At 38.2% G+C, this 142093-nt stretch overlaps 16 protein-coding genes across 25 annotated transcripts in view; 9 read left to right on the plus strand and 7 right to left on the minus strand.

Moving 5' to 3' along the window:
• Positions 1–1214: 1214 nt before the first annotated feature.
• Positions 1215–7783, minus strand: tmem138 (transmembrane protein 138). Of its 2 annotated transcripts, XM_084094262.1 has the most exons (6): positions 7601–7781; positions 7012–7212; positions 4187–4638; positions 3775–3946; positions 2601–2676; positions 1215–1944 (listed from the first exon to the last, which is right to left on the minus strand). In XM_084094262.1, the coding sequence occupies exons 3-6, from the start codon at positions 4312–4314 to the stop codon at positions 1832–1834; spliced, it is 489 nt and encodes a 162-aa protein (XP_083950388.1). In that variant the 5' UTR covers positions 4315–4638; positions 7012–7212; positions 7601–7781; the 3' UTR covers positions 1215–1831. The 2 variants fall into 2 exon arrangements, with proteins under 2 accessions (XP_083950388.1, XP_083950387.1); XM_084094261.1 differs by having other exon boundaries at positions 7012–7783.
• A 275-nt stretch (positions 7784–8058) lies between these two features.
• Positions 8059–19594, plus strand: cracr2b (calcium release activated channel regulator 2B). 2 transcript variants are annotated; one of them, XM_084095426.1, is made up of 10 exons: positions 8059–8137; positions 13370–13590; positions 13749–13860; positions 14743–14881; positions 15097–15243; positions 15691–15781; positions 16424–16519; positions 16612–16799; positions 17756–17827; positions 18105–19594. In XM_084095426.1, exons 2-10 carry the CDS (start codon positions 13372–13374, stop codon positions 18256–18258), a joined length of 1218 nt encoding a protein of 405 aa, XP_083951552.1. In that variant the 5' UTR covers positions 8059–8137; positions 13370–13371; the 3' UTR covers positions 18259–19594. The 2 variants fall into 2 exon arrangements, with proteins under 2 accessions (XP_083951552.1, XP_083951553.1); XM_084095427.1 differs by having other exon boundaries at positions 8059–8132.
• An 800-nt stretch (positions 19595–20394) lies between these two features.
• On the plus strand, positions 20395–23840 carry LOC311071023 (EF-hand calcium-binding domain-containing protein 4B; the record flags this gene model as incomplete). The annotated part of the gene is made up of 7 exons (XM_084095235.1): positions 20395–20517; positions 20718–20844; positions 21526–21607; positions 22729–22843; positions 23202–23309; positions 23403–23479; positions 23627–23840. The coding sequence occupies 7 exons, from the start codon at positions 20395–20397 to the stop codon at positions 23709–23711; spliced, it is 717 nt and encodes a 238-aa protein (XP_083951361.1). The 3' UTR covers positions 23712–23840.
• Positions 23841–24625: 785 nt separating this feature from the next.
• On the plus strand, positions 24626–36252 carry cd151 (CD151 molecule). Of its 2 annotated transcripts, XM_084094762.1 has the most exons (9): positions 24637–24750; positions 27071–27155; positions 27517–27708; positions 31434–31508; positions 31824–31844; positions 32176–32280; positions 33054–33212; positions 35470–35556; positions 35653–36252. In XM_084094762.1, the coding sequence occupies exons 2-9, from the start codon at positions 27072–27074 to the stop codon at positions 35710–35712; spliced, it is 783 nt and encodes a 260-aa protein (XP_083950888.1). In that variant the 5' UTR covers positions 24637–24750; position 27071; the 3' UTR covers positions 35713–36252. The 2 variants fall into 2 exon arrangements, with proteins under 2 accessions (XP_083950889.1, XP_083950888.1); XM_084094763.1 differs by lacking the exon at positions 31824–31844 and having other exon boundaries at positions 24626–24750.
• Positions 36253–36285: 33 nt separating this feature from the next.
• On the plus strand, positions 36286–39912 carry gatd1 (glutamine amidotransferase class 1 domain containing 1). The gene is made up of 7 exons (XM_084094764.1): positions 36286–36544; positions 36932–37008; positions 37099–37204; positions 37282–37389; positions 37460–37551; positions 37632–37725; positions 39061–39912. The coding sequence occupies exons 1-7, from the start codon at positions 36493–36495 to the stop codon at positions 39174–39176; spliced, it is 645 nt and encodes a 214-aa protein (XP_083950890.1). The 5' UTR covers positions 36286–36492; the 3' UTR covers positions 39177–39912.
• A 29-nt stretch (positions 39913–39941) lies between these two features.
• Positions 39942–46271, minus strand: chid1 (chitinase domain containing 1). Its single transcript, XM_084094761.1, has 13 exons — positions 46152–46271; positions 45735–45859; positions 45471–45620; positions 44810–44942; positions 44662–44706; positions 44483–44589; positions 44165–44226; positions 43232–43324; positions 43046–43147; positions 42046–42198; positions 40502–40582; positions 40253–40295; positions 39942–40166 (listed from the first exon to the last, which is right to left on the minus strand). Exons 2-13 carry the CDS (start codon positions 45840–45842, stop codon positions 40068–40070), a joined length of 1176 nt encoding a protein of 391 aa, XP_083950887.1. The 5' UTR covers positions 45843–45859; positions 46152–46271; the 3' UTR covers positions 39942–40067.
• A 670-nt stretch (positions 46272–46941) lies between these two features.
• On the minus strand, positions 46942–57847 carry thoc5 (THO complex 5). Its single transcript, XM_084095038.1, has 20 exons — positions 57713–57847; positions 56870–56967; positions 55416–55559; positions 55221–55334; positions 54975–55072; positions 54628–54774; positions 54424–54538; positions 52845–52977; positions 52686–52763; positions 52237–52280; positions 52053–52152; positions 50956–51064; positions 50762–50863; positions 49520–49616; positions 49174–49285; positions 48846–48949; positions 48635–48722; positions 47534–47649; positions 47256–47449; positions 46942–47155 (listed from the first exon to the last, which is right to left on the minus strand). The coding sequence occupies exons 2-20, from the start codon at positions 56963–56965 to the stop codon at positions 47092–47094; spliced, it is 2055 nt and encodes a 684-aa protein (XP_083951164.1). The 5' UTR covers positions 56966–56967; positions 57713–57847; the 3' UTR covers positions 46942–47091.
• Positions 57844–64115, plus strand: LOC311070919 (transmembrane protein 248). Its single transcript, XM_084095040.1, has 7 exons — positions 57844–58324; positions 59543–59726; positions 59803–60037; positions 60799–60943; positions 61021–61171; positions 63400–63534; positions 63673–64115. Exons 2-7 carry the CDS (start codon positions 59568–59570, stop codon positions 63691–63693), a joined length of 846 nt encoding a protein of 281 aa, XP_083951166.1. The 5' UTR covers positions 57844–58324; positions 59543–59567; the 3' UTR covers positions 63694–64115.
• A 1281-nt stretch (positions 64116–65396) lies between these two features.
• morc2 (MORC family CW-type zinc finger 2) lies at positions 65397–85967 on the plus strand. 2 transcript variants are annotated; one of them, XM_084095036.1, is made up of 27 exons: positions 65397–65570; positions 66673–66840; positions 67381–67434; positions 68183–68217; positions 68320–68388; positions 68492–68582; positions 68674–68782; positions 68870–69029; positions 69122–69233; positions 73736–73861; positions 74031–74110; positions 76962–77044; positions 77215–77300; positions 77487–77627; positions 78424–78578; positions 78685–78813; positions 80245–80350; positions 80435–80567; positions 80649–80735; positions 81519–81800; positions 81893–82177; positions 82248–82311; positions 82394–82532; positions 84421–84597; positions 84674–84767; positions 84848–85036; positions 85217–85967. In XM_084095036.1, the coding sequence occupies exons 2-27, from the start codon at positions 66773–66775 to the stop codon at positions 85283–85285; spliced, it is 3123 nt and encodes a 1040-aa protein (XP_083951162.1). In that variant the 5' UTR covers positions 65397–65570; positions 66673–66772; the 3' UTR covers positions 85286–85967. The 2 variants fall into 2 exon arrangements, with proteins under 2 accessions (XP_083951162.1, XP_083951163.1); XM_084095037.1 differs by having other exon boundaries at positions 65404–65589.
• Positions 85968–86696: 729 nt separating this feature from the next.
• LOC311070918 (uncharacterized protein) lies at positions 86697–88577 on the minus strand (the record flags this gene model as incomplete). Its single annotated transcript, XM_084095039.1, has 2 exons — positions 86697–86882; positions 87712–88577. 2 exons carry the CDS (start codon positions 88575–88577, stop codon positions 86804–86806), a joined length of 945 nt encoding a protein of 314 aa, XP_083951165.1. The 3' UTR covers positions 86697–86803.
• A 4061-nt stretch (positions 88578–92638) lies between these two features.
• LOC311071025 (adenosine receptor A1-like) lies at positions 92639–93517 on the plus strand (the record flags this gene model as incomplete). Its single annotated transcript, XM_084095237.1, has 1 exon — positions 92639–93517. The coding sequence occupies one exon, from the start codon at positions 92639–92641 to the stop codon at positions 93515–93517; it is 879 nt and encodes a 292-aa protein (XP_083951363.1).
• A 1992-nt stretch (positions 93518–95509) lies between these two features.
• LOC311071026 (adenosine receptor A3-like) lies at positions 95510–97104 on the plus strand (the record flags this gene model as incomplete). Its single annotated transcript, XM_084095238.1, has 2 exons — positions 95510–96384; positions 96993–97104. The coding sequence occupies 2 exons, from the start codon at positions 95510–95512 to the stop codon at positions 97033–97035; spliced, it is 918 nt and encodes a 305-aa protein (XP_083951364.1). The 3' UTR covers positions 97036–97104.
• Positions 97105–101657: 4553 nt separating this feature from the next.
• Positions 101658–103810, minus strand: LOC311070823 (uncharacterized protein). Its single transcript, XM_084094899.1, has 2 exons — positions 102733–103810; positions 101658–102308 (listed from the first exon to the last, which is right to left on the minus strand). Exons 1-2 carry the CDS (start codon positions 103605–103607, stop codon positions 102263–102265), a joined length of 921 nt encoding a protein of 306 aa, XP_083951025.1. The 5' UTR covers positions 103608–103810; the 3' UTR covers positions 101658–102262.
• A 3775-nt stretch (positions 103811–107585) lies between these two features.
• On the minus strand, positions 107586–116377 carry prnprs3 (prion protein, related sequence 3). The gene is made up of 2 exons (XM_084094898.1): positions 116264–116377; positions 107586–111227 (listed from the first exon to the last, which is right to left on the minus strand). The coding sequence occupies exon 2, from the start codon at positions 111223–111225 to the stop codon at positions 109513–109515; it is 1713 nt and encodes a 570-aa protein (XP_083951024.1). The 5' UTR covers positions 111226–111227; positions 116264–116377; the 3' UTR covers positions 107586–109512.
• A 1077-nt stretch (positions 116378–117454) lies between these two features.
• Positions 117455–130820, minus strand: incenp (inner centromere protein). Of its 2 annotated transcripts, XM_084095041.1 has the most exons (21): positions 130652–130817; positions 129662–129811; positions 129391–129498; positions 128278–128879; positions 127025–127076; positions 126828–126897; positions 126543–126675; positions 126416–126452; positions 126227–126326; positions 125843–125980; positions 125254–125271; positions 124255–124364; positions 123303–123426; positions 122974–123096; positions 122042–122241; positions 121852–121954; positions 120576–120662; positions 119963–120043; positions 119768–119860; positions 119363–119510; positions 117455–118049 (listed from the first exon to the last, which is right to left on the minus strand). In XM_084095041.1, the coding sequence occupies exons 2-21, from the start codon at positions 129799–129801 to the stop codon at positions 117865–117867; spliced, it is 2652 nt and encodes an 883-aa protein (XP_083951167.1). In that variant the 5' UTR covers positions 129802–129811; positions 130652–130817; the 3' UTR covers positions 117455–117864. The 2 variants fall into 2 exon arrangements, with proteins under 2 accessions (XP_083951167.1, XP_083951168.1); XM_084095042.1 differs by lacking the exon at positions 125254–125271 and having other exon boundaries at positions 130652–130820.
• A 257-nt stretch (positions 130821–131077) lies between these two features.
• Positions 131078–142093, plus strand: part of ankrd26 (ankyrin repeat domain containing 26) — a 38676-nt gene continuing 27660 nt past the window's right edge. For 3 of the 5 annotated variants that reach the window (XM_084095086.1, XM_084095087.1, XM_084095088.1), the window contains exons 1-13: positions 131277–131441; positions 131956–132249; positions 133195–133309; positions 133412–133585; positions 133868–133974; positions 134592–134729; positions 134957–135114; positions 135249–135281; positions 136608–136644; positions 136742–136814; positions 136927–136984; positions 137710–140207; positions 140463–140595. In XM_084095086.1, the coding sequence (XP_083951212.1) occupies positions 132053–132249; positions 133195–133309; positions 133412–133585; positions 133868–133974; positions 134592–134729; positions 134957–135114; positions 135249–135281; positions 136608–136644; positions 136742–136814; positions 136927–136984; positions 137710–140207; positions 140463–140595 (3721 nt within the window). In that variant the 5' untranslated portion in view covers positions 131277–131441; positions 131956–132052. Of the gene's footprint in view, positions 131442–131955; positions 132250–133194; positions 133310–133411; positions 133586–133867; positions 133975–134591; positions 134730–134956; positions 135115–135248; positions 135282–136607; positions 136645–136741; positions 136815–136926; positions 136985–137416; positions 137620–137709; positions 140208–140462; positions 140596–142093 lie in introns of all 5 variants that reach the window. The other 2 variants (XM_084095090.1, XM_084095089.1) reach the window with 2 other exon arrangements.

A 142093-nucleotide genomic window follows, 5' to 3' on the forward strand; every position in this document is an offset into this window, starting at 1 on the left:
TTAAACCAGCACATGTCAAGGCCCGTCTTAAGTTTGCCAATGACCATTTGGATGATCCAGAGGAGTCATGGGAGAAAGTCATGTGGTCAGATGAGACCAAAATAGAACTTTTTGGTCATAATTCCACTAAACGTGTTTGGAGGAAGAAGAATGATGAGTACCATCCCAAGAACACCATCCCTACTGTGAAGCATGGGGGTGGTAGCATCATGCTTTGGGGGTGTTTTTCTGCACATGGGACAGGGCGACTGCACTGTATTAAGGAGAGGATGACCGGGGCCATGTATTGCGAGATTTTGGGGAACAACCTCCTTCCCTCAGTTAGAGCATTGAAGATGGGTCGAGGCTGGGTCTTCCAACATGACAATGACCCGAAGCACACAGCCAGGATAACCAAGGAGTGGCTCTGTAAGAAGCATATCAAGGTTCTGGCGTGGCCTAGCCAGTCTCCAGACCTAAACCCAATAGAGAATTTTGGAGGGAGCTCAAACTCCGTGTTTCTCAGCGACAGCCCAGAAACCTGACTGATCTAGAGAAGATCTGTGTGGAGGAGTGGGCCAAAATCCCTCCTGCAGTGTGTGCAAACCTGGTGAAAAACTACAGGAAACGTTTGACCTCTGTAATTGCAAACAAAGGCTACTGTACCAAATATTAACATTGATTTTCTCAGGTGTTCAAATACTTATTTGCAGCTGTATCATACAAATAAATAGTTAAAAAATCATACATTGTGATTTCTGGATTTTTTTTTTTTAGATTATGTCTCTCACAGTGGACATGCACCTACGATGACAATTTCAGACCCCTCCATGATTTCTAAGTGGGAGAACTTGCAAAATAGCAGGGTGTTCAAATACTTATTTTCCTCACTGTAGATAGATGGATAGAAGCTTATTTCCGACACGGAATAAAATATGTAATGGCGACTTTTTCTCTCGCAATTCTGAGTTTATACCTCACAAATCTGTCTTTTCCCCCTTGCAATTCTCAGAATTTTCCCACAGAATTGTGTGGTAATCCGTTGCATTTGCCTTTTTTATACCGTGGGGGGAAAAAATAATTGCGAGATGTAAATTCAGGAACGAGAGGGGGAAAAAGTCAGAATTGTGAGATAAAAGTCAATATTACCTTCTTTAAAAAAAAATTTTTTTGTCAAAAAACAACAGAATTGTGAGGTGTAGATATGGCTGAAACTCAATAAAGACACGAGTCAGTCCAATGGAAAATGTTTATTAGCGTTCACAGAAGAATAAATTCATGATTACAGCATAACAAGTGCACTGACGCTCTGCTGTTCACTCACTTTGCGCAGTTGGGTGAACTGTGAGGCACTTTGTCGATGCTCCGGCTATGATTTTGGAGGATGTTTATGAAAATATTACAAACACATTTTTTTAAAAACTGGTACAACATACAAAAAAAAAAAAAAAAAAACCCTCCCAGCTCCAATATGACGATTCCTCAGACCAAATTCCACTCGTCTTTTCAAAGGCAATCTGAAGTGAACGAAACCACTCGTGGTTCGACTGTACAATCAAACGCTCCAGCGCTGATCCAAAACAATATAAAAAGAGCATTTACTGCTACTACACGTTACACAGGATATCAATGCTTATGGAAAGTCACTGTAAAACTACAGCTTTACACCTGGAGATCTCCATTTGCTCCACTGGAAGTCATCTTGCCTCTACAATTCAGAGTTTTTTTTAAGGTGGCGAGGCTCTGACTGAGTCCATCTGTTTAGTTTCTTGAAATGCTTTTTTCGATTGTTTCGCACAATATTAACGTCCCTCGTGCGCCGGTTTGGGTTGGTTTCCAGTCGTTCTGTTTCTCACTGTCGCGCTCTAGCGAACGCGTCACGAAGCCACGGGGAATCCTCGTACAGTCTGGGGTCTCCCAGGTACTCGGTTGTGCGTTTGTAGAAGTAATAATACAACACAGCAGCTGAAGAGACACAGAACCATCAGCATGTAACTTCTGGGAAACAGTAAAACTGCTAAATATGGCGTGTATTGTGTAATATTTAGGAGGATCTGTTGACAGAAATGCAATATCATATACATAACTATGTTCTCAGTGGTGTATAAAGACCTTACATAATGAACCGCTGTGTTTTTATTACCCTAGAATGAGCCATTTCTGTCTACACACACCGCGGGTCCCCTTACATAGACATGTTTCTACAGTGGCCCTGAACGGACAAACGCGTTTCGACACTATGTTGTTCTTCGTGCAAAGAAGCGAGCTAAAGTCAGCCAATAAAACACACAATAACATATCGCTTTACTGAATAATTTAGCAAACCTAATTTCTTAATTTATCTTTGTAAAGAAACCTCATTGCTTAACTGGCTACTCTGTCTCAGACGACGACATCACTTCCTGCTAAAAATTACACACTACACCTTTAACAGTTTGCAGTGTGTCCTAATGGCCTAATCGCGCCTCTGATTTGATCACACCTCTACAACAGCTTATGTGTGTTGAGAGAGGAAGGTTAGGCCTGAATCTCCAGACCTGGCGGGATTGAGAGGTTCTTGACGAGATTGACAGTGACCCTCGCATGAAATCCAATTCAGGGTTTGGCTCACGACGGCTTACCTAGTCTCTGAAACACGAAGAGAACCTGCAGACCGTCCGTCCACACGAAACGATTGGACTCCATCCACCTCAGGTTCTGACAGCAAAGCAGCAGGATGAAGGAGAGTTAGTATTTTAGAAATACAAATATGTACAGAATTTTGGACACAGTATAATTATTATTTTTAATTTATATAGTATACAATAATCATTTTCAGCAACATTTAAGCAGATTGATTTTTTTGTTTATATTTTTAGTTTTATTTACACAATTTTAACAACATTTTTTGATAGTTTTTATTTCTGTATTATATAATAACACATTTCAGCAGAATGGACTTTAACAAATTAAGGAAAACATGCATAGAATTTTATGAACAACTGTGTAACTTTTTGTTCTCTCAGATTCCATGTGGGACCTACTAATAATTGATGCTATATACAGTATGTGTGAGTGTGAGAGTATGTGTTTTAGCATGTGTGTGAGAGTGTGTGTGTACATGTTTTTCTATCCCAGTGGGGACTTAGACCTGGATGCACACAGACTCATGGGGACTCATGGTGTCACTGTGGACCTAAACTGAGGTACACAAGCTTATAAATCATACAGAATGAGTTTTTTTGAAAATGTAAAAATGCAGAAAGTTTTGTGATTGGTAGGTTTAGGGGTAGGATTCGTGTGTGTGTGATGGGTAGGTTTAGGGGTCTGGTTAGTGTAAGGGGACAGAATATAGACCTTATGCACCAGAGAAACAAGCGCCATCTTTAGAATATTCTCTTTGAACTTCCATTTTTGCGGTCGCTCTGTATATTTCTATGGCATCGCTGTAGAGGAGTAATTAGCTTTTGAAATGGATTTACTTATTGTAGAGTTAACGAAAGTTAGCATGAGGATTGTAATGTTTAAAGCAGATGACTTAACAAATGTCAGACCGGGAAGATTTTAAAACGAGCTGTTCATTCATAAATAGGCAAGATCGCTGTGAAAATACAGACCGGAAGTCAAAAAACAACAAGCGCAGCGCTGAAAAGGGGCGGAGCTACATAAGGTCTATACAGTTTGGACAGTATAAAAACCATTATGTCTAACGTAGAGTCCCCACAAAGACGCCCCCACCAGTGTGTGTGTCTGTGTGTGTGTGAGAGTGTGTTTCTGTCTGTCTGTGTGTGTGTGTGTGTGTGTGTGTGTACACACCATGACCCAGCAGTGAAAGCAGATGCTGAGAGTGAGGTAGAGTGCAGACAGGATCAGCAGGGCTCTGAATCGCTCCAGTAAGAGGGACACGAGCCCCACCTGGAACACGTATGTGTTAAACATCATGAGAAGAATGATGATCACGTTAAACAGGATGCCAATGTCCTGGATTCTGCAGAAAGAAACAACACAGATGAGCAATATAATGTTATAAAACATGCATACATGTGCTTTTATTCAAAGCAACTTGCATTGCATTTAAGATTTAATCTAGAAAATCTGGCATTAACAAAAAAAGAGTGTTTATTTACTTGTTATATTATTGCTTTCAATATTGAGCTAATCGGGTTGATGCTATAAAAACATGAACCAGAATTTTGCATCCCTACTGTCAAACCCATAACACACTCACATGAACAGCACGAGCTGAATGACCGGAGCCGCCCGCAGCAGTTCACTGAAGGAGTTGACGAACAGGTCAAAGGTCAGCAGTGCCAGCTGGATCAGCAGCACCAGCGAGTAGTTATTGGTTTGGAGCATATCTGTAGTGATCTGGAATATATTAGCATTAGCACACAGCTCTCCCTCAAGCCTCCGCCATACGAGTCTCTTCAGCAGACGTCTGACATGGAGATTATCACACGCCGATCATATGGAGGAAACTCCATTTCACTTCTGGCTGATCCATAAACAAACAAAAGACCACAAGGATAATTCCTGGAGTTGTTCCTCGGGCCGTTTAATCCAGGCGTCAGCCATGCTGGATACAGTGATGAGCAAACATTCGATCCTCAGGAGAATATTAATGTTCCTGAAGAAACGACAGAGCTGAACTCCTCATCAGAGCGTGTCGAGATCTTCCTCCTGAAGGTAGAGCAGAGAAGATCAAATCACAGAAGAGAAATCACAATAAAACACAACTACAAAACTTTATCTATCTATCTCTTTCTATCTGTCTGTATATCTATCTATCTGTGTCTATCTATCTATCTCTATCTAACTATCTGTCTATCTATCTATCTATCTATCTATCTATCTATCTATCTGTGTCTATCTATCTAACTATCTGTCTATCTGTCTGTCTATCTGTCTATCTATCTGTGTCTATCTATCTATCTATCTATCTGTGTCTATCTATCTATCTATCTATCTATCTCTATCTAACTGTCTGTCTAACTATCTATCTATCTGTGTCTATCTATCTATCTGTCTATCTGTGTCTATCTATCTAACTATCTGTCTATCTGTCTGTCTATCTATCTATCTATCTATCTGTGTCTATCTATCTATCTATCTATCTGTGTCTATCTATCTATCTATCTATCTATCTATCTATCTATCTATCTCTATCTAACTGTCTGTCTAACTATCTATCTATCTGTGTCTATCTGTCTATCTGTCTGTCTATCTATCTATCTATCTATCTATCTATCTATCTGTCTATCTGTGTCTATCTATCTATCTAACTATCTGTCTATCTGTCTGTCTATCTGTCTATCTATCTGTGTCTATCTATCTATCTAACTATCTGTCTATCTATCTATCTCTATCTAACTGTCTGTCTAACTATCTATCTATCTGTGTCTATCTATCTAACTGTCTGTCTGTCTATCTATCTATCTGTCTATCTATCTGTCTATCTACTGTATCTGTCTGTCTCTCGGTCTGTCTGTCTGTCTGTCAATCTATCTATCTATCTATCTATCTATCTATCTATCTACTGTATCTGTCTGTCTCTTGGTCTGTCTGTCTGTCTGTCAATCTATCTGTCTATTTGTCTATCTATCTATCTATCTATCTATCTATCTATCTACTGTATCTGTCTGTCTGTCTATCTATCTATCTATCTATCTATCTATCTACTGTATCTGTCTGTCTGTCTGTCTGTCTGTCTATTTGTCTAATTATCTGTCTATCTATCTATCTGTCTGTCTGTCTATCTATTAGGGGTGTAACAGTACATGTATTCGTCATGAACGTCACGGCTCTGTGCATCCCATCAGAAGATGAATACACTCAGTCACAGGTGTTCTACACTCCAATCCATAAGGGCGCGTGTGCGATTAATTTTTGTGACGTGCTCCACAAAATTCCACGGAAAGGAAACCGGGACGGCAGAAAGTGGCATCCTTTTTGTTTTCTTCATTTTACAAAAGCACAATGTTTTGTTTTTATTGTGAGTGCAGAACACAAAAATAAAAATAGACTTACTCTAATCTGTATGACCACAAATGACAGAGTATTTTTAGTTGTTTCTGCTGTTATAATGAGACAAAAATCATCTGGCATTGAGCCGATTAGTGTCGTGGAAGTCTCACTACAGTCCACTGATGAAATAGCCGCTTTTAGCTATAATGCCAGCCGCAGCTGGAACCAGCTTCCAGAAGAGATCAGATGTGCTCCTACAGTAGTCACTTTCAAATCCAGACTCAAAACACTTCTGTTTAGCTGTGCATTTAATGAATGAGCACTGTGCCACTGTTCGTCCGACTGTTTGTACTGTACAGTATTTCATTTTATTTTTCTAAACTGTTTTAATTATTCTTATTTCTTTTTATTCTTATTTTAATTTATTTTATGTAAAGCACTTTGAATTGCCACTGTGTATGAAATGTGCTATATAAATAAACTTGCCTTGACTTGCCTATCTATCTAAGATATCTATCTATCTATCTATCATGTTGAATGTCTATCTACCAATCTATCTGTCATGTTGAATGTCTATCTATCTGTCTGTCTGTCTATCTATCATGTTGAATATCTATCCATCTACTCACCTGTAGGTGAATGTCTATCTATCTATCTATCTATCTATCTATCTATCTATCTGTCATGTTGAATATCTATCCATCTACTCACCTGTAGGTGAATGTCTATCTATCTATCTATCTATCTATCTATCTATCTATCTATCTGTCATGTTGAATATCTATCCATCTACTCACCTGTAGGTGAATGTCTGTCTATCTATCTATCTATCTATCTATCTATCTATCTATCTATCTATCTATCTATCTGTCATGTTGAATGTCTATCTATCTGTCTGTCTGTCTATCTGTCTATCTATCATGTTGAATATCTATCCATCTACTCACCTGTAGGTGAATGTCTATCTATCTATCTATCTATCTGTCATGTTGAATGTCTATCTATCTGTCTATCTGTCATGTTGAATGTCTATCTATCTATCTATCTATCTATCTATCTATCATGTTGAATATCTATCCATCTACTCACCTGTAGGGTAAGCAGAGCTGGCTTCCAGCAGAAGTGTCCTGTCACACTGGCCTCGTGTTGGACTGGCCTCGAGTCCTTCAGCTCGTGTTATCCAATGTGTTACACAGGGAGAGCAGCAGGTCACCGAGGGGATTACGGGTTATTTCCCTGAGACGCTCTGGGCATCTCTAATCTCCGGCTGATTCAAAAACTCCATAGAGCCTAAACAAAGAGATTACCAGCTTCTCTCAACACTCCTGGCGTTCAATACGAAATATCCACAGTATCGATCAATAAGCATCAGTCCTAGTGAATTCATTAGACACGAGACTCACTGAGGTGAGAAATCTCCCTGAGCTCGTGATGGTTTCTACCCATCTGTCTATCTACCGTGTTAAATGTTTACCAACACACTAACAACAACAGATTAAGTTAAGTGAAATTGAATCCTACAATAAGATATAAAATTCATGTCAGGAGTTCTAAGAGCGAGACCACTTAAAACTAAAGTCATGAGCAGCTTTGTTTACTCTGATCAACAGATTTAACCATGGATTTAACCAGCTAACTGCTAACGTTGACCAAACGCATATCTTTAACTTTTACACACCTTTAAACCCGCGCGAGTCGAAATGCAGATTCAGTGTCCCTTAATTCCTTATGATTCATAAAATCATCCGTCTGAACATTAAAATAATCATAATTTCCCGTAATTGTAACGGACAGTTTATGATTAGAGCTGTTCGCGAGGCACACTGGCACAGCAGAGCACGAGCGCTGCCGCGTCTCCCATGGCAACGGCGCGAGGATCCGGTTACCGTAAAGACATATTTCAGTATTTTTTATTATTTTATTATTATTATTATTATTATTGTGTGTCGTGTATATCTTAATCTGTGTGCATATAGTGTTATTAATTTGCAAATCTTCTTTAAAAACACAAATAAAGCTTTTTGTTTATGAGATGCTGTTCTGTTTTAAAGTGGGCGGGACATAGAGAGATTGAGTCTTTATTATAAGACTTACGGTACTCTGATGCCCTTTGAGCTCTAGCGCCCCCTGCTGGATGACACTGGCCGGTGTTCGAGTATAAAACACCTGCCGTTTGACACGCTACACACCTGAGCAACCTCGCATCACAGGTCTGGTATGTTCTGTCTCTTTATTTAATTTATTAATTCAGTAAAAGTATTATATATTCAATTTAACACTAGTTCCTTACGTTCTAACTTCATTCAGTTTGTTTTAACATAATGAAAGTGCATTGGCAGTGCTGACATATGGCTTAAATTATGTATGCCACCAACATTCGCTGTCTAAAGTGATCGACACTGTCTTGTAAACTTTAATTATAAAATCTAAATGATATTATGCATGCCATTCATTTCATTTATAAAGGAATTACCATGTTTTTGGACATATACAATGCCAATGCCATGTTTTTGCGTTTAACACCATGGTAAATGTAGATGGTATATGCCATCATCTACAATGGTTTCACAACAATACATTTATTTATAAAGCTCAAGCCAATTTTGAGTCCAAATACTAATTTATAAAATGTTAAATGTTAATGTACTGTACTCTGAAGTGTATTGTGTTGAAACTGAATATATGAAGTAGATCCTTGCACGTGTTCTCAGGCATATATGAGTGATTTCTTCCTGGGTTTGCATTTTCATTGTAACAAATTAATGTTTTAACTTGCCTTACAGCTTGTTTTGCTAAAGGATAAAATACTTATTTTATAATAGCTTTCATTCTATATAATTTCCTCCAACACAGAGCAAAGAAAATACATGTCTGTTTTCTTATCTGAAGTTGACATATGGCTGTCAGACTTTATCTCTCATGTGATTTTCGTGTGTAATTGTAGCTAAGCTCGGGAAGTTTATTTGACCTTGAGTGTTGCAATTCCTCTACGGCTTTATTGCTGGTGTAAATATGCCATGCCCATATATTTTGGTGTATTCGCACATATCTTGACTCATGAAATCACCATCTATGTTTTACAGTGGCCCTCTAAAATTTTTATTTAAGTTGCACTTAAAACAGTCAGAATGTCATTGCATTAGAACCACACAAGCTTCATTTCCAAGCAGAACATTTCATTAACATTTTGTTTCAGACATTTTGCACAGATTCAGACGACACTTGTACTGGCATATAAACATTTTAAGTGTCACTTAAAATTGTGGCCATATTGTATGTTGTTAAATAAGGTTCAACCGAAACTTTCCTTCAAGTAACTGCATGAAAAAGTTTTGGGGCCCTTGTGATTGTGGCTCCTGTTTGATCTCCTTTCCAGTTTTATATGATCTATACATGCATGGTTTTCCAGATATCCCTGATTCAAATCCCCCATAATCGCTCTTGAGCTATTGTTCCAACCACAACCCAGTCCATTAATTCATTAGGCAAATATTGCATGTTGCATATAACCTGTGGTCATTTAGTTTGGAGGTATTTCCCTTGCATCCAGACCTCATCCGCATGGGAATCATAAACTCGTGATTGTGGGTAAGAGCTCTGAATGCTGTCTATGTAAACTGAGCTAAAGTCTTTATTTGCATCTCACTTTGTTTTTACACACACTCCCTCTCACAGTGCAGTCACATGACTTCATCCTGTTTCGCGGTGCACATCCTGGAAAGAGAAATGAAATTGTGCCTTGCATGGAGAGTTACTTGATTTCTACATGAGTAAATGTTTATTGTAATTTGAGAGATGACCATCGGTAGCTGGAGGACGTAGGCCTATTTGCTCATGGCATGAGAGGGAGTGTCCTAAGCATAAATCTTAATGCCACGTCCGTATATTCATGCGAAATTCCCATGTGTTTTGTTGCTGCAGTGTTTCCCACCAGCCCGCTGATTATGTAATGCAGTTGTGGCCTATCATCGAGGAAGAAGGGTTGAAAATTATTTGGTCATTTCGAGATTATCAGCATTTGCAGGTGACCGTTTCTTCTTTGATAAATACAAGTGTATCCGTTGTGAACAGCCAGGTCAAGAGATAATGAGTGACAGGTTAATATATCAGCCAATTTTTGAACATTTTAAAATTAGTTGATAAATAATTCTTCCAGTAACTGATTGTCTAACTGATTATCTTATCTTACATTAACTCTTTCCCCGCCAAAGTTTTTTTTTTTTTAAAGTTGCCAGCCACCGCCACAATTTTTGATAATTTTCACAAAAATGTAAAAAAAAATGATTCTAGCTTCATGCATTCTTTTTTTACTCTTGAATGTGGGTAAGTTTCATTAAAAAAAATATATATATATATATATAAAAAAAAACATTTTGAGCAAAAAGCTGAGAAAATCATGACTACATCTGGATGGGATTCAGAATGATGATCAAAACACAGATGTAGATCGAGTTCATCAACACCCCCAAAGCCTCAGTCCTGTAGCTCGTCCTGGGTCGACATTTCATTCAGTAACATTAGGCAGTTTTGATTTATATGCTGTTAATGTTTATGATCGCGTTATTTTACATAGTGCTTCTTCTTCGCATGTGCTTTTATCAGGAGATTCAGTACTCTTTCAGACGATGTGCGTAGCGCCCCCTACCGTATAACAGAGAAAACCCGGAAATACGGAAAATGTTGTGTAAATGACAAAAAACATGTTGTGTAAATGTGTTATCAGTGTGTGTGTGTGTGTGTGTGTGTGTGTGTGGACTTGCTATTGCTCATAGATACACAGAAACGCTGCTGTGAGCATGTAAGATTCGCTGCTGCTGCATAAATAGTCGTACATAAATCCCGTAGCAGATCTAGACAGGTGGAGCTGGGGAGGTGGAGGGTTCAGAAGAGCTCTGATAGCACTGCAGGACTAGCTTACAGCAAACACTGAACCAGATTAGTTAAATGTTGAGCAAGCAATCTCATTGGCTGCAGGATCAGCAGAGGCCAATCAGCTTGTGCCAGCCGTAATGATGTGATTGCTTGCAGATCTCGGCCAAAAAGCTGCGCTTGAACACACCAAAAGGACATAAGGCGACTTTCAACTAGTATGTGCATTCTGCACCTGCGTGAAAGTAAATATATGTCTATATCAGCAGTTATCAATAGTCTATTTCTGTCATTCAAAAAGGGAAACTGAAGTTAGGACTGCAGATATATAAACCGTAAACAAAGCAGCGATTGCTTACCATTTTGAATATCAATCACGCTGATCACTTTCTTCATTCCAGTCGGCTCATGTTATTATGAAAATATTTGGGCATTTGAATGCTCAGGTAAGATGACGTAAAATTATAACAGTCTTATGTCTTTGTCTCAACATGCTGAATCGGCCCACAAACCCAGACAGGGTCTGTTACAGTTTCGGTTTAAGCAGAGGCAGAAGAAGGATCTAAGTGCAGCAGTAATATTTAATAAACAGTCTCAAACTAAACAAAATAATCTCAGAACAAAAACCAGAACAACCTACACATGCAACGTAAAATAACTGACAAAGAGCAAGACAGAACACAAGGTATAAATAGACCGAACTAGAGAGGCAAATAACAAGACACACCTGAACTTAACTAACTAAGCAATAAGTAACTATGGAAACAAACAGGCAGGGGCGGAGGAAGACTAAACTGAACTAATAGACAGAACACAAAGACAGAAATCAAAACAGACTGACAATGTAACAGCGTCAACCTAAAGCCAACGGTGCAGAACACACCAAAAAAAGCCGAACCGACGCTCAAAAAACGGCCCGACATTGACCGACGGCTTGGTATTCGGCCTTAAAGGACCAATCAGGCTGCGTCCTCTAGAGTGTCATGACTGAACTGGATATATATATATATATATATATATGATAGGATATACATATATGATGTTACATAGATATGTTGTTAAAACTAATCATTCAGAATTAAAATGTTGCCTTGGTTTTATTTAGTTTTATTTGAAGTACTGAAATTACTAAAAAACGGAAACTGAAATAAAAATGAATGAAAAGCTAATTCATAATATAAACACATACTATAACATATAAATAGTACAGAAAATAAATACAAACTATAACATATAAATAGTACTAAAATAACTGATTCTGTCAGCATTCGTATCAGTTCCTCTGAGCTCTTGGAAAAGTGGAGCAGGTCATTCAAGCCGGCTGGACATTTACTGAAGGAGGAGTTCTGTTTTCTTTAGCTCCCAAATCACAAGACCATCGCAACTGCTACGTAATATCAGACAAACACAGATGTCATTTAGATAAGGCATGTGCTTGAGGGAATTACAGCAGACTTGTACTGAGCGTCTCAAGACAGAAAACAACATGGCACCTTTTTGAAGGACTGTTTAACATCCTGGTTAATGTTTATTTGAGGATATGTTAGGATATTTCAGCCGCCTTCAGCATATTCCACTAATAAAGCTGACTTTAAGCAATTAACTAAAGTCAGTGTTTAACCTCAGGCCAGATCGCAGTTTAAAGTGCAATAATTATAATAATGTAACATTTGCTGAATGCAAGGTTAATGTTCTTACCAGTTGCGACACAACAAATTTCTAGCTTTAAGTAATTTTTCCGTCCTTATTGAAAATGAAAAGCAATATTTAGAACATATTTTTTATAGTAGTTTATATGTCTACTATAGAGATATTTGGAGAATAATTTTGGACTAATGAGACTGTGGGAGTGACGGAACAAAAAGTATTGTGGTATGTTACTTGTCACACTTGTGGCCGATTAGGGAAAGAACTACGAGACAAAATTGTTTTCTTATCATTGTTTGACCTCGTTTGACCACTTTAGCAACATTCCTTACAAACTCCTTATCTTAAAGGAGACCTATTTTGCCATTTTTCAATTTTATTTAATTTTTTGGGTCTACTAGAATAAGTTTTCACTCTTGAACGTTCAAAAAACACATTATTTTTCACATATTCTTCATTGTTGCGGCTCCTCTTTTCCCAGTCTGTCAGTAACGCTCTGTTTAGTTCCTGTCTCTATGAAGCCCCTCCTTCTGAAAAGCACAGTGTGCTCTGATTGGTCGGCTGGAGCAGTGTTGTGATTGGTCAAGCGCTTCGAGCGTGTTTGGTAAATGCCCCGCCCCTTTCCATAACCTCCAATTTCAACACACTACTAACTAACTTAACCAGGCCCCGCCCCTTTATTATGCGCATGAATAATTTAAATGAGGAATATTGTGACGTGTTCGTTCCCGGAAGAAACTCAAGACTACAATGGAGGCGTTTCAGGGAGTTCAGAAACAGTGACACTTATATAGAGAATAACTCCCGCTGGAGGGACTTTGTAGACCTTTTTCGTGCTCAAACAGCAACATTACACACTAAAGAAAGATGACCATGGAAAAAAGCACAACAGGACCGATGTAATTTCAGCCCGACCCGTCTCTCTCTGCAGGGATGTCCAGCTGGCTGAAGGACGGGGAGGTGTTGGAGGGGACGGGCAGCGGTCAGATGTCCCCCAGCTCCAGACTGCCGGGTCGCACGGCGAGGTTACAGTCGTCCAACGAAGTGCCTCCTCCTGGCTCAGACAGGCAGGACAGAATGAGCAAAGCTAGAGAGCTCTTTGAGCTCTGTGATAAAGAGGGGAAAGGATTCATCACGAAGAGAGACATGCAGGTGAGACAGGACAGGGCGGTGGTGTAAGTCCACGCTATATGGTTCCTTTAACAGTTCCCAAGCCGTGCCAAGTGTTACTAGGGTTGTATGATATATCAGCTGGTGATGCTTTGAAGTGCTCTCTGTTTAATGTGTGTAATCGTGTTTAAATCCACCAGTGGCTTCAGCAAGAGCTTCCTCTGTCTCCTGAACAGTTGGAATCAGTGTTTGAGAGTTTGGACAGAGACAAAAACGGTTACCTTACACCCCTCGAGTTCCACACGGGCCTAGGTTAGTGTGTATGTCTCTTTAAATGTTTGGTAACACTTTAATTTTTGGTGAAATAGTTGCACGTTACTACATGTACTTACTATATTTATAACAGTATATTATGCATAATTACAAGTAACTAACCCTAAACTAAAACCTAACCCTATAGTACGTACATGAAGTTAATTAATATTACTCAGTTAACTACATCACCTTAAAATAAAGTGTAACCAACATTTTATTTAAAATATGTTTTTTATTAAAAGTTGCTAAAAAAAAATTATTTATTCTAACAATTTTTTTATGATATAGATTATAACCAGCATTTTTATATTATTTCTATTCTTTTATAATATTTATTTTAAAATAAATATTGAATACTTTAATAATTCAACATATTTTAATTTGTAATTTTAGTTTAAGTAATCTTGTGTGCTTTTGTCTTTTTAGTTTATATATATATATATATATATATATATATATATATATATTAATACTGTATATTAAAATAATATTTTATATATATATATATATATATATACACACACACACACACACACACACACACACACACACACACATTTGTAGCTGTAATTTAAGTTTTAGTAAACTTGTGCTTTAACTTAACTTGTTTTTTTTCCTCCATTTTTTTTTTATTTCAGCTTTTTTCTTTTTCTTTTTCAGACCAAAAATGATTTTTATTTCGTTTTAATTAACAAAATAGCAATGCTGATAAAAAACCTGATGCCACTCGCTGAATCAAACACGCTGATGCTGAAATGTTTCATTACATATTGCGTACCATTTCACATACTATTTTTAAAAGTAGTATCCAGTATAGTATACTATGTGTAGTATGCATTAAGACATATGCCTTAATTAAAATCTCTCTGTCTAAATAAGGAGAGCTTGTTGGTTGTGGGCCGGAGGAGAGAGCGAGGAGCGGAGAAAGACAGAAGGTTGATGAGGAGCGAGTAGAGCCGGCAGAGATGCGATTCACACACATCCTCATGGAGCTGGGAGCCGACAAACTCTTCAAAGAGTGAGTTAATACACACAGCTGTGGTCTGTAACAGATAAGATAACGAGTAAACTATGCTTGTATGTTTGAATCAATACTGGCTTGACAAAGCTAACATACTGTTGTTGTTCACATTTGGCTTAAGGTTTCTGGGCTTTTAAGGCTTTTAAAGAGTTTTAGCTTTTAGTTGTTTTAAAGATTCTTCAATTTTTTCATCATGTGTGTCTGTGTGTTAGTCAGTGGGAGTTGTGCACTCTGTGGGGTGAGCTCCAGAGGGACAAACCCGAGCTTCTGGGGGTTTTGGAGGAGGTTCTTTCCTACACCGTCTCTCATCTACAGGATGCACTCAAAGAGAGAGACAATTTAGAGCAGGCATTGCGCAGGTCAGCCCTCATTGGGGTCCTCAGGCCTCATTGCATCCGAAATCGCATGCTCTCTTGGGTTGGTACTAGTAATTACTTTGCGGCTGCTTAAAATATATAGTATGGATGTGTGTAGTATAAATGTAATCCGGACATACTACATCCACCATGTTGTCATTATCATGTGGCCTACCAGCATCACCTCCATTCATAAATCCTTTCCCGTGGCCTCATGGGATAGTAAAGTGTCCATCATATGCACACTTCAGAATCTCACCAGAAGTAGTAGGTTATTTTGCCTACTATTTTATTAGTACTGTGAATTCAGACTTCTTTTGTCACATAATGTTTTTGGCCTACTATATAGTAGTGAAGTATGCGATTTCGGACGCAGCCTTGCACCTGTTAACTTCTTTAAATAACCGTCTTGAGATAAAGACGTGTTCTGAGTGTTTACATGTCCTACAGGAGAGAGGAGGATCATGACAGGGTGGTTCGGTCCATGTATGAAGACATGGAGACTCAGTTAAAAGAAGAGAGAGAGAAACGACAAGCTCTGGTAAATTCACACACACTATAAATATGAAGCACAGATTTTAGTACAGATTCACATTTAGCATAAGAACTGTGGTTATTTAATTAGAGAACAATATTATTAGAGGATACATTGTTCATGGTGATTATTATAATGATATTGATTATGATTGTTATGATGGAGATAATGATGTTCATGGAGATTATGATGTTGGTAATCATATTGTTCACTGTGTTAAATGATAATAATGGTGATTATAATGATAATCCAGAAGATGGTTTTGTTGTTAGTTATCATATGACAGAATGGTAATGATATTGATGATTTTTTTTAATGGTGATAGTAATGGTGATAATGATAGTAATGGTGATTGATGCTGATTATGATATTGATGATGGTGATTATGATGGGAAAACAATATTTATAGTGAAAATGGAAGTAATGGCCTTTATGATGTTGGTAATATTGTTCAAGATGATGATAAAGGTGATATGATATTGCTCATGTGATTATGATGGTGCTAATTATAATGATCATGGTGATGTTTATGATGATGGTGACTTTGGTGATGGTAATTGATAATGATATTCATAAAGGGTGGTAATGATGGTGATAACAATATTGATGAGGATGATGGTGGTGATGTTGGTGTGTTCTGTGATGAAGGACAGTGTGAGACAGGGAAACAAGAAAGAGCAGCTACTAGAGGAACTGAGGACACGAGAACAAGAACTCGAGTTCACGCTCACCAAACAGCGGGAGGTACAGACTCCTCATTCACTCGTCAACACGTTTGATTTATTAATCCAGCTGGAGGTCTATCTCAACCCACCTGTGTGTGTGTGTGTGTGTAGTTGGAGAGCAGGATCAGCACTCTGAGCAGTGATCAGGCTAACACTCGCGGAGAGAACCGCCGACTACACAACGTCAACCAGCAACTGCAGGATGAACTTGACCAGAGCCGAGAGCAGCTTCAGCAAACTCTGAGTCAACTACAACAACTGCAGACCACCATCAAACAACAGCGCAGGGGCAAAGAGAGGTGGCTTTTCATGAGTGCTACTCACTTAATTATAATACTTAATTATTAATACTATTCTTCAAAATAAAGATTCCAAATGGGTTTTTGCAGTGATGCCATAGAAGAAAAATTTTTGGTTTCCTAAAGAACCTTTCAGTGAACATACTTAGTGTGAAGAACATTTTAATAATCTATGGAACCTTTTTTCACTATAAAGAACCTTTTGTGCCGTGTAAAGTTCCATGGATGATCATCAATACCAGTAAAAATTTTGTTTTAAAGCCCTGTTTACACCTGGTGTTAAGATGCGTTTTGGTCGATCGGATCACAAGTAGATGAGGGAGACACATTCCCGTTTACACCTGGTGTTTTAATCCGTCTCTTTTGTCCACTTTCAACCAATTCTGTCCTGATTTCTTCGAGGGGAGGGTTTATGGGCGAGTAAATGTAAGGGTTTTTCCAGATCTTTCAATCTAATGGATGAAATAAGCTTGTGTAATTTACATGTGAACTCGACCGGAGACTATGGAAAAACACACGGAGAGCATCAGCTTTAATTTCTGCTCTGACAGACAGAGTGTGTGTTAGAGATCAGGAATGGAGAGAGAACATTGTGCTTGGTACATTTTTCGTCTTCAAACCAAACTTGGGTCTCCAGCCGATAAAGTTTAAATCCCGTCTGGCTCGAGCTCTTCCCATAATGTTACTCATTAGATCAGTAGACGGAGAGAAGATGGTCTTTTGTGGCTTTTCAACCACATGAGTGTTTACACTACAAAAGCAATCCGGTCTAATGTGTTTTCAACTACACCTAGCGTCGTCCACTTGTGATCCGATCGACCAAATTGCTTCTTAATACCAGGTGTAAACAGGGCCTTAGAGTGTGATGATAAAAACTAGTGAGCAAACAAACATAAGTTGCTCTTTCCTGCTGATAGTCTTGTGTATTTTTCACATCTGACTGTTTCTCACTACAGAGAAGTCCTGAAAGTGTCCCGAAACATGCAGAAGGAACGGGAAAGCCTCGTGAGACAGCTGGACTTGCTCAGGTAGGCCAACCCGACTTTAGTGTGCAACGTTCAAGTTTTCAAGTGTAGGCATGTGTGTATTATTCTTATCTGAAAGATAAGGCCATAATAATTGAGCAATCAAAATGCAAAACGAACAGATGCAGGTTTAGGATGGTTGATCAGTCATTGTTCCATTTTATTGATAACATTTGTTATCTATATTCTGAGGCTGTAAAAGTCCTGTGAGTAGGAGCTTTATCTTTAAAAATGTACCTGTAGTTTTCACTCTCTCTCTCTCTCTCTCTCTCTCTTATAGAGACATGAACAAGCGTCTTCGGGATGATAAAGATGCCCATCAGACACAGAAGATGGTTAGTCAAAAATACCCCTTCACGTCCCCCACCCATTACCCACCATGCCGCTGTGTTCACGCCTTCTCGCCGTGGGCGCGTTCTGTTTACCCGTATTAAGTCCATGTAACATTACCCACAATGCACCCCTGCAGACGGTGCAGCTAAAATGTGAACGGATACATTCAGCTGGATGTATTTCTCTGGGTTTCCATGAGCCCATGTTCCCTCAGGAATTCGAAAGCTTCCAGATTCCACATTTTCCAGCTCTTTTCATGTTATTTTCGGGAGAGCTTGTTCCATTCGTCCGCCTCTTAGAGGAGCAGCAACAAATGACTCGGAGGAATCTTGGTACGGATTAACGCATGTCGCAGCGCATACGCCTCAGCGAAGACCTGTGGAACATTTGAGACTGTGAATATGGAATTTAGCCGATGCCTGTTCTCCAATGAAACGGCTCACGTTTGGAGAAAGATTGTTCCTTGTTCGGTCTGTTACAGAAGCAAGTGCGACTAAAGAATCTTCTGCATGGCAATTTTCTGCTTCAGAAGAGCCTCAATGCCCCTCTTTTTTCTTTTTTTTTTACAAAGAAAGTCTAAAAATAAGAAAGGGAGCATAAATAACGCTTAAAGTCCCCCTGTGGTGAAAATCACGTTTTTAATGTTGTTTATGTTTATGTGGTGTGTGTTTTTTTAATGTGCTTTAAGACAAACCATGTGAAATTCATAAGTCAACAGCATTGCTGAGTATTTTCTCTTTAAAACTGCAGTGAACCAAAGACAGTCTCAAAAACAAAAATCGCTGGTGTTTCTGACATCACAAACTACCTTGTAACCAATCAGATCAACGTACCGGCGGGCTTTAGCATATCATTAACAGCGAACTAGCATGGGAGTCTCGAGAGATGCCAGGTTATCCCGGTATATTTTTTGTTGATATGAAAAATCAGGTAGATTTAGCGATATAGCGGATGTATGATGTATATTACGATGTTATGATGAACTATATGCCTTTCTCCACTAACATTCTGATGATTGTTAGAAGGCAGACTGAGATGGCGAACGGGAACATCGTTTGAATTTGTGTAACATTAGCAACAGATTATTAGCTAGCTGTTTGATAACATAGTCAAGCAATAGGCTAATCATATTAATTACCGTTATGTGTCCTAACTGTTATACGTTGTAAAGAGCGATACCATTGTGCAGCGTTTAACGTACCTCAAAAAGTTGACAGAGTGAATCTGTATATATATATTTGTAATTTAGTACAGTTTTGTTTGGTAGTTTCTTTTGAAATGAGCAGTTCTGTCCAATGACAGTTTATGTGTTTGGTCTCTGATTGACGCGAAAAGAACAAAATGTAGTGTAAGTTACAGTTTTTTGTTAAGTTGAACAAACTGGATATATTGTCAATCTTCGTGACGGTGAACAATAAAAATGTTTGTTTGTCTTGATTCTTGTCGTTATTCTGGGTGATTTACATTCATGATTCATACACACGAGTTCTGTCATTTCACAACCATTGCCAACCTATGTCAAACAATGGACTAATTTGTAAGAATAAATGCATTTAAAAAAAAAAAAAAACACTTAGACAAGCACCTCACCTGTCCTGAACCCAGTTTTACATTAATTATTTTACTCTGGGAGACAAAGATGAATACTTTTTTACAAGTCAATAATTCTTTCCACGTCATTCAAAACAATCTACATTCTCAATTTAAAGCTGAAGCTAAAATTTCTCTCATATCTCATCAACTGTTCCTCAGACAGCACAAGTGAAGAACCCTCTGCAGAGGAAGGAATCCATACTGGGCAACTATTTCCCACCGAGGAAATCAGCAAAGAGGTGGGTTACTAACTAACTATGCTATATGAATGCACATAACACCTTAATCAAACTATTTAAATATAGCCTAATGCTATATGTGCCAGAATTTAAATTGCAAATGTTCACTTCAATTGCAATCCTTAGTGATCACCAATGCTGCATAAAAATAATTTAGCATTTGTTCGCAAGATCATAAAAAGCTCACACAAACTGGTTTGTTGCTGGTCCAAGATGTTCTAACAGCTCTGACCAGTTTGACCAAGATGGTCTACTATAGGATGAAACCAGGTACACTAGTTTACCATCTGGACCAATTATTATTATTACCACCAGGTTTTAGCTTTTTAAGCACTGATTCAAAGTTGTTATTTTATTTTTTTTTGCATTTAAATAATTTCGATCAATTTTAATTAAAGGCAGCTAATGGAAAACTCAAGTGACGAGGCAGAGGATTCAGACACATCGCTAACAGATTCAAGTCCGAAGAGATTCTCTAAAGCTGAACAGAGAGAAGACGAAACTACCTGGCAATCAGAGAAATCTGCGGTACTTGTTTGTTTTTGCTGAAAAAATAGATTTCACAACTGCGTATTTCTGTGTATGTGAGTGTGCAAATGAGCCTCGGATAATAGATGCAACAGTCCATGTTGAGTTCATTCATTCTTGATCTTAACAGTAAATCAAATATTAATCTGCTTAATGTGGCATTTGACCTTCCAGTAAAAACGTTCTCCTTCCTCCTCCAGGGCGCTGCGAGTGATCCACAGCGTGTGTTTAAGGTGGTGTTTTTAGGAAACTCTTCTGTGGGAAAGAGCTCGTTCATCCATAAGTATTGCAGCGGTCACTTCCCCAACAACCTGGCCTCAACTGTGGGTGAGAGATGCCTAATTATGCCTTCTCTGTTTACTCCTGGTATTAAGATGCGTTTTGGTCGATCGGATCACAAGCAGTCGAAAACACATTAGACCGGACTGCTTTCGTAGTGTAAACACTCATGTTGTTGAATGTGTTCAAACAGCCACAGAAGACCGTCTTCTCTCCGTCTACTGATCTAATGAGTAACATTATGGGAAGAGCTCGACCCAGACGGGATTTAAACTTTATCGGCTGAAGACCCAAGTTTGGTTTGAAGATGAAAAAAATGTACCAAGCACAATGTTCTCTCTCCATTCCTGATCTCTAACACACACTCACAGCGTTCGGCTGGTCTTGTGTCGGTCAGAGCAGAAACTAAAGCTGATGCTCTCCGTGTGTTTTTCCACTGGTCATGTTCATATGTAAATTACACAAGCTTATTTCATCCATTAGATCAAAAGATCTGGAAAAACCCTTACATTTACTCGCCCATAAACCCTCCCCAGGAAAAATTCAGGACAGAAGTGGTTGAAAGTGGACAAAAGAGACGGATTAAAACACCAGGTGTAAGTGTGAATGTGTCTCCCTCGTCTACTTGTGATCCGATCGACCAAAACACATCTCAATACCAGCTGTAAACAGGGCTTTAATGTCAATGCCTTTTATGTGCTGACAAGTCATGTGGTGTTTGATTGACAGGAGTGGATTTTCAGGTCAGGAGTGTAATGCTTGATTCCACACCAGTCGCTCTGCAGCTGTGGGACACCGCAGGACAGGAGAGGTCAGATGTCCCAAAAATAGCTTTACAGAACCAATATAGTGATTTAAAGAAGCTACAATGCAAAATTAATCTTCCTAAAATGTTTATTGTTAGATTGGGCTTCTGTGCTGAACCTCTACCTGTTACCACAGGTTATTATTTCCCCCCTCTGGTTAACGGTTGACATATTTATGTGCATAAATGATACTGAAATAATCGTACTGAAATATTTACTATACTTTATACTATACTTTTATATTCTGCCATTGATGAAGCTGTCTTAAAGATTTGAGCTCCAGTGAGTTCCTTTGTGAAAACTTGCCGTGTTTATGATTAGTACATATACAACTATTTAATACATAATATTAATTCTACCATATAGTATATATATATTATAATTAATATTATATATTATACAGTGATTTTCAACTTGAAATTGTTTATGGAAGCCTATTTCCACCACATAAGAAAAAAAAATCATGCTTTTGAAGATCATAATTATGACATGAAAATTCGAAATTATGACATACTAAGTAATTAATATAAGATGAAAAGACAAATTATGACAATTCAGTTATGACATTAAAAGAAATTACATACTAAATCAAAATTATTAGTTAAAAAAGTCAAAATTATGACTTTAAAAGTCAACTTTTTATCTCCTAATTATGTCCTAACGTCATAATTTCGACTTTCTCATAATTTTAACTGTCATGATGATGACAAAAAGTCACAATTATTACTCGGTATTCATAATTCATTAATTCATAATTCATTCAGTATTCATTTTACTTTTTATGTCATAATTATGACTTTTTTTATCTCATAATTAAAGCATGATTTATTTTTTTTATGTGGCGGAAATGAACCTCCATATATAACACATGCAGTGACTGTAAAATATATTTTTGTATAAAAGTATTTTGTGTATTAGAGTGGCATATTTGGGCTTTATTTATTTATTTTTATTGGGCTTTTATATTATACATTGGGCTTTAGTCACTGGGCTACTTTGGGGATATTTTTGATTGGCCATTGAACTAGTTGTGTTTGTGTTGCACAGATACTGCAAAGAACCCTTGAAGAAGCTTCACTTTAAAATGTGTGTGTAGATAATAACACCTGCCTGTGGCCTTCATCAGGTTCCACAGCGTCACACAGCAGTATTTCCGCCGGGCTGATGGGATCATCGCTATGTATGATGTCACCCATGAGGCTTCATTCACGGCGGTCCGCCATTGGTTGGACCAGGTGCTGGTGAGGATAGCTAGATTCAAGATTGACTGATTGATTAGTGTATGCTATATATATTCTCATTGAATATCCTACTTTTCTCTATATTGAGCATCTACTAATAGGTCAAATAGAAAAAAGTGTTTTGAATGTGGGGTAAGATTTGCCTGGGCTGGTTGTATAATACAGTACGGCCGCAGGTGTGCTTGTGCTGCTTTACATACACGTCAGTGTGTGGCTTTGATTGAAGGTTTACTGTGAAATTAGAAAGAGAGTGTATTTAGCGTGTGATGTAATCTGTTTATGATGACTGTGTGTGTTACTGTGATTGGTTTATGGGATTAGCAGTGTATCATTAAGTGTGTGTGTGTGTGACTGGCAGGAAAAGCAGTCTGAGGGGGCGTGTCTGATGTTGCTAGGCAATAAGACAGACCTGGCGAGCGCAGACAGGAGGGAGGTGACTGGAGCACAAGGCCACAGACTGGCGGAGGTGAGGAATGATCCCGCTCATCATTTCCCACTGATCTCGGTCACTTGCCTGAGTCAGTGTGTGTATAAGGAGTTTTGATGTTTGTGTTGACAGCAGTACCAGGCTGAGTTCTATGAATGCAGTGCTAAGAGTGGACACCAGGTGGAAGAGGCCATGAACCACCTAACCAGGTGTGAAACTGGATTAAAGCGCTATTTCAAATTCTGTCATCACAAGTGACATATTTTTCCAATACAGTAAATACAATAAAATCACTGTGTATATGCAAAAGCGGTAAAATAATAATAACTTAATTTAATTCTGTCTGCTTGTCTCAGGTTACTTGCCTCACAGCAGGACAAGCAGTGTGAGTGTGTGCTCCCACTGCACATCTCTGCCAACAGAGGGCGCTGCTGCAAATAACCGGAGCGCCACTATATGGACATTTTTCTTTTCTTTTTTTAATTAAATTATTGAAGAAAAGAAATGGGGGAAAAAACATTAACAACAATTATCGTCATTGTCATAACATAATACAACACTACTCAGAGTACTTCAGTCTTTTAATCCAGATTAAGTTCCTTCAGTCTTTCAGGAATGGACCTTTTTCACGGACTGTGATGACGCGTTACTTATAACGGTCATCAGCATCGTAAATCCTGCAAAGTTTTTTATATATATATATATATATTTTAATTAAAAAACGTATGTACATTTATAACACTATACTTAGTATTATATTACCTTTGGCTTTGCATCAAATTACATCAAACTAGTTAACACTGCTGTGAGGGCTGTTGGAGCGAATACTTGACTCATGAATATTATCACATCACGTGACTGGACGCTCAGCGAATCTACGAAACAACGTATTCATATTCATAAACTACACCGTCTACCTCTGAATGTGTTTAATTAAAAAAACATTTTCAGCAAGATATGAAACTGTAAAAGGATATAAAACACTATCGGTGTTACGATTAACAGTGATACGATTACTACTCACTCCAGTTGGCAATCTGTTACTCAAAACGATGTGTTACATTATTTTTATTTATTTTACAGAGTTCTTAAAACGGTTGCCTGTATATGTATGTATTTTTATAATAATTGTTAGTATTATGTTGTGGGTATGGGCAATAAATTTCATATTAACATTTTTGGGAACACAAAATGAAATGTTATGTGTACATTAACAGTTTTCTATGAACATATTGTATATAAAGTACTTATTTTTGGGACTGGAGCAATAAATGGCACTTGTCCTGTATCGCCCTCTCTTGGCGCGTTGTGGTATTACTGCAGTGCGCAGTATGGCGTGAACTCTCTGCGCATGCGCGGGGCGAGCAGTGCAACAAATACGGACAGAAGGACACGGACACCTGGAGTAAAAGCGGACTCTCAAACATAGTTTTAAAATCAAGATCTAAAGCAGGGAGAGTGATTTAAACACGTCCTTCAGGTGAGTGCGTTATTTTAAACACGAGTACTGTTATTATTCTTATGAAATATTACGTTTGCTGGTCATAAATGGGAAGTATTTGTATTATGGCGTGATTTATGAGTTTATATATATATATATATATATATATACATATATTTACATATATATTCTGTAACTGCAATTTTAACCTAAGTAGGCTACTGTACTGTTATTCGACAATGTCCTATTGGAAACTTTTGCTTTTCTTTAAAAGCTTTAGAAAGTTAAAAATAATGATTGTTAAACTTAAAGATGCACTTTATAATTAGATTCTTGTATTCTGATACACCTTCAGTTGCAGGTAACAGGATCTGTAATAAATTCCTCAGATTCTTCAGATGGTGAGGAGGTGTGACAGATTTAAAATGAACCAGGAGGCATGAACACAATTCAGTATGAGACTCGGATGATGCTTTGAAAAATACACAACTCCTAATAATTTATGCATATGACCGGACTCATTTTTCAGACACATTTGGCTACCATAATATATTGTACTGGGTAAAAATATATATTATTATTTTATTATTATATTGTTTTTAGAAATTATGGATCAATTACAAAGGGATCAGCAAAAAAAAAAAAAAAAAAAATTATAAAGAAATGTATAAACTGAATACACTTTAATTATTATTATTTGGCTGGCCAAAACAAAATTTAAAAATATCATATAATACTGCATGTTTAAGCACTAATAAATAAAATAAAAAATAAAAGTGAAACAGTTTAAAAATGATGTGGCTGCCCAAAACAAATTTATAAAATATTATTATTATTATTATATTATTATATTTAGGTTTAAACATTTTGAAAAAAAAAAAATATATATATATATATATAGAAATTAAATATATATATTTTAAAACATATATATACACATATCATTAAGTGAAAAAATTAAAACAATTTAAAAATAAAAAAGTTATAAAATAACATATACTGTAGGTTTAAGCATGGAAGAAAATACTGAAATTTGAAAAATGTTAGTTTAAAACAATAATATTTTTTAGCACTTATGGATCAATTACAAAGGGATCAGCGAAAACACCTCATTACCTAAATATAATAATACAGTTTAAATATTATTCACTATTTATTTACTGTCAGCATGTCAGAAACAGGCGGGTGTAACAACAGCCCTGAGCTCATCCGAGGACAAGTGGCGTCTGTTTCCCAGACGCAAGACGTGTTACTCATACTGGATCTGGGTGAGGTTACCGTAGTAAAACTTTCTCCCTCTCTCTGTGAGTCACTGTAGTGGGAGCTCAGCTTCCCGGATCCACACCCAGAGTTTTCCTCGTCTGGCTGAACTTTACTGCACACGTTTATTTACTCTGCCATGGAGAAAGTATTCACAACAATAATTTGCTACTAATTCAAGGTCATATGAATACACTAATAAAATCAAAATACAATTTTGCATATATTGCATAATTGCATATAGAAAATATTTTTATATATACACTGTTCAAAAGTTATTTATTAATAATACTTTTATTCAGCCGCAATGCATTACAATTGTGACAGTAAAGATATTTATATAATGTTACAAATCTTTTTTTATTTCAAATAAATGCTTCTTTTGAAGTTCTTTTGAACTTTCTATTCATCAAAGAATCCTGAAGAGGAAAAAAGTATCATGGTTTCCACAGTAATATTATGCAACATTGATAATAGTAATAAATTCTTCTTGATAATAAAAATTTCATCATCATATTAGAATGATTTCTGAAGGATCATGTGACACTGAAGACTGGAGTAATGATGCTGAAAATTCATGATCACAGGAATAAATCATATTATATTATATATATTCAAATAGAAAACAGTTATTTTAAATCGTACTAATACATTTTGACTGTGTTTGTTATCAAATAAATGCAGCCTTGGTGAGCAGAGGAGACTTTCAAAAACATTAAATCATTTTTACTGTAGTGTATATACATATTTAGCTTCTTTTCAGTTTCTAATTTTTTCAAATTATAGTCAATAATTAAACTCATTAGTTAAGTGTTTTTTGCTTCGTTTTTATTAATCAAATTATAATTTCTTATTTCTTTCATATGATTTTGGGATGAAACAACATGTCCTGAATGTGTTCTTCACCGGATAACCATAACTCACTGAACTCTGCCTCACAAATGTCAGTGCTGTCATGTAATGTTATGTTGTGTGTACAGGAAGGGTTAGTCATGTCCAGTCGGCCTGTAGCAGATAAAGAGCAGATGTTAAGCTGAATTCATGGTTTTTCTCAGACCCGTCAAGTTAAAAGGGTTAGTAAAATCTCTTACGGTTTCAGGATGGCAGAAGCAGAGGAAAAAAACAACAGCTGTGGGACAATATGCCTGAAATACCTTCTGTTCATCTTCAATCTTCTCTTTTGGGTGAGTTTATGCTTTTTGGGTTTATGAGTTATGTTTTGATTATTATTATTATTATCAAATATAATACATATGATATATATATATGTATATATGTATGTATGTATATATATATATATATATATATATATATATACATCATTATTTGATCAAATCGGAAAAATGCCTAAAACCAACATAAACTGGTTTATGCTGCTTCTTCTTTTTTCTTAGCAGTCTAAACATATTTGTAGTGGAAATTCAGAACTGTTCTCCTTTCTAAGCACAAACAATTTTGATGCAAATTAAAAAGTAGAAATAAATAAGATCTGAATGCGAAAATAGGCCAGATTTACTGCACAGACGATTGTAAACGTCCTCCCAGCTGGCAGGTGGCGCTGTGATGGCAGTGGGAATCTGGACTCTGGTGGATAAAAGCGACTACATCAGTCTTCTGTCCTCCAGCACCTACATGATCGCTGCCTTCATCCTGATTGGTGCGGGTGCCGTCGTCATGTTCACCGGGATACTGGGATGCTGCGCCACCATCAGGGAACAAAGAGCTCTTCTTTTAGTGGTGAGAGAGCATCATGGGTAACAAGTCACCTCCACGATTCGAAGATTCGCTTATAACAGTGCAGGATGAGTTACGTGTGAAAGTTTCATATTTATAATTAGTGGTTTGTTCAGTTAACTAACCCTAAAGGTGCGTCCCAATCCGCAAACTAAAGGTCTGAAATTCTCGTCCGAAATTTTTGCACGTTAAAAAATAAATACGACCTAACGTTGTGTCAATCACGCTTACACACTGCCTCCGAAACTTTCGTCCGTCATAAAAAAAATTGGATTGGGTTCGATTTTCTGTGTTTTTCGCATCCGTAGCAAGTATTTTGAATGGTGTTCTGACAATTCAGAGCAAGCGTGCCGTACAAGCCCTGAAAAGTGAAGCCAAAATGTCTTGATCGCCCCCCGGTGACTGGTCCTAGTATAGATCATAAGCCCCGCCTCTCTGTGTTGTTCAACGGGACGTGAGACCAACTAAACAATTTAATTACACTTAAAATATCTTTTTTTCCGAAGGTGGTTTCTGTCATTTACTGTAGTTTTTATCACGCTGATGTAAATTCAAGTGTTTGTTTTTAAAATAAGTTTTTAGTTAGTTACGCGATGCTATAAAAACGGTGGCGTAACGTCATGATTGACAGCTGTGATTGACAGGTTCTCTGAGCGAAGTAGTCACTGAAGCACCAACAGACTTTTTTTCAGGATCTTTAGAGGACTGAGGAGATTGGAGCTTTAAATTTAATATCTAAATTTCTATAATTAATTATTTCACACCGAGAGTAAGGGCGGGGCCTTGATTTTGCGGCTTTACTTCCTGCTCACTTCTGCGCAGGTCTGGTCCCGAAATCGCTACTGCGCAGACTCAAACCCCAAGATGTCAACGCCATATCGGGACACTGGTGGCTTCAGTTCTCACCAATGGAAGAGAGCGAAGAGCGTCCATATTTTTTTACAGTCTATGATTCAGAGCCACCGAATGACGAATACGGCACTGTCCTATGCCGCTTTGTAGAAGTGTGTTCACACTGAAAATTCCAGATAGGAAAAGTATACTTTAAATATTCGGCTGATGCACTAAACCCTTATTTTTTTCTAGTGGACGTGTTTGGTACTGCACCCAAACAAAATATTACTGAAAGCAAATTTTTTGAGATATCAACCTCAAATACGGAAAACAACCGGTTTAGATTTATGGATTTGATTTTCTCACAGTTTTAGAGTAAATCATGTTTTGAAAAATATTTATTTCATATAAATACGAAAATAGTCAATCTTTTTTACTATTAAAATAAACGTAATCCTCTGGTTCTGTTTAGTCATTTTTGACCAAAAATGTTTACATTTGTTTTTTTTATATATTGTTTTTACTTCATCTGAATGGTACGAAACTTGATAAAGGTTTTGGCACTTGCTATGTGAACACACAAAAAAACAAATCATGGACATGATTCAAGAAGGTTAAATGGTACTGAAAAAATACTCACGCTTGTATTGTTCGCGGTCAAAAATGTGCGCATTGGAAACGGATGGGAAGCGAATTTCATCTAGTGGAAGTGTTTGGTACTGCGCACAAACAAAATATTAATGAAAGCTCATTTTTTGAGATATCAACCTTAAATTTGGAACACAACTTTAGATTTCTGGCTTTGATTTTCTCACAGTTTTAGAGTAAATCATGTTTTGAAAAACACATTTTTCATATAAATTTGTGAATAGTAGTTTAATGCAAATTTTAAGTAATGCAAAGAGTAATGCAAAGTGCTTTTTTCATAATAATAAACTTAACCTTCTATAACTTATTTTAGTTTCACTTTTTTCACTTCAGCAATAATCTGCAAAGTGTCTTCTTTAAAATAGACCAAAATTAAGTCTGTGCTCCAAAGCATTCTAGGTTTACGGCAGTTTAAGTTAGATATTTAATTTTCAGATCCATGCTCAAAAACCGGTAATAAATGGATAATAACTCTTCCATAAATATAATTTAGCACCATAAAATTCCCTAAAAATACAAAATATTGCATTAAAAACATCAAACTAAAATAGAGTACATTCATTTCATTAAAAAAAAGTAACCTTTTATTTTAAGGTGAAATGAGATACACGTTACTACACGTAGCCTACTTACTATAGTAATAACAGTAAATTATGCATCATGATAACTAACCCTAAACCGAACCCTAACTGTAACTCTATAGTAAGTACATGTAGTTAATTATTACCCAGTACTTACTTGAGTAAGTACAATGTAACTACGTCACCTTAAAATAGAAACACAACCAACAAATGGCATTTTAACATAGGAAGGAAGCAAGTGACACAAAAAGATTCAGCACAAAAACCTCCGCCAGACTTTACTTTGAGTGAAATATTTTGAGTAATGTAAACATGGGATTATAGTGGGCAGATTTAGACCGTTTGGATTCCTGCACACAGAGGCCAGGAATTATTCTGGAAACAAGCAGTCACACTAGCGTGTGTACTAACTTTCTAAATTAGTTTGATCGTGCTTATATGTGTGTCACTATAGTTGTCTCAAAGCTGTCATCATATCTGATTTAAATAAAGACGTGTGTATCTTTAAGAGGTCAGACTTAGAAACTGAGTCACAGCTGAGGAATGACGGGCAGCAGAGAGAGAGAGAGAGAGAGAGTGAGAGAGAGAGAGAGAGAGAGAGAGAGAGGGAGTATAGAGGAATGAGAAGGGAGTGGATCCAGAATAGAGGAATGAAATGAGAGTGGTGGGCTGGGGAAGGAGAGAAAACAGAGGGGAAACTCAGAACAAATACAGGCTGAGAAAAAAATAATAGTCCTTTTGACCTTTATCAGCTGTGTAAAATTCCTCAGATGCCATTTCTTCACTTTTTCAACAGGTGATGGACGAGGTTCTTGAAAGAACAATCATGCACATATTTCAATTCTGTTATTATTTACTCCCCCTCGAACCGAACCTGGGCCGAGTTCAAAAGTAATCTGATTGGATTTTGCCAATCAAATCTTGAAAATGGGTTGTAAAAAAATAATAATAATCTGAAATCGGATTAGAGCACAAAATCCAGTCTTGGTTTGATTTGGATCAAATCATTAGTTTGTATTGTTCAAAACTGTTTAGTAAGATCGGGATACCAATGATCCAAAAAATCAGGATTATTCTGATCCCAGCAGAAGGGTGGATTTCAGGAACCAAAATGTAATAAAACTTTAAAACTGGTCAAAAAATACAACATTTGTATCATGTAATATATACACACATATTAGTTTTTATTTTTCTCTTGATTAGTTTAACTGTTCAAGTAATAAATTAGAAGTAGTCTTAAGTTAAGTTAAGTCTTTCGGTAGCCTACAGTAAAGTAAAATATGGCGGCATAAAATAATCCACAATCAGCCGTGAATATCAAACAAAAATATTATATTTCATTTAAAGGGTTTTTGATCACTGTTTGTAAACTTCATTGGCACAATCATAAGAGATGAATTAGTCAAAGGTCTTTGCGAGCGAAAACAGCAAGTTTCTCGTGTGAACACTACGGGGATTTCCAGATTTTGTTAATCTGAAAAGGTGTGCATCTGGATCAGGGGGATCCAATGCAATTTTGCTTTGAAGAATCAGCGCAGAATCCTGGATTAGCAAAACCTGGGATTTCCAAATCCAGATAATTCTGATCCACACTAAACTGGGCTCTGGTATCCATCCAAATATGTTTATTATTGAAACATTTTGTCCATTTTTTTGTCCCTACAGTTCTGTGTCCTGTTGTTGATAATCTTCCTATTGGAGATCACAGCTGGAATTTTGGCCTTTTTCTATTATCAGGAGGTAAACTCACATTTAGGATGAGGAATAAATGCTATTGGATGAATTGTCTCTTATTCTGTTAAACACTTTTATGCTCAAAGATGCAACATCTTTATATATGCATGCGAATAACAAGTTGATAAACATGGTTGTAATATTGCCATGAATATCATAGGAATGTAATATGCCATCCAATCCACTTTCTCCTCAGATTCACATTAAACCCACATACACATGTCGAGTGTTGTATGTTTGCATGCTCTCCATCCACTTTCCTCCTTTTCCATCTTTATAAAACCCTTTGTCTTCTTCCTCCTTTCCCTCCTCTTGCTCCAGTGTTTTCCTCTCTGCTACCAGGTAAACAATTACATAGACAAAAAAAAAAAAAAGTTACTCATTTATAGCTGAAGTTATTTTTATAAATTACTGTAATTTACTCATCCTCGTGTCATTCCAAACAAGTATGCGGTTTTATTTTCCGTGGCTGTGTTAACATTATTCCGGAAAATAATAACATGAAGTTTGGAATGACATGATGGTGAGTAAATAATGACAGAGTTTTCATTTTGGATGATTTTGATTTCTTTAATATATGGGACTTTACTTTGTATCTATGAAAACAGACTTTGCTATATAGTACGCTTTATAGGTTTGGCTTGTGGTCTGATGGATTTCTCTGTGATTGCAGCTGAACGCTGAGCTGAGAGCCGATCTGAAAGAGAGGATGGTGGAAAACTACCAGCAGCCTGGACAAGAGCACATCACGAGAGCCATCGACAGACTCCAGCAAGACGTAAGACAGTCATCTATCTGTCTATCTGTCCCACTAGACCCTAGCACCCACCCAGAGCACCACAAGTCAAAACTCTCTTATCCATGGCGAAATTGATTTTTAACAATAACTTATAAACTAGGGATGCACCGATCATGATTTATCATGGCCGATTTTTTTTTTTTACAAGCAAATGGGCTGATTCTGATACCAGTTGCCGATTTTTAAGCAAATGTATTTGTTCATTTGCTTTATTACAAGCCAAACTGGCCTTAAACACAAACATATCTGTTGCCATTTGAAAGCCACTGCACTTTAATCATGATCCAAACGAAGATGCTACATGTAGCATTTATTTTAATTAGATTGTTTAATTTCAAGATTTAAAGCAAAAAAAGGGGGGGAAGCACTGTTGCACTCTATAACACCTTCCCAGAACACCTTAGATACCACAGAGCAACTATCAGTAACCATCTAGAACACCTTAGAAAACTTTTAGACTTCTAGTCTGTTTTAAACTGTTTTAAAAAGCCCACATTCAAGGTCTGTGACAAAATTTTCTTTAACTATAATAATGCAATGAACTCTTTTAAACAGCTTTGAACTTTATAGTCTTAGAATATCATGACAATGAAGGCTTTTGAACACAATTTCTCAGTCTCTGAGCATGTGAGTTTATGTATCATAGCATCAGACTCCACAAGCCCATGGGAAAACGGTCCACCGATCACAAGAAGAATGAACTCTTTTCTTGTTCCCGTGCCCCCTCCCTCTTCATCTGTTTTACGATGCAGCTGAAGTGTTGTGGCAGTAACAACTCAGCGGACTGGAGGGACGGGGCCTGGATACAGACGCCTGGTGCTGACAGACGCCTGGTGCCCGACAGCTGCTGTAAGACCCCCACAGACCACTGTGGACTCAGAGACCACCCATCCAACATCTACAAAGTAGAGGTACATTGAGATAAATACAAAGTTCAGTCATGAAAATCTAGATAGCGCAGGCTGATTGGTCCTTAACTCAATCTGCTTGCAATCCCATAATTCTCTATGGGGCACAGCTGATTGGTTCCTGCTGTATCAGTAGCCAATGAGCTCACTGCTCAACTTTCAAATACTGGTCAGAGTTTGCTGTAGCAGTTGCAGCACGCTTTCAGAAACCCTTCATCTTCCCCAGCTCCACCTGTATAGATCTGCTATGGGTAATTCATGTATGCTATATTGTACAGCAGCAGCAGCATGTCTTACTTCCTCACAGTAGTGTGTTGTGTATGTATTGGCAGTAGCAAATCCTGTACCTGCTCTGCGGCAGCAATAACAGCAGCAACAGAAATAACCAACAGCAGAAGCAATGACAGCAATAACAGCAGCAACAGCAATAACAGCAGCAATAACCAACAGCAGCAATAACCAACAGCAGCAGCAATAACCAACAGCAGCAGCAATAACCAACAGCAGCAGCAATAACAGCAGCAACAGAAATAACCAACAGCAGCAGCAATAATAACAGCAGCAGCAATGACCAACAGCAGCAGCAATAACAGTAGCAGCAATAACCAACAGCAGCAGCAGCAGCAGCAATAACAGTAGCAGCAATAACCAACAGCAGCAGCAATAATAACAGCAGCAACAGAAATAACCAACAGCAGCAGCAGTAATAACAGCAGCAGCAATAACCAACAGCAGCAGCAATAACAGTAGCAGCAATAACAGTAGCAGCAATAACCAACAGCAGCAGCAGCAGCAGCAATAACAGTAGCAGCAATAACCAACAGCAGCAGCAATAATAACAGCAATAACAGCAGCAATAACCAACAGCAGCAGCAATAACAGCAGCAGCAATAACAACAGTAGCAGCCATAAATGACAGAAGCAGCAATAACAAACAGCAGCAGCAATAATAACAGCAGCAGCAATAATAACAGCAGCAGCAGCAATAACCAACAGCAGCAGCAGCAATAACAGCAGCAGCAATAACAGTAGCAGCAATAACCAACAGCAGCAGCAGCAGCAGCAATAACAGTAGCAGCAATAACCAACACCAGCAGCAATAACCAACAGCAGCAGCAATAATAACAGCAGCAGAAATAAATAACAGTAGCAGCAATAATCAACAGTAGCAGCAATAACCAACAGCAGCAGCAATAATAACAGCAGCAGAAATAAATAACAGTAGCAGCAATAATCAACAGCAGCGGAAATAATAACAGCAGCAGCAATAACAGTAGCAGCAATAACCAACAGCAGCAGCAATAACCAACAGCAGCAGCAATAATAACAGCAGCAGAAATAAATAACAGTAGCAGCAATAACCAACAGCAGCAGCAGCAATAACAGCAGCAGCAATAATAACAGCAGCAGAAATAAATAACAGTAGCAGCAATAATCAACAGCAGCGGAAATAATAACAGCAGCAGCAATAACAGTAGCAGCAATAACCAACAGCAGCAGCAATAATAACAGCAGCATTAATAAATAACAGTAGCAGCAATAAATAACAGTAGCAGCAATAATCAACAGCAGCAGAAATAATAACAGCAGCAGCAATAACCAACAGCAGCAGCAATAACAGTAGCAGCAATAAATAACAGTAGCAGCAATAAATAACAGTAGCAGCAATAACAGCAGCAGCAGAAATAATAACAGCAGCAGCAATAACTAACAGCAGCAGCAATAACAGTAGCATCAATAACAGCAGCAGCAGAAATAATAACAGCAGCAGCAATAATCAACAGCAGCAGAAATAATAACAGCAGCAGCAATAACAGTAGCAGCAATAATCAACAGCAGCAGAAATAATAACAGCAGCAGCAATAACAGTAGCAGCAATAACTAACAGCAGCAGCAATAACAGTAGCATCAATAACAGCAGCAGCAGAAATAATAACAGCAGCAGCAATAATCAACAGCAGCAGAAATAATAACAGCAGCAGCAATAACAGTAGCAGCAATAATCAACAGCAGCAGAAATAATAACAGCAGCAGCAATAACAGTAGCAGCAATAACTAACAGCAGCAGCAATGCTCCTTAATGTTCTCCTTAATAATTTGGATTTGAAAGTATTTGATGAGAAATGTTTGAGTTTACATTGAGATGTCTGACTTTTCATTGCATACTTTGCTAAATATTTTGTCGCATTATAAATTTTTTAAAAATTTTGAGACCCTGCTGAGATCTCTCCTTTAAACTCTTTTTTTTTATGTCTCTCAGGGTGGATGTATATCCAAACTAGAGGAGTTTATTCTTCAACATCTGCTGATTTTGGGCTCAGTGGGTCTTGGGATTGCATTTATTCAGGTGAACAACTCTAATATAAATCTAGCAAATATTTGTACTCATATTTGTACTTTTTTTATCCTTTTTTTAACCTTTGACCTTCTCTGTTTGTTCCAGATTGTAGGGATGATTTTTACCTGCTGCCTGTATCGAAGTTTGAAAGAAGAAATATACTGAGAGAAAGACACTTTATTCCCACCAACACCAAATAAGCCTTCCTGCTGTCTTCAATGCTGTCTTTTGTGTGTGGTTTTAATGTGTTGTGTGTCATGAATATGATGGCGGGTCAATATGTCCTGGCTGCAGGACAGTCGTTCTGGAAAGGGAACTTTACATTGTCTTGTTTTAAGCAAAGGGTATTGATGCAACGTTTGTTAAAAGTTTGAATTTTGCAGTACAAATAAATCAGTGGAATAATAACGATTGTTTTGTTCCTGACAACACATGCCTTCCATTATTATTAAACATACTTTCCAGTTACAGAAGTAATTATTGGCACAATACCAGCATTAAGATGGCTTGTAATGTTTATTAGAAGATTACTGAAATCTTGAAATGACATGAATTTCTAAATGCTTTGTTTGTAACATTTGTTCTATTAATATAACTTAATAACAATTTAATTTATTTGCATAAGTTGTGAGTAATATTTAAGCTGTTCACTGTGTTTGTAGATTTTCTGTATAATTAATAAAATAATAATGATGTAAAATGTGCAAATCATACGTCGGAACTATTTACCGAGTAACTGTTTTACCCGGAGCTTTAATACCAACGGACACATCAAAACAAGCAGCTGATCAAATGATCTAAGTTTCTGTTTATATTGTAATTTCAATGGATTTATAACACTTGAATACATGTATTTAGTAGGTTATTGTTGACGTTAGTATTGCCTGGTTAATGGTCAATATCTAAAAACAGAGAAAACTGTAAATTAAGCGATATAAAGCGTCTATGATGACATCTAAACCTACATGTCTGATCGTGGCCAGTTCTGCATCTGCAGGTGAGACTCAAACATCACGTCAAATCAACGTTAACATGCATAGTTTGTGTACAGTTACAAAAATGCCACAAGCGTTTCCCGAGAATATACAATTTGCATGCTATTTAAATACATGTCATGTCGTTTTCTAGTTTGTGTTATTAAATGATTTTAAATGCGTCTTTTATTTTTGTATATTTTATTTTGGCTCAGGAAAGATCTAGTATTTTGGGCATTGTTTATTTCTAATTTTCTATACTAATTAAATTTAATCAAAAAGTGGTAAAACAAATCCAGTGAAAAAAACAGATGGTAATATCATTGCACTTTTCTTTTTTTTAAATTAAACTTTAAACACTGATGCTTTTGTACTGTTTTCTGTTCATTATGAATATGTTTTCCCTGCAGGAGTTTCAGCTCGATCGTTCAATCAGTGTTTCAATTTGTGCAGTTCAGTGTTTAACGTGCAGACAGCGACACCTGGCGTGAGGAAAACACACTGCATCATTTATAAATTACTGTTTATTCATCCACATAAGCCTCAGTTTGCTGGATGTCACACTTTTGTCTCACAGGGGAAGACCATCGACTTTGCAGGCGTGGATGACAGCACAGCCCGATGGGTGCAAGAGTTCAGCGTCAAACCCTACGCAAACCCGGCCAAACTCGAGTCTATTGATGGTGTGAAATCTGTCTGATTTTTTAAAACTGAGTGCACAGGTGCATTTATAATAATCAGGATGTGTTTTATGTTTCAGGTGCCCGCTATCAGGCGCTGTTGATTCCAGACTGTCCGGGAGCCCTGAATGATCTCGCACACAGCGGGTCCCTCGCACGAATCCTGTCCCACTTCATTTCTCAGCAAAGTGAGGGTGTCTCTTTGCATCTCAAATATGAGTTGTGAGATTGGTTTAGTTGACGTCTGTGTGATTGCAGAGCCTGTGTGTGCTGTGGGACAGGGTGTAGCTGCTCTCTGCTGCGCTACAGAGGAACACAAGTGGATATTCAGAGGATACAGCATGACTGGGGTGAGTGATAATGTCATGTGAATCAACAAACTGTGGATTTATGAAGGAATAGCTCATGCAGTGTGATGTTTTTTGTACAGCCCTCTGTGTTTGAGCTGGTACGTTCTCCAGAATTTGCCAACCTGCCGCTTATTGTGGAGGATTTTATCAAAGACAGTGGTGGATCTTACACAGGTGGGGTTTCTTTTAAATCTATTAAAGGGAAAATTCACGTCATTCCAAACCTGACTTACTTTCACCATAAAAGTCATGCACTATATTGCAGTATTTCAAGTCTTCTGATAGCTTTGTGTGAGGGACACCTTGAATTTAAGTTTTAAGTTGTTAATAATTAGGACTGGGACACAAATCTCACGATTCGATTTCAATTCATAAACTTGTAATTCTATTCTTATCTTGATTCGTTATTTGGATATATATCAAGTACTGTACATGTCATTTTTTCTCAAGGATTTTTTTTCTCTCAGTACATTAATGCTGAAAGTTAGAAATTAACAACTGATTTGTATAAAAATATTTAAATGGCACATAAGGCAGTTTTTATAACAATAGCTTTATAATAATACATTTTTGATATTGTTATAATTTTTTGAAACCAACATTTATGTGGATAGTAATTTGTTTTCATGATGTATTTATTCAAACTATTGATAAACCGGTTAAGTTAAAAATAATATGTGCATATGTTTATCAAAATTCTCCTTTCTAGAGTTATTTTTTTCTAGTTTACTAACGAGTTAATGGACATTGAATGGCTGTGTGAAAGTTGTGTGACATTGTTTACTTTACAAGCTGTATTATTGACGTCTTTTCACGGTTGAAACACACATTTATCAATTACGAGACATTATATATTTGTACTGTAGGTTTCAACTTACCTTCTGATGTTTCATGTTTATTTGGTGCTGTAACTACTAGTAGTAAAGAGGAAGAGGATCATTTCACGTCCAGCTTGAACTGTTGACGAAATCCATTTCGGGATTTTAATCATTCTCATTTTGATGAACCATGTCCATCTTAGTCTAAACTGTTTTCAGTTTATGCCTGAACAAAACGTCACTAAATATTATGTGTAGCGTGCCTAAAATCCAATAAATAGCAACTTTGTTACTTACAATTTTAACCGCTTTGGCGCTCTTAATGTGACGTCACGTGACAGATCAGTTCAATATAATGTGTAGTGCATTAACTCGATTTTTTTACGTACTGTAGAATGAATACATTTGCCTTGGTTGTATGTATATATATATATAAATGTGTAGAGATCTGTGAAGTGATCTGTCACGTGACGTCACCTTAAGAGCGCCAAAGTTTAGACTAACGGACATCGGTTCACCAAAATGAGAATGAATAAAATTCTGAAATGGATTTCGTCAACCCAGCCCTATTAATAATGTCCCCTTGCCTAGAAGTAGATGATGACAGAATAGCATTTTGGGTGTACTCTATCCCTTTTACCACATGCTACTGGTGTTTATGTGAAACATAAATTAATTCTGTCCCTCACAGCGAGCATCGAGGACGCCGTTCATGTGGTCCTGGACCGCCATCTTGTGACTGGGCAGAACACGCAGTCCACATCAGCGGCCGTAAACAACCTCATACTTCTGTGCAACTGCAGATAAACGCTTCAGTTGTGCAGAAGAGAACGAATTCACAAGAGCCACCTTCACGAAATCTGAACCAGATGTTTTATACTATTGAAAGCACATGTATCCACAAATATACATTCTTCACTCCAAATGCATTTCTCACAGTCACACCAAAGTTTAGAAATTTCTGACTCAAAATTCAATGTTCTGTCTACAAAATATGAATGTTTAATTTGAATGCTTGAAAGGAGCACAAGATGATTTATATATTTAATGGGAGCAAAACATTACACTGTAATAAAAGGCTTTATTTTAAGTTTTTTTTTTAAGCTTTTTTTCCGGCCTGGAACATTAGTACTAAAAAGCTCCACATTTCAGCTTTTAAATGTACCAGTAATCCATTGTTAGTGTAAACGTGATTATTAATTATATTCTTTGTTTATTGACAGTGTGTAGTTGGTAAAGCTCGACTTGTTTTCAACATTCCTAAGTGTAAGATGGGTAGTTTAACACAGGAAATACTGTGGTTTTTCATATCACGTATGCAGATCTAGAATGATGTGTGAAGAGGAACAGCTAATCAAGAATGAACAACTGTTTTACTTTTACTTGATCTTTTTAACTGCTGTAATGTTTTAATTTGCTCCACAAAAGGAATCACTTCTGTAATGTGCAGTATTACAAACAATGCAGTATGAAAAAACAAATCTGTACCAATGAATTGATAAAAATGGTTTTCCTGAATAAAATAAATTGCATTAAAATGCTGCTTCTCTGTTAAGAATGCACTTGATAACACGCAATTAAAAAATAATTTTATTGGCATGCTCAGCAACAGTATTGTCATAAATATCATGAAGTGCTTTGATAAATCACACTTTATTATTTGGAAGTAGATCGAACAGATGTAAGTCAGATCACAGGTCACAAAAGGTCATAGAAATAGTCCAGTCCTTGTCCTAATTCCCACATGGAAATTCCTGTTCCCAGTTCAGTTGCCAAAGCGATACGAAGCTGGAGAAACTAGAGGAGAAAAAGAGCCAGAACTGAATAATACCCACAATTCACTTTGATATTTTGTACTATTATGGCACCATTGTCACGGTTACCTTTAAAGTGGGATAGTAAACAACATGCTTCAATCCGTTACTCCTGAAACAAAAGAAAGACTTGTTCTGTAATAATATCTAAATGTTTTATTTTATTGCATCCACAAATGTGAATCATAACAATAAGCATCTTTTGACAATCAGAATTGTATACTTAGCATCTTATTGTGTTTAATCAGATTACAAGCTTTGAGAAAGCTTTGTGTGCCAAATGCATCAGGATACGTTCCAGTCCAGTGAGTGTTTAACCTTTTATAATTGAAGAAATGTTCTCCTGTGTTTTCATCCCATTGCAGTTTGGGTTTCACTTCCTTCAGCAGTTCAACATACCTGTGTGAAAATTAAGATTAAAAATTAACTTTTGTCAATGATAATTAAGAACTCTCACTGTCATCTTTATACGTTTTTATATATATATATAAATTTAAATTGTCCATTCAACAACAAAATGATAATAACTTTGACTAAAGTAGTAAAAATTATCACAAAAATCTTTCAGTTTCAAGGAAATCTTATGAAAGCTTGCTTCCGTCAGACAGAGAATGTAAAATAAAAAAGGTAATTGCGACTTTTTATCTCAGAATTCTGACTGCAAATAAGACTCTATAATTTGCAATTGTGAGTTTATATTTCAGAATTCAGAGAAAAAATTCAGAGATATAAACTCAGAATTGTGAAAAAATCTGAATTACGAGAGAAACTCAGAATTGTGAAAAAATCAGAATTGCGAGATATAAACTCATAATTGTGGGGGAAAAAATCTGAATGACTAGATATAAACTCGGAGTTGCACAAAAGTAAAAATTGTGGGATAAACTAGGAATTGCGGAAAAGTCTGAATTGCGAGATATAAACTCAATTGTTGGGAAAAAAATCTTAATTGCAAGATATAAACTCGGAATTGCGGAAAAAAAATCTAAATTGTTAGATATAAAGTCAGAATTGCACAAAAGTAAAAATTGAGGGATAAACTTGGAATAGCGGAAAAGTCAGAATTGCGAGATATAAACTCATAATTGTGGGGAAAAAAATCTGAATTACTAGATATAAACTCGGAATTGCACAAAAGTAAAAACTGTGGGATAAACTAGGAATAGCGGAAAAGTCAGAATTGTGAGATATAAACTCAATTGTTGGGAAAAAAATCTTAATTGCTAGATATAAAGTCAGAATTGCACAAAAGTAAAAATTGTGGGATAAACTAGGAATTGCGGAAAAGTCAGAATTGCGAGATATAAACTCATAATTGCGGGAAAAAAATCTGAATTGCTAGATATAAACTCGGAATTGCACAAAAGTAAAAATTGTGGGATAAACTTGGAATTGCGGAAAAGTCTGAATTGCGAGATATAAACTCAATTGTTGGGAAAAAAATCTTAATTGCGAGATATAAACTCGGAATTGTGGAAAAAAAATCTAAATTGTTAGATATAAAGTCAGAATTGCACAAAAGTAAAAACTGAGGGATAAACTTGGAATAGCGGAAAAGTCAGAATTGCGAGATATAAACTCATAATTGTGGGGAAAAAAATCTGAATTACTAGATATAAACTCGGAATTGCACAAAAGTAAAAACTGGGGGATAAACTAGGAATAGCGGAAAAGTCAGAATTGTGAGATATAAACTCAATTGTTGGGAAAAAAATCTTAATTGCTAGATATAAAGTCAGAATTGCACAAAAGTAAAAATTGTGGGATAAACTTGGAATTGCGGAAAAGTCAGAATTGCGAGATATAAACTCATAATTATTCTGACAGCCATGATTCAGATCAGCGGGTGATGAAGCGTGTACCTCCCGCCCAGCAGTGGCTCCGCTCCGCCGTGGCTGCTGAAGTCCAGGCCGTACAGGTTGATTCCCAGCAGGATCTTGTGTCTCCACTGGTTGTGAGGGGCGAGCTGAAGCACACACTCTCTGACCCAGGGCAGCGGAGAGCTCGGACCCGGCCTGAAACACAGCACATGTTAATGCTTCAGAAGGACTCGTGATGCCTGGACCAACAGTCAATGATGAAACCGGAAGACGCATGTTTAGTGTTTACAAAAATGCTGAAATTAAATCAGTTGACATTAAAATTTCACTTAAAAATATTTAAAAACAGAAAATGTGTATTGCTAATGTATAATGTAATGGCTGATCACCATTTAAAATATATACAAATTAATACAATATCTGAAAAAGGAAACTTTAGCTGATATTATTTAGGTATTTTTGTCTGTCTTCATATTGAAAACTGAAGAAAAAAAATCTCTTACTCTGTATTTATGTAAAATATCAACATTCTCACATCAAGATACATTTACTTGAAGCAAAATATATAACAAGTCTTGTTTTCAGAAAAATGTCAAATGAAGTCTTTAGAAAATATCTGCCAGTGGGGTCAGAAAAAATAAACTTGTTTTCCCTTTAAATTTTTTACCCATTCGCAAATATTTATTTATTTACTTAGTTTTGATTTTTCAGAAGACAGTAATTTTCCTTCTCAAGTAAATGTATGTGGTTTTAAGAATGTTTAGATATTTGGAACAAAATAAGACAAAAATACTGAGGAAAAACTAAATTTTTCTGTAGTTTCTGTACAAGTATGTAAACAGTACAGATGTATAACATCAGTCGTCATATTGCCTAATGGCCAAATATAAAACCATATCATAACAAAAACAATTTATCAGTATCACCAAAAGTTTTTATTTTATTTTATAAAGTTTATAAACATAATAAAATGCTTTTGACACAGAAATCCAGTCAAAAATTAAATTAAAACGACATCAAAATCCCTGTTTGTGTGTCTGACCTGCCAGGTCCTGAGTAATCGTACGTCATCAGACTGAAGGCGTCCACCACAGGTGCCAGTTTCTCAAAATCCTCCCGGCCGAACATGCCAGGCTGACCCGAGCTGAACACGACACAAACAACAACAGATCAAACTCAGTGCACAACGAATGCTGGGATGGAAAGAGAAAAAGATCTTGTTATGTACCCCGGCGCGACTGAAGGAGGGATGACCAGCACACAGGTCAACTTCCCAGCATTCAGAGTCTCACACAGGTGTGTGACCATGTGCACCAGCTCACTGTAACACAATCACACACACAATACAGATCCAGTATCAGAACATGCTCATGAAATCATCTTATTGCGGTCTTAATATGTGTGACCTACTGCTTAAAACTAAATACTACAGACTCTAACCCTAAAAGCTTTCCTGTAGCTCAAACAGTAGAGCGTTGGTGTTTGCACGCCAAGGTCATGGGTTTGATTCCCAGGGAAAGCAAGAACTGATAAATGTGTAAATGAAAAAATAATGTAAATGTGTACTTTGAAATGCAATGTAAGTCGCTTTGGATAAAAGCGTCTGCCAAATGCATAAATGTAAATGTGAAAGATTACCAACAAACAAACATCTTTTTAGATTTAAAGATGTCCCAAAAGTGAAGTTTGATCAGTTTTAGTAAGTTGCTAAAAGCTAATGAGTTGATGAAAAGCTAATAATTGACTCATAAAAATGTAAAATAATTTTTTTAATAAAACCAAAAATTTAAATAAAAAAAACGTTCTACATTTTTATAATATTTTATTCGTTCACCTGCATGAACCAACACCAACATCAGAGAAACGTGAACAACTGAATGTGTTATTAAATTATTGAAATATGAATTTGGGTTTTATTTTTATATTTTTAGTTCTCATTTTAATTTTAATTTAAGTTTTAGTAATTTTGTAATGTGCCGTTGTCATTTTTATTGTATATGTCAGTTTTACATTTATTAATTTTAGTACTTTTTTAATCATCTTACATTTATATAACATTTATTTCAGCTTTATTTCATTTACCAAAAACAATTTTTTAATTGTTCATTTGTTTGCGCACACACACACACACACACACACACACACACACACACGTACTCACTTTCTCTTGTTTCCTCCAAGCTGACTCCATAACTCCAGTGTGTAACCATCAAACCCTTCGGCCTGAGGAGCAAAATCAGTCTGTCAATGATCCTCACGATGAGGAACTATTTTATCAGAGCAGTTTAACATGCAATATTTTGGTTACATGAGAGTGAAATTACAGTAACTAAAATACATGGCCTATAGACAGACTTTAGACTTCCGCACTAGGAACTTCCTGTTAGACTGACAAGAACCTGAGCGCTCTTGACTTCCAGGAAGTGGAATACGGATCACTAATCATTCCATCATGGTGAGAACAGAGTAAATACAGCACCTTTCCCACGTCCAGCATCTCTCGACCCAACTCCTCCATCTCATCCTCACTGTCCAGGACGCTCACGTAGTCCTGATAGGACCATCCGTCAAACAACAGCCGAGGAACTGACAGAGAAACACACACTGAGAACCTGATGCTTTCAGCTAGAGATCAACCATCATTAAATCCACACTCACGCATTTTGTTTTTTTTATTGGCCTTCCTCACGGCTTTGACCCAGCCTGTGGAAAGACAAGCATAACTATGTTTTCTAACAAAATAATTTGTCCAGTTCCTCCATAAAGTATGATTGGTAGTCATTGGAAGACACAGTAATGCTCAGACCGGGGTCGTGGTCGTGAAGACCGGTGATGTGGAAGCTCTCGGGTCCTCTTCGTCTCAGCTGAAGCCACACCGGAGACACGGACGTCAGCTTCGGACCAAACAACTTAGCAATGTCATATCCATGAGAGTTCCACTGAGAGATCAGACGGAGAGATGGATGAATACACAAACAGACAGATAGATAGACAGATAGATAGATAGATAGATAGATAGATAGATAGATAGATAGATAGATAGATAGACACACAGAGACAGAAGATAGATAGATAGATAGATAGATAGATAGATAGATAGATAGATATAGACACACAGAGACAGACAGACAGACAGACAGATAGATAGATAGATAGACAGACAGATATAGAGACAGACAGAAGATAGATAGATAGATAGATAGATAGATAGATAGATAGATAGAGACAGACAGATAGATAGATATATTGATGATAGATAGACAGACAGACAGAGATAGATAGATAGATATAGACAGACAGAAGATAGATAGATAGATAGATAGATAGATAGAGACAGACAGACAGATAGATAGATATATTGATGATAGAGAGACAGACAGACAGACAGACAGACAGACAGAGATAGATAGATAAATAGATAGATAGATAGATAGATAGATAGATAGATAGATAGATAGATAACTTACAGGTGTGATGTATCCCAGCACACTGCCTTTAAAGTGTCGTGTAGACACACACTGAGGACAAAACCTCTTCTCCTCCCTCACGATGTCCCTCCACTGAGGGTCCGTCACCACAAGACCCCGATCCTGCGCCGGACGATCCGCCACTGATGTCTGTGGATACACACATACATATCAATCATATTAGCATATTCGAATATGTGCATCCCATAGAAAACACAGATCAGACTTATTCATAAAATTCATTTGCAAACAGGACTGTCTCACCTCCACCTCCTGGATCTTACTGGCTTTTTTGCCATCTGTCTTTGATAATGTGCCTCTGACAACCGGAAGCAGCAAACAGAAGTGCAGAAGACTCAAGTCTGCTCTCATTTCAGCAACTCTGCTGTCTGAGGAACAACATACGTGGATTATAATGCTGTATATACACTGCTTATGCTATAAAGATGGTAGACCCTTAAGTAGAAGTACTATGGTATTACCATCTAATATTAACAATGTACTATGGTACCACTACTACATTATCAATTAGAAAATTGTTTATGGGTGTTTCTGATACGTTTGTCACAATGTGACTCAAATGCAGCATTAAATGCACCGGTGTAACGTTTGAAACACGAGAGGGTCTAAATACTAATCTATCGATTTCATATACTAAATCCAGTAAATCCAATCACTCACCGATATGTGTCTAATATAAGTGATTAATCTGCGACATAAATGCTCATGATCTTCATCAGAGATGATGTGGACATGCAGGTTTGACAGACTGTGTGCTTTTGTCACGTGACAGCGAACCCGTAGCGGACTTCAAAATAAGAGTCTCTAACAATTAAAATGTTCTCAAACGAATTAGTGCAAAAAACTAACTTTTTTAGGTCATGTATAATATATGTAAAACAATTTTAAAAAGCAAAATAAAAAATAATATATATATATATATATAATTTTTTATTTAGCTTTTTTAATTGTTTTACACATATTATATATGCATTCGTACTTTTCATGGTACCATCCCTAAAAACAATTTTTTTCACTTGTAAATAATGTATTAGAGACTAGTGATATATATAAAAAAATTGTGATATATATATATATATATATATCACTAAAATGTTTGTTTTTGTGTCTATAGATCTTTCTATCTATGTAACTCTATATATTAATATATATATATATATATATATATATATATATATATATATATATACTGTATATATATATATTGTATACAGAGTTTAAGATGTGCGTTACAGAAATTAACTTAAAATAGAGGTGTTTTGTTTCTTTTAATTTTTCTGTCATGTTTCTGAACTATTTATGCAGGAAGAGATGTATACATATCACTGAATGTAATTTGTTATACTTCTCAGCACTTTTGGTTTGTTTGTCTGTATTTTGTTGTTATAGTGTGTTGGATTATTTAGTGGGAAGGTGGAATCATCAAAACAGGCAAGAAAAAACACAGATGTTCTTATCAAAATCCATGTTTTATTTTCTAATTCACATTATATGAGCCAAACGAGAAACACGTATGAAAAAACAGAGGTAAAAGGTAGAGGACAGAGACTGAGAGAGGGTTACAGCACTAAAACAGTCTCGCTCGTCCTGAGATCCGGATTCAGCGGTGGCTGAAGAAGCCCTGCGGATGATTGTACTTGAAGGGCTTCAGACGACTCGGACCCCTGAGAGAGAAACACAGATTTCATCCAGTTTTTACCCAGCAGAAGGATTAAGAATTCTTCACTATATATAGATTTGTATTTGCATTTTGTAAAGTCTTACCTGGCAGTGCGCAAGCACATCTTCTCTCGAGGAAACTCTTTAGGTCCCTCTGAGCCGTCACACACTTGACTCTCCGTCTCCAGATACACATCCAGACACACACACAGACGCTGGATCTGATTGGTCAGGAGCTGGAGGCCCGGGCGTGGCCCCTGCAACTCGGACCGGAACACGTTCACCTCGCTCTCGACCGCCTGCACACGACAACAAAATTAATTAGAAAATAGTTTCAGCTGTTTCTCCTTGAATATCTGAGCAGAGGTACAATCCGCTCTTACCCGCAGGTTATCGTCAGAGCGGCCGCTGCGTTCTCCCTTCCAGAGCAGAGAGAGCGAGAAGAGGGGCGCCACATCCGGGTAACGGGGGTTCAACACCACAGCGGCCGACACACGAGCTGATCGGCAAACAGACAAGCATAGGAGTCAGTGATGATGCAGGTATTCTGTTCGACAGGTTTCAATAACATGGACTTTGTGATATTCATGATATTAAATCTCTGAAAGTTATTTTAGTAATATACACTTTTATAGTATTTAGAAATATTTTGAATAAGCTTTTATTTTTATATTTTCAGGTTTCATTTTAGTTTTCGTAATTTTGTTAGTGCTTTTGCCATTTTTATAAGTTTTTTTTAAAATATATATTTCTATTTAGCTTTAATTGATTTTTTCAGTTTGAGTAATTTTAATACTTGTCTTGAAATAAGTTTGTAGTATTGGAAGTTATTATATTTCATTTATTTGCAACAAAGCAACAGTGTTTGGCATCATTGATAACCTATTATATTTTATGTTAATATTTTGAATTAGATTAAATTCAATTAATTAAATTTACTTAAAGTTTTTGTAATTTAGTCTTTGTCTTTTTTTTTGTTCTTTTTTTTAACGTCTAGAAAGTTTTTATAAAATTTTAGATTTAGTTTGTTATTTTAGTACTTATGAGAAATGTAGCAAAAATAAAATTTTAAATTTAAGTTAGTTTTTTTTAAGTAATGAAAATATTTTTTTTTGGTTTTGGTTTTAGTTAATGATAATAACCAGCATTTCTCATTTTTATTTAAGTTTTTCCATCTAATATTTATATTTTATTTCAGCTTTATTTCAATTAACAAAACATATTTGTAATTGATTTAGTTAACAATGACACCACAGCTCTAAAAGATGTTCAAGACTTTGGTGTGAGATACTTAGTAGCAAATAAATGAGATATAACTGAATTCACATTTACCTGCCACCCTAAACATCACATAAAAACTGCGTTTGCCTAGTTAACATGTCCGTCAGACGGTCTCTTCCTGTCTAAGTAGGTGATTTCTGGTCAAAATTAGATGCAATGCAAACCGGACATGTCGAAAGTCAAAAGTCTGACACAAGTCCCACCTGTTCCTCTCTCCACAACTGCCATGAAGAACAGATCCGTCTCATGCACCAAACCGGCCTTCAACACGTGCTGTACGAAGCCCAGCTCCTGTTGAACAAGAACAAAAGCGCATTGAGACACTGAATATCACCAAATTTGCACTAAGCTCGCTCAAGCTGTCAATGTGAGATGCTAAACTTCCGGATGTGTTCCTGAGGTGGAGAAACATACAGTGAATTCCTGGTGGCTCATCATGGTCCAGCGTGTGAGACCGGAAATCACTTTAGCGGGAAACAGATGCTGGCATTCGCTGGAGACCGGGATGATGCTGTGCTCTGGGACACAACAAACACATTGCATTAAAATTTAACATACTAAACGGATCAAATGCATGGTTCAATTAGCAGATTTACTGACTTTATGTATATTTTTCTATTTTCATTGACTAAAAATGTTCTGATTTTATCTAGGTGATATTCTTATTTCTAAACAAACAACATCCAGTAAACGCACCGCAACACAAGACCGATAATACAGTGAAAATCGAGCTGTCTCGTACCCAGTGAGCTGAACTGTTTGTGCAAGGACAGTCGAGCCTGTAGTCTTCCTCGCAGCAGTTTTATGGTCCTCTCCATGTGACTGGCGCTCAGAGCACTTCCTCTCAGCCCCGACTGAAACACACACTTTATTACATCACAATATCGTCCACTTTACGCTGATGTCAATCATTTTAAAAACACTCATTTTAGACAATATCGATATGGTCGCAGACATGTGCATTCAAGACTCGTTTACTAACACAACATAAAAATGGTTTAACAGTAACACCAAAGAACATTTTAATGTAAAATGTGTAAAGTAAAAATATCATTAAAAAATATGTAAAGCCCCACACACACACACACCTGTGCACCATCAGAGGAGAACTGCAGGCCGCCCAGTTTCTGCACCCAAACGTATGGATGTCCGAGATCTGATACATAATCCGAAAACGTAGTGATTCTGCACAGAAAGTCATTTTCATTTAATATTATTTAATGCCATATCAGAAGCAAAACCTATTTTAATGGCAAACTCAGAGTAGAAAAAGGGTGTGTTCACACTTGGCATGTTTGTTTGGATTAAAACGAACCCTAGTGCGATTGCTCTGTTAGTGCGGTTCATCTGAATAAGTGTGAACGCTGCAATCTGAACACACATCAAACACACGGACCGAGACGCTGAAAAGATGAGTCTCACTCCACTTCTAAACCAACTCTGGTGCGGTTCGAATCAAATATGAACACAACACGGACCTAAGACAGGATGTGAGGTCACGAGATGCAACCTTAAAAAGGACAGAATGGATACCTGGATATTTCCCATCACAGTTCAGTACAGGATCAGAACCGCGTCTCCTCACAGCAGATCTGTGTGTGTGTGTGACGGAGGGATTCCTTTTGACTCCTTTACACATTTGATAAGCTCTTCACGAGTTCTCGGCTGGTCAAAATACCATCATATGTAGCAACGCACATACAACGATTTATTTATTTAGCCCAGAACACAGCATTGTTTTGGATATTCGGTAAGTTCTATTGCAAAATATACGTCATCAAAGCTGACCAATCAGGTTGTGAACATCCCTATGCCTTTACGTTCAGTGTTAAAATGCCAGTGTGAACGCCAAGCAGACCAGGAGTAAATTGTTTTTTATTTTTGTCCGGACCAAACGAACCGAACTACAAGCGTGAACACACCCTAAATTTAAATAATTATAATAACAATAAAACTTTGATGTAAAAAAAAATGACAAATATTTTTCGTACAACAAATATAGTAAAAAAAATCTAGCAATTATATAAGCTCTTTCAGTTTCATATACAATAAATAATCTCAAATTTTTCCACAAGAAATCTTTTTGTCCATTAATGACATTTCTAAATAAAACTTTTCTTAATATCATTCATTTAAATTAAATTTAAATGCTTTTGCGTTCTGTCACAAAATGTTTGCGTTTCCCAGAGAAACTTTGCATTCACTCGCTAACAACACAAAGTTTCTTGTGGGATCATTTATCTTCCACCACCATGTCCCTTTGTTGGGCTCCGCACATTTCAAACTCTGGCGATGATAAGATGTATATAAAGTGGAGACGTCTGTCTTACCCGACTTTATCAAACTGGTAGCGGTTGGAAGGGTTGGGCGTCTCTTTGCCGTGATCAGACGCATAAAGACAGTTCAGCAAACTCTCCGGGTTCAGAAGCTCGCTGTGACAGACACGTAACCGCTGTTAGAAAACAAACAGCTACAGAAAACATCTGACTGTTTACGGTTTGGGTTTTGGTGCTGTTGTACGGACCCGGCGCTGATGGCCCCAGACAGATCCGTAGAGGTGGAAACTTTGGTCTTCACAGTCAGAATGTTGAGATTCATGAGATAATAGAAAAACAGATGCAGGACACTGCCGTCTGGAGAGAGAGAGAGAGAGAGAGAGAGAGAGAGAGAGAGAGAGAGAGAGAGAGAGAGAGAGAGAGAGAGAGAGGGGAGAGAGAGAGAGAGAGAGAGAGAGAGAGAAATAACACAACCTGTACTGTTAAAAATGACTAACTTTATAATTATAACTAAAAATAGCTAAAACTACTTATGGGGACAATACATTTAATTATATAAAAATATTACAAACAAACAAACAAACTTGTATATATCTGGTACAGAAAATCACAATGATTTCAAATATAACAAACTATTTCAATTAAGGTGACAGTAAATACATTTATATATGATATGGTATAATATACATGACCATTTCAACGTTTGGGACCAGTAAGTTTTTGTTTTTTAAAAGAAATGAATACTTTTATTCAGCAAGTATGCATAAAATTGACCAAAAGTGACAATAACGAGGGTTATAATGTTACAAAAGATTTCTATTTTAAATAAATGCTGTATTTTTGAACTTTCTATTAATTAAAGAATTCTGAAAAGAAAAATTGATCAGTTTCCACAAAAATATGAAGCAGCACGACTGTTTTCAACATTGATAATAATCAGAAATGTTTAAAAGCAGCAGCAAATCAGCATATTAGAGTGATTTCTGAAGGATCACGTGACACTGGAGTAATGATGCAGAAAATTCAGCTTTGATCACAGGATATTCATATATTCAAATAGAAAACAGTAATAATAATATTTCAAAAACATTAAAAGATCTTACTGACCCCATATTTTGTAACGATCTTACTGACCCCACATTTTGTAACGCTACTATATATATATATATATATATATATATATATATATATATATATATGCCTTAAAGAATGGAAAACAACGATAAACACGTTGATTCCAAGAACACTACTGAGAGTGATGATGCAAATGAATTCAATCAGTTATTAAATATGGTTTAATAGTTTAATATGGTGCAGCAGTGAACTGTGGCTCAGTTTCACGCACCTTTACACTTGAGGTCCACGCAGAGCGAGAGAGGGTGCCGTCTCAGCATCTCTTTACGCTTGTCATCCAGTTGAGCTCCTACAGTCGCCCGCCGGCGCTTCTGAACAGAGAGAGACAGGAAATGACAACATTAGCACACAAATGACAAGATAATGAACTGGAGAGGATAAAACCAGATTCTGACCGTGTTCTGTTGCTCCTCCTCTGCGTCCGAATCACTTTCGTCATCTGAGACAGAAACAGGACATATAATACTGCACTGATCATCACACACACACACACACACAAATCAAAGACGCACAGTGTAACGCAAAGTTGAGATGTTGTTGCTCAGAGAGAAAAACAATGTGGTGTCGGAGGAAAAGAGGCACGAGAGACGAGAGATGGCGCATTTTTCCCCGGTTTAATTAAATAATTTAATAAAAAAGTGAGAAAAAGCAGACAAATAAACATTCAACTCTGGTCACAAATAGAAATGGAAATAAAAGAAAGTGTACTAAAGTCGGTAGAGTGGTTATCTCTTCTCCTGCTCACCTTTCACATCTAATACAGACACACTCTCTACACACATGCGCAGTTCTCATCGTACCTCGAATCACCGTAAATGCACTAAGTGACCGTTACAACAGGTACCTTGCGAGTCCTCCGGGGGTCTGGACAGAGCTTTGGCCTCATCCACGTCTCCACTGATGCTCACAGACAGATGTTTGTCTGAAACGCACAATTGCATGATCTCATGAACTAGGATTCATCAGAAACACAAGGTCTTGCAGGTGCCGCTGAGAACCTTACCGCAGGCCTGTCCGTACGCCCCCGCCTGGACCAACAGCACATACAGAGGTGGCGGCAGGTGACGGGCGACCTCGGCCTGCTTCTGCATGTGCTCGAACGGCATCTTCAGATACTCCTGCACTGGGACAGACGCCTGTGAGAGAGAGCGAGAGATCCGTCAGTCTCCTCCTGTCTAAGTGAAACAGAATAAGATGCAATGTGACAATAGAGGCTTTCGGACCGGAGGAACTTTTTCATGGTTACTAGAACTATTAGCGGAAGTACATGAATTTTGGCGTGTTCGCACCGCAGGAACTGGGAACGATTTTGGAGGAACTAATTTAGCTCCTACTTCAGAGTCGAGTCTAAACCAGCACTATAGGAACTATCCGTGACGTTAGTGTTCGCTGATTGGCCGAACGCACACGAAACACCATATATTTACTCCAGAAACTCACTCTATGCACATGGAAAACAGTAGCCGCGTTTCCATTACCCTTCAAATTACGCAAATTGAAATTGCGAATTGAAAATACGCCCAATGGAAACACGTCAATTTCGCAAAAACTCCCAATTATCGCAAAAAAGTTTTTACGCTCGCATGAGGTGGTTTTTCAGGCAATTCGAAAAAGAAATATTTAGCAAAACTGCAATGGAAACAGTTTTTGCGCATTTACAGTCACCTGACGTAGACGACGCGGTGTGTTTGGACAGAATACGAGACAGAGCTCTTTATTAAATTCGTATAAGACAAAATAATTACAGGAATAATGGATTCTAAACCTCAAATAAATGCCACAATCAAGACCTCGAAGCAGATATGAGGGAGAAACACCCAGAAACACCTCATATGTGCCGCTCACAAGTATAATAAGGGTCGATCCTTACCATTAATGCTTGGAAAACACACGTACATCTCCTTCCATTAATAATAATGGCCAGTGCAGTGGCTGGGATACAGTACATAATCCTACCAACGACCGTTGCCATGTTTTTGGAATGATTTTACTTATCGCGAGAGGAAAAAAAGATTTAGTCTCATAACATCGGTTAATGGAAACGCCGTCATTTTGCAATAGTTTTTTGTCAACATTTAGAAAAAAAAACAGAAGAATAAAAAAAATAAAAAAAAATCGCAAAAGTTTTGCGCAAATCTGTAATGGAAACGTGCCTAGTGATAGATGGGCCTCTTAACCTTTACGCTGAGGAGAAAATCTAACGCAACTTTGAGGACACCAAGAGAAACATGATTATGTGTTTCTGCTCAGCAACACTGGACATCAACCACACGGCATACGCTAATACCTGTTCATATACGATCTACTTTCTATATATAACAGTTCTATCTAATAACGTATTAGACAGATCGTAAACCAATGAACAAGGAGAATGTGAGCACTGTGTTCTCAGCGCCGTCAAAATAAAGGTCACAACAACAACTTCACTTCAGAGTTTCTACTGGCGGTGCGAATGCAAACAGGAAAATGTTCCTAGGGGAACCATTAGTTCTCAGGGAACCACCCTGATGGCTAGTTCCTAGACCTACCCGGTGCGAAAGTCCCTTTAAATATATATTATATATGTCAGTCTAAGGTTTCACCTGCATGATGTTCTGCAGTCCAGGTTGTAGGCTGCTCAGATATTCTCTCTTCTGCTCAATGGCTTTCTGAATCTTCTCCTTACTGGTCAGAGACGTCTTATACTGCTCCGCCAACCTGCATTATGGACCGCCACGGATGTTTAATGATGTTGTTGAAGATTTAGAGGTATTTGAGGGCTATGGAGGGTCGCTGATGTGTGTTACCTCTTCCTCTGCTCTAGTTCCCAGTCCAGGCGGGCGAGCGTGAGCTGGTGCTGATCGTCGCGTGTGACGTGAGGCCGTGAGATCTCAGCCGGAGCCTCCTGGAAGAACTCCTCCTCACTCACCAGCTCGATCTCCTCATGCTGAGACCTGGAACACAGAGACGTTAACATCTGCTTCACACAGGTGCCATACTAGCCATTAGCATCTGCTCTAGAGTTTTGTTTTGTGCGAAACATGACAGGGGATTAGGGATTAGCCCTAGAAAAATGTTTATTGACTTTAGAAATGTTTTTTTTCAATGAGATTTTCAGGCCTGGAAATACATTTTAAAATTCCCTGACACTCACTTGAACTCAAGACATTTTCCGATCTCTTTCTGCAGGTGCATGACCTCATAGAGCAGATTCTGCAGCTGCAGGTGAAGAACATCCACTCGCTGCTTCGCCTGCGGACAGAGAGAAACACTGTTGGCTGAAACAATCATTTATCAAGCATGTTAAACATAAAAAACTGGACTGAAACTAGAATAAAGCAAGCCTGTGAGTGAGTATATGCTAAATCAGATCAGTGTTGTTGGTGTTGACTGCGTTCACCTCATGTGTCTGGTCTCGGCCTTTCTTCAGTCGCATGTGTGCCAGGCGGTTGAGTTTCTTCAGGGTAATGAAATGAACGCTGCTCTGTCTGCGTCTCTCCTCGATCTCTACACTCTATAGGACGCATAAAGCAAAAGGTCAGTTCCATTTAATTCCATTGTCCGATTTTAGACACATGGCAACTGTGAAACTCACTCCGTCTTTCACGCCGCCGGCTTTCAGCTCCTGGATTTCCGCCATGAGTTTGGCCAGAGCGGCGCACGTGTCCTTATACAGCATGTAGTCCTGCTGCGGGTCTCTGCCCTCAAGCTCCACCTCCTCATTATACACACGGACCTCCTGAGGGACACACACACACACACAACACAGAGTGACCAGTGAACACACACACACACAGCCCTGCCTACCAGCTGAACATGATCTGTGAACCAGCAATGAAACTACAAAACCGTGAGATATGAGCCTCCTCACCCGAAAGTGCAACAGAAAGGGTGTCGACAGCTGAGCAGGATCCAAAATCACATGCTGAAGGCGGGTGAATTAAGAAAGTTTAATTGGCAGTAATTATTACAGCTCTCTGAAATATTTGATTCTTGGTCGAGCACAGTAACTGAATATTTTAATGTATAATACTAAAAAAATCAAAACATTATTATTATTATTATACCTAACTTTATACATTTAAAAATGTGTATAATAATAGTATCATTACTAATAATATTGATAATAATAATAATAAAAATGTATTGTTATACTAAGTATTTTTGTTATAATGAGGCTAAACTACAAAATTGATTGTTAGTTTAGTTTTATTAATTTATATAGCACATTTAATAACGACAGAGTCGACCAAAGTGCTGCACAAAAGTAAAATAAAAACATAAAACAAATAACAGACTAAAACAAAACACAAATTATTGTTGACAATGAACTATTTTTAATTTATATTAGAGGTAATGCTTTTATTATATATATATATATATAATACTTTTTTGTTAAATTAAATATTTCTGTTGATGTTAAAATCTATATAATTGCTATATATATATATATATATATATATATATATATATATATATATCAAGATTATATTCCTCAGAATTATACTGTCAGTTTATTTATAACATTAATATTGTTTATTCATAAAGAACATCATTTTTATCTCCTACTTTATTCTTTGCCATTTGTAAAATGAAAATAGCCAAATTACAATATTCATTGACATTTGGTGCTCAATAAGTGTTAATTTTGGACCCTGCAGCTGTCAGATAGAAAGAAGGAGGGCGAGAGAGAGAGACAGATCTCATAGGAACCTGATTCTTTGCTGTTAACAGCCTCCTCTGTCCGATAAGATGAGGTCCGGCGGGAATCTTGACCTACATACACACGCCACATGAGTCTCACATCAACAGATCTGCTAACTGGAGCTCATCTGAACACAACTCATGAAAGCAGAAACACATCTGAAGCCTAAATGAGTGGAACATGCTGGATTGTACCTTCACCTGCCTCAACCTGACCTTCCTGAGCATGACATGTGAACTGACTGCACTCAGCTGCACATGAGAGTTATTAGAGAAAGAGAATGAGTAGAGGGTTAGTGGACTGCTCTGCTGAAATCATCTCGAATGCATTTCACTGCCGCTCACCTGATCACTCTCTCCTCGACCGCGCTTGGCTTCTGGAGTTCCTCCTTCACTGCGGATGACCTTCGGCTTTCTCTTCTTCACAGCGTCTGAGGACATGACTGATTAAAGAGATCAGAATGAGCATAAATCAAATCACAAGCAATGATTTAAAAATAAAGTATTAATTTGTGTCAGTTGTCAAAATGCTTCCAAACAGAAACTACAATCGCCTGGAATAAAACATGCTTTCATATATTACTTCTACAATATTTCATAATAAAGCCGAGGACATTTTAAAAGATTATGAAGGAGAAATTAAGAGTTCATTTCTAAATCACTTATTATTTTCACACAGACTATTTTATGTAATTGTTATTTATATTTAATCTACTTCAGTGTTGCTATTGTTAGCTAAAACTATTAAATAGTTTTCAGTAACTGAAATAAAGCTGAAATAAAAATAAAAAATAAACATTAAACCAAAAATAAATTGAAGCTAAATAGAACCATTTAAAAACTAAAACTAATAAAAATGAAAAAAGCACGTAGCAAAATAAGTAAAACTTTAACTAATAAATATTATAGCAAATGTATATAAATAATACTTAAATAACTCATCTGCTTTGAGTAAGACGTCAGATGTATTTTAAATATCACATACTACGTTATATGTATCGTACGTTTCTTTATTATGTATTAGTTTAGAAAATTATATCATATATTGATAGCTAGTTCAACAAACTATGCTATCAGGTTAGCTTCTTGATGAAGTAACGTTAACAGCAGATCAATTTAAACGCTCGAAATGTATCATGTTGTGTTTAAATTAGATTCACCGATAAATCTGGAAGCATAAAATCTCACCTTTCAACTGCTTTTATCCAATTTAAGTATGTAAAAAAATAATTTTAATATTAACTTGTGTCATTCAAACAGCAAGAATGCGCAGGCTGGATGCGGGAGGAAACAACGGACAGCACTTCCGTTGCTGGATTACATAATAAAAGATCTCTATATCAGACAAAAAGGTCCGAGCGAAAAATATCTATTCCTCATAAAATTAATGACAGAAGAAACCCAGAAAAAAATTCACATTTAATTTAAACGCCCGATTTACATTTAATTCATTTAGACTGTATTAATGCTGACTGCTGTTTTTTCTTTTCTCATATTGATTATATTACATAACAAACACATAATGCGTTTATTACTATTTTAATTACTTTGAACTAAATTATTTAAACTATGTAACACAAAACACAGTGTTATCTTTATTTAGATCAAATCTAACATATAAGAGTTGTAATTTCTGCTTCTTCGCCACTGGACTTTTAATTTGGAATTAAAGCTGTCTTGAAGGAAACCCACCTGTGAGGAAGTTGCTTGCGTTGATATCAATCAATATTTACATTACTACATTTCAACCTGCTCAACGTTCAACGTCCCTATGCGCTAATTAAATGAACGTAATTAAAGGTAAGTGGTCGGTAAACTTTATAATATGATCAAATTATGATAACAATTTAGTTCATGTGTCAAATATAGTGTTTATAGCCTAGTTTATGCAGTTTAGAAGTGAGCTATGTTATCGATAACATACTAACATACTATTATTATTATAATTATGTAATTGTGTTTGCCGCATTAAGTACAGTATGAGCACTTTTCAATGTACAAACATGAAGAATCCATATGAGTATTTGATTATAGAACTCAGATGCATACTACATATGCTACAATGTTTAGTATACAACTAGATCACACTGAATGGGAGTGTATCTCATAATGCAAAGCACTCGACTTGGCCTTACATTTACAGTGTTGCAAACAGTGTTGGTGTAATGAATTACTAATCTAATTACTGTTATTTATTTAATTAATTTGTCCCTTGAAAAAGTAAATTAAGGGATTATTAATTTTGTCTGTAATTTAATTACAGTTACTTGATGCAATTGCATTAAATACTACATAGACTACAACAATTTTATATAAAACAATAGTGGATTCAGCATCAGAATGTTTTTAATGTGCCACTTTGGTCAGTTCAAGAATAATATATGCAATTGTATATTGTTTCTTTGAAATAATTAAAAGAGCAGTTTCAAGTCCATCCTTGTATTGTTCAACTTGTTGAGGTTGATATTACTAATAAGTAATCCAATACTTTTTATAATTACCAATACAATACTAATACTGTATTGTATACACTGTTGATTACTAGTAGCTAGTAATTAATTACTTTTTTTTACTTACCCAACACTGGTTATAAATAAGCTGGAAGTCATTACAATGAATAATTTGACATGCGTTTTATATATATATATATATATATATATATATTAGGCCTACTATTTAAGTTTAATTTATTTCTATTTCAGTTTTAGTTTTTATTTATTTCCCGTTAGTAATTTTAGTGCTTCAACTTAAGCTTATTTCAGTCATTTGCCAAAGCAATATTTCTAATTTTCATTAAATTTTCATGTAATGTTTCACTTTTATACTTATATTATTTTATAGTTTTAGTGTATACTCACTGCTTTTTAAAAACCAGAGGCTCTGTAAAATTAAATTATACCAATTTTTTATTTTTATTTTTAAGGAAATAGTGGGAAAAGACAGTATTCAGTAAGTAGTAAGCTAGCATTCCTTTCTGAATACAGGCATTCAATATTTCGCATGGTTTAAACCTCACAGGTGGTGTCTTCGCTCCTGGTGCATTATGGGTCAGTGGAGGCCCGTGTCTAACCTGAGAGATCAGGTCTCTCGACACCCTCCTGTGGTTGTGTTCTTCCTCAGTCTGCTGATCATCTCCATAACTTTCGTCTGCACTGGACTTTACTCTCAGAATCACGACATCAAGAACCCTGACATAAGCGTAGTGAGTATGGCGATCACTGCTGTAATGTTTGGGTTCTTCTTTACTGGCTAACTCGTACCATACGCCTGTTTTCCAGGACTGGAACGGGGTTCTGGGTTCTATTGCTGGTTTTCAGTTCTGCACACATGTGAACGACACAGATGCACCGCTGGAGGAAGACTCTCCCCGAATGGTGGAGCATGCAGATACGACAAATATTTCCATGAGCACGTCTCACGTTTCCTTACTGGTGCCGCTGGTGTTTATAGGGGACGTCCCAGATGAGACTGTCATTAGTGCCACAATGCTGGGCAGCCAGCTGGGCATCAAAGGTTTGTGTGTATGAGATTTTAGTATTATTTACATAATATTACAGGTTTTTTATGTATATTTTTATATAATTTATTTTTAATTTAAATTTTAGTGCAAATTTTAATCATTTTGTTATGTGATCTTTTGGCATTTTTATTATATATTTTATATATATATATATATATATATATATATATATATATTAGTGCTGTCAAATCGATTAATTGCGATTAATCGCATTTATCATAAAAGTTTGAAAATATATGTGTGTGTATATATATATATATAATATAGAGAGAGAGAGAGAGATAGAGAAATATACGTATATATATATATATATAAATATAAACAAACAATGTGTTTAGCGATTAATTGATTTGACAGCACTAATATATATATATATATGTGTACACTTCTGATTATGAGCTCATCGCATTCAAGCGTTTTGTTGTCGGAAAGAACAGGAATCATGGACGACACCAGGTTTATTCTTGCCTATTTAATGTTTATGGCCCACCCAACTCGGGAAACTTACCAGAGGTAAATACAGAGGGCGTTCATGACATGTCCAAATTTAAACTAGGAAATTCGTATTTACGATAATTCCGATAGCATGTGAAGGCAGCGTTAGACTTTCATGTTCTGTTCTTTAAATATCGTGACTGTAATATTTTGTAATAGAATATATTAAGACATATTTAATGGAGAGGATATGGAAATGTATTGCATAACAGTTGTTTTTCCTGTTTTTTTTTATATTGCTTTCTCCTGATGTCTACAGGGGCTGCAGCGAAAGCATCCGTGAACATTTCTCTGTTCCTCCACACTGATGTTCCCAACAATCAAACTCCTGCCGGGACGAAGACCAGTCGACCGCTGAGCTGTCTTCATTTCACAGCCCTGACCCACGTTCTCCCTCACACCCCGTGAGAAGCTTATACATACACACAGCCCATTTTTGTTGTGAATAAACATCCTGCAAGCTAATTTACTGATGTTTCAGGTCACCTCCAGAATGCCCAGCTGCGGAGAACGTGGATAAGAGCGCTTCACCCGTCAGGATGGTTGCTGTCGAATCAAACAAGCACAATTCCCCACACTGCTTTGGTCTGGAGTTCAAATCAGATCCACACCTGACGGTCCTGCTCACTAAGGTAGAAAACACAATGCAGTCGTTCAGACAGAATCAGCTAAATATTTAATTAATGAACATAAAATTGGCAGGGGATTCTTTCTGTTGGAGCTCTACGTGTGCAGATTTCATATCAAGTCACTTTTATATAGCAATAATACAACACTCTCTAAAAAATAAAGCTTCTTCATTGGCATCGATGGTTCCATGAAGAACCTTTAACATCCATAGAATCTTTCCGTTCCATAAAAGGTTCTTTATAGTGGAAAAAGGTTCCTTAGATTACTCAAATGTTATTCACACTAACAAAAGAAGGTGATTATTTTAAAAATGTCCACTGACTGGTTCTTTGGGGAACCAAAAAAATTGTTTTTCTTTGGAATTGCTGCAAAAAATAAATCTGGTAGCACTTTATTTAAAGGAACACTCCACTGTTTTTTGAAATAGGGCTTATTCACCTTCTTTCCTACATTTAGATAGGTGGGCAAATGCATTTTTGTCTCAGTGCATGCATTGTTTTAGTTTGACAGGGTCGGCGCTAGCTTAGCTTAGCATAATGAATGGAATCCTTTGTTGCCAGCTAGCATGTCCTGAGTAAAAGTAATATAAAAATAAATAAAAAACACCTAATTACTTCTTGTGGCCTGCGTATTCACAACGAGTACAAATAGCGATGCAGATTAACACTAGGCGATTTCCTAGGCAGATATTGACTTATATATTAAGGACTATATTAGGGGGAAGCACAGGCGAAGCACTGCTACTTGGGCGTGATATCTCTGCGCCCAAGTAGCCGTGCTTCGCCTGTGCTTCCCCCTAATATAGTCCCAAGTCAATATCTGCCTAGGAAATCGCCTAGTGTTAATCTGCATCGCTATTTGTACTCGTTGTGAATACGCAGGCCACAAGAAGTAATTAGGTGTTTTTTATTTATTTTTATATTACTTTTACTCAGGACATGCTAGCTGGCAACAAAGGATTCCATTCATTATGCTAAGCTAAGCTAGCGCCGACCCTGTCAAACTAAAACAATGCATGCACTGAGACAAAAATGCATTTGCCCACCTATCTAAATGTAGGAAAGAAGGTGAATAAGCCCTATTTCAAAAAACGGTGAAGTGTTCCTTTAAGTCATTTTCCCCCATGTACATACTATGTACTTATTATAGTCATTACAATAACTAGGTAATAACTACAGTGGTGTGAAAAAGTGTGGTAAATATGATCAAATATGGCTGTAAAAAATAAATCTGCATTTTTAATCCTTTTGATATTTTATTTAAAAAATGTGCAAAAATCCAACCTTTCATTGAAGTAAAATAATTGAAAGTTGGAGGAAAATCACATTATGAAATAAATGGTTTTCTCCAAAACACGTTGGGAACAATTGTTTGCCCCATTTTATTAAATACTTTTTGCAACCTGTTTTTTCCAAGATAACAGCTCTGAGTTTTCTCCTATAATGCCTGATGAGTTTGGAGAACACCTGACAAGAGATCAGAGACCATTCCTCCATACAGAATCTCTCCATCCTGTTCTCCGTTAGATTTCTAGCACAGGCTGTCAGGTTTAGATTTTTTATCTGTTGGTATTTGATCGAATCCGTGATGCCATGTATCTGAACAAGATGTAAAGATGAAAATTAGGCCCACGGCATTAAAGATACAGCAGAGTATTTCATTTTACACATGGGGTCCTTTTTTATCCCTGTGTGCACCAAACCCATCTTAAGTGTTTGCTGCCAAAAAAGCTAATGTTTTTGTTTCATCTGATTTTCCCCCCACTTTCAATTATTTTACTTCAATGAAAGGTTGGATTTTTGCACATTTTTTAAATAAAATATCAAAAGGATTAAAAATGCAGATTTATTTTTTACAGCCATATTTGATCATATTTACCAAGGGGGCAAACACTTTTTCACACCACTGTAGTTACTCACCCTGAACCTACCCCTGTAGTTACCTTGTTACCCAGTACTTTCTTAGGGAAGTACAGGTACTGTAAAATAAAGTACAACCCGAAAACCCTTTTGGAATCTTTATAGCTTTTAAATGGGAAAATAATGTTGTAAAATGAATGCGTTATCAAACAAATTCTATTTCAACTGTAATGCAGCTCTACAGAAGAGTGTCATTATTCAGCTTAATTTAGTTCAATGTTATTTCAGTTTCAGTCCAATAACTGCATCAGTGTGTACCATCATATAAGCAGCATCTAGCTAACCTCTCCACTTCTTTATTGTTTGGCTAGGATGAAAAAGCCTTGTGCCGGTATCACCTGTTGCTGGTCAGTGTTGCACTGCTGGTTGTCTGCATCCTCATGAGTCTCTGTGGAAGTTGCTCTTCACGTTCATCACGTTCTTACCAGGGGAACGATCTTCAAAAGGTAGTACCTGCTGTAGAGCCCTATAATCTTTAGTATTAAACTCTCTCTGATTTGCATTTTTTCATGATTTTTATTGCATGAATTAACATGTGTTATACAGTTTGTTTGAAAAGTGTTTCAATTTTAAACTATTCATAGGGATCACTGCTGAGCCCATGAGAAACATCTGCAGAACATCCACATTTGAGCCTGAACTGGCTGTCAGAACACATGAAGACACTTTGGGTATTCAACAATTTTCCATTGCCAACATGTTGGTCTTGTGCAACTAAAAAATTGCATCTAGTTATACAGGTTGCTTGCAGTGCCATCAGAACAGATCTGGTCTACACGTGACGTGACTTTATTTCATGTTTCCTTGCAACACTATGATTATACAACTGTTAACAATCACAATCCAAAGTACATAACCTGAGACGTATGATTATAATATAACTATACTCCAAGAGGAAGTTAGATGATTGGAAACTTTCTTTTGACGTCACATTATATTAATTTTATTTAAATGCATTAAATACACATCATTTGTTAATTTTTCTAAAAACAAAATGTATTAAAATATGTCCTTTCTGCTTGTGTAATGATGTCTGAACATTATTCAGTGGTGGTGCATTTAGTGTTATGGACTTTTAATTCAGATACAAAAACTGCACACAAAACACACTTACCGGTTGTGGACAACACTTCACAAAAAACACTCATTAGCTAGAAACTGGTGAAAAGATCTTGAAGTGAACACTAATTCACAAAAGAAAGCAATGCATGACAGTAAAACAACATCTGGAGTTAATCACAATTTAGCTAAATGTGATATTACGGCCTGGTTCCACAGACAGGGCTCAGATTAAACCAGGATTAGGACATTAAATAACTTTTAAAAACGTGCTTTAGAGATAAAAAAAAAAAAAAAAATTACTGGTGTGCATCTTGAGACAAAACAATGGCACTGACATATTTTAGGAATGTCAGTGCAAGTTGTTTTCAGTTAAAACAGCACAAACATGCATTTTAATATGGGACTATAATAATAAGTATGTGAAACCAGACATCATTAAGTCTGATCATAGGTATATTAAATGTTGCAAATTAAACTGTGCCTTTAAATGTAATATTAAAAGGTTATAGTTACCCATTTTATTTTGTAAAGGCAAAAATAATAATAGTGCATGCATATATTTGATATTGATATAAAAAATCCCAACACGACACATTCTTTAAAGCCCGCCCACAATGTAAAAGGAAGAACGCGTTTTCTTATTGGCTAAAAAGTGCGCGTCTCACTTTTTTTTGTTGTTGCGGTTTACAGAGACAAGCGCTGTCATAGACAGCCAGGTGTGATTTCTTACCCATTTATGGCTAAAACACATTAAAAGCAATGCATACAGCGCTTTGAAATCAATATATGTTTGAAGAGTTCAAACAGCTTGTTTTATGTTCAGAAAACACGGCAGACATTTTGTCCCCTTCGTCCATTACATACGACTTTCATCATCAGCATCCCCTTTTCACCAGAAACGATTATCTAAAAAGCCTACACGTTTTACACCTTTAAACAGAAAAATATATGCAATCAACGTATCTAACCAAACGCGACTGAATTCATGCTAACCTGTATTTTAATATCACATAAAAGTTGTCTTATCATGATTACCTTTTATATGATTTTAAAACCAATCGCAGAAGACCAGCTTATCGATTAGTCGTGTTGTGCTTTAGCACGATTCCCTCCCCGCGTTTTTCCACACCACATTCCTTCATGGACCAGCAAACTTACTTCCTGCTTTACGTTGAATGACGGCGACTTCGACTAATCAGATGCGAGTAATGAGCCAGCGAGGAGTGTGATTGGCTGAGCGTGGCGAGGAGGGCGGGGCAAGCTGTCTCGGTGCTCGCGTGTGTTGTTCGAGGGAAAGCGCTTGCTGGAGCGATTCGAGGCCTTGCATCTACTTTCTATGAACGAAAAAGGAATAAACACGTTTTGTTTCGTAGTTTTCCTCATGCAGCAGGCAGAAATCGTTGGATAAAAAGAAACGGAGGTAGAGGAGGGGTTAAATGGTTTGCATTATTTAAATCACATTTACTGCTTGTGTTAACGTTACTGTACAAAGGCTGTTGGTTTTTGTATATGAAGACGGTTGTTTCTGGCCAGGCCGCAGTAATTTGACCAGTTCTTCTGTGCATGCTTTATTGTGTGAGCCAGGGGTTAAATTTGATTGATTTAGATGCTGATTTGAGTGTTTGGCGAATGAAAGTGTTAGCAGTTCAGTGTCTGCTGTTGCATGGATCTCAAGGGCCTTGGCAGCATGTGATGGCCTCGCGTGTGTTTCTGTGTGAATTTAATCAGTTCAAGGACAGACAGTAAAAACCCCACTCATGAGCTCACCTGTCTGGGTCATTATTTAGCCTAGGAGGGGGGAAAATATGCATTATCATTTTAAATCATTTTAAAGCAAAAGTCTGTAAAGGATCAATAAATGCATCATGGATGCTAAAGGAAAGGGTATCATTTTGGTTTGGTGCATCATTTGCTGTTCGTATTAATTGGCAAAAAAAAGGTATGACTAAACCTGTAATATGACTAGATGGAAAAAGCACACAGAATGGCAAATGCTATAGTTTTGTATGCTTTTAACAAGTACTAATACTTCTCTCAAATTTTAGGTTATTCTCACAAAAACATACTACTTTACTATTTTTGCAGTATGTGGTATGCATACTGTGCAGAGTATGCAACTACATTTGCCAGAATGCAGTATACAACATAACACTGTGTGGAATCCCACAATGCAATTCACTTGAATCCCATAGGAATGCATTGCAAATATATTGTCATCCCATAGTCAAGACTTTTTCAGTTGAAATTGAGCTAAAAATGCAATCTAATATTATTAATTTACAAAAACATTATGTCACTGGATGCGACATTACAGTAACGAAGCACATTACTGTTTGAAACATATCGCCCATTGTTGTCTACAACTTTAAAAAAAAGTTTAAATCCCATAGATCCCAGTAAACAGTGTTAAAATTCCTTTTTGAACATAGTCTTTCCAATGAGTTTGTAAACTGGTGATATATCACAATTTTGCGTTGGATGGCTAGTTTGTACTGACATGCTTGTTTTTGTTTGTTTTCTAGGTGTTGAACAATCACACATGATTCTCATGAAATGGGAAGAATGTAGAGACGTGAATACAATCAGCTAGTTTTCTTTTTTAATTTGTTTTATTTTGAGACGATGGCCTACACAAATTATAGCTCGCTAAACCGAGCTCAGCTCACCTTTGAATACCTGCACACAAACTCGTAAGTATCAATTTGAGTTAGCGTTACAAATTTTCTTGCAAGCAACAAAAGAAAAGATGACATGAAACCTTGTTTCCGATCGGACTGCTAAAAGTATGTGCGCCCTGACTCAATCAATCAGCCAATCAGATTGGAACTTGTGATTCTCAAAAGCGGTCATTTTTGTGTGCCGACATGCATTGCATGGTCCGTGAACAGTCAGTAGGATCCTGCTTCTACTTTCCGCTAAGCAGTTTGCAATGACAACATACCCAGAAATTATTCATTGATTCAATGAAAGTTACTGTAGCATTGATGAGCAAAGTAATGCGCCCATTATTAATGGGATTGCAAACGATGCATGTTTTTGTGAATTGAAGGCCAAAGAACAATTTGAATGGGGATGTTGCTCTGTTTAGACATGTATAACAATGTTCTAATAATGTATGAATTATATTTTGACAAATACTTGGGTATTTATCGCCATAAAGGACAAAGGTAACAGTGGCCATGAAAAAGGTCATTTCTTTTGTTGTTTATCGATTCTATTATTGCCAACAGGACAACCCATGAGTTTCTTTTTGGAGCTTTGGCTGAACTAGTGGACAATTCAAGGTACAAACACAATTTAGTTTTTAAAAATAAATATTTCTGACACTAAGGCGCTGTTTTCACCTGGTATTAAGATGAGTTTTGGTCGATCGGATCACAAGTGGACGACGGTAAATACAGTTGTTAACGTTTTGAGCTTCTCCACTTTCGACACTTCCAGAGGGAGTTGAAAATGCATTAGACCGGATTGCTTTCGTAGTGTAAACGCTCATGTGATCGAATGTGTTCAAACAACCACAAAAGACCGTCTTCTCTCCGTCTACTGATCTAATGAGTGACATTATGAGAAGAGCTCGAGCCAGACGGGGTTTAATCTGTCGTCTGGAGACCCAAGTTTGTTTTGAAGATGATAAACATACCAAGCACAATGTTCTCTCTCCATTCCTGATTTCTAACACACACTCACAGCGTTCGGCTGGTCTTGTGTCTGTCAGAGCAGAAACTAAAGCTGATGCTCTCCGTGTGTTTTTCCGTCGTCTCCGGTCGTGTTCATATGTAAATTACACAAGCTTATTTCATCCATTAGATCGAAAAATCTGAAAAACCCATACATTTACTCGCCCGTAAACCCTTCCCTCGAAGAAATCAGGACAGAAGTGGTTGAAAGTGGACAAAAAAGACAGATTAAAACACCAGGTCTACTTGTGATCCGATCGACCAAAACTTACTGATATCAGCTGTAAAAAGGGCTTCTATCATCAAAAAGATTTGCACTGTTGAAGTGAACATCCACTCCATTTCTTTTCTACAGAGACGCCAATGCCACACGGATAGACATCTACACAGGTTACATACAATGGTTTTAACTAAGTTAAAAATGTCAACATTTGCTAAAATTTGTAGTATAACAAAATAGATTGTTAATATTCATTTGTTACCGCCAATCAGAGAAGAGACCGGATCTGAGAGGCGGGTTTATGCTGTGTTTTCTTGACGATGGCACTGGAATGGACCCCAGTGAGTAAACCAAAGAAACCAAACCCTTCATACCACAAAATGCATGCATTTTCACTCAAGATCTCAAACACAACAGTGATGACAACAGAACTGTTTTGAATAGGTGAAGCCACTCATGTCATCCAGTTCGGCAAATCGAGCAAACGTTTCCCAGAGTCTACTCACATCGGCCAGTATGGAAACGGATTAAAGTCGTAAGTATCGTTACACTTTTCTTGGAAGCCGATGAACTGCCATCATCTCGTTATTTATGTTTTTTTTAATGTACGTCCTGGTCTCTTTTAGGGGTTCCATGCGTATAGGGAAGGACTTCATTCTTTTCACCAAAAAAGACGACAAATTAACGTGTTTGTTTTTGTCGCGAACGTTTCATGAGGAAGAGGGTCTGGATGAGGTAGGAAGTTGATGGGGAAGCATCATTCACAAATGCTCATTTTAAGCGAAGAGCAGATCTCTAAATGCTTTCGGCCTGTTCTCGCAGGTGATTGTCCCATTACCCAGCTGGGACGTGAAGACCCAGCAACCTCTGACTCAAGACACTGAGAAGTACGCTACTGAGACTGAACTCATCTTTAAGTATTCTCCTTTTAAGAACGAAGAGCAGCTATTTCGGCAGTTCAAGAAGATCGAAGGACCCAGTGGTTGGTTTTTACAGCACTTTGTCTGAAATGAAGGCCGGCTAATCAGATTGTATCTGGTGAGGCCGTTAAATCTGAGTATTGTGTGTTCGTAGGTACACTGGTTGTAGTTTATAATTTGAAGTTGATGGATAACCGAGAGCCGGAGCTGGATGTGGAGACGGACCACCAGGACATTATGATGGCCGGGACGCCCGTAGAGGGAGTGTGAGTCCATTCGCTAATTTTCATAAGCAGGGTTGTCTAATCCTGTCCAATTTCTACAGATCTTAGCAACAACTCTTACGTAGGGCTGTGCGATTAATCATAATTGATTTTCGATTTTGGCATCCAACGATTATGAAAACACAATAATACTTCACAGCAGTATGCTTTTATTTCCTTTCTAAAAGTCCTCCTGTGGTTAAAATCAAGCTTTTAATGTTGTTTATATGTCTATGTGGTGTTTTTAATGTGCTTTAAGACAAACCATGTGTAAAGTCGACACCATTGCTGAGTATTTTCTCCTTAAAACTGCAGTGAACCAAAGACAGTCTCAAAAACACTTTGAAATCGCTGGTGTTTCTGACGTCACAAACTACCTTGTAACCAGTAATTGTACCTTGTAACCTTGTAATCAGATCAACGCGTGATCGACAACGAGTGGATCTCAGTGAGTGGAGGCGGGGCTCATTTGCATATTCATAGAACTGCGTATAATAAATGAGGCAAGGGTGTTGAGTTACATTCAAGCTATTTTAAGGCATCAAGAAAACCTTTTCAAGGAAAAAAATGTTTAAATGTGTCATTTTGGTGATGAAAGATGAGTTTTAAGGGATAAACATATTGACTACAGGGGGACTTTAACATCCATATCAGCCAAATAAGTAAGTGTTGTAAAATGCAGTCTACTGTTGCTAAACTGCGGGACGTGTTTGAAAGAACAGTTTATTGGATCCGTCCATTAGCTCTTAAAGTGACAGCAGACTTATGCCCGGTACACATTGTATGATTTTGGGCTGTCCCAGATTAGAGATGACCAATCGTGGTGATTTCTTTAGTCGTGGCTCCTCAGTGGTCCTCCATCGTTCAGTAAGAGAGGTCAGAGTCCTGCATGGGTCCGATTTGGTAAATCCGCACCCGCCTGTACCCGCAGTGCTTAAAACCGCATCCGACCCGTTTTCCGACAGCAGCACTGATTAAAATCCGCACCCGACCCGACCCGCTTAAAATAGAACCGACACCCGACCCGCACCCGAAATAAAATCAGTTTAGCCAATTTATAGACAAAAATGTTTATTGCCAGGTCATACAGAAGTTATTACACGACAATTAACACAAGGACAACTTCAGCCGAAGCTGTCAAAAGACCAGTACAAGAAGAACATGGCTAACGTTACCACAAAACTGAGTAGCCTTGTAACATTTTACCAGTCGAACAGACAACACTATATCAGCCACACAATTTCGTCTAGCCTACATCTGACAATTTTGGGTTCAAACATGCCCTGCACACCACACATACTTAACAGTGTTACATTTGAAAAATACTGTTCGATAGAACTGCTTGGTTTGTTACCACAGTTTCTGCGTGCTTCCTCAGGGATGAAGTTCCACATTTGCGCGGCTATCCAACACGAAACAGCATGCAGCAAGCCTTTCACAATATTTTCTTCAGATAACTCCAAATTTCTCCCACACACTGGACTTGATTTTTGATGACGTATTGTCGACAACTTTACAATCTCCACCTGCTATTCTTTTCTTCAACTCCTCAGCATCTATCTTGACGACTGCTAGCAGATCGCGCGCGCGGTTATGATGAATTTTTAAAACTGAAAGTAGCCGAGGTAACGTTATAGATCCTGGGAGGGCGTGGCGCGTGGGCACAAATAAACTGATGTGGATTTTAAATGATTTTATCAACTTGAAATACAGGCATATTTTTGTAGATGTGTTCCTAAAAATATGCATATATTTTTACATTTGCATGTGATTGTTTGGTTTAAAACAATCGCATGCAAACGTAAAAATATATGCATATATAAACCCGTGTTTAGACCCTTGTTTCCCCCGTGTCCGACCCAACCCGCACCCGTATCCGACACAGTTGGATATTTCTCACCCGTTTGAGCAAAATTTGCAGGTCACCTGTCGAGTACAACAAATGACAAAGGGAAATCACTCACTGATCTTGGCTGCATAACTTAAGTAGATTTAATAAGGATTAATTTATATTTAATGTATACAGCAGTTATTTTACATTTGATTTTTCAATTTTCTTTTGTAGGCTATTACTTATCTGAATACCACTGTTGTACATCTTCCTAAAAAACTTAAAACACTTCATTTAATTTAATTCATATTTTCATTCTGCTGTACTTATTTGTCCATTTTGTTTGTAAGTAGTTTCTTTGTTCTTATTGTATTGCTGACTGTTACTTGTCATATGTAATTGCTTTGAGGACCTTTTTCTTACATTAGTTAACCTATGATTAATTTTGAAAATGGTTAAATTTCACTGATATTTTAAATTGCTCATATCGTGAAATAAGACTTTGATCATATCACCCACCAATAATAGTGTTAAATAATTGTGATTTTTGCCATAATCAAGCAGCACTGACTCAAAGCACACTTAAACCAGCTAGTCAAGATCTTCAGGATTTCTAGAAACTTCCAGACAGGTGTGAGCTAAACTCTACAGAAAAATGGCCCTCCGGGTGCAGGATTTGTCATAAACCGACTGATATAGAGTGGTGTAGGCATGACATCACTTTGTAGGCCAAAACGCAGAAGCGAGTTGCATTTTAGCACTGATTTCATCGTCCCGAAGTCAATGGGTTTCTTGAATGGGATTTCGGTTAAATGGCTGAAATAATGTCTGTGGTGAACACAAGCTCAAGACACTTTCACGTTTTATTCTACGACATAAAATACATCAGTGTTACCCCACTCGTGATTTTTTTTTTAAGCTGTTACGTGTCTTGAAAAAGGCGCTAGGTTGCTAACAAGTGTCTAAATGAGACTACAGAGGCTGTCGAGGAGATTATACACCGAACAAGTAAACTCAGTCTGCTTTTACAGCATCGTTATGCTTATTATTGTGCTCTTACAAACTATTCCAACTCAAACGTTCATGGGAAATGTTTTTAAAATTAAAACTGAAAGAGCTGTCGGAGGATTAGTGATGGTGACGTTGAAGTCGTGGGACCCTGATATAGTTCGTTAATAGCCTACCTTTAGCTTTTTACTTCTGGCGACTGCATTTAAGCTTCAAAATTCATGAAAGTTGTGTTCATCTGTGATGATAATTATCTTGATGGACAAAACATGCAAGTATCATAAGCTTTTGTTGATCACAGCGCATGTTTTTAGCGATAATCCAAAAGCCTATGGCTAAATCCTATTGGGTTTTTGTCGAGGGAACCAGCGTGATGCTAACTGACTAACATACTAACATATAGTGTTGTTTTTGGCGGCCTATTTTAATTTTAGTTTTAGTCTAGTCTTTGTGTCAAGCTGTCATTTTAGTTTTTATTAGTTTTAGTCACGTTCATACTCCTTTTTAGTCTAGTCAAGTTTCAGTCAACTAAAAGTCTGAGCATTTTAGTCAGAATTATCCATGACTATTTTCGTCTAGTTTTAGTTGACGAAAACTGATGACATTTAGTCTAGTTGTAGTCAATGAAAATTGTATTTTAGTCTCTTTTTAGTAATGCAATTCTATTTAACCCAGTCAATATAGTGAACCACTATGGAAAAATAGCAAAAATAGCGAACAGAAAAGTAACACTCGTCTCATTCGTGGAGGTGGAAAAACAAGTTCTTTGTGACATCCAAGATTTATTGTATTAAATTAAAATGTTTGCGATTTTAATATAAGTACATGGTTAAATATTTTACCACTTGCTTGAGCAACTTAATATATAAATCTATATAAAAGTAATGCATTGAATAATACAGTGTTTAAATTGTGTTTAAACGTGAATTACATCTATTAAAGAGTATGTGTGTACAAAGAGAATCGCAATGCTGGAAAAACTTTTTTTTAAATAAAAGTAGCTGATAACTTCTGGATTTGAAATAAAAATATTGAGTATGTGTTTGTGGTACAGCTGTGGATCAGTTACGCACTGCAAACGCAGCATATGTGAAAAAGCACTATAGTGCTGCTCCTGCTCCATACACACTGCACACAGAGTGTGTGTGAAACGGGCATCAGATTTAACTTTGTTGGTTGTTGTTTACGCTAACTCACCGCAGTAGCATAAAATAATGCCGCGAGTGGGGCTTGAGGAAGTGACGTCGTCTGCGCAGTGCGACCGGATGCAGCCCCTGAAGTGAGACACGGGAAACAGAAATACTGCAAAATATAATAATAACACGACTAAACGAGACGAAATAACGTCATAACGTTTCGTTTTGGTCAATGAAAATGAAGAGACATTTTAGCATAGTTTTTATTTTGTAAACCACATTTAGTCTCGTTTTTATTTGTCTCAATATTGCATTATACATTTGTTTATAGTTATCGTCACATGACCAGCATTTACGTTGCGTCTCGTCTCGTTTTCGTCACTTGATAAAGGTTCGTTGACGACGATATTTAGTCATAATTTTCGTTGACGAACACAACACTACTAACATACAGTGTGGGTTTTTAACATGTTAATGTAATGTTGGATGTTTTTTGATGATGCTGAATGTACATTTGTTGTCATAAACAGAAAGCCAGAGAGGCGGTCCTTCCGTGCGTATGCTGCTGTCCTGTACATCGACCCCAGGATGAGGATCTTCATTCAGGGTCACAAAGTTCGAACCAAGCGGTTGTCTTGTTGCTTGTATAACCCTAGGTAAACATGAAATAACACCAGCTTCACACATATCACACAGCCGCAGGGTTTCATATCAAACCTCTTCATGTTGTGAAAAAGTGCTAGTTTTATAGTGGAGCGTTCTTGTAACTCCCTCAGTGGCAAAAACAATCCCAAATACAGAACAGCCTGTTCTTTTGACTTCTAGGATGTACAGATACACGTCGACACGCTTTAAAACCCGTGCGGAGCAGGAGGTCAAGAAGGCAGATCACCTCTCGAAACTCGGTGAGTTTAACCCCAGCCCACACAAACAGCTCAGACTGGACTAGCATCGCTGGTGGGTGTTAAGGGAAGTTGACTTCGGGCTTTGTGGGTTATGATAGCATTTCCTCTATCTGACCGTTTCTGCTTTTAAGCTCCACAAATACTGAACGATGAGTGTTGACAGATGTAGATGCTTGCTTTAAAAGCACACAGGAAATGGGCATGTTTGTAAAGGCATCATTTCACACTTCCTTTGATAAAGATTCGAACAGACGAGGAAATGTAAGTGGGTTTTAGACTAGATTCTTAGTGAAGTGAGTGAATTAGACATTGTGCTGTACAATCAAATCACTTATGTCTCATTCCCAGGTCTTCTTTTTTTGTCTTTTCTTGTATAATGATTTATGTAGTGTGTGTATATATAGGGCTGTGACGGTGGTAATGGACCAACCACCGGCGGTGGCACGGTGTTTTTTATATATATGATATGTATATGTATGTGTGTATATATATATATATATATATATATATATATATATATATATATATATATATATATATATATATATATGTATAGATGTGTGTATATATATATTATCAGTTTCTCTGTTTTTACTATTTATAGGTATGTGTTTGGGTAAAATTAACATTTTTGCTTTATTCTATAAACTCCTGACAACATTTCTCCCAAATTCCAAATAAAAATATTGTCATTTAGAGCATTTATTTGCAGAAAACGACAACTGGTCAAAATAACAAAAAAGATGCAGTGTTGTCAGACCTCGAATAATGGAAAGAAAATAAGTTCATATTCATTTTTAAACAACACAATACTAATGTTTTAACTTAGGAAGAGTTCAGAAATCAATATTTGCTGGAATAACCCTGATTTTCAATCACAGCTTTCATGCGTCTTGGCTTGCTCTCCACCAGTCTTTCACACTGATGTTGGGTTACTTTATGCCACTCCTAGTGCAAAGATTCAAGCTTCTCGGCTTTGTTTGATGGCTTGTGACCGTCCATCTTCCTCTTGGTCACATTCCAGAGGTTTTCAATGGGGTTCAGACACTTGATATGAAACAAAGTCTCACCTTTCAAATTTGGTAATTTTTTTAAACGAAATTTAAACAATAAATACCGTTTCGTGGCCCTTTAATGTTTCTGACAGATCGCTTGTGTTAAAGCTGCTCGTGAACCGATCATCTCTTCCTTCTAGTTCATTTATAGCATCAAATAAACATGAATGAACATAAGGAATGTTGTTTTAACCGCGGAAAGACGTCAGTACATGCCGTTATTCAGGTTCAAATCCTCCTACGTTAATCTACTAACTCTCCTGACTGCTTTGTCGGACAAAAATGGCAGATTCGGCAGGATGGCGGATTATGATAGGTCAGATTGCCTGTCAATCAAACTCCCTAAAGTTACTATTCTACTCCAATTCATTTTTGAAATTTAATAATTTACATTTACACATGCAATATAGTGCATTATTCTCAAGCTGTTTTATCGATATCGTTCCACAGTTGAAACACTGGTTGAAAGATGTAAAACATACCAATCAATCATCTCTTCTGCGCTTTTTACTGGTAGCAAACAGCATTGCATTGCTGATTTTAAAGTCCCACTCCGATCATATTTTGAGCTATTTTTAAACATTCTCAGTGGTCTTTAAATGATGATTATGCCGTTTTTAGCCAAAATCACAAAACCTGTGCCGTTTTCTGGGACTTTGCTTCAGCAGAGCGGCAGTAGCTCATTAGCAATTCGCCTCTGCGTTGTGGGCGGAGCCGTTGGCACGGAGACGACCCTCCCCCTCGTTCACGCCGCCGCCGACTTGAGCTTCCGAGAAAACGGAGGAGAATCTGATCATCGCCGTTGCTGGGTTTCCTATCATTATCGGATTAATTGCAGTTTAACCATCAGAGTGAAAGTTTATCATTTGCATGTGTTTTTAAGTCCTGCCAGTTTAACAGGGCGCGCTTGACAGGGCATATAAGAACGCAGAGAGAGAGAGAGAGAGAGAGAGAGCCTCGGCCGCGCGCGCGCACTCACTATTAATAATAATAAATAATAATGTGACCAAAACGGTTATACAAATGCTGTCATTATAAAAGGTTTCTAGTGTCAATGTATTGCTTGTTTATTTTGTTTACTTTTCATGGTGTGACACTTCTCTTCTCCCATGGTCGAACATAGAATGCTGCTACGTCAGAGCGGCCAAAGCGTCAACAAGCTTCCTCGTACTTTTTGACAAGCGTCCTTGACAGGGCGGCCAGAGCTTCTTTGCCGCTCAAGTCGGCGGCGGTGTGAACGTACAGTTAGCATTGCAACCCGCTACCGCACATAGGTGTTGATCCGCCATCGTCTTCTCTACTCCTCAGAACCTGAGCCACGCGGGCGCGGGCGGGGGCGGGGGCGGAGGGGAGTATGAGCTTGTGGCACCGCCCAGTGGAGTTACTACGTCACAACTCCAGTCTATTTTAGCTGGCATTTTAGCGTCTGCTACTGATTCACAGCCATTTGAATGCAGAAATACTCAGAAATACAACTTTGAACTTATTTTTCTCAAGATATGTCCTCTAACATCAGAAAAATGCCACAAGAACATGTTAACACCTAGAAAAACATGATTTTCATCGGAGTGGGTCTTTAATTAATATGTGTGAGGGAGAGAGAGCAAAGACAGTGCTTAGTTTGAAGACAGAGAGAGGGGGGGAGGGGGTTAACATGAACAGCTGTCATCAACATCACTCATAAATCACAATAACTGATCAAATAAGGCTTTGGTGGGACTAGAAAATTTAAATGTAGAAAAATCACTATAAATAAATGGTACTTGACTTGTGCGTATGTTTGACTTCCTCTCTAGCTGAGGAGAAGGCGCGGGAGTCCGAGAGTAAAGCTCGTGCCCTGGAGTTAAAGCTTGGTGATGACCTATCCAAAGAAGCCAGAGTAAGACACACACACAATTCAGACCCAGAACAGAACTCTGGACTATTTATCAATTTTTATCTGTTTATTAAACAAATTTGAATTTAGACGCTCATAAATTGCACTTATGAGTTTGTCGTATATGCAGGTTTTTAATAAATTTGTTTCATATTCTCATCATGTGATTTCAGGCCGCACTGAGAAAGGCGCAGGATTCGGCTGTGGCGTTACGTGCTGAAGCTACTAGAAAACAAGCCATCCATGCATCCAAACAAAAGTAACACACACCCATCCACTCCTACAAATACACTATAACCTCTTAAAGATGTTTTATAATTATCACATTTGACTTTAGTCTAATATAGCCTCATATCCTTGAAAACACACTTGCTGACTATTGTCAAGATTTATTTGTATAACGCTCACAAAACACAGTTTCAAAATCAGCATTTTGTCGTTTCAGAGCTTTGAAAGAACCCAAGGAGCTGAACTTTATATTTGGCGTGAACATCGAGAGGCGAGACCAGGATGGTATGTTCGTCTATAACTGCAGCCGTCTTATTAAGATGTACGAGAAGACGGGACCACAGCTGGAGGGAGGAATGTGAGTGAAAATCACACAGATATTATACATTATACAAGCTGATGTGTAACAGTTAGGGATGCACCGCTAAACATTTTTGGGGCCGATACCGATTTTAACAAACAATTATTGGCCGATTCCGATATTTGTCACTTGATTACATTAAAATAGATTGTGTTTTGATCATGTTTTAAATCAGCAAAGTAAAAAAAAAAAAAACATGCATTACATTATGCTAGTTTATTGCTAATAAAAAACGTGGATTCTAAATCCATGTTTCCAAACATGGATTGGATCCATTTAACATTCAGCAGGCCAACATAAATACAACAGAACAAAGATACATATGAAATAAACAGTGCTTTTAAGTAGGTTTAATAGTTTTTTAAAGTACAGAAATAAAGTAAACAAATGTAAAATAACATATATATTTTTCTCTGTATAAATTAAATGCATATATTATTAACACATTGAGATGTAGCTAAATTCTACTGTACAACAGTAATATTTCAGCGCGGAAATCATAGGGTCCTATACATATCAATTTATGAAAGTTACAAAAGTTATTTAGTCAAGAGTAGTGAGCGAATTATTATTATTATTATTATTATGTTTATTTTTTGTCTTTTGTTAATTGATTAACATTAAAACACATACAGCAATTGTTTTATTGACCTTTTTCATGCTATAGCTAATATGCTGATGGTTGTAAATTGATCAAAAATCGACGGCCAATACATCGGTGCATCTCTAGTAACAATAGCATTAATAGTGTGGATGACCTCTGTGTGTGTGTGTGTGTGTGTGTGTGTATCAGGGCCTGTGGAGGTGTTGTAGGAGTGGTGGATGTTCCCTATCTAGTGCTCGAGCCAACGCACAACAAGCAGGACTTTGCAGACGCTAAAGAATACAGACACTTACTGAGGGCCATGGGAGAATATCTCGCCCAGTACTGGAAGGACATCGGTATAGGTCAGTCTGTGTGTTTGTCTTTGATAACTAACATGCAGACAGGCATATATTATTTTTTATAATGTTTGTAATAAATTTAACATGAATTAAATGTTTCCCTCAACAGCTCAGAAGGGTATAGTGAAATTCTGGGATGAATTTGGCTATTTGTCGGCCAACTGGAACGCCGTCCCATCAAATGAAATTCGGTTTCGTCGACGGAGAGCCATGGAGATACCGGTCACCATCCAGTGTGGTACGAACATAAACTCACTCTCAGCACTTCACAAGCTTCCTTTAACATGCCAGAAACACATTTATATCCTAAAAACATATTTTGCGGTTACTGATTTGATTACTAAAGTACTAAGCTTTTGTTCGATGTGAATGTTGCATCTAATTGTGACACTTGTTACTGGTGTATTTTTATTAATTTTTATATACTAAGCAATTAGACTCTTAAACAAATATTTCTAGACTTCATTGAAGGTGGAACTTGACCCTTATCTAGAGACCAGAGTCATGTTGGGTAGGTTATTATGTCTTGGGCAGGTAAGAAACCACCTAAAATACCCAAGCAATCACATAGCAATGCCGTAAGAAACAACCAGCACACCCTAGGACATGCATCCTCATCCTCGGACCGCTGGCTAGGTTTAACCGGACACATTAGCATAATTTTACCTTTTCTACAGTTTATAGTAATCAGCTTATTACTCAGTTTATCAGTTATGGTAATTCTAAATCATAAATCAGTTTATGGTAATTATCTTTTTGCTGCTATATCCTCTTATATTGAAATCTAGAGCCAAATGTGCTTGATTCAAGCCCTTTGTGTTCCATGTGTAACACAAAGTTGAGATGTTTCCCAGAGAGACAAAAACAATATGTGGTGTCGGAGGAAAAGATCCACGAGAGAAGAGAGATGGTGTATTTTCCCTGGGTTTAATCAAATAATTTAATAAAAAGGTCACACTCATCTGCATACATGGTGTCAATTGTCAGCTATTAATGGACGAGGGCGAGGCGGCCCAAAGTCCATTAATACCTGACAATGGACACCTCTTAAGGGCATTAACACGCTTATACCATGGTCACTTGCCAAATAACACATTTTTAAAACATTAGTTTATATTTTAATTAGTTTTACAATCGAAATCTAAAGTTTTTACAAACAATAACTTGGTTTCCCTGGTTACGCCTGACGGTTTATTTAGCAACCGGAGATATTTATAGTATGCTCGATTTATAGTCAGTATAGATACTTTGACTGCCTGTTGCTATGGTTACTCACAGCTGATGTAGCCAGCGCATTTATTTATTAATTTCTAATGGTAAACAGTCAGTTTCACCAGATCTCCTTTACTAGGTGTCCTCTATCACTTTTTAATGGACACCCTGCAGCCAATCAGAATCAAGTATTCACCCAGACCATGGTATAAAGCACCACATTTAATAGCTGCAATGACGTGGTTATTTAAACAACAGCAGCAAAAACAGTATCCTCATCTTTGACTATTTGAGGATAGGGTTTTTTTTTTTTGTTGATGATGAAAATGTGTAACTATTGCAAAAAAGCATTGTCTGAACCTCCACTCAGAAGAAAATATAGAGCCTGGGCATCTTGGAACTTTAATTGAGTACCCCCATAAAATCTAATTTCTTAATTGTTTTTATCTTCCTGTAGATAAGTGTTTGAAATGGCGGACTTTGCCATTTCAGATGGATGCTGTGGACAAACGGTACCCAGACAGCTGGGTGTGTCTCATGAACCCGGACGGCACACAGGACAGGTTGGGAAACTGGACACCAGAAGCAGTCTAACCATTTAAGACTGTGTCTTTTTTAATGTTTTGTTTGTTGTTCTGTTCTGTTAGGTGTGATGCGTCTGAGCAGAAGCAGAATTTGCCCGTCGGCGTTTTGAAAAAAGACATCAAGTCGACAGAGGACAAACAGAAAGACCTGTCAGATAAAATCCGTCAGCAGCAAGAGAAACTGGAGTCCCTGCAGGTCTGTCTGTCACCTCAGCTCTCTTCTGAGCTTTGCTCTGCCTGTTTTGGTTAAATGTATGCTTTATTTCTCCTACTTCAGAAAACCACAACAATAAAATCAACAGCAGATATAAAACGGCTGCCTCTAGATGTCAGTACAAAACCTACAGAAGAGCGCACGCCTCAGGTACAGTATGTGTGTGTGCATCTAGATGTTTGTGGATGAATCACACACAAAAAAGTTATATTTCAGGCCAAATTATTTTTTTAAATCTGCACTTCACCGCAATTAAGCAAATTTTCTGGCCAAATGCAGCTGGACATTTTTCACAGTTAATTTTTTTACCATGATATATATATATATATATATATATATATATATATATATATATATATATATATTTGATTTACTCATTTTAAATAATATATTTGTGTTCGCATTACAGTATAATAACTGTATGGAAGCTTGTTTCCGCCACAGAATAAAACATTTTCAAAAGATAATTGCTACTTTTTATTTCACAATTGTGAGTTTACATTTCACAATTCTGATTTTATTTCTCAGAATTGTGAGTTATAAAGTCAGAATTGCGAGTTATGAACTCACAATAGCATGTTATAAAGTCAGAATTGTAATTCGAACCTCGAAATTCTGACTTTTTTTTCTCGTAATTGCGAGTTTGTATCTCACAATTCTGACTTTATAACACAATCCTGATAAAAAGTCAAAATTGCGAGGTGTAAACTCACAATTGTGAGATAAAAAGTCGCAATTACCTTTTTTTTATTATTATTCTGTGGCGGAAATAAGCTTCCATATAACTGGAAATATGCTTTCTGTCATAAAATAAAGATCCTAAAAATAGGTGTAATTTTTTTTTTTTAAGAGAAAGGGTTAATTTGACCTGGATATGTTTTTGTTTGGTTTCAAGCTATTTATTGTTCTCTTTATTTTGTTGAACCCTTATAGCCGACCCGCTCATCCCAGCGAGCAGCACCCCGCCCACGTTCACCACCTCTCCCTGCAGTGGTCAGAAAAGCTGTCAGTCAACCGCAGATAACAAAAACTCCTCCCCCTAAACCAACACCTCCTTCACGACCCACGCGGACCCCACCAGCACCTCCACCCAAAGCGAAGCCATCACCTGCAGCGAAGGCAACAAAACCCGCCCCCAAACCTGTAGCCCCGCCCCCAACTCCACCCACAAAAACGCCCGCTCGCAGAGGTGCCATGCAGAGCCGCACTGCTACAGTAAGTCGACTCAAAAACACATACATAAACTCAAACTTTAAATATCTTGTGTTTTCACATTGCTTAAAAATATCGTAACTATTTTATGCTAGCCATCGTCCGCCAAGACTGCTGGCAAACAAACTCCACCCAGCAAGAAAGGAAACATAAAGAAGGGTAGAGTCCAAGAAGAGGAGGATGACGAGGAAGAAGAAAGTGAAGAGGAAGAGGAGGAAGAAGAGGAGGATGAAGAAGACAGTGCGTCAGAAGAGGATGAACCTCAACCCAAAAAATCTAAGATGGCGGCGTCTGTTCAGGCTCGAGGGAAAACTGCAGTGGAAAAAAAACCAGTAGCAGTCGCAGCAGCAGCAGCATCAGTCAAACAGACCAACACTGAGGTACAGAATCACATCACAACGCTTAATTCACTCTCAATACAGCTTTAATTAATCTCAATTTCTCTCTTAGGTTATCACGAATAGCACTAATGAAGATCTGAAGAAAGATGTGACAAAAAATAATGCACAGAAAGGTAATATATGTATATCATTTCGGATTGTAAAGAGATGCGTGGAATTGTGTGGTCGAGATCTAATCAATGGTGTGTGTTGTAGATAAAGGCATGCAGGTAGAGGCGAAGGTGAACGGCGAGTGGTTCACGGGTCGTGTAACCGCAGTAGAGACGGGAAAGGACAATGTACGCTGGAAAGTCAAGTTCGACTACGTTCCCATGAACACTCCAAGAGACCGCTGGTACATGCACAATCATACACTAATCAATATTCACCACATGTATGACATACTACACGAAGGACCAGATTTACTAAACAGGGCAAATTAATGTGAGAAAGCAATCCCTAAAAGGGTGAAGACATGCTTTTTCGAGTGTTAAATAATGGTACAAATGCCAGTTAATATACCACAGCAAACCGTGTTGCTAAAAGCATATTGCATGACTTATTTAAATAGTCTCCTCCCATAAATTTTGTGTCTGAAAGGGAAACTCTTAAGGGTTGCACAGACTAGTCGACTTTAATGCTCTGCCATGGCGTTTTTAAACTTGGCGTTGACTAGTCGCTGATCATGGCCTATAGAGGGCGCAACAGGATAAGAAATCTTTGAAGTTCACTTTTACACTCAGTTTTCAACAGTTAAAATGTCAAATACATGCATACTCAGAGCGCTCCACAAGATATGTTTGATTATACCATCTAGATGCTCAAAATTGATCGGGTGAATGCATGGTTTAAACAGCTTATTGTACACGCAAGTTAATCGCTGTCCTAAACTAATGCGCTGCTGCATTGTAACGCACACACATACAGACAGTAGCGCGCTCATCACGTGAAGATTGCACACAGAATCATTCAGTAGCGCTGAAATATATTCTAAACTCTGTTCTGTGATTTATCAATGAAAAAAATGAAAAGCTTCACTAATAGTAGAGAGACGCTGCAAATTAATTCACACACTATCGCTCTATCTCTCACTAATGCATTCATATAAATGTAATCTTTACTGTGCGACTTAATCTGTATCTGATTTAGAACAAGCAGAAATCTGTGAGAAATATAACGACCAAAGACAAAAGAACTGATAAAAATAAGCTGTCATGTAGGAGTACTGTGTCATATTGCCATAGCTGTGCACAAGGCAACCCGCGTTCGAGTCTCAGCTCGAGGTTCAGGCTTATTTGTTCATCAATGACGTCATCAGTGACTAGTCGACTTGACTTTAATCACATAAATGTTGGCTTAAAAAAATCGTTCAACCCCTAGAAACTTCTACAAATTAGTGTTGTCAAAAATATCGATATTTCAATACGTATCAATACTGAAATATCTGAAACGATTCCGATGGCAAAGTGACACATCCGCCTCCTCTCACTCACTCCTCTCATTCGCTCAGGTTGAATAGTTTTGTTACAGGGCCTGAATTTTGGTGCGGGGTTGCGAGTATTGCACATCATTTTACTCATTCCTGCAGGTTTCACGCTTTTCACACACGCATCACTGATCTATATAAGTGACGTGCACATAAAGTCGCCTTTCATAAATGGCTTGTGAGGACCAAATTGAGTTCTTTTTCGTGGTTTAACAGAGCTTAAACAGTCAAATACACACAAAGTTGTCAAAATATCTGTCTTCTGTAGTATTTCTTACCCGAATACAACTGTTAGACCCACCTCTAACTTAAAGCCATGTTTCATTTGTCTCTTTATTCTATTGTATTTATTTGTGCTATTGTTTCCAATTTTTATTTTGTTTACTGTGCAAAATTTAGTTTAAAGTTTCAAATAAAGCCTCCATGTGCAATGTGAAAGCTATTGCTAAAAAATTACCCAAATTATAAAAAAACAAAAAATATGAGATGATGATAAAAAATAATATTTTTAGAATTTAAAAAATCTATAGCCAGGTTTCAATACAAGATTTTTTTTGCGAAAAAAGGTTTAGCGCATCAAAATGTTTACCTATATGGCTGATGGAAATGCTAATTATCAGTGGTTTTTTGTTGTTGCATTTTTACCCCAAACCCGCGTTAATTTCCGACCCTGCTTCTTTTTCATCGCAACTTTAAAATTCGAATTGCTTTTGCACATCAAATGTTAATTTGTGTTTGTTTGTTTGTTTGTTTTCAGGGTGTTTAAGGGCAGCGATGATGTCCGTCTTATGCGTCCAGCCTCTCCAGAGTCACGAAGTCCAGACACCAATCAGGGTCCAGCACGTTCTGTAACTCCGCCCACCGCTGCTGAGCCTGACACGACTCAGAGCGGGCCGAGCAGAGAGACCACAGAAGGCCTGGTGACCATGATGAGGTTTGTTTCTGTTAATGATTTGTGTGTTTTTTTGTGTATGTTTTTCATCCCTACATTCATGGTCTGTTTTGCGCAGGACGTTTATACGGTATTTTTTCCCTCCGGATTTCCGAATCCCTAAAGATTCTGTGAACACTATGAGCGCAGAGGACCTTGTGGCCTTTCCCATCGTGAGTACAGACCATCGTTGAGATATTTATAACAAGGCTAAATGATTTGAGTGCTTAAATGAGTGTCTTGTGCATTGCAGAAAGAGTATTTCCAGCAGTATGAGGCCGGACTCCAGAGTCTGTGTAATTCCTACCAGACGCGGGCCGAGTCTCGGGCACGAGCCGTGGAGGAGAAGAGCAGTGGGGCAGAAGCCAAACTACGCGAATCTGAAGAGAAACTCCGCAAACTCAGAACCAACATCGTCGCTCTTCTGCAGAAAGTCCAGGAGGTCTGAAACACACACACACACTCTCACTTTACTGCATTGACACGCAATAATATCCATTTTGCTATTTGTTTTGATTTTGTGGACTGTTGTCAAGGAAATGAGAATAATGAGCTGTTTAGAATCATCAATGGGAAAGAATGTTTGGAATTCTTTTGTTTATGTGTGTATTTTGTTCCGCAGGACATTGAGATCAGCAGTGACGATGAGCTGGATGCCTACATTGAAGATTTGGTCACAAAGGGAGAGTGAAACACTGCATCTCCTCTGTTTTACCTTCATTTTCACTCTCTACATTTGTGTTTCATGCATACTAAGAGTTCTAGCGGAAGACTGGAGATGATTGCTGGTCGGCCACATATTCATCCCTATATACTGTGACAGAACTCTGTAACGCAGCAAAAGCTTCATTGCCAACTTCAACGAAATTTTCGGTTCGAAACGCCACTCAGGCCATCAGCAGCTGCAAGTGATGAGAGATTCAAATGCTTTCAATCTGCAGTTTCACATCTTTGTTTGATTTAAATCTACATTGAGGTTTTGAGTTCATGTTGGCTGTTTTTTAGGGTCCCAGTATTGTAAAGCTTCATTCTCAACCCAGTTTTATGGAAGAGTCCTCAGCTGTTCTCACAGCTCGCATTGATCCTTTCAAAACAGTTCGACATTTTGAGTCTGAAAATGGGCTTTAACTTGCTGCTTTGTGATCCGTATTGTCTCAAGTTTGAGTTACTTCCTGATTCGGTTTCCATTTATTTGGATGTGATGTTCAGTTCGTGTTGTTTTATTTTTAACCTTCCAGTTTCCGTTTTTTGGAATAAACACTGATCTGACGCTGTTAACCTCTTCAGTTACAGTATTTAGTCTTCATCTTTATATCTGAGAATATTTTTTAAAAAGTTTTATTAAAACAGTCCAATAAAGTTTAGGATGCACATTTTGGTCTAATGTTTCTGTTTGTGTGGAAAAAACAACAGCTTTATGGTCTTGACTTGTAACCTCAATTTAGTTTATTAATTTGATTAATACATTCAATAATTCAAAAATAAATAATTTGATTAATACATTCAATAATAAAGTATATTGAATATACATGCTTGGCTTTAAGATGTAACGGTTGCATTTTACATAGCTAGTGCTAGTACAGTGTAAATGTATTGAACATAAATGTTGAAATTAAATGAGGGCGGCTATTATTTGATATAAATATGTATATATATATAGATATGGAGATTTATTTATTTTTTATTGTAAACAATTATTCACAGAAATTGTACCGTTCCAAATTAAAAAATGAATATAGTTCCCTTAAGTTTTTTTGTTGGGGTGTAGTTTCAGGAATATTTAGTTAAGTTAAAAATGTAATTGACAACCTTTATATTAAATTCCTAACGATATTTTTTTCAATAATTCAAAATGGTGCGCTTTTCTCCAGCAGCCGAAATACGCACTTACAAGGAATGCAGTAAATTTATGAGGTAAATTACTTAACAACTTAGTGTTTCATTAACCAATGAAATGTAAAAAAAAAAATAGCAACAGTAAGAATATAACTTTAAGGGACATGTTACCCATAGCTAAGTTTGGAGGGGGAAATCCTTGCAAGACATTTAAGACATGAGCATCATATAGCCTACTTAAGACAATATTGTGAAAGTACGTGAAATTTGGCATTATAGATCATGAAGCCAAACTTATATTATTTTAATATTAGCTGCTCTGTTGTAATGGCTCGGATCGTTTCAGTGTTTCAGCAGAGACAGTCTTCAGTGTTCATGTGTCTCTGGAACTCTGCGTGATGCTGGGAATTCTCTCTCCTCCCTTCTTGGGTTTCATGTGGCCAGAGTCCACCCTGTTTCAAAACACACACACAGACGCATTGATGTAAGCTTGCACACAGCTTGATGATTAAATTATTAATAACACTGACAAAGGAAATGTTTGATGGATTAGTTAATGTGTTATGTTCCTTCAGCTGTGAGACCATATTGAAAAACTCATTTCAACCTGAAAATAAAGATTTAGGATTTTGGGGGGAAACTTGATTTGGGGGGAAAAAAGTGCTAAAAGTATTTTCATTAATAGTCTCAGATTTTTGGACCCTACCCAGCCAACACTCAGCGTTCCCACAATTCTAAGTTTTTAAAAGTAAAATGCCATCAAATTGAATTGAATAATCCTAAAACTACATATTATTAATATTATGGATTAATAATTTTAAATAAGTAAAAAAAAAAAAATCTTAAAGAAAGAAATTGTGTAAATCTTAATGGCACAACGGATGGACCATTTAGTTTGTTGTTCGTATTGATGAATTTAAACACTTTTTTAAATTACTATTATTTTTGAATACGAATCAAACTAAAATGGTCCAATCCCTTGTTCCATTAATATTTATACGAAATGTTTTATTAAACTCTAGTTTCTTTCTCTTTTAAAAGTCTTAATCCATAATATGAATAATATAAGGATTCTTTTGTGTGTGTGAGTGTGTGTTGTTAGTAGGCTACATTAACTTCATTAGGATACATATAATATTTGTTAAAAATTATCAAGCATTTTAGATTGTAAAATAGTTGCCCTACAGAGGCTTACAGTTGGCATTGCTATATTACAATATTTTTTTACAGATGTGTGTGCATGGATTTGAACATTTTACATTCAGTAACAAACAAAAAAACCTTATCGTTCTTCTCTTGAATATTTTACTCCACACTGAGCTCCAGACGGCCGCGCGCAAAGACGGACTACCCCAAATATACAGCGCGGGCGTGCTGAGCGCGTTCATTCGCGCCATGATCGCGAAAAGATTCGTGGCCTCATTTTTGAACCTCAGACCGTTCTTAGTCACATATTTGACCGAGATGTTCACAAAAGACGGAGCCCACAAGATGAGAAAACAAATGACCACATAAACGATGATGCGCAGTGATTCTTTCTTGCTCTCCTTGTCGCTGCTGGGCTTCTCTCGGCTGAGCTGATGCCTCGCGATCATGTACAATTTGATGGTCATTAACACTTTGATGGCCACGATCACCTGTAGGACAATGACCCCAAACGCGTTCATTTGCGCGGCGAAAGCAACAGGCACGACACTTTGAACAGTAAGAATTGAATATGTGTAAATCCAACAGAGCGCGCAAACGCCAACCACAACCCCGCGCGTGATGTAACGCTTGTAGAAGAAGGGGTGACACACAGCCAAGTATCTGTCAAACTGAGCAAACACAAATGTCAACACGTTCACCCCTAGAAATGACGGTAAAATGTAATAAGTGCCGTTTCGGGACGGGTAACCCTCCTGGACGTCAAACAGGCCGAGGTAGAAGACAGAGCCACCGGTTAACGTGTCACTGATGCTGGTGTTTAACATGAAGATGAAGCGGTTCTGGGAGCGAAGGGCTCTGGTGCCCATGATGCCGATGACCACTGACCCTGCCAGGAGAGACGAACATGTGGCGAACAGGATATGAAAAATAAATATCAAATAATCTTCAGGACGCGAAAAGTCAACAGAGAATGGAACGGTTAGGTTAAAGGTGAGCATTGTAATGCCTTTAGTAGATGGAAGACACTGGTGCTGATTAAAGGGTGTTTAAGTAGATGTGGCTCAAACCCATGAGACTGAAATTCGACTAAGATGAATGATTCAGATAATGTCACATGGGAATAGTCTGCACTAGAGATTTTTATTTGCTTGGTGTCAGAGACCCTTGTGCTGTGATTGATGGGAGAGATGTTGGGTCTGCAATAAGATATTTGTGGATTATGCATGATATTTTGATACATAATAGTCTAAGTAGCCTATTCTTATGAGCCTTTTCATAAAACGGTAAAAATATTTGATATTATTTTTAAAAAGTGACAGTTTGGGCCCCAAAAAAATGGCAAACACTTTAACCCTTTCACGCATAGAGGTCAGTGGACAGCTGAAAAAGCATTTTATTCAAGAGTTTTCATGGCATAGTTGCACATCAACCTCTACGGTGGACACTATACACTGTCACCAAAAAAAATGGCAAAGTTGCTCTGGAATATCAATCCATTCCTTGGATGGACTTTTTTTTTTTTGCAGGTAAAAAAAAAAAAGAAGTAACATCTAAGGAATCATGTCATTGTTACATTTTCCAACTATTGATTTTAGATTTAGAGGAAATTCTGATTAATCATCCACTTAATTGGACATCATGCATCATAATTCATCATATTCTCCAGTAGAAGTTTGAGTCGGAAGTTTGAGTCGGACTGTCACCGGACTAATGATCTTGGTGACAGGGAACGGGCCAATATATTTGGGAGCTAACTTGTTGGAAACGGAACGGAGCGGAATGTTCTTGGTAGAAAGCCACACTTTTTGACCCACGACGTATACAGGAGGCCTTGACCGGTGGCGATCGGCCTTAGCCTTGGTGCGCACCCCACCTGGAGCAGAGTCTCACAGGCTCTGGTCCATGTGCGGTGGCACCTCTGGACGAAGGCGTGAGTGGAGGGGACCGCGACCTCGGATTCCAGACTCTGAAAAATTGGTGGCTGGTACCCTAAACTACATGGAGAGAGGCCCGTGGATGACACTGGTAACGAGTTATGTGCGTACTCAACCATAGACAGTTGTTGGCTCCAGGATGAAGGATTCTTGGATATCAAACATCGCAACATTCTCTCCAAATCTTGGTTGGCCTCCTCAGTCTGACCATTGCTCTGGGGATGATAACCCGAAGACAGGCTGACTGTAGATCCTAATAACCTACAAAACTCTTGCCAGAATTTGGACACAAATTGGGAACCCCTGTCGGAAACCACGTCCATCGGGAGGCCATGTAACCGAAAGACGTGATCAATTACAGTCACCGCTGTCTCCTTGGCTGAAGGTAATTTGGGCAGGGGAATGAAATGTGCCGTCTTCGAGAACCAGTCCACTACGGTTAAAACAACCGTCATGCCACTAGAGGGCGGGAGGGCGGTGACAAAATCTAGCACTATGTGGGACCAGGGTCTCGAAGGGACAGACAGCGGTTGGAGTAACCCATCAGGAGGTCGGTTAGACGTCTTACCAATGGCACAAACTGAGCAAGTGTGATGGGGAGGTGTAACTTGTGGGCAAAGTGAAGGTCCATGAAATTACCCTCGGCTCCGGAGTCCAGTAAGGCTTTGCAGGTGTGAGTGTGGTTGGCCCATCTCAGTCTTACCAGAAGGAGAGTTGATGGTGAGGACTTCTCGGTGGAGATCCCACCCGATAGTAGCCTCTTCTTTACTATCGGGCTTGCTCTTTTACTGGGCATGAGTGCAGAAAATGTCCTGTGCCTCCACAATACAGGCACAGTCCTCGGGATCTCCGCCTCTCTCTCTCCTCCCGGGAAAGCCGAGCTCTCCCCACCTGCATGGGCTCGTGATCGACGACGTGACCGACCGTGTTCTCCTCGCTGGCGACTCGACCCCCAACTCCTTCGGGAGTGCGGATGAGGCAAGTGTACTGCTCCATACGACTGATGTGGGCATCCATTTGTAGAGCCAGGTCAATAAGTCTGTTAAGACTCTGAGGCAGGTCCAGCATATATATCTCCTGAACACGGTCGGCCAGCCCATGCAGGAACATATCCCACTGCGCCTCCTCGTTCCACTTGCACTCCGCCGCCAATGTACGAAACTCTATCGAGTAATCGGCCACGGAACGATCACTCTGCTTGAGATCCGCGAGCATTCTTGCAGCCTCCTTACCGGCTACCGCCCAGTCGATAACTCTCTTCATTTCAGCGGACAGTGTGTGGAACGAGGCGAAGCATCGGTCTTGGTTCTCCCACACCGCCGCTCGCCCCGTGAGCAGAGTAAGCACGAATGCCACCTTGGATTCCTCCGTCTCGAACGTCCTGGGCTGCAACGAGAAATGCATCGAACATCTGGTAAGAAAGGCTCTGCAGAAATTCGGCTCACCAGCATAGCTCTCTGGAACTGGTAGATGTGGCTCAGGTCGATGATTAGGCTCCGGTGCTGGGGGTGGAACGGGCGGTGTGGGCGGCGCAGTGGGAATACTCTGGGAGTTGGATCTGCTGGGTGAGGGGGGAAGTGGACCAACCTGGTCCACATTCACATGATCAGAACGCCTCTCTGGCACTTTGAAGGGTGCCAAAGGGGCCTTGGTATGACGAGTCACCTTTGCGCCCTGGCACGCCACACCGGCAGCAGCCCAGGCCCTGACGTCCCTCCGCAGGCCTGGCCAGACGAACTTGGCCCCCACCAGCTTGGTAGAGGCCTTCATCCCCGGGTGGGAAAGGCCCTGGATGGTGTCAAAAACCTTATGCCTCCAGCCAGCGGGTACCATGGGGCGCGGTTTGCCAGTGGAGACGTCGCAGAGGAGTGTAGTGTTGGCCGTGTCAAACACTACATCTTCCATGAGCAGCGCAGTTGGGGCCGTCCTGTAGGCTTGCACCTCAGAGTCCGCGGTCTGATCCTCAGCCATGGCTGCATAGTCGAGGCCCAAGTGGACGGAACCAGTGACCGCCCGGGAGAGGCAGTCGGCAACGAAATTGTCTTTGCCGGCCAGTGGTGTCAGTGGTGTACTCAGAGATGGCAGCGAGCTGACGCTGCTGTCGACCAGACCATGGCTCCGAAGACTTGGCTCCGCCCACCCACTGTTCACACACAGCCCCCACGGCGTAATCAGAGGCGTCTGTAGTAAGAGCAACTGGGGCGGTCGGAGACGGGTGCGCCAGCAGAGCAGTGTTGGCCAGCGCGGTTTTAGCAGCATCAAAGGCACCAGTCATCTCTGGGGACCAATCCAACACGTCTGCCGGCCTCCCAGCCCGCAAGGCGTTGTACAATGATTGCATGAGTTGGGCCGCATGGGAGAGGAAACGGTTGTAGAAGTTCACCATGCCCAGGAACTCCTGCAGGGACTTCACAGTGCGTGGGCGTGGAAAACTGGCGACGGCGTCCACCTTGGCAGGGAGGGGGACGGCCACCTGCGGGGTGACGTGGTGACCGAGGAAAGTGATGGACGACCGGCCAAACTCGCACTTGGCCGGGTTGATGATGAGACCATGCTCACTGAGCCGGCCGAACAGCTGCCGGAGATGCTTCAGGTGGTCGTCTGTGGACGCGCTGGCCACGAAAATGTCGTCCAAGTAAACAAATAGGAACGGCATGTCCCGCAGCAGAGTCCATGAGGTGTTGAAACGTCTGCGCTGCACCCTTGAGGCCGAAAGGCATCCGTAGGAATTCGAAAAGGCCAAAGGGTTTGATGACCGCTGTCTTGGGTACATCCTCAAGATCAATAAACACATAAGTAAAAATTCCCTGGCTGAGTAACGTTACCAGCAAATTATTGCAAATTAAGACAATATTGCCCCATAAATTGCTAACTATAAAAAAGAAAAATAGATATGGGATGGGAAATAGGCTACTTTATTGTCCCTAATGTTATGTGCGCTCATTTCTATATGCAGACAGTTAATTAAAACAGGCCCTGAAACTTCCACGAACCTGCCACGTGAGTCCCGGTGAGTCCTACACTTCATTTTAAAAACGCCCCACACGAGTTCAGCCGCGCGCTAATCATTCATCAGCGATGTCTGAGCTCCATTACACCTGCGTTCACTGATGCTCTTATCACTCATGAATATTTCTCAGAGTAGTGCGGGTCTTGGCACCGTGCTGCCTCTTACTAGTTTCGAGAACGTGCTTTTGTTTCTCTTCAATGTAATTCTCGCCACCGCCATCATTTTCCTCAACGTGTCTGTGTTTCTCTCCATCATGATGAACAGATCCCTGCGCAGCGAGAACCGCTTCATGTACATGCTCAGCACGAGTCTCAGTGACTTCTGCTCGGGCGTCTCCTATTATTATGTTGGAGTTCTGGATGTACGAGATTATTATGGCTCCCCGACACGCACTTTCTATATCGTTCCCACTTTCCTGGGTCTTTCCTATATGGCGATTCTGGCCGCTCAGGCGGACCGGTACCACGCGGTCTCCGCGCCTTTCAAATACTCGCAGCGCATGACCCGAAACAGAACATTACTGGTGATTCTGGCCTACTGGCTTTATGCTTTTTTGATGGTGGCTGTTAATAATCTGGTGACTGCTGGGGTCGCTGAAAAAGTGACGGGCTTTGGTACTTTTGTGGCGAACATTTTCTCTGTCATTATCATGATTGGCTTGAACTTCAAGCTGTTTTTCATCGCCAGATTTCAACTAGAACGCGAACCGGCGAGCGCGGAACGGGACAGCAAGCGCGCGTCCGTTTACCTCATTATAATTGTGGCCATGTGTTTTCTGATCGCGTGGTTGCCATTGTTTCTTAATTCAACTGTGTGTACTTTTAGGGGGACTCCGTGCTATCTGTTTAAAAATAATGGCACAGACCCTCTGCGCATTTTGGCCCGTCTCAATGCGATCATCACACCCGTGTTGTACATCAGGGGCTGTTCTGCACTCAGGAGCACTATGTTCATTAAAGTCTGGAGAACACCATGCTGCGGCATAAGAGGGTAAATCCAATATCACACACATGCACAGGCACTTTCACACGGGACATCTGAAAATAAGGATAAACTGATAAAAACAAATCCATAAAACAACAGAAACAGTACTGGCAGTTTATTACCCAGAGTCCGGACATAATCCAGTAATATTACGGACATTTCCTTTAACCCTAAAACATAACACACTGAAGGGCAAAATTCTAAATACAGGTGAAAAAACCTGTAAAAAAGAAATACGGAAAACTTAACATAAATTAATATGCCCTATTTATACGGACTTTTTTGTGTAGGCTAGGCCTGTAAATAAGAAAAGTCATAGAATACTCTTTCTGTAGACATCAGGCTATATAAATGAAATCTGTATCCAGTAATGACAAATGAGTGGAAAAATCATGGAAATTCCAGGGTCAAAAGCTGTGGTGCTGGTCTGCACTTTTGTTAGTCCATTAGATCCAGACTAACAAACATGATACACAGCAGTTCTGTAGGCCTATGTATTTTTTATTTAAAATGTAGCTTATTTTTGATGCACATGAAAGATAATATCACGCATAGCCTTATTTCCTTTGTTTCACTCATATGTTTGGTGTATAATGGAAAAAAATCTCTTATCTCTTCTCAGAGTGAAACCACAGAATATAGAGAAAACTGAAGACGGGATGTAGCATTGATCTTCGAGATCACTTACCTCAAGCAAACTGACTTTTAAAAAGGCTTTATTCAATAAACATTTGTAAATCTAAAACACAAATATGAGTTGTTTCATGTCTGTGTCCTTTCCCCCCCTGCTTGACATGTCTTGTATCTTGAAATAATACCATTATATTAGAGCAAATATATTATTGCCTAAGCGTTTCAATTTGACTTTCGACTAACTTGAAGGCAGATGAATTATATAAAGTGCCAGGATGACATTGTGTGTGTGAAATCTGTTTGTACTATAAGAGTGATTTGCATCTAGTTTCCTGTGAATCTATTTATGTATCCAAAGACAATTTTTAATTTTTTATCCTGTTTTTCTTATTTATTCTTCAAGATCACAAGTACTGAAGATGAAAAATAAAGAAAATGCTTTAACTAAGAATTGGTCACATTTAGGAGACAGGCTGGAGTGAGTGTCTTGGTCAGCTAGAAGAATAAATATATGTTTTAACATATTGTATGCCTCTCTCAAAAATATGGAGAGAGCACATTACAGTAAACAGTCATGTAAATCTCATAAGCTTGAAGAAGTCATTCAAATAATTTAATATGTAGAAGGATAAATATTGATTAATACCTTGATTATAAATCACTCATCACAAATCACTCAAAAGGATATTGAAGCGGCAGTGGTTTCCAGAATCCACCCTCTTCAATGTAATGCACATTACTTGTAATGCTTTTTTTGTTACATCAAGAAAGTAATCTTATTATGTAATGTACAATACTTGAAATTCGTTACTTGTTACATCAAAAAGTAATCTGATTACGTTATGCATTTCATTTGTATTGCTTTACTTATTAGGCTACATAAAAAAGTAATTTGATTAAATAATGCACGTTACTTGTAATGCGTTACTTTACTTGTTACATCAAAAAGTTAAAATCTTGTTTTTCATGCCCTAAGATCAATAAACACATAAGTAAAAGTTCCCTGGCTGAGGTCTTTTTTTCTTTTTTCTTTTTTTTAAATATGAGTACCAGCAAATTATTGCAAATTAAGACAATTAATATTGCCCCATAAATTGCTAACTATAAAAAAGAAAAATAGATATGGAATGGAAAATAGGCTACTTTATTGTCCCTAAATGTTATGTGCGCTCATTTCTATATGCAGACAGTTAATTAAAACAGGCCCTGAAACTTCCACGAACCTGCCACGTGAGTCCCGGTGAGACCTACACTTCATTTTAAAAACGCCCCACACGAGCGTCTGCGTTCAGTCGCGCGCTAATCATTCATCAGCGTCAGCGATGTCTGAGCTCCATTACACCTGCGTTCACTGATACTCTTATCACTCATGAATATTTCTCAGAGCAATGTGGGTCTTGGCACCGTGCTGCCTCTTACTAGTTTCGAGAACGTGCTTTTTTTTCTCTTCAATGTATTTCACGCCACCGCCATCATTTTCCTCAACGGGTCCGTTTTTCTCTCCATCATGATGAACAGATCCCTGCGCAGCGAGAACCGCTTCATGTACATGCTCAGCACGAGTCTCAGTGACTTCTGCTCGGGCGTCTCCTATTATTATTCTGGAGTTCTGGATGTACGAGAGTATAATGGCTCCCCGACAGGCACTTTCTATATCGTTCCCACTTTCCTAGGTCTGTCCTATATGGCGATTCTGGCCGCTCAGGCGGACCGGTACCACGCGGTCTCCGCGCCTTTCAAATACTCGCAGCGCATGACCCGAAACAGAACATTACTGGTGATTCTGGCCTACTGGCTTTATGCTTTTTTGATGGTGGCTGTTAATAATCTGGTGACTGCTGGGGTCGCTGAAAAAGTGACGGGCTTTGGTACTTTTGTGGCGAACATTATCTCTGTCATTATCATGATTGGCTTGAACTTCAAGCTGTTTTTCATCGCCAGGTTTCAACTAGAACGCGAACCGGCGAGCGCGGAACGGGACAACAAGCGCGCGTCCGTTTACCTCATTATAATTGTGGCCATGTGTTTTCTGATCGCGTGGTTGCCATTGTTTCTTCATTCAACTGTGTGTACTTTTAGGGGGACTCCGTGCTATCTGTTTAAAAATAATGGCACAGACCCTATGCGCATTTTGGCCCGTCTCAATGCGATCATCACACCCGTGTTGTACATCAGGGGCTGTTCTGCACTCAGGAGCACTATGTTCATTAAAGTCTGGAGAACACCATGCTGCGGCATAAAAGGGTAAATCCAATATCACACACATGCACAGGCACTTTCACACGGGACATCTGAAAATAAGGATAAACTGATAAAAACAAATCTATAAAACAACAGAAACAGTACTGGCAGTTTATTACCCAGAGTCCGGACATAATCCAGTAATATTACGGACATTTCCTTTAACCCTAAAACATAACACAATGAAGGGCAAAATTATAAATACAGGTGAAAAATCTGTTAAAAAAAAAGAAATACGGAAAACTTAATATAAATTAATATGCCCTATTTTTACTGATTTTTTGTGTAGGCCTGTAAATAAGAAAAGTCATAGAATACTCTTTCTGTAGACATCAGGCTATATAAATGAAATCTGTATCCAGTAATGACAAATGAATGGAAAAATCATGGAAATTCCAGGGTCAGAAGCTGGGGTGCTGGTCTGCACTTTTGTTAGTCCATTAGATCCAGACTAACAAACATGATACACAGCAGTTTTGTGCGTATTTTTTATTTTAAATGTTGTTGTTTTTTTGATGCACATGAAAGATAATATCACGCATAGCCTTATTTCCTTTGTTTCACTCATATGTTTGGTGTATAATGGAAAAAGGTCTCTTATCTCTTCTCAGAGTGAAACCACAGAATATAGAGAAAACTGAAGACGGGATGTAGCATTGATCTTCGAGATCACTTACCTCAAGCAAACTGACTTTTAAAAAGGCTTTATTCAATAAACATTTGTAAATCTAAAACACAAGTATGAGCTGTTTCATGTCCGTGTCCTTTTTTCCCCCACTTGACGTGTCTTGTATCTTGAAATAATACCATTATATTAGAGCTAATATATTATTGCCTAAGCATTTCAATTTGACTTTCGACTAACTTGAAGGCAGATGAATTATATAAAGTGCCAGGATGACATTGTGTGTGTGAAATCTGTTTGTACTATAAGAGTGATTTGCATCCAGGTTCCTGTGAATCTATTTATGTATCCAAAGACAATTTTTAATTTTTTATCCTGTTTTTATTTATTCTTCAAGATCACAAGTACATTCCGTACATACAAGTTGCATCTTTAAAAAACAAATAACAGCAACAACAACAAAAATAGGTTCATGTTGACCTGCCAAGGTTTTGCAAAAAGATATGTGACATCCTGGGACACTTGAAGAAAGGAGTCTGATAAAACATATCCATTTTCCCTTTTGACCAGTAAGTAATATATTCCAGTGAAAGAAAATCAAATATAACTTTATGCCACTCCAACACTGTCTGCGGTTTATCAGAGATCCAGTAAAGAAAAATGCTCTTATCACTCTCAGAAAAAAAGGTACAAAAGCTGTCACTGGGACAGTACCCTTCAAAATGGTTCTAATATGTACCATTTAGGTACTAATATGTACACTTTTGGAACTAATATGTACACTTTTGGTACCAATATGTACCTTTGAGGGACTAATATGCACTCTTTAGGTACAAAGGTGTACCTTTTGAAAAGGTACCGCCACAGTGACATCGCCACAGAGTACGGGCAGCATAAGTAAGGAGATTAAACAATTTCCTATTTGAAGCACTCTTTATTATTATCATCAGCACCTAACAAACAGTAAAGTGGACTGAGATCACATTGTGTATTAAATAAGTCTCCTACAAATCTGTACCCAATAGGCTTTAAGTAGCCTAAGTGCAGTGAACAAAGTCACCCTCTTCAACTTTGCACATCAGATAATTTGGGTTAAATCTATGTGTGCGTAACAGGGTAATTTGGAGACGATGTAAAAGTTTGAACTGTAGCTTTTTAATTCTATTATAAATGTATATTGCCAGCACACTGCCAAATTCACTAACACTTTCGATGAAGACCATGCTTATAATGAATTATTACTATATAAATATATTTATGAAGACTCATTAAGACTATACTGCATTATAAGAACAGTTATTGTTATATAGTTTAAACCTTTTAACCACCACTCTGCATTTGCCTCAGATTATTTACTTCTTTCTGAAATCACACACAGGGGTTGGATGATGAATAATAATAATTAATAATAATTTTTATTAATTAAATAAGAACAGTGTCCGGGTCACTATGTGATGCTGGTGGAGGAAAACATTGCTCCTCCAAAATCCCCCAACTTTGCTCAAAAATATTTAGATCTGGTGAATGTGCGGGCCTGGGAGATGTTCAACGTCACTTTCATGTTCATTAAACCATTCTGTCACCAGTCTTGCTGTGTGTATTGGTGTATTATCAAGCTGATACACGGCCCCACCTTCAGGGTACAATGATTGAACCATTAGATGCACACAGTCCTCCAGAATGGTTCGCTAGTCCTTGGCAGAGACGCATCCATAGAGTACAGTAGAGAATGCCATGATATTGAAGCCCAAACCATCACTGATTCATCCCGCGCTTCCCTCTGGACAGCAACAGTTCGGGATCAGCCTCTTTGGGGTTTCTCACTCCATAACTCTCACAGATGTGAGAAAGACAGTGAAGGTGAACTCATCAGAGAACAATACATGTTTCACATTGTTCAGATTTGCACTGTTGGCACCATTGAAACCGACATTTGGCATTGGCACGAGTGACCAAAGGTTTGGCTCTAGCAGCTCGATCATGAATATTGACTCTGTGGAGCTTTTGACGAACAGTTTTGGTGGAAACATGAGAGTGGGGGTGTGTATTTAGCCTAATTCAGTTGTGGTTTTATGTTTTTTGGATGCAGTCTGGGTTACATCCCTCTCAGCTTCCTCTTGTGTCGTCAGTTACTCCTGTTGGATGTGGTTCGTCCTACATGGTGGTTTGCCAACATTACCCTGTATAGCATAGCTCTCGACACTCCACAAAGACTGTCCTGGTCACAGATGAGCCAGCGAGACGCACAGTCGCACACCAACAATATGTCCTCTTTTTACCTCTTACGTGTCTCCCATTGTGTTGTGTGTGATATATTGAATGTGCAGCTGTGCTATTGCTCTGCTAATTCAACCTTCACACTCAGCTCTTATGTAATGTAAAATCAGAGAAGATTCACTCAAAAAAATAAGCTGTTGAACGAACTTAATTAAATTAAGGAAAACTTTTCCACGAAAATGAATTACATTTTTCCAACAAAATCTAATTTGTTTGAAATGATTTGTTGTAATCTTGTTGTATGAACTTAAATTCATTTAGTCATTCCTGCTAGATAAAGTTTTGTCAGGTTGACTACATTTAATTTTTGCCCTGCCCAAAATCGCCAACATTATCATTTTAGCTAATTTGACTCTACAGTTATTTCCAATGATAGGAGCTACGAGTGTTCAGTTTATTAAACCCACTTTTTACATAGTAATATTGAATATTACTTATGCAGGTCTGCAAATGAGGTTTAATACATGTTTATAGTTTACTGAGTGCCCACAGCCCTAAACTAAACACAGTCGCCACTCTTCTGCATAATGGTAACCACAAAATTCAAAAACATTACAGAAAGTCTTCTAAGTTTCTAACATTACTGAATATTAAACACTATCATTAACTAACAACATCTTTCCATTTACAGAAAAACACGTAAAATAACACTTTAATCCCTAAATTTACCCTCCTAATGCAGTCCCTTGCAAAGCATGCTGGGAACTACAGATCCACTGCCCAGTTAGTTGTCAACAAAAATTATTCATGTAGTTTTCACACAAATTAATTAGCCTAAGTAAACTTCAGTTTTAAATATATTAGGTTGATTGAACACAATTAAATTAAGTTGTGACAAAATATTAAACAATTGTGTTACTTTTGCTTATTTTAATTAATTAAATTTAACAAGAGGCAAAAGTTCATTTTTTGAGTGTTGGCCACCAGGCCGCGCATACAAGCGTGAATCCTCCAACACTATATTGGCCAGTGTTTCAGTTTCATTGTCCAACCCCTGTATTTAAATATAACTCACTATTAAAAATGTAAAAAGTCCTTATAAAAATGAGTGCAATGTTTCCAAAATGCACTTGTTAGTATACATATTAAGTATAAATAAGTACACATGAGTCATGAGTGGCTTTGTGTATTAGCATAAAGCCCATCAATATACTCAAAATATAGTTCCTGCTTTCAAATTCATGTGTTTTTGTCCACTTTAACTCCATGACTGTGTTCTGGGTCACTATTCATTAGCTCAGCTGCTGCAATTACCACGATCATCATCACAGTCATAATAAGTCCCCAATAGATTCCCTATGAACTTTAAAAACAGAGCGATGTTATGATCAGTCACTGTGCATTTGCTCTGCCTGGTTAACCATAGTAATGATAAAGATGCTTTTATGTCCCTTGATAATCTGTTAAACAAAAGTCACCTTCCCAGGTGTTTATTTATGTCCCAAAACACCCAGGTGAAAATAAATGCTTCTGACAGGATCCCGACTTTGTGTGTGTGTGTGTGTTTTGACATGTTTATTCGTCGATTGACAATCCTAACAGCTTTACGGCCACACGACTCAGCTGTAGGTATAATTAAGCTGCTAATTATCCAATCTCTTATGAATGGGTGAAGGGGAAATCAAGTGCACTGAATAGATAGCAAGGTGGAAAACAGGTGGCAGAAAACACTCCCCCCTACGAGAATAAGACCATCACTTTACATTAAGCACGGGTGATTGCTTTTTCGTACGCCAGAAAGTCTAAAAACAACAATGGAGATGATTGAATGTTTGTGTGTGTTTGCTAACAACTTTTCAAAGCTTTTGTGTGTTTCATGTGATGTTTGCCATGTAAATATCGCAAGAATGCAAATGGATTGTGTAAAAAAAGGAGACAGGTGGTGGGCCTTTTTTGTTTGTTTTGAAAAATAAGGTTAAAGTGCCCACCGAAAGCCTTAATGTTAAATATTGAAAATTAACCATATAGTAGGCTACCTCTAACACATTTAGCTAAAAAATAAAATAAATAAAAATGCTTAAATAATATTAATATTTCATCAAAATAAAAAATGAATCAAATTCAAACATAGTTTTTTAATAATTTAAGCTTCGTGTCGTGATCATTGACTGGTCGACGTGATTCAAGAACGGGGATTTGAAAACGGGAGCATTAGGCCTAGCCTAGCTAGCTCTCTTCGTTGTTTTTCTATCAAATTCATTTTAGTTAACCTACTTTAATGACCAATAATATCACTAATATATTATTTGCATAAAACGGTGATATAATTTGTCGTGATATAAACATTACCTCAGAAATTTCGCGCTGTCCCTGTCATATCCTCGTTCTTCAGAATTTTCACATATGGTTTATATTTACACGGAATCATCTGATTAAATGACAAAATACTTTATTTAAGTGGCCAGTTAGATATTAATCATATATAATAAATATACACGTTAGTCTTAAATTTGTTAACATTTGCTCTGTATGAACCTTTTATGATCATTAAAACATTCACTGATAGCCTACTAAAAATCATACACACAATGAAAAAGACCTACACATTGTAGCCTACACAATATATCTGAATTGTGTTTTGGGTTAATTTTCTTTCTTTAAAGTCAAGATGACTGGAATAAACTTTGAAACATTCAAGTCATGATATGATGTATGAACCACAAGGCCATGCAGAATGTATTGATAAATTATTCTGATAGCAGTAAGAGTTCAATTTTTCAGACAATTAAATCTAGCAAAGATGCATATCTCATAAATATAGCATGACAATTTAAAGTTATTGACAATTTAAAGTTTTCCATAAACAGCCGCACCCACATCCCTGCCAGCATCTGTGATATTTGAGATAGTGATATTACAAATGTGACTTTTTTGGTTTTCAGAAACCAGATAACAGCTAGAAGCAAATGTAAAGTGACATTTGATTTTCACGTGCACTTGATCTTTTAAACTTGTCCTTTCTTGCTTTGGCTTGTAAGATCACATCTTGAAGCCGACAACTTCATTCACTGACAGAGGGTTCACACTGAGAAAAAAAAGGGAAAGAAAAGCTTTAAAGGCCAAAGTGCTTCAAAGATATTCAGTGTCCTTTTAATGTGTGACAAAGGCCTGCATGCCTAACTAGCTACAGCTCTACCAGAAAGGCAATATTAATATTGTTAATATTTATAGGCTAAATGTTATAAACATTTAATATAGGCTATAGAACTTCAAATGATCAATTCATGAAAGCACTTTTGGAAAATACAGCCTATTAGAATTAATGTATAAAATACATCATTTTAATAATAATAAATAAACATTTGACAATTAGCCTATGTTTGTTTTGAATGTAAAAAAATAAACCACCAATACGTGAGTTTATTAAAAAATAATGTCTCAGAGATGGTCTGGTTATAATATTTCACCAGTGTGTGCAAGAGATACGGAGAGAACTTGGGAGAGTTTACCCTTTTCTCTTGCAGCATGCTGTTCTCCAGACTTTACTTAGTAGGGTGCTTCTTAGTGCAGAACAGCCCCTGATATACAATAAGGGAGTCAGAACTGCATTCACCCGGGGCAGAACGCGCAGAGGATCTGAACCCTCATTTCTGAACGTGTAGCACGTAGACCCCGCGAAGTTACACGCAATAACATGAAGAAAAATTGGCAACCATGCGATCAAAAAACATACAGCCACTATTATAATGAGGTAAACGGACGCGCGCTTGCTGTCCCGTTCCGCGCTCGCCGGTTCCCGTTCTAGCTGAAATCTGGCGATGATAAACAGCTTGATGTTCAAGCCAATCATGATAATGACGGTGAAAATGTTCGCCACAAAAGCACCAAAACTCGTCACTCTTTTAGCGACCCCAATAGTCACCAGATTATGAACAGCCACAATCAAAAAAGCATAAAGCCAGTAGGCCAGAATCACCAGTAATGTTCTGTTTCGGGTCATGCGCTGCGAGTATTTGAATGGCGCGGAGACCGCGTGGTACCGGTCCGCCTGAGCGGCCAGAATCGCCATATAGGACAGACCTAGGAAAGTGGGAACGATATATAAAGTGCCTGTCGGGGAGCCATAATAATCTCGTACATCCAGAACTCCAGCATAATAATAGGAGACGCCCGAGCAGAAGTCACTGAGACTCGTGCTGAGCATGTACATGAAGCGGTTCTCGCTGCGCAGGGATCTGTTCATCATGATGGAGAGAAACACAGACACGTTGAGGAAAATGATGGCGGTGGCGAGAATTACATTGAATAGAAACAAAAGCACGTTCTCAAAACTAGTAAGAGGCAGCACGGTGCCAAGACCCACACTGCTCTGAGAAATATTCATGAGTGATAAGAGTAATACAGCTAGGCCTATAAGAGAAAGAATAGAGCCATTGCAATGCTTTTAAAAACGCGCAAGAACGAAGGTGATCTCATTAGGTCTCTCCTGGGACAGATGATCATCAAAACAAGCTAATAAGATTTTACTTTAAAATGTTAATTGGAGCATAATAATCCTATGATAAGAACTTCTTGTAGCATGCTGAATGAAATGCATCTAAATTGCACTGATGTTTTTCTCAAATCTAGAGATCCGATGGCCTTGCATAGATGTTTCAACATTTTTATTCATAAGCAACATTCATATAGTGTGCTTAGGTAATGTCCCGCAGCAATAATAACCCTAATGTTGGTAGCAGTTTACATTTTGCTACAACTTTATCCGGAAGTATGCAATTTGAAGTATGCAAAATGTACACCATCTTTGCTCAATTCTGCTGTTTTGTTTTGAGCCAATCATCTGAACCTAAATGCTATTACTAATCACTCTAGGACAGGGGTAGTCAAACAACAGCTACCAGCTAATCAAAGTGCTAAGGATTCATTTAAAGGTGCGTTGGAGAAGGGATGGAATTGAAGTCAAAGGCCGACTGCATCACAGCGGCATGACAAAGGCTGTCCCAATACTAAGGATCCTTCAAATACGGCCTCAAAATGCGTCTTTCGTTTCCTGGGCAATAAAGGAAACAACAGATGGATCCTTCGCAGCCTTGCCCATAGACAGTATATCAACTGGACACAGCGACCCCATTGGATTCAACGGAGACAAGTGAAGTCAATTAGAAGCACTAATAGCTTCCTGATGGCTGAGCGTACTGCACATACTCAAACTGAGCTTGACGACGTAGATGTGACGTGAGCAACCCGTCTGTCTTCTAGTAGCTGTGCCAAGAGAAATCTGAATCATTCCCTTCCGAAACTTGCAGAGACGGAGAGCGAGAGTAGGAGCTGTCCATGAACTAGGAGCAGGATAAACTTTTGCTAAGTATTCTGATTAATAATTTTGTCATTTTGCCTCCACGTCCCCCCGATTGCCCGCGAGCTTCTCCTCCTGTCCATACGGTAATCTCTCTACTGTGCGACAGAGAGTCGCGTGGTTATGACGCAATCGTTAGCCTATTTTTACAAAAACTGCATCTACGGGCCATAACGTAAGATACAAGGTAATGGAGCCTTTTATACATTTTTGTGTTTCTTTAGAAATAAATAATTGACAAATGGAGTCTTTAAATGCCTCAGATGTAAAGTTATTCGCTGTCAAAGTGACGCCAAAATGAATGGGAGTCAATGGGATGCTAACAGCAGGTGATGGTCCGCTAGCCAATGGCGGCGCCCGGGGAAACTTCAAAATAATATGAAACCCTGCCCCCCTGGCCTTGCCTTGCAGAATTCATTGCGTGCCGTGCCGGTGATGACAGGATTTTTTTCAGAGAAATTGCTGGATTACCCTTTTAAATGTAAGTATTGGGTTTTAAATTACTCGAATATCTAATGATACATTAGATTATGTATAAAAAAATGTAATAAAAAAAAAAGTTTTAAAGCGGTTCAAATGTGTTCAAATGTGTTATATCTTACAGAAACCATGTTTCCACCGCAGGAACTATCCCCAGGACCTAGGGACTTTGAGGTGGTGTGTTTTGACTGCAGGAACCAGGGTTTAAATGAAGTTCCAGGTAAAATTTTCCCCCTCAGAAAGTCCCTGCACAAGATAGTTCTTTTTTAAAGTTCAGGAACTTTTGGGGGACTTGGGCACTGAACATGCTGATTGGTTGAGTTCATGCAGCATTTTAATTGGTTGACTCCATGCTGCATTTTATTTCAGTCAGCATTTTTTTGCGGTCTGTTGCGGTGCAGGCAGTAAAAGTTGTTTGCAATTCGAATCAACAATGGAGTTTAAAAAATAGAACCGATGGATCAACGACGTGGTTCATGCTGGCTGAAGTTTATATGCGGAGGACGAAATCCAGTGGTAACTGAAAAGTCGCGCGCAGTCCTATGTCACTGGACTAATTTGCCTAAACTTCATGGTACTTTAGACCGCGATGGAAACGCAGACAACAACAGGTCTGGGGGGGAAAGTTCCTGGTAGTTCTAGTGGAAACAGGGCTAGAGATGCGATTTTTAAAGTTTGTACTCTTTAGTATATGTACAGAAATGGACCACAGTGAACATATTTAGACAGATTGTAAACCTTGTTTTTAGTCAGACAATTGAATATAACTTTCAAAAAGTCCAGTTAAAAAACAGAAGCTGTCACAGTTTCTAGGCGACAAGAACAATCCTCCATAGGCCAGACTGTCCTTTGAAGGATGCAGCCTCTGAATCGGGACGCAGCTATCTAGTGTTTTCCTACCTCGTTACTGGAAGCACACCTGATTCAACTCATCAGCTCGTTAGTAGACTTTGGGCTGTGTTCGAAATTGCCACCTATACCCTCATTCACTATTCCCTATTACTCCACTAATATAGTCCAATTGAAGGAGGGAATGAAAACGAGAGAGTGAATTTCAGACACTGACTGTGTCAAAACTGCTGCCGCCTTTGCAGTTTGTGCTTGCTTTTTAATAATCATTTGAAACTTTGCAAACTGGCAGCTTTAGTAGTAAGATGAAAAGATTTATCTTGAGCTCTGTCATGGAAACTAGCATTGGCAAACTTTAATTGAAAAATTGAATAATCAATTAAAAAGGAATTATACCTGTATGATATTGCACTGGACCAGCGGTTTGGAAAATGGATGGATGGATGGATGGATGGATGGATGATTCAAGTTGATTATGGCAGCGCAGTGGACCAGTAGTAGAACTCCAGCTGTGGAAATTACTTTGTCATCCATTTATGAAGCTTTATGAGATCACAAGACAAGGACCTCAAGATCAAGACTACAACATGAATACTTTATCTGGGATATTATGACCTTTAACCAATTCGAACCAACAATGGTCCTCTGATTTCTCTGAAAATTCACATGATTTCACATGATCATTTTCAGTTGAGTTGGAAAAATGTGCGTATATATGAGTCTTTAGTTTTCTTTCACTATCAGTGTCCTCTTTTTGGCATGTGGTTTTGTATTATATGCATTGCTAATCTCTCTTTGCTGAGACGGCATGTTGCAGTAACCATCTATATCCAGTTCGGCACACTACATAAAAACTCAAAATGCACTTTGACCCCTTCTGAGCGATCATCTCAATTGCATCTTGCTGAAGGAAAAGCCTTTCAAGATGTTCCTAAATTGTTTGTCTGCTCTCAAATTGCATCATTAACAAAAACATATTGTGATCTATATTTGTGTATGTGTGAATCTGCCTGATTAACCACAGTAATGATCTCCAAACGGGATTTTTATCTCCTGTGATCCTCTGTTGGGCTAAAGACTTCTTCCCAAGGGTTAACTTGTATTCTAAAAAACACAGGTGAAGATAAATGATTCTGATAGGTATGCCCTTGCATGTCACAATTAGCCCTGTATTTGGATTCTGTCACTACTCCTAATAGTCTTATAATCACACAGGGCTTATGGTTTTCCACTTTGGGTACATTTAAGCTTGTAATTAGTTAGCCAGTCTCATTATGAATGGGTGCATATGTCAACTTGAGGAAATCAGGTACACTTGAACAAATATCAAAGGGGGAAAAACAACAACAAAAGGACTCCTCCAAGACCAACTATCACAACACACTGAACATTTAGCTTACCTGAAACCATAATAGACATTCTGTTCTCATTGGCTTTTGCTTCAGGGACCAGATTCTACATTTGACATCAAGTGATGTCTGTAAACAAAACATTATCATGAACTGACATACTAGCCTCAATTAAATGTTAAAACTATGTTTAGCCTCGTTCTAAGTGGGTTATTTTTTATTTTACTTGGCATAGTTTTGTTCAGGGTTTTCAAAGAAGAGGGCTATTAGATCCTATTAGATGACCTTTTTCTAGAAAATATCAAATGAAAATAGGCAGACACGCAACTAAGGTGCATTTAATCACTTTAATTCCAGTGACGGTAACATTATACACACTTTCAACATTCACAACATCTCAAAAGCATAACATTACATATGCAGCTGAGTAACAATAAGGCATTAAGCATTGCCTTCTGCTGATTATCCAGTGGTTGCCACATTCCCTCTAGATCAGGGGTTCCCAGCCACCCAAACACTGCACATTTTGCATTGTCTCCTTAAAGCTACACTGTGTAATTTTTTAAGTTGATTCTTAGCAAAAAACACTTTGTTCTTTCAAAATGATATGTGCTCATTAATGTGTAATTACTTCTGCCAACTAATCAAGTATTCTCGTAAGTGTATAATCTGCCATTTAGAATACATACAAGCGAGTTGCTCGAATGGCGGCAGCCATGTTGCGCATCCATCTTGAAAATACATGTGCCAAAGAGGGACATACCTGGAAATTCAAGCTTCGCCTTTCGTGTTTTTACACTCAGTGGCACCGTGACGAATGCGAGGGGGAGATTACTCGCAACTGTCAGCAGATTTGAAATAATACGGCCACTGTAGGAGTTAAAAAGCCCTCGGAATGGGAGGGGCTAGAAAGTAATATTCAGTTGGTAGTCATAAACAATTTCACCGCTAGATGGGAGAAAATCCTACACAGTGTAGCTTTAATCAAACACACCCAATTCGGGTCATCAGCTCATTTGTATGGACTTCAAGATCTGAAATAGGTGTCAGACAAAGTAGAGATTCAAAAATGTGTGTGTATGTGGGGTGGGGTGGGGGTCCAAGAACGTGGTTGAGAACCCCTGCTCTAGATAAATGATTTAGCAAGTGCCAAACTGGGTTGATAATCTAATTGAATGTTCGGCAGTAATATTCAGAGAAACCACAGCACCAAGCTACTAATAAAGATCCAACTTTATATAAAATATTGTTTTTATCTCAGTGAGCAGTGGATGAGCTGCATGAGTGTTTCTGTCATAATACGTCTGATATGAATGAAACTGATACGCAGGAGTATTATCGTACATATCTAGTTGAAACCAAACAGCTATGATTACATAAATGTTCACAAAGGAGCCTTTCACACAAAGTGTTTAAAAGCTTAATGTGTTTCAGCTTGATACAGCAATATAAAACACAGTGTTATTACTGCAAAAGATTCATTAGTCAAAGATTTTTGTGTGGTGCATGTTTATATAGAAAAACAATTGAGTTGAACGCAAAATAATGCTCTGTATGAACGGCCTCGGAGAAGTAAAAATAACAAAACCAACAGTGGAGGACTTTGAAAAGACATTTAAATGTTCATAATATTAATTTTAAATAAATAAGTACATCAGTAGAATGTTAATCGGTAAGTGAACAGTCTAAACAATTAAAATAAAAATACAAGTAATTTCAATTTCAACTACGCAAGTAGAAGTGCCATCATAAGGACAGAACTGGAAGCCACCATTTCATGTCGTAAAAATAATCATGGTTTGTTGTAACAGCTGTTGCTAGAAGAAAACAATGACTCAAATGCCAATGCCGTGCGCAACGTTTAAACTGGAGATAATAAAGTGTTCATGCAGTATGCTGTCTTGGAAGAGAATTAAGTGTTCATCAAACCACATGCGAGAAGGAGGCAGTGATGGAAGGTGAATGGTGTAGAAAAACTTGCCAATGTTGTAAACTTTTGGAAACTACTAAAAAATGTAGGCTCGTGTCAAATTGTTAGGTGGCTCATGTTGCAATTTAGTGGAGTAACTATCGAGGAGTCATTGTGAGAAGTGAAAGTACTTTCTGTCGAATCTTCAAGTAGTCCTTTGAGAATGCCTTGTCTTAAGTCTCTACAACACCCAAGACAAATTCCTCAGATTATATGTGATAGGTGTAAGCGGTCCATTTCTCAGTCTGACTCAATGGCTTTATGGGGTTTATCCTTTTCTAGAATGTCAGTGTAGCAGGCAACTGAAGATAAGAGACAGAATGCTTGTAAAGAGTAGCATGACTCCATGGCCAAGGGGTCCAGGTAAATCACCACCACTGGCGTCGGGTTTAGTATCCACGGCACTGCGATCCTGCACCTGTTTTTCTGCATGATGTTCCGCATAGGCCATGTACAGCTCGACACATCGTCGTGCTTTCATTTGCTCAATTAGCACAGGATAGCCAATCTCCATAATGCTAACAGTGTCGCTGTCATCATCACTGGCTTCTACTTCTCCTTCCTGGATCTGCTTTTGAGGTTGACTGGATATTTCGGCTGGGTTTGAGACTATAAATGAAGGGGGATCTGTACTGGCTCTTTCAGCAGTGCTGTTGTTGCTTGTGGCATTTTCTTGAGCGCCGTTAGGATCATCTCCTACTTCTGCTGCTTGAGCCTCAAAGAGGTCAATGGATCTCCTTGGTCTTTCTTCCCGAAGCAAGTCAGTCCTCTTCATACACTTGTCCATGTACTTCTCATAGGACTCTGGTGGAGGATTCTGGAAGATGTCATAAGGGTTACCATTTCCTTGTCCTGTAGAGGTCGATCCTGCTTCGCCTCTAGAGGTCGATCCTGCTTCGCCTGGCTTGCCGCCTGGGGAGTTAGGGTTTCCATTCACGTTACTTTCGGGGGGAGTTTGGCCATAACGTTTGTACATGTAGTTATTGTAGTAGTATTCCTCCTGTGGATTGTTGAAATTGAAGCGGGGACGAGGGAAACTTCCCAGGCCATATCCCAGAGCCATACCGGCCACCGCCCCTACCCCAGCAGCCATAATCGCCTGCTTGCCAAATCCCCTTGAATTGCTATTAGGGGCCATTCCCATGCCCTGCACTGACTGGGCAAAAGGTGATCTGCCCCCCTGGCCATAGCCACCGTAATTGCCCCCATAGCCTGGGCTCATGATTTTGTTGTTGGGATTCCAGTAAGGATACTGTGCCGCTCCTGGATATCCACCTGCCCCTGCCCCTGCACCTGCAACACCTCCACCATACTGGTTAGGGCTGGAACCTCCTCGGACTGGATAACCTGGATAAGAGCCTCCAGCTGGATAGGGGTTTCCTCCGGCTTGTCCAGGATACCTGTTCGAACCTGCTCCCCCTGGGTAGCCACCCTGTGCTGGGTAACCACCTTGGGCAGGATTTCTACCTTGTGCTGGGTAACCACCTTGCGCTGGGTAACCACCTTGGGCAGGATTTCTACCTTGGGCTGGGTAGCCACCTTGGGCTGGATAACCACCTTGGGCTGGATAACCACCTTGGGCTGGATAACCACCTTGCGCTGGGTAGCCACCTTGGGCAGGGTTTCTACCTTGGGCTGGGTAACCACCTTGGGCTGGGTAGCCACCCTGGGCTGGGTAGCCACCTTGGGCTGGATTAGAGCCAGCTGGTGGATATCTGCCCTGGCTTGGGTACCCGCCTCCACCAGGATAGGGGGGTGGATTCTGGTTTGGTACTTGAGGTTGGCGAGGATAGTTTCCAGGGGCTGAGTTTGTCCCATGTGAGGTGCCTTTACTGCTGCTGCTGCCACTTTTGTGGCTACCTTTGCTTCCTGTGCTGCTTCCACCTTTGTTTGAGCCAATTTTGCCCAAGCTAAATCCACCTTTACCGCCCCCGCCTCGTTTGGCCAAAACGGACACCACAAGAGCCAGGCAGAGAAACAGTACAGTTAGGCGACCCATCTCTGTGGAAAAAAGAGAGAGAGGTTCAATGAAAAGAATCAGAGATCATTTTCAAAGTTGTCAATTTCGGTATGTCACATTTACATACATGACTGGTTATGCTTAATAGTCTGATAATGTAATTATTAATATTAAAGTTGCACTTGATACAGAGTCAATAACAGAAATTCAGGAGAGAAAATGTGAACAGAAACAAGGCCTTCACTGACCAAACAACAATGCTTATGACCAAACTTTACTCATGACAAAAATGCTATAGTGACTATTGGGTAAAGTTTTTCTTTTGCGTTCAAATGGAATCTCAAATGAGTATATCTATGAACTAGCGATTTCAAACTGCGTCATACTTATAAAGAGGATTGGCTCGTTCCTACAGTGGATATCAACATCTTGTAGTAAGTATACACACTAGTGCTGCACGATTAATCATATCGCAATCGCAATGTCAAGCCTGTACGATTATATGATGCAAAATACTGAGATTTTATGAAATAAATAAATGCATGTGTGGACATAACAACCCATTCTCTCTGAGAGCTGTTTGCTAATTTTCTAAACCGCTAATAAAAAGAAGACCAGTCAGTTTCAGTTTAGGCAGTGGCATGTGTGGCGGGTATGGTCATGTTGTGACTTTTGAGTCAGGTGAAGATGGATGCCTCTGTTATATGGCAATATTTTGGCTATAACATATCCGACACAGAGAAGTACTGTGCAGGATTTGTAAAATTAGGCTAAAGTTGCTACATCACGTGGCAACACAACAAATGTATATCAGCACCTGAAAAGTATGAGGAATGCATGGCGGTGAAAGCCCAGATTAGTAGAGAAACAGCTGAACAAATACACCGTTAGCAAAGGGGGATTCCAGAAAATGATCCACACACTGGACAAGAGGTACCAGCTTCCCATCGCAAAACTATTTCTCTCAAGTTGCAATCCCTAAGCTTAACAACAAATGCGTGGCGAGGTTCAACTGGAAATGGCTACGCTGACGTTCTTTTCAACCACTATGGACCTGTGGTCAGGCAGGACAACTGAACCCTATATTAGCCTAACTGTGCACTTTGTCGACGAGGTGTTTGAACTGAAAAGCCGCTGCCTGCAAACATCCTATTTCCCCGACGAGCACACGTGAGAGAACATAGCCTTGGGCTTGAGAAAGGCACTGGCTGCATGGGACCTGTGTGAGCAGCGTCAGGTCACTATCACAACAGACAACGGCACTAACGTTGTCAAAGCGGTGGAGCTTAATTAGTGGAGTAGGTTCCAGTGCTTTGGGCAGATACTTTATCTGGTCATCGTTAAGTTAAAGGGATACTTCAGGATTTAGCATTAAGCTTTGTATTAGTAGAAAACCTGTAGTATTTTCGAATTACCGTGCTTTCCTCCCTCATATCCCCCTGAGACGAGAGATTTATGTATTTTTTGTCTGGAAAAAATCCAAAATCGTCATTTTGCGTCATCGGAGGATTTTTTGGCCAGAGGCTAAAGACTACAGCCAGTAGTAGGGGCTGTCCCGCATGTTTTCAACCCGCCCATAGAGGGTGGGATATCACTCACAGAATGTACACATAGTGTCAGCCATCTTTTTTTGGAAGCTAAGCTAGCAGGCTCTTGTTCTGTGGAGAAAGCTGAGTAGCAGGAGTTACCATCCTCTTTTTCCCGCCGAGATCGTCCAAAATGTCCGGGATTCGGCTTTTGCTTTCTGCAGTCGCCATTCATTGTTTACATGCACACCTTTTGTTTCAATCTAACTGAATTCATTCCGATTGGTGAATCTGAATGTAGTGTTTACATTCAATGCATGAATGCGTTTTAACATTGCTTAGAAAATTCCCGCTCCTCCGTGAGAGATACGAGACCGGTGCGTCTCACAGGTGTCGCTCATCAGTAATAATCACGCCACCTGTCTCGCGCCGTTCTCCCGCGGCCCTCAGCCTCGTCCTGCTCGCCACAGTAAACATAATGAATGGCGACTGTAGAACGCAAAAGCCGAATCCCGGACATTTTGGGCGATCTCGAAATCCCGGGCAGAATCGTCACGGAGACTCACTAGTAGCCTAGTCTTGTTGTTTAACTGCGCGCTCTTACCGGTAGGCGTGGCTTGGGAGTGGCCTCGAGGAACAGCGAAGCAAGTGCATTCTGGGAGTTCTTGTCTTTTATCCACATAAGCCAAAAATACATTTTCTGGCTTTTCTCAGTCTAGAAAGCTTCAAATTCAAAAATAATTTCACATTTCTTCTACATAAATAACCCATTTTAAATACACATTCATCTTTCCAGAGGTGAAGTATCCCTTTAAATTGATTTCATCTTTTGTTATTAGGCTACTGCAAATATTTTATACCATTGTACTTTTAAGAGTACAATAGTCGGCATAGAGAATTATGGTTCTGTTGCGGTCGCAGGCCGATGAGATATAAATTATTAAAGTAAGACACAGAACTCTTATTTCATGGTAAAATGCAACAAACGTGCGTCAATTACTGTTGTTTTCAACAACGCATTTCTCTTCAGGGAAAAGCAATCAAGGAAAACATGCCTAGAGGTCCTTCTAGTGGTTCACCTCTACATTTACATTTATTCATTCATTCACCTCTCAAGTGATATAGAGCTTTTTAGAAAGAGGGGTTACACTTTATTTTAAGGTGTCATTGTTACAGTGTAATTAATATATTTAAGTACTAAGTAATATTAAGCAACTACATGTACTTACTATAGGGAAAGGGTAGGATAAGGATTTGGTTGATGGTTAGTTGCATATAATTATGCATAATTTAGTGTTATTACTATGGTATGTACATGTAACATATGCAACAAGGACATTGTAAAATAAAGTGTTACCGAAAGAGGATTTGGAAGTACCAGACGTTGCTTTGTATTTTTAAATGACCAATGGCAGTTTTAGTGGTTTGACTGAGTGAACCACACATTTAAATCCAGTTTCCTTTTTGAAAGAGTTTATACAAAGCATATGTTACATCCTGCTTAAATGTCCCTGTTTGTTTGGACAGAATGTTCAAAATATCTTATTTTCATGAACATACAAATTTTCTTATTTATTGTTCTATTTATTTTATTTAGCTGTACAATTGGGACAGTAACAAGTTTGCAGTAATGCAAAGATGTTATTATTTATTTATTATTTTTAAATTATTTTAATTTAAAAACATTGCATTTAGTTGTTGTTGTTGTTAGTTTGAGTTGAGAAATACATATTTAAGCATTGTCAGTAATCTGTGTGTGCATTTTCCTTGAGAACCAAGCAAGTTGACTCATGATACCATTTGTTTATTATATCTCAATCGCAATATTGACTTCAATAATCACAATATGACATTTTCCCCAAATCGTGCAGCCCTAATACACACTCACTAAATAGCAAGAAATATATAAGACACTATTTAAAGCTTTGGAATCTGCAGAAGGTAAATGAAAGCTGGATGGCCCACAGTGACAGACAATGATTATGCTTTACATTTTTTTAAGCAAGTAAAGCAAGAGCTCAATCATAAAAAACTAAATTATATTATCCCCACTGAGCTACATGAACCTTTCCTAATTAACACTGAAATAAACATTTAAGAAACTGACACTTCAGATTTAAGAGTTTAAAAGTGTCAATGTAGCTCCATATAAAAGAGACTGTGTTTACTGGGCCTGTATCTCAGCACCTATAAGTCAAACGCCCAATAACACAATTAAGATTTTCTTTGGCATGGTGACTTCAAACATCCAGTTTCCAAATTATCTCAAAATTGGATTTTTGTAGCTTCCAGACTAAAATTCATTAGTCTGAATTATCAGATTTTTATAATAGTTTTAGGGTAGCAAATGAACACATTTTAAAAATGTTAGAAATGTATAGATTGTTTTTTAAATTTGTTGCCTTTTATAATTTTTGTTTTAACATTTTAAATGTCCATTGCCCTTTGTGAGTTTGCCCCATATAGTGTAACATTAATAGGGTCAACATGAACTGTATATATATATATATATATGAAGAGCTCAGATGCAAAAGCTTCTAAGTGCCATCTGAAATTTTCTTCTAGAATGATCTTTTTAAAAAAAAAAAAAAAGTTTATATTTAAATTCAGTAATTTCACTTAAATGACAATTAATAGGTCATTTTCATTGACATTTAAGTGAAATTACTGAACAAATATATGAGCTTGATAAAAATGATCACTCTAGAAGGAAATTTCAGATGGCACTTAGAGGCTTTTGCATCTGAACTCTTCATATATATATATATATATATATATATATATATACAGTTGAAATGGTCAATAGTATTTGTTTATTTTATTTTTTTGGAGTAAAGACGTTATAGTTTGGAGCAATATTTGACAATTCTGACAAATAGTGACTGGAATAAAAAAACGTGACTTGCCCCCTAATGTGCTCAGATTTGTCCACAAATGTATGACGTCACAGTGTTTTATTTCACTATAATTGTCTAGTTTAACAACCTACTTTAACAAAAGTATCTTAGTACATGCCTGAGGACAAAAGTATTTACAGTAATGACAACGGTTAGTGTGTATCGGTCTATGAATCTCTATGGGTGTGTGTGTCTCTCGTTGTATGGAGGCCATTTCCAACATCTATTCGCGGATTTACGTCAGGATGCGATAAACAATATCCATCTAACTTAAATACTCATATTTGATATATCTGAATATATCAAACTAAATTATCACCTAATATTATATCACCAATAACAACAACAACACGCAGTTTTATTTTATTTTCCTTTTATACAACATATTATTTAATCGTTCACGGGTGATGAATGTGTTGAATATAATATGTAAATATTGGAAGTCGATATGCCATTATATAATAAATGTAAACAAAATCAGGGCCTCTGGTCGCGCGCAAATTCACAAATGCTTTAAATAGCGGACCTAATATTAGGCGTGTTAACTGCACCTGTTATTATAAAACAAAACGAGTAGCTACAAACCAGTGACTAATCATAACATAATAGCTCTGTTTTCATTAATAACAAACCGTGTTTTAATAGTTAACGTACCTTTGTGTTGATTTCAGAGCGTTGTCCTGGGTGAACGTTTTCCCTGGGATGCGCGACGCCGTTAATGACGATGAAACTTTCCACTGCTGTGCGCGCTCACGAAATGAGGGACTGCCGCCCTCTGCGCATGCGTACTGGTCGTAATCCTTCTCTGACACCATTTACCAGAACTGTCGTGGGGGTTCTTATCGGCAAACCTGTTAACCAGAGACGTTAACGGCTTTTTTTTGTTTTGTTTGTTTAAATAGTTCAAAGTTACTATCAGATTTAATGTTATTATCTTGACTAACTATACATCATTAAAAAGATATTACTCAAGTTTCAGTATTTGACCACTATTGTATTCTGAGAAACTTATAGTGACAGTTATGTCTTAATTTGTGTCAGTTATGTAATGAAAAAATGAGTCTATACCTGTCAGCCGCTCCCATTCAGAAAAAAAACTCATACATGTGTTGTCCTCATGATAGCGCTTGACAAAACAACGTCCCTCAGGGCTTTTAGCTCAAAAATGTGCTGATTTGGAGAAATATTGACATCAATAATATGTTTTCTGTCTGATTTTTTAAAATCTGAAGCCAAATCAGATCACAGAAGGTTATTTAAAACACTCGACTTGCGTTATAAAGATTGGAGCACAAACATGTTTTTAATCTCATAAATTGTCGTGTATTGATGGTGTGCTATGCTAACATGCCACCTAGCCGTTATTTTTATTAATTTTTTAATGCTTACTGAAATGTTTTTTTTTACAAGAAGGGCATTTGATACGGTTTCAAATGTGAGCACTTTGATAAAAGAAATTAAGGGATTGAAACAGTGTGAATAGCCAGTCATTAGTAATTATAATGCAGACAAAAGAAAAGCATATTTACAGCCATAACTTATAAATGTTCAAGAAAGCAGCAGTAGTACGTTTTGTTCCCATTCATTCCTACTATGCAGTAGATTTCAATGTCTCCATATATTACTAATACGTTTCAACATAAATTATGGAGGTACATTTTCCCCCAAGTTTTTTAAAGCAAGGAATTGCAACTGATGCTTTGTATCCAGATTGCCTTATCAAATCACATCAATCATAAACAACCATTTAAATCATAAACAACAAATCACATCAATCAAGTCTCCATCATATATTACAAATCATATTCAAATCACATCAATCATAAATAACACACACTGCAAACATTTAGAAATTATACCTTTTATTGACAGTCCAGAGTAATCCGACACTCTTCGTGAAGTGAATTTTGTGGGAAAACACCACCCCCATATTGTCTACATCTACTTTACCATCCAGTTTGTAGCAGCTCCTGTGTACACTTCCAAAATTGTTTACACGTGACGCTATATTTAAATACATGGGTGATAATGTAATCCCACTTAAAAACAAAGCAAGTAATTAAACAGAGACAGTCGTCAAACTCCATCTTTTGTGTAATCTAAATTACACATTCTGCTCTTTTTTCCCCCCCCAGTCTAATCTACTTACATATAGATTTTTAAAAGGCTTTATTAAAGTGAGCTTAAAGTATAAAAGGCAACAACATAAAAAAGACGACATACTAAAAGTAGGAAAAAAAAAGTACATTTGGTTATTAATTGCCCAAATTTCCCAAACGTGGTGGAGAATGCCAGACAGCTGAGCTAGTGCGTTTGAAGAAGCGAGGTTTGGTCCGCCTGAAGATCGCCTCCAGCTTGGGTGGTTCAGCCTTTCCAAAATATGAATTGAGATCCAGTGGGTTGTAATAGTGCTTCATTATAGACTGCTGCAACTGCATACCTGCACAAAACAACACATTGCTTTAAAATACAGTAACTTGCTGTAAATACAGCAAAACAATCATGTACTTTCGAATCGGAATTGTTAATTTTAACGATACCCAACCCTAATAATAGCTTTGATACAGAATCGCTACATTATATTTCTCAGCAACGAGGGGGGTAACATTGCTATTTTTGAAACTCACAACTCTACTAATATTAGAAAGATGCTGCTCATATCAAGGTTATTGTAGTTTTGCATTTTTAAATTAGTTTTTATTTTAATATCATTTCCTATAAATTTGAGTTTAGTCTTAGTTTCATTAATGGTTTTGTTAGTTTTTATTTTGTGAACATTTCTATTTAGTCTTTATATATTTAGTAATTATAGTTTAGCAGAGTTAACAGAACATTTCCAGTTAAAGACAATTTCAATAAAATAACTGATTGAGAGTGAACAAAGAACCAAACTAATGCAACTAATTATTCATATTAAAAATCAAATCTTGTTAAACGTGGAGAGTATTAGAAAATATGCGTATGATTATGATTAGTCTTTTATGGTTATTTCTATGATTAATCCTTTCAAACATTATTCTTGTATTGATCCACTTATGCTTTTTGTCTATTGCATCTTTTAATATCACTCATAGTTATTCTCATATTCATGTGTTCTATTCAGACCAGACATTTAGTTTACTCTACTATAAGACATGATGCATCTAGACATGATGAGAGCTTATAAATTACGAAAAAAAATATTTTTGCTAATTATTTCATTTCAGTTCATTTTTCAGTAACTGTTGTTTCATTTAGTTTTCCACTTATGTGGAATTTTCTATTTTATTGCAGTTTAAAAATGTTTTTTTGACCAATAAGTTTTAGTCTTCGTTCACGAAAATAACCTTGGCTCAGACACAGTTAATTCACATCTCTCTCAATAATTTAAATGATTGCTATAATTCATTAATTAAAATAAATGTCATCTTACGCATTACTTTATCTCAGAATGCAAGATCTAACGAGCTGTAATTGTCAAAAATAACAATTATTTTTACCCTTCTGGTCAAATATTTCCCTGCAAACATCAATAACAGCTTTAACTTGTCAATGCTGGCAAATGACCATGGTATAAGTGGGATTATCCACGACTAGCTCTGCATTAAACCATTTGAATGCAGTTTTCTGTTCACGACGGGTGGTTCTTTATCTCCAAGACATCCAAATCTTCCCATAGATTATCACTTACTTATAACCGTGATAAGTCACACTGAGCGCACAGATGGAAAATTAACAAAAACATTTTCAGCATTTGCCAAAAAAGCATCATACCCTCAGCCCAGGACGGGATGGGTTTTCTGGGCGCAGATTCATCATCTGTTGAGTCATCGCTGTTCTGGTCCATGCCGTAATCTTCTGGATTCACTAAAACGGCCACCTTCTGGCCCTTAGGAGTGATCTGGTAGGACTGTGGAGATTGCTGCAAGGTATAAAACAAGGGATGGGGTCAGAAACCAGCTGTTCTAGTAACCTGAGATTGTTTTATATGCTTTTACACACAAAAAAAAACAACCCTCGAAACTCAAAAACAAACTAGAACTCAACCTAAATTAGAAGGGGGAAAAAATGTCTAAACTAAAAATGTAAGTCCTTCTCTGGGAACTATTCTGTGCCTACTAATATTATCTGACACGTTCCCTCCTTTAGAAAGGCGCATCACAGTTGCCTTGACCTCACCTCAATGTCAACGGTCACGTTGAGTCCAGCTCCGTGATCTATGGTCTTATTTTGAGCGGCTCCTTTCCCAACTGGAGTTTTCAGGCCAGAGTTCTGTAGAGATGGAATAATATAGCTTTAGTAAAAATATTTATTAGTAGTAAGCAAACAAAAATGAAAAGGCATCAAAAGAACAGGAAAGGAAAAGGCATTTACCTCAATATCTACAGTCATGTTTAGAGCTGAACTCTTAGTTATAGTGGAGTTGAGCATATTAGCAGCTTTTGTTTTTGAGACCTATTAATTAAAAAATAATAATAATTAAAATTGGATTCACAGTGTATGAAGTATAAAGAAAAATTTAACACATTAAAACGTATTAAAGGTGCAGTAAGCAATTTCTGAGAAACGTGGTTGAAAGTGGATCAGACAGCGCACCAAAACACTTGTAGCCAATCACCATTAAGGGGTGTGTCCACTCATAATGGGGGAGGTGCCTGTGTTGCATAGAATGTTTGTGAATTTGGAGGCGGAGCTATCAAGATATGGGAGTGTGATCCTTTTGGGTAGGGGCATGTTTGTTTTGGTGATTTCAAATCTCAGTGTTTCTCAGAAAATCACTTACTGCACCTTTAAAATTAAAATAAACAACAACAACAAAAATACAATGTATATTTTGTAATCGCTATTAATAAACAGTTAATTTCTATAAAATTCGAGACGCAACTGAACGAAAAAAAATAATATATAAAATATAAAAATAAAAGCCAATTCAAAATATTAAGGCATAATACTAAAGTAATGTCGCACAAGACTATGACTTCATTACCTGAGCTGTGACTGTATGGGATGCGGAGGCTGCAGCGGCTTGTTTCTGTTGGGCTTCCCTCTCCTGTTCGGCCCTCCTCTGCTCCTCCTGTTAAAGGAGCACTCAGATTTAAAGGTGAACCAAGTAACTTTTTTTTACCTTAACCGAACAGCTTCGGAGTCATTGGAATAGTTATATGACTTTTTTCGGGTTGAATGGTGGTCGTCTCGCACCCCCCAAGCGCCTGTGAGCCAAAAAACCACCCTTGCAACTTTGGGCCGGTGGGCCGCGATGTAACGAATTGCTTTACGGCAAAAAAATCTCTCCCTCACGCTGTTCGAACCCGAATGAAGAAGACGTTTTAAAGAATGTCCCGTCTGCTTTGATGTCGTTGATCTACTAGCCTCTGGTATCTGAAAGTCACCAACGAGTTTTTCGACAGTGCTGTCAAATATCTATTCCGAAGCTGTGGGGGGAGCTCTATAGAGAAACCTGCGAGCAAAAAGCGATTCCCGAAACTGCATAGCCCTGCTTAAATGAGATCGTTATGTAGCGTAGGTGCTACAAATTTCAAATTTGAGAATCGTTCAGTCCTTATTGGAAGCAAACATCACAGTCAAGCACATCAACACAATCGATGTTTAATATAAAGTTATGTGGAGCTGGATTTTAGACCACTGGCTGTTTCCATCCAAAGTTGTGAATATAACTTGATCGCAAAATTGGAATAATCGCATAAAACATTCGCAAATAAAGTTTCCATTCCATGCGTTCAAGAGAACAAAATCCTCACTTCCTGGGAAATTGTTGCAAAATATATAATAAGAAAATAGAAGTTGCTGCAATCTGGGAAGCCACTGTGGCTCTTTTTCGTACATCATAAATGACTGAGCACGCAGACGAGATGCAATACCAAATTCCTGGTGTTTGGGAATGAGACGCTTCTAGGAGGGAATTAAACATCTGTCATTCTGGTGACAAATTTTGGCTCAGGCATTTCAGAATGACCAAATGACCATTTGAGATGCTGTGATGCAATTGGTTCGCTAGTTAGTCCAGTTATCCAATCACATCCTCTCTTGAGGCAGCAAGTTTGTAGTTGCACATTGAGGGATTTATCCGGTAAATGTGTTTCCAGTGTAGTTTATGCGCATGTCACTTTATCGGATTAAAAAAACAAAATGTATCCGTCTCAATTGAGCACAAGTTTATTCAAATTTTGGCATTTCCATCCCACGCGGCGTTTATGCGATATCCCAAAATGCGCATAGGTGGATGGAGACCATAAAATCCTCACCATCTTCCTCTTCTCCTCCTCCATCTCTCTCCGCTCTTTCTCTCTGGCTGCTCTCTCCAGTTCCTTCTGAAGAGCGATAGCCTTCTCTCTCTCTAGTCTTTCTCTGCAAGCAAGACACAAACATGCATATTTATTATCTCTGAAAGTCATGCTTTCATTTCAAACACATGCACGATAAAGCACCACTAACTTCTCAGCAGCAGCCTGCCTTTCTCGCTCCCGCTCGCGTTCTCTTTCCCGCTCACGTTCGCGCTCCTTCTCTTTCTCCCGCTCTTGTTCCTTCTTCAGTTCCAGAGCGCGCGTGGCCTCGGCCAGTTTGCGGGCCTTCTCTCGCTCCTCTTCAGCCTTGCGTTTAGCCAGCAATTCCTGGTGTCGCCGCTCCTCTTCCTCCTAAAGCAAAAGACAAGTATATAAATTGGCTATTGTAGCTACAATTATTTGAAATAAAAATAATACATTTATTTGGTAGTCAGTAATCAGCAAAGATGCATTAAATTAATCAAACTTGACAGTAAAGACATTTATAATGTGACAAAAGATTCCCATTTCAAATAAATGCTGTTCTTGTACACTTTCTATCAATCAAAGATTCCTGAAAAAATATCATGGTTTACACAAAAATATTAAGCAGCAAAACTGTTTTTGAACATGAATGATAAGAAATGCTTTTTTGAACAGCAAATCATCATATTAGAATGATTTCTGAAGGATCATGTGACACTGAAGACTGGAGTAATGATGCTGAAAATTCAGATTTGATCACAGGAATAAATTACATTTTACAATATATTAAAATAGAAGTTTTAAAATTGGTGATATACTACCGTTTTTACTGTATTTTTGATCAAATGTGATTTACTTTATTATTGATCAAATCTTACAAACCCCAAACTGTAAACCGTGGTGTTTATGTAATTACATATTTAAAAAAAAAAGAAGATATATATTAGCCTTGATATTATTTGCCATTGATTTTGAAGGAAAATAAGTGGTTGCAAAAAGAATAAATAAATCATAATTTGTTTGAAGTACACTTTCAATATTGAAGGCTGTCCCATTAACATACTTGCAAAACTTCTTTCAACATGGTCTCTTCCACTTGAAATGCTGGTGTTGACTTACAACTTGCTGAAATTTCTTTTGTCTGGCTGCCTCTTCCTGTTTCTTGCGCAGCTCCAGTTCTTCCTGTCGTTTAGTGGCCACCTTCCTCTTGGCTTTCTCCTCTGCCATTCGCTCAACTCGCAGCTGAGAGAGAGAGAGAGAGAGAGAGAGAGAGAGAGAGAGAGAGAGAGAGAGAGAGAGAGAGAGAGAGAGAGAGAGAGAGAGAGAGAGAGAGAGAAAGAGAGAGAGAAAGAGAGAGAGAGAGGAAAAAACAACAAAAAAACCCTTAAAATCAAATAATGGGTTTCAAACGTGGGTTTCCATTCAGTCTTGAGAACTTCACTACCAACCATATCAGTTTTCTTCTCCAGCTGTGCCATTTTTTCTTCAATCTTCTTTTTCTTTTCCTGCTCCTTCTCCTTTTCACCCTTCACTCGAGCCTCAACAACCCGTTTCAAACGCTCATCCCGCTTTCTAAAGTGGACAGAATTCACAGTCCCGATTTGCATTCACACTTAAACTAGATTAAAGGGTTAGTTCACCCAAAAATGAAAATTCTGTCAGTAATTACTCACCCTCATGTTGTTCCAACCGCGTAAGACCTTCGTTCATCTTCGGAACACAAATTAAGATATTTTTGATGAAATCTGAGAGCTGATCACTCCTCCATAGGCTGCTAGGTGACTGAAACTTGCTGGCCCAGAAAAGTTATTAAAGAGATCGTTAATATAGTCCAAGTGACTACAGTGGCTCAATCTTAAGTATATCAAGCAACGAAAATACTTTTTGTGCGCAAAAACAAACAAAAATAACGACTTTATTCCACTAATCATTTCCTTCTCTCTGGGCCTTGAGTCTTTTCACGTAGCGTTTTTGCGCTGCGCGTCTGTGTTTCACGTCACCACGTAGGCTCACTATTGGCCGTGGTGACGTGTAACACAGGAAATGATTAGTGGAATAAAGTCGTTATTTTTGTTTGTTTTTGCGCACAAAAAGTATTCTCGACGCTTGATATACTTAAGATTGAGCCACTGTAGTCACTTGGACTATATTAACGATCTCTTTAATAACTTTTCTGGGCCAGCAAGTTTCAGTCACCTAGCAGCCTATGGAGAAGTGATCCAGCTCTCAGATTTCATCAAAAATATCTTAATTTGTGTTCCGAAGATAAACGAAGGTCTTACGTGGTTGGAACAACATGAGGGTGAGTAATTACTGACAGAATTTTCTTTTTTGTATTAAACTAACCCTTTAATAATTCAATTGAAATTAGTCAATCAATCAAAAGCAGCACCTCCCCACCTTTTCATTTCTTCCTGTTTCTTTCGTCTCTCCTCCTCAATCTTTATCTTTCGTTCATTCTCTTGTTCAATCTTCTTGTTCAAGGCGTCCCACTTCTGTCGTTCTCGCTCCTGGAGGAAAAGTGTTAATTTTAGAGTTACCACAATTACAGGAAATAAGTGATGAATGACTGAGGTTTTAAGCAAGGACGATGAAAGCTAAACCAAATACAAGGACGGCTGCTTTTGCTTTGTGTGAAAAGGGAATAAAAACAGTTCTTGCCAATATCTCAGATACACAAATAGGTGAAGGTGAACTTCCCAAGCCACAGACACACACATTTATACACCACATGAGTGATGAGGTTAATCCGACAAAGTCTAAATGGGATGGTCAGTTCTGTTTCAGTTTAGACACAAAGTGCCTTCACTGCCCGAAGGAAGTGTGGTATGGCCCCTTTCACACAGAGATTCCCGGGATCGTTTGATGTTGGTTCATTCACATGCCAGTGATTTCCCGGAATCTCCGCATGCGTTCACACACATGACATCAATGTGACGAGTAATGTTTCTGCAGCATCTTAAGTTTGCGCTTTCTCTCTAGAGAAACCACGCTAGTGCATTTTCCCCGATTTGATCATTAACTAGTGCATTGCGTACCATTTAACTAATCTGGCAAATGATCTCAGCTTCAGCGTCATCACTACGACAAACGTCTTACGGCATTGATTAAGGCTTTTGTTCACACATGGCGCGTTTCGGGACTGATCCCGTCAATATTACTAGGTCCCCATACCGGAATCAATCCCGGGACGTGTTTGCGTTCACACAGAAGGCACTAGCAATTTTATGGGATTGCAGCACTGTGTGAAAGGGGCTTATGAGGTAAGGATTGAGCAAAAAAACAAAACAAAGCCCATTTATAATGTAAGAAAACAGGAAGTGTCAAACAAAAGTGAATTCTAATAGTTGACTGACATGGAAAATGACACCAGACACTGGATTCATTGTTTATACTCACCACAGAGCCAGAGCCCAACTGAGGGGGAAAGACAGGAAGTACAATTACCAACTAAAGCCACTTCTACTTGGAGAAGCATATTCGCACGCGATCAAAAGTAGGGCTTTACACTTAAAGGGATAGTTCACCCAAAAACTCAGCTTCTAAGTTGTTCCAAACCTGTATGAGTTTCTTTCTTCTGTTGAAGAACATACATTTATTTTTATGCATTATGTATTTTAAACAGTGTTGGTAACCATAGTTTGTGACTTCCATAGTATTTATTTTCCTACTATGGAAGTCAATGGGTGCCTTCAACTGTTTGATTACCAACATTCTTTAAAATATCTGAACACAAATCTTCATTTGTGTTCAACAGAAGAAAAACTCATACAGGTCTGGAACATTAGGGTAAGTAATGACAATTCAAATTTTGGGGTGAACTAACGCTTTAATCAAATCGCAATATGGACTAGTGTCTGTGAATGTTAAAGTGAAAAACTACAAATTTAATTAATCTATTAATGTTTTTTGGTTTTTATAAATAAAACCGATTCCATAGGGCCTTAAAAAAATATGCACAGAGGAACAGTCTGAAAAGTGTGCCCACCTTGACATCGGTTTTGCTGGCAGATTGTTTGATGAAGGACTTCATGATGTTGCTGCGACCCAGAGATCCAGGCGTCATCATCAGCATCTGGTTCTTCTGCACCGTGTGCACAAACGAGCGCATGTGTGGAGCAATACTCTACATGCACACAACAAACAGACACATAATGGATGGTCTGCACTGATCAAATTGGCTGATCAAATTGGCTAATCCAATCTTCAAGAAACAGGCCACAAATCGATACAAATCCTTTTTTACAAACAACCACAGAGAAACTTAATGTGGACTTCTGCAGAAAACTTTTCTTTATAAGAGTCAGACAGTGTTTTGGCTTCATAATGGGTTCATTTTAGGTGGCATTAAGATGGTCAGAGACACTCATACCGTGAGGCATTTCTTCGGAGGAGATTGCTTCTTCTTGGGTGTATTGATTTCCTGAATTGTTGGCTCAGCTGCCCGACGCTTGGAGCCTGAACGCGTAGGCCTGACGGAAACCCACAAAGACCATTAGAAAACATATCCAGCATAAATCCACTAACTATAATGAAGAATTCAAATTGGTGGTGTGCCTACCGGACATCTCCTTTGGACTTTGACCTGCTACTGTCATCTATTACAGGAAGATAAAAAAAATACAGTAAATAAAACCTTACTAGTCATCACATATACACCTTCTGCATTTACTCTGTTAGACTTGTACCTGTTTCTGAAGTACGAGCCATGGATCGTGTGAAGCGACAGTTCTCAACTGTGCTGGGAGATTCAGAAATCTCTTCTGGTAGTTTGTCTTTTATCTCAGTTACCTTTTCTTCAGTCTTCTCAGGTTCAGGTTCCTATGATATCACACAGCCGTGAGTCATTTACAAATTGCACTATGCAATAAAACACTATCATCGTAACAGAAATGGCCGTGTTTGGTTAAATGCGGGTGTTATGTGACTCTTATTTGAGAGGGTAAATGAAAATCACAGCAGAAAGTTCTCACCTCAGATTGGATTTCAGGTTCACGGTTGGTTTCAGAGGGCGGTTCGGCCATCTTTTGTGGTGCATCAACCCTAAACAGAAGCGAGAAACTGCGTTTAAAAGATCTCGATTGATAACTAAAAGGTTGTGGGTTTGAATCCCAGAAAAAAATACAAAAAAAAAAATACATCATATGCTGAAATTTCAACGCAAACTCACTGTTCCTCTTTGTTCTCCATGTCCTCAGGTTCAATGTCCATACAAATGTCCTCTGGAAAATGCAGTGCAGATATAAACATCATCATTCAGTTAACATACAAACTTAAAATCACTTTAGACAGCATGCATGACTGTCCGAACAAAGCGATAAATCCTAATAAGGCATTCACACAGACGTCAAGTTATTAATTTCTAGAGCCCGACCGATAAAGGATTTTTAAGGCCGATACCGATACAAATATTTGGTGATTTAAAAATCCGATATTCCAGCCGAAATATATTTTTTTTAAAAATCCAGAAACGCGTAACAAAACATGAACAGATTTTCCCTAACATTAGTTATTTGTAGTTATTTAAGAGTCCTCAGCCTTACTAAAATAATATGATAATGCAGTTTAAAAATAAACTTTTTTTTTTTTAAATTAACTTTGTCACAACAGAACAGAATATATTAAAGCTCTGATAAATATAATGTATATTAAAAATACAAACTTAAGATATGAAACAAAGTCCTTTGAACAAAAAAAATCAACTATTATTATTAATATTGACAGTAATAATTAAAAAAAAAATCAATGATGATGATATTATTATTATTATCATCATTTGTATTATTATTAAACAAGACAAAGGTCATTCCTAATTCTATCCATCTATTCCATCAAGCTACAACAAACCATTTTCAATCATCATTTGCTGCCTGCCTTCTAAAATCTACTACTTAGTGATGCACTAAATACATTATGTGACTCGTTAATGCTGCGGCTAAACGAAGTCAGCAACGCACACTTGGATTTCACACACGTGTAAAAGAAAAGCTAACTTTTATGCACAGGCTATGTTTGATACTTTTTCTCTATGTCTAAATGTTCACTCCTCGCGTGCCTAACTTACGTTTTACAATGCAGAGACTGGAACTACAGATATGCTAGTTATAAATACAGTAATCATTACTTTATTTAGGCAGAATAAGTTCGTTGTGATTTCCAAGCTCATTGATGTTAGCAGTCTTCCTTGTAGAGTGCCCTCTGGTGGACAAACTATGCAGCGCCAACACTCATAACATGGTTGCATCCACTTTTATTTTGTTTTTTAAATATTCATTTATCGGCCATTATAAATGCCGATACCGATAGTTTGGAAAATGCCTAATATCGGCCCGCTGATATATCGGTCGGGCTCTATTCATTTCTAATTAGAGAGTTGGCGATTTGAAGTTCAGTTTTGACTGTGAATGTAAATGGGAGTCTCACCGCTGACGGAGCTGCTGCAGGTCGAGTTGCCCAGTCTGGCTTTCTTCTTCAGGAAAGAGCGCCGGGACGCCCTGCGAACAGCTTCCTGGGTCATGCTATGCCTGAGTCCCACCAGCGAGCGCCTCACAACCAGAGAGCGCCGAACCGACGTCCGAGACGAGCCCTGAGGTGTCGTCTGCGACCCGGATGCAGCGATGGGGATTTTATTGGCGGATCGGCCTGGAGACAAACCAGCGTTCAGCTTCAATTCTGCACTCAGACGCTCCGAGGAGGGAATCTTCACCACGGCTTTAGACACCAGGACCTGATCCTGATCCGAGCCCGAATCCTGCACCTCAACGGGTTCTTTCTCTTCTGGAACGTTCTCTGCCACTTCTCCCACCTCTTTGGTTTTTGCACCACCTTTGTTACGGGTGCTGCGCTTGACGGGTTCGGGTTCAGCCGGAGCGGTGGTTTTGTTGCGACGTGTGCGGCGAGCAGGTTCCTCTATAAGGCTTTCTGAGCTGTCGTTCGGGACGTGTGCCGTGACGAGCTCAGAGATGCTGTTCAGGGTCATCTGGACCGAAGAGCGCCGCAAGTTGCTGCGTTTCCCCTTGGAGAAACTAAAGACAGACAATGACATCACATACTATATCAGTATAGGAAAAAAAAAGATGCCAATTTGGATTTATGTATATTAAAGGAGACATATACAGAGCCATACATAATTAATATTAATAATCAGTATTTTTTTTCAGGCTAAATTAAATCTGTTCATCATATGAAGCGATCGAATCTCTTCAGAAAATTTGGACTAAACCACTAAATTCATATGGATTAGTTTTACGATCGCTTTATGAACTTTTTGAAGTGTCAAAGTGTCAGTTGCGTAGCGGTCAATGGAAGAAGAGAAATCTCTCAAATTACATCAAAAATATCTTCATTTGTGTTTCGAAGATGAACGAAAGTCTTAAGGGTTTGGAACTACATGAGGGTAATTTTCTTTTTTTGGGTGAATATACCTTTCAATTACTTCTAAAGATGTTTCTATAGACATATAAAAGGTTTTTTTTACCAACGCAAATAAACAAAAATATTAAGACATTAGAAAACCAGCATGGTCAAAGCCCTCACCGTCTTTTGCTGCGAGACTCATTGAGATCCATCGACACTCGTTTCCTGCGGTTTGTCTTTTTCTGTGACGGAGTCTTCGGCATGAGCTCCGGCTCAGTGCTGAAGTCGCTGTACAACAAAAAATATTTTTTATTCACATGTCTAATGACCTGGATGGTAACAGTGAATCTCACATAAACACACAAGCCACTAGTGACAGAATATATGGGTGCAGAACACAAAAGTATAAAGCGTATAACACACTCCACCTCACATTAACGGTCTGACTCACCTTGAAAACATGCGATACGCTTCCTGCTGGATCTCCTCCAGCCATACCATGTGGACAGTATCAATCTCATTGGTAAAATCCTGCAGCTTCCCATTAAAAACCTGCATGAGGGAGCGCGTGGCCTCCGGCAAGGAACTCATGATGGCGCCCCTGGAAATACACAAGGAAGGTTCAGGGTTTTACACAGCTCTGTAAAAAGTGTAAACAATTGCATTTTGGGGGATACAAATAACTTGCTTGCAACTGATCAGAAATTAACTTTGCACTATGATCCGACTGGCACTTTTGCTGTGCTTGATCATGCGGTCATATTAAAAATGCATTCATTTACACTACATATACACTATTGTGTTGAGTTTTGATGAAAATGGAAAAACATGCATTTGCTTTTCTTTGGAAAATTTGAAACCCTGACAACAAAGAGCAAAAGGTCCAGTTAATCATTCATATGAAGTTCATTTGCATCCAGGTCTGCAAAGGTGGGCATAAAAACTGCCTTTTTTGACATCTGTCATTTTACAACAGTGAAATTCAGCATTTAGACTGTTTTTCTCAAGAAAGAAAAAGGAAGTCATTTCACCGGTAAGTTAGATAATTAACTTACATACCATTTCAACACACTTTCAAATGTAAAAGCTTAACATGGTTTATTGATTTTTGTTTAATCAAATTAACAAATGTAAACACAAACGACCTCATTTGGTTTTCATAAATTAAATATTTAACGTTATACCGATCTCAGTTCAAACACACAGACAGACGAACATGCTTCAATATGATAAACACCAATAGATATTACATTTTGGCTGCTACATCTATGACTATGGAATAATACAATAATACAATTACACGTAATAAAATTAGACTGACCTAAAACAATGATTTAAGTTAAGTGTGACTAACGTTACATTGAGAATCGCTAGCCAACCCAGCTAACGTTAACCTAAACAGTTGTATAATAATAGGATATAAAACGTCATCTAACGTTACCTCTTTCGACTTTATGAACGATCGCACTGCAAAAACAAAGACCCGATGATCCAAAGTTATGATCCTTCCTTCTAATTTGTTTATAAACATTAGATGCTAAATTGAAGTTACTTTTTTATCTCTTCGACACGACTGCCTCTTGTTTTCCAGGCACCCGCTCAAAAACGGTTTAAATAGTTTAAAATTATTCTCTGACGAATAATAAGCTACGAATGGTCAATTCTGGGTGGGTCCAAAGATTCCGTGTGTGTGATTGAACAATACGGCTGCCTGTCACGACAAATGTGGCCAATCACAATCAAGAAGGTGTGGGGAAGGATGAGCTGTGATCTTATTGGATGATACATTTGTCTGTCAGTGATTCAAACCGTCCAATGCAGGATGAGAGCATTGAAGTCCCGCCTCCTTGAAAACGTTTCCGTGATTGAAATTCCGTGTAAAACCAGAGCAAAGCATAACGAGTTCCGTGCTTTGATATTAACATAATTCACATTATTAAACATAACACTAGGTCAGGTTTAAAATGTATTTAGAACAGTCCTCCAAATTCCTCAACCGTACTTACGCAGCACACAAATGTATAATGAATTATTAAGATCAAATACGATCTGCACACTGTTACCATGGTAACAGAAGCAGCTAGCTAAGCTTGCTAGCGTCGTAAACGGCTCATCGTTTGAGCAAACCCGATGTGTCTTACTCGATAGCAACCATCATTTGAAACACTTTTCGTGTTGTTTCTCGTTTAAAATATACTTGGCAGACCCCCTACAATGAAACGAAAATGAAGGTGAGTTTGTAAGCTCGCCAGGTTGTTTGCTTGCCTGTAATTGCAGATTAACTTAACATGTTGAGGTGATTATACGATTTTCTAAACACATATAAATGTATTGCTTTTCTGTCTAAGCAACCGTGTTTTGTATGTTATGTTTGTCGCATTTGCTTCTAATATGATACTTTATATAGTTTGCTGGTTTATAGCTTATTTAAAATAAAAGCAATTATTTACTAACAAGTAACTTACCATGGTAATACCATGTTTTTTTTTTTAAAGTGTCTTTTTAAGTGCCTTGCAAGCACCATGCTATATGAATATGGCAGTCACAAAATACCATGATATTACCATCTGTCTGATACTACCACAGTGTTACTTTTTGTAAGGAAGGTGTGGGCTTTAATAAACTTTAAAGAACGTAGCTTTTATTTGTACAGTCTATTTTAATGAGTATACTTAGACTGACCGTGCAGGTGACAGACTGACCTGCGCCTCTGTCATTATTAAATAACTCTAATCCTCTTTGCAGGGTTTATTTTTGGAGGATGGACGAGACATGCAAGGTGACCAGTGCCTGAACGTCAGGTGAACGACAATCCGCTGATGGAGATGTGCCGTCACCGACCATGAAGAAAATATTCAACTTCAAGAAGAAGAAGGGCTCCCCGAGTCCCTCTGAGACGGCGAGCGTGCTGTCGGCCAGCTACGACGTCAAGGAGAAAGACCTCGGGAAGGTCCACAAGGCTGCGTTCAGCGGAGATGTGGCCAAACTCAGACAGCTGGCCAAGAAGAATGATTTGAATCAGCTGGATAAGGAAAACAGGTAATCGTTGATTTACTTTGTAGCGGAACAAAGCAAAATGTATTATAGAAATAATACAGAATCTTACCAACCAACCACAGTGATTTTCACTTGGCAGATATTAACTTTAGACTTAAAGGGTTAGTTCACCTAAAAATTTAAATTTATGTCATTAATTACTCACCCGTAAGACTTTCGTTCATCTTCAGAACACAAATGAAGATCTTTTTAATAAAATCTGAGATTTCTGTCCCTCCATTGACAGACTACGCAACTACCACTTTCAAGGCCCAGAAAGGTAGTAAAGACATCCTTAAAGTAATCCATGTGACTCCAGTGATTTAACTTTAATTTTATGAGGCGATGCGAGTACGTTTGTGCAAAAAAACATAATTTACCACTTTATCTCCAACGCGCAATCACAAGAGCACGGTTACTTTAATGACTGTGATTTCGTGTTGACTTTAAATGATTCTTTATGCATCCTTTAAATGACTCCAGGCTCTCAAGGTGGAATTTGTTGTTGCATAAGCTGCATTTATTTGACCAAAAATAAACAGTAATATTGTGAAATATTATTACAATTTTAAATAAGTGTTTTCTGTTTGAATATATGTTAAAATGTAATTTATTCCTGTGCTCAAAGCTGAATTTTCAGCATCATTACTCTTCAGTGTCACATGATCCTTCAGAAATCATTCTAATATGATGATTTGATGCTCAGTTATTATCAATGTTGGAAACAGTTGCTGCTTAATTTATGTGGAAAATGTGATGCATTTTTTACAGGATTCTTAGATGAATAGAAAATTTAAAAGAACAGTGTTTATTTGAAAATAGAAATCTTTTGTAACTAACTTTATAAATGTCTTTACTGTCACTTTTGGTCAATTTCATGCATCCTTGCTGAATAAAAGTTCATTTTTTATTTATTTTTTATTCTTACTTGAACTTATTTGGCCACAGAACTGCGCTGCACATCGCTTGTTCCTGCGGACACACAGATGTTGTTCAGTTTTTAGTGGAGAGCAAAGTGAAGCTAAACTTATGTGACAATCAGAATCGCTCCGCCTTGATGAAGGTACACTCAGTTTGTTCTTGTGGAATTATGTCAATCGTATGAATATAAATAAATGCTGATAGCTATGTATTTGTGGTCATGCATGTGTCTTTTGGCTTGTAGGCGGTTCAGTGTGAGCAAGACCGCTCTGTGTCTTTGCTCCTGGAACATGAGGCTGACCCCAATTTGGTGGACATCAATGGAAACACGGCGCTGCACCTGGCCGCCCGCATCCCCTCCCTACCTGTGGCACTGCAGCTCCTGGAGCACTCGGCCAACATCAATGCACAGAACAAGGTGAAACTTCAGTGCTCGACTCCAGTATTAACCACACACAAAGGTGTATTCACATAAATGTGAAGAGTGTAATTTATGCAGCACCAGACTGGAGAAATACTAACTTGCTACTTAGTGTGCACTGCATAGTATACGCTATAAATGCCTACTCACAACTTTGGTTGGGACAGAAGTGGTCAAACAACTTATGGCAGTATGCACCAAAAATAATTGTTTTGCACATTGAAAGGTTAGATAGAGTTCATGCAATCCAGTCTGATGTTTTGTTGTTTTGATTGACAGGATGGCAACACTCCACTGATGCTGGCTGTGATGGAAAACCACACAGACATGACAGAGCTTCTACTGAAAGAGGGAGCGGATGTTAATGTCAAGAACCAGGAGCAACGGTAAAAAATATGCACTTTATAGGCTCTACTAGAATAGGTGTTTACACTTGAATGTTCAAAAAACACATTATTCTTTCCATATTTGACAATGTTGCAGCTCCTCTCTTTCATACGCTCTGTTTAGTTCCTGTCTCTATGAAGCCCCTCCTTCTGAAAAGCACACTGTGCTCTGATTGGTCGGCTGGAGCAGTGTGCTGTGATTGGTCAACAGCTTCATGCATGTTTTGGAAATGTCCCGCCCCTTACCATAACCTCCAGTTTCCACACACTACTAACTAACTCAACCAGGCCCCGCCCCTTTATTCTGCGTATGAATAATTTAAATGAGGAATATTGTGACGTGTTCGTTCCCGGAAGAAACTCAAGACTACAATGAGTTCAGAAACACTGACACTGATATAGAGAAGAACTCCCGCTGGAGGGACTTTGTGCTTTGTATCTTTGCAGAGCTTTTTCATGCTCAAACAGCAACATTACACACTAAAGAAAAGATGAACATGTAAAAAAGTTAAAATTTTTATTTCATTTACGTAAATGTTTTTTTAATTTTTTTTTAGCATTTTTGGTTTTAGTTAGCTATAACAAAACTGATTTGCATTCTTTCTGCCATTGTTAAGGTCTGCATTGATGATAGTGGCGTGCAATGGACAAATCAGCATGGTGCGTTTGCTCCTGCAGTATGATGCCGACATCACGGTGAAAGATGATAAGGGATGGTCTTCTGATGATTATGCCGTCATGAATGGACACCACGCGTAAGGGCTTTCTCACCATTTGTTGTTTTAACAATGAATGTTGGTGATTTGAGTTGCTATTATCTAATTTTGATGCATTGTAAAGATTGTTTGTTAGGAATAATTGAAAAGGTGATGGTAATATGTTAAATTGGCAATGTTTTGTTAATATAATGGAAATGCAATGCAGACATTGACAGCGCTTTGTTTGAAGCTTGTTGGAGCTCATATCAATCGTTCTGTTCCAGATGTTCACATCTGATCATTGAGCATGGGACGAAGAGGAGATCCCTTCAGTCACCTTCCCATTTTACCGCGAGCAAAAAGAAACAGACGTCAGTCCTCAGTAGCCCAGGTGGTATTGTGGCCGGTTTGCCTTTGGGAGGGCCAGCTCTGGATAAAGATGGTGAGACCATTTGCAAAATGGTTTTCAGTGTCGTCTGTGTTCATAAATATGTACTGTATGTCAGTATTCTTGCAGTGTTGAGTGCGGTGTTTTGATTTAGTTCTGTTTTCCCACTCCACACTCATCTGTTGTAGCAGCAGGAAGCAGCTCTGCAGTAGCAGGGAAAGGTATTGCCAATGTGTGCCAACTGATGTGCTGTAGATTAGACACATCATTCTTTATCATCTCAGAGTTTAAGACACAAGATAAGAGTAGTATGTGTGCATTCATGTTGCTGAATGGTAAACCATGGTGTGTCATGAAATAGGAGCTATCCTTCTTTGTGTGTTGTACGCTTGCATACTAGGTTAAAGACCTATTCGCACCAAGATCGAAACAAAAAAGCGAGACTTAATGAAAAAAATCCAGTTATTAGCATTCTTCAGTGTACAATAAAAACGTTTTGACAACAACAGATTTCTTGTTGTTGTATAAATATATAAAATAAAGTCTCACTTTATCAGCAATCCCTTGTCATGCCACTTATTTTGCCCTGCATTTACTGTATATAGAAAATGTAATAGATTCTAGACACGTGACCTAAAGGCTTATTGGTCTTAAAGGAGAACTCCGGTCAATTTTAACATTGAGCTCATTTTTTTTTAAAATTTGGAGTGCTGTCAGTACAGAGAACAACGACAAAAATCAGTGTTGCCTACACCGTGTTATCCTCTTTTTAAAATCTGCACCCTGTTGACTTCAATGGGGCAAGTTTTAAACCTGCTTTTAGCCTCTTAACATCCTTGATGTGTCATTACAAGTGCCCAGCCATGTTAGATGATTCCTTCAGAGTGAACACGGGTGAATCTGACTGCAGTAGATGTGAAAGATATGATAGAACTCGAAGATAGAACTCGACAATCGACTACTGTGGACTTCGACCGAAAACAGGATGTAAATACAGGTATGTGCGCTGGCTGAATAAACATCACTTTTATTCATATCTTTCACATCTACTGCAGTCAGATTCACCGTATTCACTCTGAAGGAATCACTCACAATGGCTGGGCACTTGTAATGACACATCAAGGATGTTAAGAGGCTAAAAGCAGGTTTAAAACTTGCCCCATTGAAGTCAACAGGGTGCAAATTTTAAAAAGAGGATAACACGGTGTAGGCAACACCGATTTTTGTCATTGTTCTCTGTACTGACAGCACTCCAAATTTACAAAAAAATGAGCTCAATGTTAAAATTGTTCTCCTTTAACCCATTAGTCTTATTGAAGTTTTCTGCCAAACAAAGGGGGGAAACTGGACAAAAACAACTTTATTGATGTTAATAGATCTGTAGGAATGCATAAGTTCACCACAAATTAATAATTCTGAATTGATCTTGATAAATTGATCTATAGCTGTATTGGAAAAAAAATGTTTGTACCTGCTATGGATTATTTATTGGCTAGGGTCTATTTTGTCCTAAGTGCAGGTAATCTCCTTCATATTTCTCTCCTCAGATACGGAGGATATTTCCCATACAGACTCCATTAGCAGGTGAGATGTCATTGATATATCAGACAGGAATGGGTGATGACAGCAGCTACAAATGATTCAATAAGTTTATCAAGCACTAAAATGTGTTAATTTGCAGAGCATCAAAAAGTGGTGCTGCTGATTCCTGGCCTTCATCAGATGATGATGATGAGTTAGATTTGAGCCCTAAGGTATTCTGAGCTCTGTTGTACTGTGCATGAAAACAGCTTTGAATAATGTGATATTGATTGAAAATATTGTAATATTGGGTTAGGTAATATAACAATTTTTTTTTTAATACAGAAACAGAAAGTAAATTTAAAGAAACTCATAAGCACCTCGAAAAGGGAAAACATAGAAGGTACGTTTTCATTTTAAATGTTTTTGTAAGATTTGTGGCTGTGCTGTAATTTAAAACCCCTGCCCTGTAGAAAAGTCCTTTTAGGGCAACACAGACCACTTGGCAGCCATCTTGGCCAGGCTCCTTGGCAGATTTATATATATAAATTATAGGAACATAAGTACTACTCTCATCCAATTTGAATGCGGAAAGATTGAATTGGCTAAACTTGTTTCAGTAACATATTTCAAATCACAATTAAAATTTGACAAAAATGGTATCATAATTTTTGCTGCTTAAAATCAACTTAGTCTAAAAACTGTATAGTTCATGTTGCATTTTAGAGAAATAAGACGAGGTGATGTCTTTATCAAAAAGGAAAAGGAAAAAGGTGGTATTTCTTATTCAGCAGCCACCATAATGAGCATTGTGATATGCTGTCTCTATCTGTAGTCATAGCAGATCGGGATGCAGACAAATCCTGGAGCGGGTCAGAGTCAGAACTGGACAGTGAGGATAAGGGTGTAAACCGCCCACCTCTGTCCAGACCACTCCCTTCCAGCAGCACCTCCCTCCAACCCCCTGTAGCAACCCCACCTGCCTCTTTACCCCACCCACCCCAGATGAGCTCCACCCCTTTCAGCAGCACCCATAAGGTAACCCTCACAGTGTCTCTGTGTGGTACACTGTCTAACTCTTTCCTTCTTTATTGTTTTTATTCAACCCATTCCACCCTGCTATGTCAGGTGGGCATAGCGAGTTCACAGAGGTGCCCTCTGGTAGTAAACTAGACATGGAAGGCAACGAAAGTCAAGAGGACGAATCTGAAGAAGGTGAGGATGATGAAGATGAGGATGACGATGATGGTGAAGAAGAAGAAGATGAGGAGGAAGAAGAAGAAGAAGACGAGGATGATGATAATGAAGAAGATGATGATGAAGATGAAAATGAGGTTGGTGAAGAAGATGAAGAAGAAGAGGAAGATGATGATGATGATGATGAAGATGAAGAAGCAGCTGCTGTGGCTTGTGAGACAACACACATTCCTGGGTTGCCTAAAACCATTGCTCTGAGTACAGCAGAACAATCAGATAAGGCTGATGAAAATGTCAACCAACCTGAATGGGAAAGGATGGAGGACAGTGTCTCAGGGGACAATCCTCTGGAGGTAAGGGCAGATCAAGAACAAGAGGCACCAGACAAAATGGATGTGGAAGAAACTATTCCTGAAAAGCCACTTTTTGGAGGTCCATTTCCAGGGATTCTCGATTTAGAGGATGGTTGTCTTGTCTCAGCTGTCAGGGTAGAGGCAAGATTCTCAGATGAGGAGGACAAAGAGGGGGCCAATGACAGTCCAAGTCCAACTTCTTTACCAAGTGTGGACAGAACATCACACAGAAATCCAATAGAGAGCAAGAATGAAAACCATAGTGATGATGATTGGGAGGATGATGATGATGATGATGATCAAGATGAGGAGCTGTTGAGAACTGGAAAGAATAGTTTAAAAATGGAGGCCTCTCAAGGGACAACCCTTGTATGTGAAGATGCACAACTTCAGGATGAAACTGATGATATTCACCTTAGACCAAATGAAGGAATAGCTGATCTTGACACCAGCAATCTGGATGTTCCTTCAACATCGCCTAAGTCAAAAGCCATTACTACTGCAGATGATAATGAAGATGATTGGGATGATGTTGGGGAGGAGGAAGAAGCCCAAACGAAAAAGCCTCTGAACTTATTTCTGACCTTGCTGGGACAGAAGGAAGCGGAGAGCCCTGAGGTTTCTTGGGATTCTGGCTCAGACAAAAGTGTTGGGACACCTGAAGGAGATAAAGACGCTAAGGAGATGCCAAGTGCAGAAAAAGATCAACATCAAGAGACTTTGGTTCAGGATGACAACACTTCAAAAAGGTCATTGTTAGAACCTGTTGAGCACCTTTCCCAGAGTCCTTTACATGAAGAACCTGAGCGCATGGAACACAGTGATGACAGTGAAACTATACCAGTGTCCATGATTGTTGGTCAAAGTGATGAAGACCACAGTATAAGTCAGGAGGACGACAGCCAAGTGAAGCAAATGCAATATGACTTTGCAAGTGGCTCGGTCAAAGCTTCTGATATAGATCAGATCTCTGATGTATCTGACGATGAATCTATGGTGGAAGATGATGACGGATGTATTGATGATAATGCAAGTCAACCACAGTCTCCAAATTTCTCCAACATTAGGCCAAAACGTTCAACCACATCTAGTCCAGCACAACTGGAAAAACCATTCCTGATGAGATCTCTCTCAGGTAGCCCAAATCCTTCAAAAGCAATGAGCCCAGTTCCAACAAGTCCAAACTCCCCAACGAACCCTAGTCCCAAGCAACTGTCAAGTCCAAGGCAATCTGCTGGACCTAGCAATCAACATTCAGCTGCAACTAGTCCACAAAACTCCATGATTGTTGGTCAAAGTGATGAAGACCACAGTATAAGTCAAGAGGACAACAGCCAAGTGAAGCAAATGCAATATGACTTTGCAAGTGGCTCGGTCAAAGCTTCTGAGATAGATCAGATCTCTGACGTATCTGACGATGAATCTATGGTGGAAGATGATGACGGATGTATTGATGATGATGCAAGTCAGCCACAGTCTCCAAATTTCTCCAACATTAGGCCAAAACGTTCAACCACATCTAGTCCAGCACAACTGGAAAAACCATTCCTCATGAGATCTCTCTCAGGTAGCCCAAATCCTTCAAAAGCAATGAGCCCAGTTCCAACAAGTCCAAACTCCCCAACGAACCCTAGTCCCAAGCAACTGTCAAGTCCAAGGCAATCTGCTGGACCTAGCAATCAACATTCAGCTGCAACTAGTCCACAAAACTCAAGTTTCTCAAGCCACTCACCAAGTCCCCAACACTGCAGTCCCTCACCTTCAGCATGTATCCCTTTTATGTCTCAGGATTTGGATCAAAAGTCACAGGAAGCAGTTATGTATCCAGAATCTCAATGTTCAAGCCCCAATTCTCACCTTGAGGGTGACCTTTCGGTAGAGTTTGCAGATGAACGTTTAACAGAGGTGACTGAACCAGAACCAGCTCTTCAAGAAGAAATCCCCTATACCGTCATAGATGATGTTGATCTCACTTCTGATTCTGATGGAGAAGATGGTAAGGAGGAAGAACTTGAGAAGAACTCTGTTAACGAATCTGTAATGGAAGAAAGATGGTCAAAGCAAGGATCATTTCAGGTACTCCGTAGATGATACCTGTAGCTTGTGGATAGGAGGTGGTGACTTGTGGTTGGTAGTTATAGCTTCTAGATGTGGTAGCTATAGGTAGGAGGCACTAAAGATGCAATCCTGACAAATCTGTTCTTGCTCATCCCAATTGTTTTGTGTCTTTTGTTCTTTTATGTATCTAATCTCATTGAATTGTACAACTTTTTGAGTGCCTTGAGTGCAAAATGCTCTGTTTATGTTGACTTTCATCTCATCTCTGAACAGGAAGAGGCATCCACAGAGGATGAGGAAGAGGAGGATGTAGAAGAAGAGGAGGATGAGAGGGAAGAACTGGAGGAAATGTGTGAAAAGTCTAATGTTCCTCAAAATGGTGGCACTAGCAAAGACAAGCGAAGAGGTACATTTTCATAGTTTATTGTTTGAAGGATTTTTGCTTTAAGAATTGTGGCCTTTATTTTGTGACCATATATATATATATATATATATATCAAGTATATTTTGTATAGCGCTTTTCACAATACAGATTGTATCAAAGCAGCTTCACAGTATTAAAATAAAATAATACAACAAAGTTTGTTTCTAGTGGAATTTATTGATTGATAGAATAAAATTAAATATCCCCAAAATATCCCCAACTGAGCAAGCCAAAGGCAACAGTGGCAAGGAACCGAAAAAACTCCATCAAGCGGCCTAATGGTGTCCTAAAACTCCATCAGGTGACCTAACGGAGAAAAAAAAAAAACCTTGGGAGAACCCAGGCTCAGTCAGGGGCCAGTTCTCCTCTGGCATTTATGAACTAGAGGCCGGATTGTAGTTTGAAACTGTGAGATTAACAATATTATATGAATGCCTGGCTGAAAAGATGCGTCTTTAATCTAGTTTTAAACTGGGAGAGTGAGTCCGAGCAACGAACAGTATCAGGAAGGCTATTCCAGAGTTTTGGAGCCAAATGTGAAAATGCTCTCCCTCCTTTGGTTGATCTGGATATCCTAGGTATGACCAAAAGCCTTGAATTTATTGATCTTAAAGAGCGCGATGGATTATAGGGTGATAGAAGATCCGCTAAATAGACTGGAGCTAAGCCGTTTAGGGCTTTATAAGTCAGTAGCAATACCTTATATATATATATATATATATATATATTAAGTAATCAGTGTTTGGAATAACGGCGTTCTTTTAAACGGCGTTATTCCAAACACTGATTACTTAATATATATAACTATGTCTTCTATAAGGTAACAATGTTATTTTTTCAGTAACGGGGTAATCTAACGAATTACTTTTCCCGTCGTTACAGTGAGGAGGTGGGTTAATAACGAGTTAAGCGATTATGATTGGCTAAGGCAGAGTCATGTGTTTCAGAGCCAGTGTTTTTACACACATGCCAGCACACGCGCCACAGAGAGAGAGAGAGAGAGGCGCGGGCGCGATCGAAAAGGCGCAAAGTGTTTACATTTGTGTGAGTGCGTGCGTGTGCGCGTGTGTGTTGTGTGTGTGTGTGTGTGTGTGAGGTGCGGACGCGATCGAACAGTGGAAACATAAAAACATACTCCGTAATTTTGTTTATGGATATTCAAACTGCAAAGTGTTTAAGTTACTGCTAATTAAAATTTTAAAGGGGCTATATGCTTTTTTCTGAAATTTAAACTCGCGACTGACACCTGTGGCCAAAAAACGGAACTGCTCTTCCTTTCTGCTCGCTCTCGTACGTGCACACTTCACAAGTCATCCGCTGCAAAGAAGTCTACATTATGTTTACAGAGGTAAGAACAGTCAAATACATATATTGTTTGAGAAACTAAGTTTGTTTGCTGACTAGCGGTGGTGGCAGAGTGATCTGAAACGTTTAACATGAACGCGCTTGACGTCACATCCGCAGACAGCGCGCGAAAAAT

The sequence above is a fragment of the Abramis brama genome (genome assembly GCF_963993115.1).
Source record: "Abramis brama genome assembly, chromosome: 20".
Lineage (NCBI taxonomy): Eukaryota > Metazoa > Chordata > Actinopteri > Cypriniformes > Leuciscidae > Abramis > Abramis brama.

Coding starts and splice junctions, on each gene's coding strand:
- tmem138 (XM_084094261.1), bottom strand. CDS start 4,314: ATGCTCCAAACCAATAACTACTCGCTGGTGCTGCTGATCCAGCTGGCA. Junction 2,677..3,774: donor GCTTTCACTGCTGGGTCATG/GTGTGTACACAC, acceptor CTTTGCTGTCAG/AACCTGAGGTGGATGGAGTC. Junction 1,945..2,600: donor CTTCGTGTTTCAGAGACTAG/GTAAGCCGTCGT, acceptor GTGTCTCTTCAG/CTGCTGTGTTGTATTATTAC.
- cracr2b (XM_084095426.1), top strand. CDS start 13,372: ATGTCCAGCTGGCTGAAGGACGGGGAGGTGTTGGAGGGGACGGGCAGC. Junction 16,520..16,611: donor CGCTCACCAAACAGCGGGAG/GTACAGACTCCT, acceptor GTGTGTGTGTAG/TTGGAGAGCAGGATCAGCAC. Junction 16,800..17,755: donor CAGCGCAGGGGCAAAGAGAG/GTGGCTTTTCAT, acceptor TTCTCACTACAG/AGAAGTCCTGAAAGTGTCCC.
- cd151 (XM_084094762.1), top strand. CDS start 27,072: ATGGCAGAAGCAGAGGAAAAAAACAACAGCTGTGGGACAATATGCCTG. Junction 31,509..31,823: donor CCTTTTTCTATTATCAGGAG/GTAAACTCACAT, acceptor CTCTTGCTCCAG/TGTTTTCCTCTCTGCTACCA. Junction 35,557..35,652: donor TTGGGATTGCATTTATTCAG/GTGAACAACTCT, acceptor TGTTTGTTCCAG/ATTGTAGGGATGATTTTTAC.
- gatd1 (XM_084094764.1), top strand. CDS start 36,493: ATGATGACATCTAAACCTACATGTCTGATCGTGGCCAGTTCTGCATCT. Junction 37,205..37,281: donor CAAACTCGAGTCTATTGATG/GTGTGAAATCTG, acceptor TTTATGTTTCAG/GTGCCCGCTATCAGGCGCTG. Junction 37,390..37,459: donor CCACTTCATTTCTCAGCAAA/GTGAGGGTGTCT, acceptor GTGTGATTGCAG/AGCCTGTGTGTGCTGTGGGA.
- chid1 (XM_084094761.1), bottom strand. CDS start 45,842: ATGAGAGCAGACTTGAGTCTTCTGCACTTCTGTTTGCTGCTTCCGGTT. Junction 44,943..45,470: donor TGCTGGGATACATCACACCT/GTAAGTTATCTA, acceptor CTGATCTCTCAG/TGGAACTCTCATGGATATGA. Junction 40,296..40,501: donor CATTTCTTCAATTATAAAAG/GTTAAACACTCA, acceptor CTTTTGTTTCAG/GAGTAACGGATTGAAGCATG.
- thoc5 (XM_084095038.1), bottom strand. CDS start 56,965: ATGTCCTCAGACGCTGTGAAGAAGAGAAAGCCGAAGGTCATCCGCAGT. Junction 54,539..54,627: donor GAACTAGAGCAGAGGAAGAG/GTAACACACATC, acceptor TCCATAATGCAG/GTTGGCGGAGCAGTATAAGA. Junction 49,617..50,761: donor TACCAGTTTGATAAAGTCGG/GTAAGACAGACG, acceptor CTTTCTGTGCAG/AATCACTACGTTTTCGGATT.
- LOC311070919 (XM_084095040.1), top strand. CDS start 59,568: ATGGGTCAGTGGAGGCCCGTGTCTAACCTGAGAGATCAGGTCTCTCGA. Junction 60,038..60,798: donor CAGCCAGCTGGGCATCAAAG/GTTTGTGTGTAT, acceptor TGATGTCTACAG/GGGCTGCAGCGAAAGCATCC. Junction 60,944..61,020: donor CACGTTCTCCCTCACACCCC/GTGAGAAGCTTA, acceptor CTGATGTTTCAG/GTCACCTCCAGAATGCCCAG.
- morc2 (XM_084095036.1), top strand. CDS start 66,773: ATGGCCTACACAAATTATAGCTCGCTAAACCGAGCTCAGCTCACCTTT. Junction 77,301..77,486: donor ATCCATGCATCCAAACAAAA/GTAACACACACC, acceptor TTGTCGTTTCAG/AGCTTTGAAAGAACCCAAGG. Junction 80,351..80,434: donor CCGGACGGCACACAGGACAG/GTTGGGAAACTG, acceptor CTGTTCTGTTAG/GTGTGATGCGTCTGAGCAGA.
- LOC311070823 (XM_084094899.1), bottom strand. CDS start 103,607: ATGAATATTTCTCAGAGCAGTGTGGGTCTTGGCACCGTGCTGCCTCTT. Junction 102,309..102,732: donor GCATGCTGCAAGAGAAAAGG/GTAAACTCTCCC, acceptor TTTTTTTCTCAG/TGTGAACCCTCTGTCAGTGA.
- prnprs3 (XM_084094898.1), bottom strand. CDS start 111,225: ATGGGTCGCCTAACTGTACTGTTTCTCTGCCTGGCTCTTGTGGTGTCC.
- incenp (XM_084095041.1), bottom strand. CDS start 129,801: ATGAGTTCCTTGCCGGAGGCCACGCGCTCCCTCATGCAGGTTTTTAAT. Junction 122,242..122,973: donor AAAAGAAATTTCAGCAAGTT/GTAAGTCAACAC, acceptor CTTTTGCTTTAG/GAGGAAGAGGAGCGGCGACA. Junction 120,663..121,851: donor AGGAGGAGAAGAGGAAGATG/GTGAGGATTTTA, acceptor CTCCTTTAACAG/GAGGAGCAGAGGAGGGCCGA.